This window comes from Ochotona curzoniae, unplaced genomic scaffold (assembly GCF_017591425.1).
Source record: "Ochotona curzoniae isolate NIBS_2020 unplaced genomic scaffold, NIBS_Ocur_1.0 contig_2699, whole genome shotgun sequence".
Taxonomy (NCBI): Eukaryota; Metazoa; Chordata; class Mammalia; order Lagomorpha; family Ochotonidae; genus Ochotona; species Ochotona curzoniae.
The window spans coordinates 5,955,409-6,083,854 of record NW_024465561.1 but is presented as its reverse complement, the minus strand read 5'-3'; the positions used below and the strand labels follow the sequence as shown (position 1 = coordinate 6,083,854).

Below are 128,446 nucleotides of genomic sequence, written 5' to 3'. Positions count from 1 at the left end.
CCCATGGAGCTCCAGGCTCTTGACTTTCATCTGGCGCCTGACTATTACAGACATTTTGGAAATGAACCAGCAGACAGAAAATCCCTGGTCCTCCCTCCATCTCAATCACTCTGCCTGTCCCTGAAGGGCAATTGCTCTCCTGAGCTTTCCTTTTAAATGAAGGAGTTGATACAATATACGCACTTGTGCTTGGCAACATGTGCCTCTGTGTTGTTACATTTGCATGTAGACTGCTCTCTCCTGCTGCAGCCTCGCTCCCAGTGCCTTAAGGCGCCTCAGTCTACCCATGCCTCTGTTGCTGGCTTCTGGCTATTGAGCTGGTGCTGGCATCCCTGAACTTGGCAGCTGTTTGGCTTTGCCCACTCCCTAGAGCGCTGTGCCTCTTTTGCTCGTGTGCTAGCTCCTTGACATCTGCCTTTCCCAGGCTTACACGACTGGTTTGCTTCTTTCCCTGCCCGCATTCTGCTCCTGTCTGAATAAAGTGTCCTTCTCATTAGCACTTAATTATGAGGCTAGCGTGATGCTGCATATAATTAATTGTGTTTTATTAATATAATAGCAGCATGGCATGTCGATGATGCTGTAGACTCCCTTTGAAAGGAGCGTACCCTTTGATCCCACGCCCACCAGCTGCCTTCATACCTAGTCGTCTTGACCCACCTGACTACAGCAGTTCTCAGCGAGGTCTGCTGTGGTGCCCCATGGGCCTCTTGCAGTTTTCCTTTCTGGAAGTGTTAGTCTAAATGGGCACTTCCTTCCAGAAAGTCTCTTCTTCATTGCCATATTCACCTAGCTTCCCTCCTCCCCCTCTCACTGCTGCTCCTCAGCTCTTCTTGGTCCTCCACTGGCCGGAAGTTAGAGCATTCCTCCACGAACTGAGTTAACTTTCTCTTCTCATCTTCTTCCTCTCCTCCCTCCCCCTCCCCCTCCTTTTTTCTTCTTCCTTAGTGGCATCCTCTGGCATCCACCCTATGGCTTCAACGTAGAAGTTGAAGTTCAGCACCTGGCCCAGATCTGAGAGTGCAGATCTAGCTTTTTCTTTTTTTTTTTAAGGTTTTTTGTTTTTTTATTTGAAAGGCAGAGTTACAGAGACAGAAGGAAACACACTGGCTCACTCCCCATATGACTGCAAAGCCCAGAGCTGCGCTAGTCTGAAGCTGGTAGCTGAGAGCTTCTGCCAAGCTGAGAGCTTCTGCACTGGGGTGCAGGGATCCAAGGACTTGGGTAAGTCCCCACTGCTTCCCAGGCACTTTAGCAGGAAGCTGTGTTAGAAGCAGAGCAGCCAAGACTCAAACAACACCCCACTTTGGGATGCTGGCAGCCCGAGCAGCAATGCTCTACTACAGCACTTACCCTTCTTCGGTATGCAGCACCCCAAAAGTCCTATTTCATATGCACCATTTCCTGCCTGCTAGCTCTGGCGACTCATCCATTACAAAGTCTTGTCGGGCCCGGCGCGGTGGCGCAAGTGGTTGAGGTCCTCGCCTTGCACGCCCGGGATCCCATATGGGCGCTGGTTCTAATCCCAGCAGCCCCGCTTCCCTTCCAGCTCCCTGCCTGTGGCCCGGGAAAGCAGCAGAGGACGACCCAAAGCTTTGGGACCCTGCACCCGCGTGGGAGACCCGGAAGAGGCTCCTGGCTTTGGATCGGCATAGTATCGGCCCATTGCGCTCACTTGGGGAGTGAATCATGGGACGGAAGATCTTCCTCTCTGTCTCTCCTCTCTGTATATCCGCCTTTCCAATAAAAAAAAAAAAAAAAAAAAAAAAAAAAAAAGTCTTGTCAGTTCTACTCCCTAGACCTCATACATTTTTTAACTTAAAAAAAATTAATTTGGGCCCGGCGCGGTGGCGCAAGTGGTTAAAGGTCCTCACCTTGCACGCCCGGGATCCCATATGGGCCGCCGGTTCTAATCCCGGCAGCCCCGCTTCCCTTCCAGCTCCCTGCCTGTGGCCTGGGAAAGCAGTCGAGGACGGCCCAAAGCCTTGGGAACCTGCACCTGCGTGGGAGGCCCGGAAGAGGCTCCTTGCTTCGGATCGGCATAGTATCGGCCCGTTGCGCTCACTTGGGGAGTGAATCATCGGACGGAAGATCTTCCTCTCTGTCTCTCCTCTCTGTATATTTGCCTTTCCAATGAAAAAATAATAAAAATAAATCTTTAAAAAAATTAATTTGATAGTTCATATGTATGTGTGATTAAAAATGATTCCCTTGGAAGGGCTGGCCATGAGAAGCAGCAAGTCCTGGTAACAACCCTATCCTGTCCTACCCCTAGTCTCTGGTTTCAGATGACATGTTTATTTCTTTTGTATAAGTATAAAACTATAAAAATATAGTTTTTATAAAATTATTTTTATAAAATTTATTATATATATATATAAGTTTAAAATTGTATTACTTCTGGCTGCTGTGCTGAGAAGAAACTCAAGGACCAGAAGCAGGAGACAAGGCCCAGGCAGCCATCCACAGTGGTCACACTCTGCTCCTGGGCAGTTGGCACATGGATCCTGGTTAGCCGGTACTCAGCCTGGCCTCCCAGGAGGGCAACAGCGGCCTTGGTGCTTGAGCCATCGCCTGCTGCCTCCACAGCAACGGGAAGCTGCAACTGGAACTGGAGCCACAGCCTGAACCCAGGGTTTCCCATATGGAATGTGAGCATAACAAGCAACATCTTTTTTAAAGAATAATTTTATTTGAAAAGCAGAGTTAGAGAGAGCTTCCATCTGCTAATTCACTCCTCAGATGTCCACTTTAATCTGAAGCCAGGAGTCAGGAGTTTCTTCTGGGTCTCCCACATGGGTACAGGAGCCCAAGGACTTGGACCATCCTCTGTTGCTTTCCTAGGCCACAAGCAGGGAGCTGGGTGGGAAGTGGAGCAGCCAAGATTTGAACCAGTTCTCTGAGAGGGGTTGCGGGTACCCAAAACAGCAGCACCACAATGCCCAACTCCGGACAGGCTGCACTCGAGGTCTTCACCACAGTCACCACCCTGGGGTGTCTCTAGGTGTCTCCAGGTCATGATTCCCATTGCCTGGCTGGCTGGTATTCCTCTTCAGGGAGCTTTCCAGGGAAGTCTATATAAGGGTCATCTGGTAAAATCTCTGTCACTTGCTCTTTTAATTGAACAACAAAAGCACAGAAACCATTCTGACTTCAGTGACTGACCCTTGTGCTGGCATGTGGTGATGCTCAGGCCGATGCCAAGCTAATTGTTTTTTCTTTATAGATGACCTGTTTTTCCCTCTGTAACACTTTAATGTTTATTATTATTTTAATTTAAGAGGCAGAGAAAACTCGCATGTATTGTTGCACTCCCTAAAGGCCTGCAACGGCCAGTGCTGGGCCAGGCTAAAGCGGCCAGGAGGAACCCCAACAGGTTTCCCACGCAGGCAGCAGGACCCCGATGACCCGAGCCATCCCTGCTGCCTCCCGGGGTCTGCACTAGCACAATTCTGGGAGTCTGGAGCTGAAACAGGGATCGAACCCAGGCACTTTGACAGGGGCCGTGGATGCCTTCCCCCTCAGGCCAAAAGCTCACTGCCAGTGTAACTCTTCATGCTGACATTTTAAAGTAACTTCTCTGAGTCTATTTTGTGTCACACAGGGTTTCTGTGAGCACTTGCTGGGCTCCTTGGCACAAAGATGTATGCCTTCCCTTCAGCCCTGTTATCTCTTAGATATTTTATTTTATTTTATTTTATTTTATTTTATTTTATTTTATTTTATTTTATTTTATTTTATTTTAAAGGTGGAATTACAGAGTGAGAGTACAGAGAAAGAGATCTTCCACCTGCTAACGGATTCCGGCAAATGGCTAAAACAGCCAGAGCTGGGCCCATTTGAAGCCAGTGGCCTGGAGCTGCTGCATCTGCATCTCCCATGTGAGCTCAGGGGCTTCAAGCATTTGGGCCATCTTCTTCTATTTTCCCAGGTCTATCATCAGGGAACTGCATCAGAAGTGGAGCAGCCGAGACTTGAACCAGCGCCTATATGGGATGCCAGTGCCACAGGCAGTGGCTGTTCCAACTATACCACAGTGCCAGCCCCCTAAAGTGTTTTTGATGCCACTGGCCCTGCCTTCTATGGGAACTCCTTCTTAGGAGTTAGAGCTGCTGATTTCAATCCTTTCTGTCTCAGAACTTATTACTTTTTCTCATTAAAACCCTATTATATGATCTTGGCCTCTTTCTGTCCTAGACTTTATTATAAATAGCTGAGGGATTTTTAGTTGTCTGTCAGCAAAAAGGAGCAGAAGAGTTCCCAGGTACCTGTGGGAGCCGGTGTTGTTCCCTGGCCGGAATGACCTGGGTGGGGAGCCTGTTGAGTCCCAGGAGGCTTTGGTCTATGGCAGCAATGTCTTGGGAGCCCACGGTTGGATGCAGGGAAGACGCCGCTGTGAACCTGTTTGCATTGCGTAGGCCTCAAGTTGCCTAATTATAGCCGCCACTGCAGCAGGACAAACAGGCTTGATCACTGCAGGCCTCAGATTGCTTTTCCCATCTTCAAGTCGCTCTCACGCCCGCCCTCTGGCCTCCGTGCCGCCATGGAGTCTGATAGCATCGGGCTGTCAGACTGGGGCCTTGTGTTAGTACATACATACGGGCACAGCGGCGGCCGCCTGTGCCGTGTCCCAGATCCCCATCCTTCCACAGCCATGGAGAAGCACCCTGCTCATTTCTATGGATGAATGTCACTTTGCTAATGTGTTGGTCTTAGACAAAATCTGACTATGTTTGGTTTACCATCCTGAGCCAGAAACTTGGCTTCTTCTTGTCTTTTAGGGTTTATCCAAAGAGTGGCAGGGAGACAGGAAAAGACAGAGGGAAAACAATCTTCCACCTGCAGGTTCACTCCCTAGATGCCTGGCATACTCAGACTCTCTTGGGCCACCTTCTACTGCCTTCCAGGATGTGATTAGCAGGGAAGCACCTGTGATTGCAGGTGGAGGAGCTAGGGCTTACAGGGGAGGGCAGTGTCAACCTTGCAGTCAGTGTGTTAACTCACTGTGCCACAACATAATCTCTGCCTTTAGAAAAAAATGGGGGGCGGGAGAGGGGCAAGATCCACTTATTTTACTTTGAAAGAGAGTGAAAGAAAAGAGTGAGATTTTGCACCTGCTGGTTTATTCCCTTTCAGATGTTCCAAATGCCAGAGCTAGGCCAGAGCCCGCCTCCCCTGTCTATTTCCATCTAAGTTCAAAGTACTTTCACCTCTTGCCTGTGTTATTGCAGTCTCCATCTTATTGGTCCCCCTACACCTATCCTCAATTCCTCCAGTTCATTTTCTATGTAATGGCCAGAATGAACCTTGGGGAACAACACAAAGCAGACTCCCAGATTTTGCCATACACGTTGGACAAAGTATCTAACACAAAGTTTAAGCAAGAGTATGTCCTTCTGGGAACCATGTCTGCACAGCTCTGGGCTGCTGGGAAGGGGACCGTCCAGGGACCTGCACTGTGGCATAAACATGACGCTTCTAACTGCAACACCAGCATACCATGGAGCACCGGTTTGAGTCCCAGATGCTACACTTCCAATCCAGCTCCCTGCTTAGGGCCTGGGAAAGCACCAATGCCTTGGGCCACTGCACTCACAGGGGGGACCTGGAAGAAATTCTTGGTTCCTGGCTCCAAACTGCCCCAGCACTGGCCATTGCTGCCATTTGGGGACTGAACCAGCAGATGGAAGATATCTGTCTTTCCTTTCTCTGTAAATGTGCCTTTCAAGTTAAAAATAACAATAATAAATTGAGAGAAAGGAAAGAAGGAAAGAAGGAAGGAAGGAAGACAGCCTGACCCGTGCTACCTCGGAGAGCCAGTCATTGAGCAGGCAGTCCTACCCCCAGGGCCCCTGAGTCACAGATCTAAAAATAAGTCCCAGGGCTGTGAGAAGCGGATGGTGTACCTCTCTGCCTGTGTGGCTAACCAGTGGTCAGCAGCAGGGGGACCCGTGTCCAGGGTTGCTGTGGAACTTCTGAAGGCCTCAACAGACAGCAAGCAGTGCCAGCCCACACCAGACGCCCTGGCTGTGTCCCTGCCTGGATCAGAGGCCACCACGAGGCAGCCTCCCAGACTCGCAACCAGCCTTCCCCATCAGCTTTTGGTCACCCAGGTCACAATTCAGGCTTACAGCACACCCCCAGTGCCACGGCCAGCTTACCTGTCTTTTTTCCCAACTGCTGCTTGTTTGGGTTTTATAAACTTTATTTTCTTTTTAATATTGTTTATGTAGTTGAGAGGGATGCACGTGCACGTGGGCCCTGATTAGGATGAGGACGATCCAATATGCAGGAAGGTGTGTGGGACAAATGATGCAGGTTCCTTTTTTCTCCGTGTTCGCGGGAGAGGAGCTGGAGGAGAGTTCCTTGCTATCATACCCCATCAGCACCCAGGGATAGGAGACGGTCATTTAATGATGCCTTAGAGACCTGGTATGGGGAAGTTTTCTGAGGATGTTACTTGAGTGGTTTTGATAGTTCTGAGAGGTTGCTGATTTCATTGCTCCAAGATTGAGAAAATCTTTCCAAGGTCTACTAGCTGACAAAGTCCACCTTGGTGCGCCCACAGACTCAGTGGCATGTTGCAAAGCTTGGCCAGGAGAATTATCCAACCTGTCCTGCTTTCCATCTCCAAGAAGGTGCTCAGTGTCCCCCTGCTTGCCTAGATGGACTAACTGGCCTATCCCCCTGCGCACCTGGGCATGCTGGCATACAGGTATAGTCAACACAAATTTACCCACCAGCTCTTGGGTGCTTTTCTCCCAGCAGTGTGACACTTGCCTAGGTACAAGGCAACCTAGGCATTTGCCTACAGCTGTGGATACTGCTTGGTTTGAACCTGGAAATCTTGGAGTCTTCAGCACCCACATCCTGAACTAAGCTGACACCTGTCCTGCTGTTGGCACAATTCCGGGAACAGAAAAGAGCTGTCAGACACGCCCCTGGTTGTGTTATCTCAGCTTGACTCTTCCGTGTTCTCACCTCCTGTCAGAGGGCGAGGGAGTTTAGAGGGAAATGTTGGTGAACACAATAACGTCTGTCCCAACGAATAACCAGAAAAGAAGCCAACTGCTGGCCTGGCGTGCACAAGCCGCCAGGAACTGCTGTAAAGGCTGCTGCCCTGTCTGGAGCAGGTACACATTTTTCATGTTGAATGCTCACCCCGTGCCTCCAGGCCCACTGTGTGAACACGGCTTCTATCCGTTCAAAACTAAAGGAGAGATGAAAACCTCAAGAAAATGCTGGGAGTTAAATAGGAATTGGTCCCCGGAACTCCTGCAAAACCTTAAACCTCAAAGCCATCAAAGACACCAAGAGAGTAGAAGCAGTCCAGTTATGGCAAAACCCAGGGGAGCTCTTTCGGTCACTGGGGCATGCCTTTGATAGGTAGTTTTCCCAAGAGTCTGAGTTTCTGCACAGCTTGTCCCCTGCCCCACCTCCACTTGCTGGCTCACTGTATGACTGAGTCCACCTGCTCTGCCTTTGCCATCTGACACCAACAAACAGGGCTGACCAGTCTGAGACATGAGCTGCCAAAATCTTGAACTACAGAAGCTTTCTGTCTTTTTGAAGTTAGTTTTTTGGGTTGGCGGTGGGATGCAGTGGTTTAAGTGGCTATTTGCAAAGCCAGCATCTCATACTGAAATGCTCGAATCCCAGCTGCCCAGCATCTGATAGCCACCTGCTCCCTGCTAATGAGTAAAAGATGCCCGGATGCTCTTTGAGGCTTCTGACTTTAGCCTGGCCCAACCCTGCCTGTTGTGAACATTTTCCATGTCAATCAGATGTAAAATTTCTCTTTTTCAAATAAATAGAAGATAAATAATTACTACAAAGAAAATATTGCTAAATTATACTTCATTATAACTAAGAACTTACGGGGCCGTCATGCCAGCTAATCCTCTCTTTGTGCACAGCATTTCATATGTGGGTCTGTTCTATTCCTGGCTACTGTATTTCTGATGCAGCTCCCTGCTGGCGGCTTGGGAAGCAGCAGAGCATGGCCTGAATCCTTGGGACCCTCTACCCGTGTGGGAGACCCAGAAGAATTTCCTGGTTTCTGGCTTCAGACCAACCCAGCTCAAATGCAGCCATTTGAGGAGTGAACTGACAGATGAAAAATCTCTCACTCTTTCAGTCTCCCTTTGTAACTCCGACTTTCAAGTAAAATAAATAAATCTTTAAAATACTAAGACTGTATTTATCAAGACATTAACAGGATAAAAATGAAAGAGACTGGGAGGTGTTCACAATATCAAAGGGTTAATGTCCAGCATACGTACAGAACAAGTAGGTAGGCATTGGTGCAGCACGCTAAGCCACCATTTGGGATATCCACATCACATATTGGAATGCCAGTTTGAGTTCTAGCTACACCATTTCCCATCCAACTTCCTCCTATCGCATCCTGGGAGGCAGCAGGTGAAGGCTCAAGTGTGTGGGCCCAGCTACCATGTGGGAGACCCAGATGGAACTCCAGCCTTGCCTGCTGTGGACATTAGGGGATTAAGCAAGTGGGGAGAAGATTTCTCTTTCTGTCTCTCTCCACCTTCCCCCCTCAACGTTCCATTCTCTCTTCCTGTAACCCTTTCTCCCCAGCTATAGCAATCAAAGAAATAATAATAAAAAAAAAAGCTTTAAAAAAATCACTAAAGAAAATAGCAACCCAATTTTTGAAATCTTGAAAAGACAATCAGTGAGGGCTCTCAGGTACCTGACCAGCAGATGGAAGGACCCCTGGTGCTATGTCATCAGAGAGATACAAACAGAAACTGCAACAAGACAGCATTCCAGCCCCACAAAGATATGACTGAAACTAGGAAGAGCATCATGCCAAGTGATGAGGAAGTGGACAAACTGGAACTTTCACATTTTAGTGGAGGGAGGGCAAGTTGGTACAGCAGTTTGGAAAAAGAATCAGCCAGTTCTACTAAAGCTAAGCGTATGAGCCCAGTAAAGCAGCAATTTCACTGCTGGGTATATACTCAATGAAGATGCTCAGCAGAGGCTATGGACAAAGATGCTGTTGGTGTCCATCAGCCAAAACCTGGAAGCAATTCGCGCTTCAACAACAGTAGAAAGGACGAATAATAGTGTGTTTATCAATAAAATACGGCGAGAAATAAAAACCTGAGTATGTTCAACCAACATAGATCTCAGCGATATGATGGTGAGACAAAAAATCCATATATAAAGAGTATGTACTGGGGCTAGCTTTGTGATGTAGCGAGCTAAACCTTCGCCTGTACTGTCAGCATCCTATGTGGATGCTGGTTTGAATCCCAGTTGCTCTACTTCCAATCCAGCTCCCTGGTTATGGCCTGGAAAAGCAGTGGAGGATGCCCAAGGCTTTTGCCCTTTGCACCCATGTGGGAGACCCAGAAGATTTATTTTTAATTTTTTTCTTTTTAAAGATTTATTTTATTTTTATTACAAAGTTAGATATACAGAGAGGAGGAGAGACAAAGAGGAAGATCTTCCTTCCCATGACTTATTCCCCAAGTGAGCGCAACGGCTGATGCTATGCCAATCCAAAGCCAGGAGCCAGGAGCCTCTTCCGGGTCTCCCACGCGGGTGCAGGGTCCCAAAACCGTCCTCGACTGCTTTCCCAGGCCACAAGCAGGAGCTGGATGGGAAGTGGAGCTGTTGGCATTAGAACATGTGCCCATGTGGGATCCCGGCACATTCAAGACGAGGACTTTAGCCGCTAGGCCACGCCGCTGGGCCCAAACTTTTTTTTTTTAGATTTATTTATTTTTATTGCAAAGTCAGATAGAGAGGAGGAGAGACAGAGAGAAAGATCTTCCGTCTGATGATTCGCTCCCCAAGTAATTGGAAAGGCAGATCTAAAGAGGGAAGGAGATTCAGAGAAAAAGATCTTTCATCCACTGGTTCACTCTCCAACTGGTCTCAATGGCCAGAGCTGAGCTGATCCAAAGCCAGGAGCCAGGAGCTTCTTCCAAGTTCTAAGGCTTTGGGCCATCTCCTACTGTTTTCCCAGCCCACAAGCAGGGAGCTGGATGGGAAGTGGAACTGCTGGGATTCAAACCAGCACCTAAGGGGATCCTGGTAGATGCAAGGCAAGGATTCAGCCAATAGACTACCACCCCAGGTCTTTTGTTTTGTGTTTTTTTTTGTTTTGTTTTGTTTTTTTTGTTTTAAAGGCTCTTTCAAGCTGGGCCTGGCTTGGGACCCTGCACCCACGTGGGAGACACAGAGAGACTCCTGGCTTCAGATTAGCTCAGCTCCAGCTGTTGAAGCCACTCCAGCAGTGAACCAGTAGACAGAAGATCTTTCTCTCTCTCTCTCTAAAAAAAAAAAATCTTTCTTCCTGTTTTTCTTTCTCTCTGCAAACCTGTCTTTCCAACTAAAAAAAAAAAAAAAAAAAAAAAGCAGAGAGAGGGAAAATAAAATCTAAAAAAAAGAAAAGGAAAAACTCACAGCTCCATGAGTGGAGATATTTTACTGTTAGTATTTCTCTGTATATTTCTAAGTCTGCATGGCCCCCTTGGATCAGCTCGGTGTCCTTGGTGGCTCATTCCAGTGTTGGCTGGGGGGAAGCTGAGAGTGAGGTTCACGCAAAAGTGGTTTGAAATGTCACCAGCCCCATGTAAGATCCTCATTTTTAGTGTCTCACAGACTCATCTGCAGCAGTGTTGGACGACAGTGGCTCATTTTTCAACATGTCAAGTTTCACAGTAGTGACATCATTAAAGGTTAACAGTCATATTTTAGCCCTTCACCGAATCTTTCTAAGACTTCGGCTGAGATATGTTATTCAGAGTGCAGCCATTGAACTGATTGCTCCCTAAGGAGTGGGTGGGGAACAGCTGTTCCTTTCAAAACTCACTATCTACACACTGCTCTCTGGCCTGGCCATGATACCTGCTTCCCTGTTCTCCACATCCCCCCACAGTAACTTGATGCAAAGGAGTTGTGTGGTAGAAAGCTGGCTCAGCCATTAAAACACTGCTGGAGATCTCATAGCAGGTGGACCTGGGTTCAAATCCCAGCCCTGCCAGCTTTCTGTTGACACACATCCTGAGAGTGAGACAATGATGGGGTTCAGGGACTTGGGGCCCTGCTGCTCCATTGCAGGAGACCCAGACTTCCACGTGGCTCCTGGCTTCAACCTGGCTGCTGTGAGCATTTAGGGAGTAAACTGCTGGATAGAAGAGTTCTCTCTGCGACTCTGACTTTTCCATAAATGAAAGTGGGCTGTGTGTGGGCTTGCCATCCAGCACCTGCCTCATACACGAGCCGGGTGTCCCAGGTCTCCTTGGAAGGAGTCCAGGCACCCTGGCTCTGGCCACTCCCCTCAGGCGGCACAAGCAGCCTGTGACAGACTTCCTTCCTCTGCCTGCTAGCAGTGGAAGACTCCGGGGTATTGCACAGACCAGCCCAGTGCACCACACACAAACATCTCTGAGTAGGGCTGTCTGGCAACCTAGAGAACTTTGGCACTGTGCGTGGAAGGAATGAAGGTTCAGCCCCTAGTGCTGCCTCCCACTGTGCCCCAGGGAGGTGGGGGGGAAGCGATACGCTGCATGGTGGCAGCCCATGGGTTCCTCCCAGGCATCAGGCCCACGGCCAAGGACACCCATTCTAATGGCCACAGGGCCGTTTTTGTTAGAACTGATAAAGGCCCCCTTGTTTCTGGGACAAGCACTTCGGAGTATTACACCCTGATAAACAAAAGGCAAGTCCAGTCACACCTAGGAAGAGGGGTAATATTACGACTGTTTTATCAGATGGACCCGCACACCCTCAGGCCCCTCAATTGGGACCCCCTGGTGACTTTGGGACTGGACAGGGGAACATACCTACATTTCTTTGACCACTCATTGGAGTTCTAGAGTTTCCTAGAGGAGGAGGAAGAGGCCTATAAGGGAAAGATTTCAAACCCCTGAGGTTGACATTGCGGTACTGCAAGTTAAGCCGCCACTTGGGACAAGGACACTCCATTTTCACAGTTCCTCTAGAACTCTCTTAAGTGGTCACCCTGGAAACTGGCCTCCAGTGAGTCTCAGGAGACACATCTAACTGGAGCAAGAGCAGAGCTCAGGCCTACTGAGGTAGAGCTGTGTCTGTGGCCAGGTCTCTGCCTGGAACCTGAGGACTGAAACTGCCCCTGCCTTTTAGGGTTGCCCAGGGATTTCTGCCATCCCCCTACATCCAAGGGTCATAGTCAACACAGCACCTCTGCCAGGTTCCCTTCCCCAGTGTCCCTCCCCTTCCTTTCCTGGTTTTAAATCCTCGGTCCTGGCAGGTGCCCAGGACAGCTGCTTGCCTCTCTTCCCACGAGACAGATCTTCACAGCTGATGACATAGAGGTGGTCTCCAGGTAGTTCTGCATCCCTCCAGCAGCTTCCCCACCCGCACGCAGACACCCCCACCTCATGCAGGAGGAGACCATGGGAGTCCCACAGCAGCTCTCCCCTGGCCTGGTTTTCCTGCCCCTGCCCACTACCAGCTGCTTTATTGCTCTGGAAGCAAAATCAGCAGAGTGGAACGAGGTCTCCTGTCACTACAGGCAAAGGGGCATGGATTCCTGGGGTCCAGTCCATCTATCCCCAAAGGATCTTTCAGGCTCCTGGGCAACCACAGATCCTCAGGACAACGACCAGAGAGCTGCGATCTTTGTGGTAGGATGAGACAAAAGCAGATGACTGCCTGGCCAGGGCCTCTTGGCCATGGCCCAACTGTTTCCAGCCAGAGCAGGGAGGGGTTGAGTGCAGAGGGTTCTGCATAGAGGAAAGGAGGAGTGGGAAGCAGTTTGAACCCTGTGGGAGAGATCCCCATCACCCAACCCACCCCCTCTGGTTCCCACACATAACCCATGTCACGCCACCCCTCATCCTTGCCTAGGCCACGCAGGCTAAGCTGCTGGCCTGGCCTTGCCCCAGACTCTCTCCATACCCAGCAGCTGTGGCCAGTTGCTCTGTGCCCAGAATGTCTGGCCAACCCTTTCCAGACCCGCTCCTGGATCTTGTGTGCTCTGGAATGCAGCTGCCCTGCCTGGAGCTCACAGCCCATCTTGAGCTTGCACATTGTGGCCAAGGGGGCACAGGAGGTAAAACACAGACTCCACCTACTGCCTCTCCTCTGCATTCTCTCCCCTCCAGCCCACCAAGAACACTTGGCCAGGAAAACCCCTTCCGGCACACCTGTGAGCTCAACTCAGAAACCCTGTTCTGTCAGTCATGCAGCCAGTCACCCAGGAGCGCCTGTGAACACAAGAGCCTGACCACGCAGCCATCTTGACATCAGAAGCGTGCCACCTTCCCGAAAGCAGCTTTGTTTTCTCGGCCAGCGACTCCATCTCTTGCCAAGGTAAAGGTTCAGCTCTGTGGCAAATCATACTAATGCAGATTTCATCTCTCCTTTTTAAAAAATTTACCTGTTTATTTGAGTCTTTATTTATTTATTTCTTTTTATTGCAAAGTCAGATATACAGAGAGGAGCAGAGATAGAGAGGAAGATCTTCCATCCGATGATTCACTCCCCAAGTGACCACAATGGCCGGTGCTGTGACGATCCGAAGTCAGAAGCCAGGAACTTCCTCCAGGTCTCCCACGCAGGGGCAGGGTCCCAAAACCGTCCTCGACCGCTTTCCCAGGCCATAAGCAGGGAGCTGGATGGGAAGTGGAGCTGCCAGGATTAGAACCAGCACCCATGTAGAATCCTGATACTTTCAAGGCAACGACTTTAGGCACTAGGCCATTGCGTCAGGCCCCTGCTTGTTTATTTGAAAGGTAGAGTTTAGAGAGAGAAAGAACTACCATCTGTTGGTTCACTGCCTCTGCAGATGGTATCAACAGCCAGGGCGAGGCTGAGCCAAAGCCAGGAGCTCATATCCTGGGATCCCACATGAGTGCAGGGGCCCAAGGACTTGAGAGCCATCCTCTGTTGATTTTCCTAGACTGTTAGCAAGGAATTGGATGGGAAGTAGGGCAGCTGAGTCTCAAACTGGTGCTCATATGGGCTATTGGCATGTTAACTCACCACATCCGGCTGTGTCCATTTGATGACTCAGTCATCAAACACTCTGTGAAGCCCCTTCCTTCCCCCAGTCACCTCTCCAGATAATACTCTTGGTGGCTCTCACCTTTCCCACAGGACCTGGCTGTCACATTCAGGCTAACCAGAGATGTGGGGTATCAAGTAGATTCAGGAAAAGACCCTTGTCCTTGCCCTTGACCCTGACCTTCTTGGCCTCTTAGAAGGCAAGCTGAGGGTGTTGTGTTGGGGGTCTGTGTAGCATCATACTATCCCATTCCTGTGTGCATGTGGAGGCTCCAATTCCAACTCTGGCCGACTGAAGATCAGGGCTTCTACTGCCCAAGGCATGGCGGCTCCAGGGGGCCTGCCCCATCTCCAGACCTGAGAGCCCCACTTTTTTTCTCAGTAAGGGAGCCTGTAATAAAGAGGTAACAGGAGCCAGTATTGGAGCACAGCAAGCTAAGTCCCTGCTTGCATAACTGGTTTGAATGCTGTGCCTGTGAGAGCAGTGGAGGATGGCTCAAGTATTTGGGCTCCCTCCATCCTGGTGGGAGACCTGGATGCAGTTCTTGGCTCCTTCTGGTTTGGACCTGCTTGCACCCCACCAAGCCGTTGTGGCCATTTAGGAAGTGAGTACATCAGTGATGGAGACTTGGTCTGGTCCACAGTGTGAAATGAAGGCCAAGGCAGCCTGGTGCTTGGAGTGCCACAGAAGTAAGGAAGTGGCATGGTTGGCAATGTTCAAAATGAACTCAGAATGACCTGACTGGCTGTGCAATTTCCAGAGCTTCTCAGACCTGGAATGGGACCTGTAGAAGGGGACCAAAATGGTGTAGGCATGAGTAGTTTGTAACTCACATCACTTCGAGACTAGTATTGGAGCGCAGTGAACAGGTGCAGCTATGACTATCTTGTGCATCCAGGTGTGGTCACAGGGGCTTTCTGTGTTCAAGCCCAACAGCCCCTAGAGCCTACAGCAGGAACTGAGACCATAGGAGCCTCAATGAACCCACAAAAAGTCTACCCCTTGAGGCTGGCCTGACTGTTCCAATTTCTATTCACCGTCTTGCTCCCATTGGGGAGGTGAAACCAGTGGATGGAAGATCTTTGTCTCTCTCTTTTTCCTGTTTAACTTGAACTTTCAAATAAACTAAATTCACACAAAACATGTATTAGGAAAAACTTGTGAAAAAATTCAGGGTTCCATCATGGTGTCTCAATAGGCTAATCCTCCACCTTGTAGTGTCAGCATCCCATATGAGTGCAGGTTCATGTTCCAGTTGTTCCAGTTCCCGTGCAGCTCCCTGCTTACAGCCTGGGAAAGCAGAGGAGGATGGCCCAAGTCCTTGGGCTACTTGCACCCATGTAAGAGACCTAGAGGAGGCTCCTGGCCCCTGGCTTTGGATCAGCTCAGCTCTGGTCATTGTGGCCTTCTGGGGAGTAAACGTGTTGAGGGAGTAAACCAGCAGATGGTAGCTCTTTCTCTTATTATTTGTTTCCCTGCCTCTGGAATGAATCCATACAAAGTTTAAAATCAACAAATAAAAGGGAGCAGAATTCTAACATGTGCTACAAATGGATGTCATTGCGCTAAGTCACAAGAGCCTATCAGAGAAGGCCACTTACCCAGTGGCTGGGACTGGGCTAGATTGGAGCTGAAGGTTGGATTGCCACTTCAGGCTTCCACACGGTTGTCAGGAACCCACCTGCTCTCCCAAGGTCTGCATTAGCAGAGAGCTGGACTCACTGTCAGAGCTGGTATCAAATCCGCGTTCTCGGATGTGTGATGCGGATATCTATCTGCTTATTAAACACTGCTTCTCCTTCCTTTTATTTTTAAATTTTATTTTGTAAGATTTATGTATTTTTATTTGAAATACAGATTTTACAGAGAGAAGGAGAGACATCAGGTCTTCCATGTGCTGGTTCACTCCCTAAAAGGCCATAGTAGCTGGAGCTGAGCTGATCCAAAGCCAAAAGTGGAGCTCCAGAATCCTGGTCTCCCACGTGGCTGCAGGATCCCAAGGACTTGGGTCATTCTCCTCTGCTTTCCCAGGTGAAAAGCAGGGAGCTGGATGGGAAGTGGAGCAGCTGGGGCAGGAACCTACGCCCATATGGGATACTGGTGCTTGTAAGCAGAGGAATAGCCTGTTAGACCACCACACTGGCCCCTCTTTTAAAGGCTGAAAACGCTCTATTGTACTCACATAGCACATTCTCTCTGTCCATTCAGCTTCGGAATGGTGCTCCCATCTCTTGGCTAGTATGAATACTATGCAAATGAGTTACAAAGCTACATTTAGAAAAAAAGAAACCCTATTTTAAAAGATGCATTTGAAAGCCAAGGGGTGGGGAGAGCTTTTACCTGCTGGTCCACTCCCTAATTGCCTGAAGCGATGAAGAGCCCAAAGCTCACTCCAGATTTCCCACACAGGTGGCAGGTACTGCAGTCCTTGAGCCATCACCTGCTGCCTCCCAGAGTGTTAGCAGGAAGGCAGAGTCATAAGCACAGTGGCCAAGATCAGAACCAGGCATTCAGCTATGGCAGGCTGCCATCCTGAACCTTAAACGCCCACCCCTACATTTAGCTTACTTAGCTCCACCCAGCACCCAGTCTTTTTAAACTCACAAGTTTGGTCAAACCATCCCTTGCTTTAAAACAAAATAAAAAGCAGGAGAAGGAAACTCTGATTTTGCAACATGATCAGGTTAAGGCCTTAAGCACCTCTTGGTTTTGTGAACACTGTTTTGTTTGCAAACACCTGCTGTTCGGGTGGTTGTTGTCCGTTGTATGGGCCATGCCTTTTCCTCCTCTCTCTGGGTTGCTGCGGCCTGTGTTTATCCCCTTGTCTCCAGGACCTCAGTTCCTGCCCTATTCCTGGGGGAGTTTCCTCCTCCGCTAGGGCAGGGTAGTTCTGGCTTCCCTCGTCCACTTTCCCCTTGTAGCCCTTGCCACAATGGGCACTATAATATCACACGGATTTGTGACAACCGCCCTGGTGTTTCGCATCAGGGAAAAAAAAAAACTGTCCAGTTCTTCCAGCGCCTGGCATCTGCTCAACGTTCATGATCGCAAGTAATTTATTTCACCAGTAAACCCATGGGCATGCAGCCCACCCCTCACCCGTAGACACAGTGTGCGTGGGAGCGGGAGCTGGGAGGAGATCAGGCTGGCCAGGGGAGCTCCGGCCGCCAGTCCTCCACCGTCTGCACCCTGGCCATCGCACAGGCAAGCCCACCGTTCCCACGGACGCGCCCCCGGCTCCATCCCCGCGAGGGGAGGGTCCACTCGCGCCTCGGGATCCGCAGCAGCCCGGGCGTCCGCCTGGGGCGGGGGCGGGGCCGGGCCGCCGCCGTCACTTCCGGTGTACACAGCCGGCCCGGGCGGTGCGCTGGGGGCCGCGGGGCGTCGCAGGTGAGGAGCGGGCGCGAGCCGGCGCGGGGCGGCGGGGGGCGGCGGGGGGCGGCGGGCGGCGGCCGAGGGGCGGCGGCCGGGGCTGGGGGACCGCGGGGCCTGCCCGCCGGGCTTGCCGCTCCGGGCCCTGGGCTCCGGGGCGCACGGGGGGCCGTGGGCTCTCCCGCCCCTTGCCCGCTGGGCTGCGGAGGACGCCGGGCTGTGCGGGCGCTGGCCGGCCGGGCTGACGGACGGACGGAAGCCCTGAGGGGTCCGCTGGTGTGCGGGCCGGGGATCCGGGTGTGTGTGTAGTAGGGAGGTGTGCGGTGGGGCCGCCGCGGCCGTCCTGCGGACGAGGGCCGGGTGGGGCGGGTCGGCACCGGGCAGGGCCGGCGGGAGGGGGGCCGCTCCCTGAAGCTTCCAGGGCCCCGGGAGGGCGGCTGGCGCCGGGACCCGCTTCCGGAAGCTCCCCCGGGGCCGTGTGCTGAGGAGCGGCGGGTGGCCGGGGTCCACCGAGGCCGGACACGGCGGGGACGCGGCCCTCGCGCCGCCCGTTGCCCGTGCTGCGGGGCCGCCGGGAGCGTGATTTCCCGGCCCCGCCGAGGCGGCTGGCGCCGGGCCGGGTTCGGGGGCAGGTCCCCCGGCGCTGGATGGAGGACCCACGCCCGCGGGCCGAGCGCAGGGGCAGGGGTGTGTCTTTCCTGCTCCGCGCCCCGAGCGAGGAGAGAAGCGTGTCTGGCTGGCATGATAAGAATTTTGTTTATACTTCTCAGACAATCTGCCAGGAAAACCTCCGCGACTCCCCCCCACCCCCGATTTGAAAATAGCTGCTTCCCGCCCCTCACCCCCATTATGATAGCAGTTCTGGCAAAAAAAAAAAAAAAAAAAAAAGCCCCGCTCAGCGCGGAAAGTGGGGGAGAAAAATGACAGTCCCGGCCTGTCCCTCAGCAGCCACCGCTGCTCACGTTCTGGTGACATCAGTCACTGTGCATACATAGTGCCATTTTTATGAACCTCGGAAGATACCTTCCTTCACCGTGATGTAACCAAGTCCTGCGGGATGAGCCTTCAGATTGTTTCCAATTTGTCACAAGATTAACAGTTCTGCCAAGATTTGTCTGATTATTGTCTCATGATAGATTTACTAATAGGGTCAAAGGTGACATTTAAAAAAAGACTAGATCCCCCCCACACACACACACTTTGGTGTACTAGTTTGAAATATTCTATTTTACAAAGATTCCATTCATGTTTGCTTTTCCTCATCTCATGGTGAATTTTATTTATTTATGTATTTATTTGCTTTTAGCTGTTTAACCCACTTAAATTTTATGTTTGGTTTAAAATTGGAAATGTTTTCCAAATGACAAATGTGTTTATTGAATGTGCTTTAACTGTAGCATTTTGATTGCATTTTATACTGACAGTTGTGAATATGCTATTTGTAAAGGACTTAATGCAAATAGAATATTTGTATTTCATGGCTTCTCTGATGTTTTCAAGTTCCTTGAAAATACCAGTGTTTCCACAATAGCCTCTGGTTCTCTTTTTCAGTTATTTTGTTTGTGTCCAAGGGATCATTTCATGCTGGAGAACAATTTTTTTCCTTTATTTTTATCTTTGAAAACTAAAGTTGAATTTACTGCTGTTTCATTGGCTTGCTTTCTGACAAGATTCTAAACTCCATATGAAGAGTTCAGGTTTGTTGTGGCAACTTTTCAGTCTGGCATTTGAGATTCTAATCTTCCTCTATTTTTGCACACGAATACGTAGGTTAGCATTGGAGACCAAGATAGAAAAGTTCTCAGATTCCCTTGGCAAGCCTAGATTTTTCAATCTAAAATTATCTCTGGATTTTTGGAAGACAGCGTGTTTTAAGCATCCCTTTTTTTCCCCCTTTTAAAATAAGTCGCACAGGATTCTGTGAGAATTTTACTCATGAGTCCATTAAAAACCTCAATCCACATATACCAGGAGCAAAACTTAAAAGATCTTCCAGGTCCTGGGAAAATCAGAGCATCTGGGAGCCAGGAGGCTGGGCCTGCCTGGTCTGCTAATGCGTTGTCGGGCTTTCTTACCAATTGGTCTTTAGTCGAAGGTGACGACCTTCCTGGGTGGACGGAGAAGGTGGTGTCAGTAAAGCACTGCTTGTTGTGGAGCTGGAAAGGAACAGCTTGATGATTTCTCAGGAGAAGCTGGCAGACAGCTGGAAGTCTCCTAGGTCCTCATGTCTACTAAAACTGTCCCCAGAGGTCCCCTAACTGATAGGTACGGCGATGACCACTGCCTGCTCATTTCCACTGACTTTGTCAGTATGACATGGTGAGCCATTCTTCCACGAATAACCTTGCTCATGGTTAGCCTTTTCTCCCTCCCTCCCTCCTTCCTTTCTTTCCTCCATTCTTCCGTCTCTCCTTCCCTCCTTCCTTTATTCATTTTTTGAAAGACTGGGAGTGAGCCACACGAACACAGACTGACACAGAGAGGAAGAGAAATAGCCACCCTCCCGTACTTCACTCCTCAGATGACTGCAGCGGCCGGAGTTGGGCCAGGTTGGAACCAGGAACTGACAATGCTTTCTGGATCTCCCACATGGCTAGTGGGGGCCAGGCACTTGGGCCACCTTCTGCTGCTTTCCCAGGTGCAGGAGCAAGGAGCTGGATAGCTGGATTGAAAGTGGAACAGCCGGGACTTGAACTGGTGCTCATGTGGGATGCAGGTGTTGCAGGTGGTAGCTTAAATCTGAGTCAGTGGAAGCCCTGGTTGTTACTACTCTTCTCTCCCGTTTTTTAAAGTTAGAGAAAATCTTTATCCGTTGGTTCACTCCCCAAATGGCTGCAGTGACAGGGGCTGGACCAAGCTGAATCCAAGAGTCAGAAGTTTGATCCCATAGGGGTGCAGGGGCCCAAGCAATTGGGTTATCTTCTGTGTTTTCCCCAGATGCATTAGAGGGTTGTGGGTTGGAAGTTGAACAGTTGAGACTCAGTGGTACTCTATGAAATGCTGTAGGTAGTGGCTCAACCTGTAAAGCCCCAATAGCAGCTTCTAGCTGTATCTGTCTATCTGTGTACAGACACAGACTGTGTGTATGTATGTATATATATATAATATATATATATATAATCATTTTTTATGAAATGAAAGCATAGAGAGATTATCTCTGTAATGTCCACAAGATTCGGGGCTGGCCAGGTCCAAATCAGGAGTCTGAAATGCCATCAGGTGCTCCCCTCCCACATGTGTGACAGGGACCAGGCTGCTTGAGCCGTCGCCTGTTGCACAGTGGTGCCTCCCAGGAGAAGCAGAGCAGGGACGGGAGCCCAGAGACTCCTTTAGGGGTTGCAGACATCTCGAGCAGTATCTTCAGATGGCTGGGCTTAAAGCCCCAGTCACTTGTTTTCTGTCCCTATATTCTGAATTAGGCTTTGGATCCTTTTTTTTATAAGAGTTTTTATTTGAAAGTTAGAGTTACAGAGAGAATGAAAGAGATCTTCCCATCTGTTGGTTCACTCCCTAAATGGCTCAAATGGCTAGTGTGGAAGACAATCCAAAGCCAGGAGCCAGGAACTTCCTCCAGGTCTCCCATGTGGATACAGGGACCCAAGGACTTTGAGGCATCCTATGGTGTTTTCCTATGCCATAATCAGGGAGCTGAATTGGAATGGAGCAGCTGGGAATTGAAGAGGCACCCATGTGGGAAGCTGGCACTGCAGGCAGAGGCTTAGTCTGGTAGAGCATGTCACCAGTTGCAACTTTGTACTTTTTTTTTTTTTAAGATTTACTTATTTTTATTGGAAATGCAGGTATACAGAAAGGAGGAGATACAGAGATGAAGATCTTCCATTCCTCAAATGGCCACAACAGCCGGATGAGCCAATCTGAAGCTAGGAGCCAGAAACCTTTTCTGGATCTTTCACGCAGGCACTGCTTTCCCAGGCCACAAGCAGGGAACTGAATGGGAAGTGGAGCAGCTAGGACTAGAACCAGTGGCGATATGGGCTCCCTGTGTGGGTACATGCAAGGCAATGACTCTAGCCACAAGGCCACTGCACCGGGCCCAAATTTTGCAATTCTTACAATAAAATCTAGTCATTTTCTTGTTAGACTATAGAGCTGAGGGGCTGTTGCTGTGTTGTCGTTGGTTAAACCATCGCCTACAGCACTGGCATCCCACTTAGGTGTTGGTTCAAGTCCCAGCTACTCCATTTTGATCTAGCTCCCTGATGACAGGAAAACTAAAGTTGGCTCCGGTGCTCGTGCCCGTGTACCCATATAGGAGACCTGGAAGAGGCTCCTGGCTTTGGCCTGGGCCTGCCCTGACTGTTGTGACCATTTGGTAAGTCAACCAGCTGATGGAAGATGTCTCCCTCTCTTTCTACCTCTCTCTCTCTGTTAACTCTGGTTTTCAAAATACAGGAATAAATCTTCAGGGGAAAAAAAAAAGAATATAGAGCTGACCAGCACAGCCTGGAGAAGAAAGTCAAATAAGGAATTGCCATAAAATATCAGTACCTGGAGGGAGAGAGACTGAATAAACTGCCAGATCTCCAAGATCTCTCCTGCCCTGTTCATTACTTTTATCTTCAGGGCCTAGAACACAATGTTCTGGAAAGGATTTAGTATTTGTTGAATGAATGACTGACCATCTGAAAGTGATACCAAAATAAATATTACACACATCAGCTGTCTATGTTAAATATATAAGCCAAGTGTAGTTTGAAGAAGTTCAGGGAAAACTTTAAATTCAACCCAACTGACCCAGCTATAACCCCAGGGAAACATGACTGGAATGTGTTTGTAGCCAGAAAGCTTAAATTTAATTTTTTGTCCTCAGTAGAAAGATTTGTGTTTCTAGAAGAGGGTTGGATGGTTGTGAAAATCAGTGTGTCATCCGAGGGAGGAGTTAGGCAGTGTGTCTGGGGCTCTGGAGGGGGCCCGGCCCAAGGAGTGAGAGGGTGTGCCCGTAAGGGTTCCCCCACCACTGAGGGTGTCTCCCTGGCTAGAGCGTGATTTCACATGGGGCACTGCATTCAAACTGCTTGGATCTGAATCTGGTCTTGAGGTGCTGTCTTAATGTCTCGGTGTTCTCCACTGTGGAATGGGGGTGATAGTAGCACCTTTCTCTTAGCGTCACTGTGGTTTGCAGCGCACTGCCTGGCCCTGGTGAGTGTTGAGCAAGTATTGGCTTTCCTGGGTATTTATAAACTTAGTAACTGGCCTTCTAGTTAAGACATCAGTCATCTTTGAGCTTAGGTAACTGAAATCAGTCCTCGTGAACCTGCGTGCTCCTGGCTGTCCTGGCGAAGCTGATACCCATGCTGTGGGCAGCACTGCCAGCTCGTCACTGCTCATTCCCTGCAGTCGTCAGGGAATTCTTAAAGAAGGCAGTGAGTGAGTCCATTCCCACGCACAGTCAAGGGGGAGGCCTCCGTGGCGGAAGCATGCCATGTGGTGGTACAAAGGCAGAGAAGTGAGCAAGCACGGAATGCTTGCGCTGTGGGACAATTATGGTAAAAGGTGCATGGGGATAAACAGGGAATAAAGGGAAATGAGGAACAGTGATTTATTGGGCACTAGCAGTCTTCAGGTACTGCTGTGCGGTCTGTGGACTCGCTGTGTGACTGAGTTTGCTTCTGAATGCTGAGTGTATATTATTTTGTTTAGCCCTCACAGCAATGCTGTGCTGTGGATACTTACTGTTACGGAAGTGACATGTTTCATGATTCAGCCTGCACACTGTGATAAGGCAACTCTCAGTATCTTTGTTGGTATAAAAGCTTTGGTGATCTTAGCAAAGGCCAAGCATGCAAGTGTGCTTGGACTTGATGCAGCCATCTTGGGTTAGTGTAAAAAAAATTAATTAGCCGACATAGTTGTATGTTTGAATCAAGCTCAGAGAAATTATTATGTGGAGAGAAAGCAAGGTCCAGAACAGTGTGCATGTGTGCCTGTTGATGTTTTCTTAAATATATAAATACATACATGAAATAAGTTTCTCAATGCATGAAAAATTTCCAGAATGATACAAAAACAGCAACAGCACAGTGGTTACGTTTGGGATGAGACCTCAGAAAACCAGGCTGTTGGATTGATTTAGATTTTTCTTCCATTCCATTTTGTATGATGTGATTTTTCTCCCCCTACATGTGTTATGTTCTCAATTGAAAAATCAATGACTAGGAGCTGGTGCTGTAGTGTAGTGGATTAAACTGCCTCCTATGGCACCTGGCGTCCCATCCAGGCACTAATAAAGAGTCCTGGCTGCTCCAGTTCTGATCCAGCTCTCTGCTTGAGGCCTGGGAAAGCAGCAGAGGACAGCCCAAAGCCTTGGGACCCTACACTCATGTGGGAGACTGGGAAGAAGCTCTTGGCTTCATGTCAGCTCAGCTCTGGTCATTGTGGCCATTTGGGGAGTGAACCAGTAGGTGGATGATCTTGCTCATTTCTCTAATTATGACATTCAAATAAATAAATGAATCTTAAATAAATAAAAAATCAGTGTCTTGCAGTCATCAGGAAGAGAATGGAGGCTGGGGAATAAAAGCAAGAACTGTTGAGATTAGCTGTGTTCATGTCTTCCTTTACCGCTCACTAGTTACTCCTAAGTCACGTAACTACAGTGTGCTTCAGTTTATCCCATCTGATAAAGGAGGAGGCAGTAATAGCTCCCTCCTGATGCGATAAGGGGGCTCTCGTGAGTTCATGTTGTGCCATCCCTTGGCCCAGTTCCTGACAGGTGGGTGATTTCTGTTGTCAGTGGTGCTGCGGCGAGCGCTGAGCAGCTCAGCGCCTGTGAGGTTGGATGCAGCCTCTGACTCTGGTGGGTCTAGCTCGTGTGGAGAGGGAACAGACAGGCTGATGATAGGCAGTGGCAACAGAGACAACAGGACGCACAAGTTCCATGGAAACTAAACTGGCTCCAAATAGTGTTACTAAGCAGCAGGGCTTCAATATGAGTAACTTCTAGAGCAAGTGAAACGAGTAGAAAAAGGCACAGAAGGACTTGCTCCAAGGACGCTGTATGCTCCAAGTAGCCCAAAAAGTTTGGAGGGTCCCTGAAAGGCAAGTGTGTCATGAGATGGCATGTCATCATACCAGTACATGGCCGAAGATTTCCTAGCCCAGGTGCGGTGACATGGGTTACAGACGATGTTTGAGCGGAGGCCTGGTGGGTGAGTGTTCCTGTGGAGTGTATGTCAGTCCGTAGTCGGCGCCACGTGGGTTACTCCGGGTTGATGCTTCTAGACAGTGCTGCCAGAGAGTGTTCCTGACACAAACCCCACCACTGACTGACTCTCTCGAGGATTCATTCCTAGATACAGTACTGCTTTAAAAGAAACATTTTGACTATTTCTTGTTTCTGGGCACCGTCAAATAAGAGCTTCTCTAAATTGGCAGTTGCAGTGAATCATAATGAGGTTTTTGAATGTGGAATTAGAGCTAGATAATACCTTAAGAACCTCATTTTCTTAGAAATGAGGTTAGGTTCTAGTCAGATGTAATTTGGGCCAGGGAATATGGGGATGCTTGGTCTCCCAGCCTTCCCCCAAGCCCCAGATGTAGATAAGTGATGGGTGCTGCAGGCTCCCGTGACCTGCACTGGGAGAAGTGAGTGTGGGTTCCTCCCAGCTCCCAAGGCTCTGCCCTGCCCCGGTGTCAGACGCACCACACCCTTGTTGATGGGTTTCCCCCTCCTCACTGTGCCTGTGCTGTTCTCCCCTCTAGCTTAGGGCTGATGGGGGCGGGGAGCAACCTCCTACTCCCTGAACACAGACCAGCACCTCTTTTAGTTTGCTGCCTGGACTTGGGGAGTTGGGGGCCAGAGCTGAAGGAAGGCACGCTGTGTTTCTGAAAGTTGCTGTAACTGAGGTATGGGCGGGGTTGGGGGTGGGTGATTGTTTTTGCCCATGACAGACTACTCTGGACTGAAGAATTGCAGTGGAAGAGCAGAGGCTTAAGGCAGCTGCTCAGACACCTGTGTCTCTCCTGGTCTGCCTCCCAGCTCAGGGCCCTGATTGCAGCTTCCTGCCAAGGCACACTGGGAGGTAGCAGGGATGGCTCACCTCACTGGGTTCCTGACTCCAGCTGACCTTGACTTCTCTGTTCCCAACTTTAACCCTTGCACACTTGACTCTTGTGGGCGTTTAGGAGGGAACCAGCAGATGGGAGTTCTGTCTCTCTCGTGTGCTCTCTCCTTGCCTGCCTCCCTCAAATATGGAATAAAGAATTGTAGTAGACTACTTCTCTGTGGCCTCTTTGATTACCTCCGTTTAGTGAAGCTCAGGGTGTGCCTGTTGTGTTTTATGAATTTGTCACCATGCTACTGAACAAAGCGAGGCACATGGTTTCAGGTGACTTGCTAAGATTGTACATGAGTAAGTGCTGCTCATGAGCTCAGAGGAGGCCTTCCTATCTGGGTCAGTGTGACTTCGAAGCCCTCACTAGTAGCTTTGAGGTGCTTTGGCAGTGCCTGACTTCTGTGAAGTATTTCTTTGCAGTGGAGCGTCTGACCTGTAGATTAGGGCACGGGCCGTTTCTTCCTTATCTGCCAGTAGACTGCAAACTCCTGGGGAGCAAGAGCCGTGTTTCTCTCTTCCCATCTGAGACTTGGACTTGCTGGTCTTTTTGAAGGATGGGAGACCTGATGGGGTTACTGTGTTGGAGTTGCTGATGAGGGAGTTGCTGTAATTATCTGTTGATACAATTCTTCATGGGTGCCTTACATTTCCATAAATGATCTTTAAACTGATTGTTATTTATCTAAAATAAATATTTTTTTCATAGTAAGAAAAATAACTCCCTAACTTTTGTTTGGTTTACCCATTTATATATATTTCTAGATACATATTTTTCCTCATGTAGTGTGAATTTTGGATAGGTTCTGCAGTTCAAAGTTGTTAGGAATGAGCAGCAACTACAATGCAGTGTGTCTCTCTACTTCCAGATCAAAGATGACTCCCAGTGAAACTGAAAATTTATATTGAAAGTAGGATGCTGGATTCACTGCCATTGTTCTTGCCTGCAATGATGGACTTATGACTGTGAAGAAATATATTATAATAATAATATAGGGGAACTTGGTGTGTGGGGGGAGAGGGTTTGAGGAGGGAGGTAGGGAATCCCAGAGCCTGTGAAACTATAGCATTAAAAATTAAAAAATAATAATAATAAAAGAAAAAGAATGAACAGCAGTATAGTATTTTAAGTTGGACTTCTTTTTAATTGAAGATTTTTTTTTTAAATTGAAAGGCAGATTTTTTTTTAAAGATGTATTTATTTATTGGAAAGTCAGATATACAGAGAGCAGGAGAGACAGAGAGGAAGATCTTCCATCCGATGATTCACTCCCCAAGTGAGCGCAATGGCCGATGCTATGCCGATCCGGAGCCAGGAGCCAGGAACTTTTTCCAGGTATCCCACATGGGTGCAGGGTCCCAAGGCTCTGGGCCGTCCTCGACTGCCTTCCCAGGCCACAACAGGGAGCTGGATGGGAAGTGGAGCTGCCAGGATTAGAACTGGCGCCCAGATGGGATCCTGGCGCGTTCAAGGCGAGGACTTCAGCAGCTAGGCCACACCGCCGGGCCCAAAAGACAGATTTTGCTTAGAAAAGGAGAGACAGATCTTATCTGCTGTTTCATTCCTCAAAGTAATCACAGTGGCTGGAGCTGAGCTGATCTGAAGCCAGAACCCAGGGACTTCTTCCAGGTCTCCCACTTGGATGCAGGGTCCCAAGGCTTTGGGCCATCCTCTGCTGCTTTCCCAGTACTCAAGCAGGGAACTGGATGGGAAGTTGGGTTGTTGGAATTAGAACCGGCGCCCACATCGAATCCTGGTGTGTGCAAGGCCAGGACTTTAGCCGCTAGGCTACCGTGCTGGTTCTCCAACTTTCTTTTGTAAGTTAGGAAATTTTTTATCTAGTATTGCAAAATACATGCTTGGTCTTTGTTCCTGGTTCCTACAGTCTTAAATTCTTGAAAATCTCCAAAAGAATAAATATCTTTTTGTATGTTAATGAATTTATCAGTTTATTAGCTGGGGCTCAACAACATAATGGTCTGTTCAGGTTGGGGACAGTCAGCAGGAAAACTGGAATATAAGGTTGGGACTTTGGCCCTACCTCTCAAACTCTGGAAAGGGGAGTGGACTGAAGGTTAAGTTGATCACCAAAGGCCATAAAAATCTAAAAGCACAGGATTCAGAGTGCTTCTGGAGGGTTGAACATGGGGAGCTGACTGGGGTAGATACAGTAGAGGGCATGGGGAATCTAGGGCCCCTTCCTGCGTGTATTGCTGTGTGTACCTCTTCATCTGTGGCCTTTGAAATATTCTTTATAATCAACTGGTACAGGTAGGTAAAGTGTTTCTCTGAGCTGCTCCAGCAAATTAATCAAACATGGGAGAGGGTTCTGGGAACCCCAGTTTACAGTCCTTAGCATACAGGTAAAACTGGTGGCCTTGAGGCTGGCAGCCTCTGCCCATGGGATCTGACACCCTTTGCTGGTAGTGTCAGAATTGAATGAATCGGAGGCTACCAGACTGAAGACCACTGGAGAATTTATGGAATTGCTTACTTGCTTGGTGTTGGGGAAAATTGCTGTGCTTGTGGTGTTATAAGTCTGTTATGAAAGGAAAGGAAAAAGTGAGTATGTTGTTCCTGTGTTGTGAGATTATATGATAGCACAGGGCCTTTTCACAGTGTACTGCACAATAACAAAAATGAACTTCAGGGTTTGATTTTAAGATTTATTTGTGGTGTAGTGAGCCAGCAGATGGGAAATCTCTTGATCTTTGCCCTCTCTCTCCTCTGTCTCTCCCTCTCTGTAACTTTGCTTTTGAAATAAAGAAATTAATCTTTTTTAAAAAGAGATTTATTTGAAAGCCAGAATTGGGCCCAGTGCAATGGCTCAATTGGCTAATCTTCCCATTGTAAGCACAGTGTACCCAATGGGCTCTGGTTCATATCCCAGCTGCTCCACTTTCCATCCTGTGTGTGGCCTGGGGAAGCAGCAGAAGGTGGCCCAAGTCCTTGGGCTCCTGAACCCATGTGGGAGACTTGGAAGAAGATCCTGGCCCTTGGCATTGGCCTGGGCCAGATCTGAATGATGCAGTCATTTGGAGAGTGAATCAGCAGATAGAAGACCTCTTTCTGTTTCTCCTTTTTGTCTCTCTGTAACTGCCTTTCAAATGAGTAATCTTTTAAAAGTGAACGTGTCAACTTGTTCATCCTTTTTGTGTTTGTAGGCAAAACTTTTTGTTTGAAAATTTCTGTTTAACAAAGGTAGGTGTGTTTCTATGTTTGTGTTAGGCTGTTTCTTTAAGAAGAAAATGTCTTTAAGAAGTTTTGGGTTACAGGGGCCAGTGTTGTGGCACAGCTAGTTAAGCTACTGCTTCTAACACTGGCATCCCACATTGGAAAGAGTCTCGTTTCTAGTCAAAAGTCCCAGTAATTAGAGTTTTATTTTTAAGATTAATTTGAAAGGTAAAAAGATTTATTTGAAGACACAAATACAAATCTTCCTTCTCCTGGTTCATTCTCCATTTGCCTGCAGCAGCCAGGGCTGGGCCAGGCTCCAACCAGGAGTTCAGAATTCCATACAGGTCTCTCTCCAACGTGGATGACAGAGACCCAAGCTCTTGAGCTGTCTTCTGCTGTGTTCCTCGGGAACTTAGCAATAATTAGGGTGGAAGTGAGCAGCTAAGACCGAATTGGTGCTCACATGGGAGGCCAGCTTAACTCACTGCACAACGCAAGCCTCAAGTCTTAATTGTTATTTATTTTTAAGAGAGCTTTCATACCCTGGTGTACTTTGCAGATGTGCACAGTTGCCAGCCCCGGGACAGGCCAGGAGCTTCGTCCAGGTCTTCATGTGGGTGACGGAGGCCCAGACGATTGGGTGTTCTCCTGCTGCTTTTCCCAGACCATTAGCAGAGAGCTATCCACTCACCAGGTGTGTGCTGGTTTGTTTTTAGTGCAGCAGATTTGAGATGTAACCTTTTATCTTCATAGGAAGGTTGAACAACGCTCTAGAACACAAGAAGTTTATCTATTACCAGAAAGTCAGACAGACCTGTCTTCAGGAGGCCTGATTAATAGTGGGTTTTTATTCCAGTCAATGTTCCCTGCCTTTCTTTTTATGAAACTGAATATGTGGTGGTTAGAATCCACTTTTTTTTTTTTTAACTTACATAGGATGGTTGTTTAAAAACCAAACGAGGCTTTGATCTTCTCAATCTTCCCCCACCAGCACTTTTAAAAGTGCCTCAATTTAAGCAAACAAATTTGATGTATTTGATCTCTCCCTTCCTTAAGATTTATTTTATGTATTTGGAACACAGAGTGACAGAGATAGATCTTTTTTGTTGTTGTTGTTAATTTATTGTTTATTTGAAAGGCAGGAAGGAGAGACAAATGGCCAGAACCGCCAGAGCTGGGCTGATCTGAAGCCAGGAGCCTGGAACTGCTTCTGGGTCTCCCATTTGGGTGCAGGAGCACCAGGGGTTGGGCTGTCCTGTACTGCTTTCCTAAGCCATAACCAGGGAGCGAGATTGGAAGAGGAACAACTGGGACTCAAACCAGCACCCATTTTATTCTGGTGTTGCAGAGAGGATTAATCTGCTATGCCAAGACGCCAGCCCCAAGGTATAGATCTTGCATCCACTGGTTCACTCCCCCACAAGGCCACAGTGACCTGGGACTGTAGAGGACTTTTAGCCAAGAGTTGTCAGTCGTCTGCTTGGACCTCTTGCAGTTACCCTCCCAGGTGCAGGGAACTGGCTCAGGAGTGGAGCAGCAAGGACTTGAATGGTGATCAGATAAGGGAAGCTGGGATTGCAAGAGATGGCTTATTGCTCTGCTACAACACTGCAGTGAGGGTCACTGGCTGCCCTCCCCCCAGCCTCTTTTTAAACTTGTGTTATTTTTAAAGTAAAATTTAGCTATGTTGATTTTGTGGTTAGAGACATTTTTCTGCTGCTTAACTGAAATGATCAGTTGTTTGTAGACTACCAAATAGAAAAGCTCTTCAGAACCACTAATGATAACTTGCTTTGATTTGCAGAGTAGTGCTGTATTTTGTGGTGACAAATTGTTACAGAGCCATGCCAGCACCCAAGTTGTCCATCCTAACTGCATGGAAGCACATTGGATGCTTGCTGCTTCCAGAGAGCAGGTGCTAGGCCTGTCTCTTTCCTTGCTGCATCCCTGTTGTCCAGGGCCTTCAGGCACATCTCACAGGGTAGAGGACAGGTGTTGAAGCATCTGTATCTTAACTGAGCTGGGTCCTCAGTGTTGAGTTTTTAATAGTTGTTTTTCTTTTCTTACTTTAGTTTTCATAGCTCAGTTTAGGATAGCTTGGGCTTCCAGTTCTGTCAGCTAATCAATTATTTAGTAACTGATTTAACAGGTTTTTTTAAAAAAAGATTTCTTTGTTTTTATTGAAAAGTCAGATTTATACAGAGAAAGATGTTCCATCCACTGGCAGAGCGATAGATAGGAACTGCAGGAGCCAGGACACAAACTTGCTCTCCATATGGGTTCCTGGCAGATGCACTATCCCATTGTGCCAGGACCCCAGTAGCTACTTTTTTTTTTTTTTTTAAGATTTATTTATTTATTGGAAAGTCAGATATACAGAGAGGAGGAGAGACAGAGAGGAAGATCTTCTGTCCCATGATTCATGCCCCAAGTGAGCACAACGGCCAATGCTATGCCAGTCTGGAGCTAGGAGCTTCTGGGCATCCCACACGGGTGCAGGGTCCCAAAGCCTTGGGCCGTCCTCCACTGCTTTCCCAGGCCACAAGCAGGGAGCTGGATGGGAAGTGGAGCTGCCAGGATTAGAACCGGCGCCCATATGGGATCCCGGCGCAGTCAAGGTGAGGACTTTAGCCGCTAGGCCATGCCACCGGACCCTAGTAGCCACTTTTTTAAAAGAAAGATTTATTCACTTTTTATTGGATAGTCAGATACACACAGAGGGGGAGATGCAGAGAGGAAGATCTTCCATCCGTTGATTCGCTCCCCAAATGGCACCAACAGCTGGAGCTGTGCTGAGCTGAAGCCAGGAGCCTCTTCCAGGTCTCCCACATGAGTGCAGGGTCCCAAGGCTTTGGGCCGTCCTCGACTGCTTTCCCAGGCCACAGCAGGGAGCTGGATAGGAAGTGGGGCTGCTGGGATTAGAACCGGTGACCATATGGATCCTGGCGCACTCAAGGTGAGAATTTAAGCCACTAGTCTACCATGCCAGACCCAGTAGTTATTTCTTGAAAAATCAATAGCTTCATTTTGGCCGCCCTGGGCATTTTTCATTGACAGTTTTTATTCTGATACAACTTGATTTTCAGGAGTTTTTGCATGAGCCTTCATAACAGCATGCTTATTTCCTCATAAGCCATCTGTATAATAGACCTAGTGTCTGGTTTTGTTCAGTTTTTGTTCGGGGCCGTTTCCGAGACCCATAAATAGCCTTGGTGGAGCCATGAGCGTCACTTGCTTTCCTCTGGCCTTGGCTCACTGTACCTGCCTCTCTGTTTGGCTGTCCTAATGATGCCTGCCCTGCTCAGTGCTTGTATTCAGGAAGCTGGGCAGGGATTACTTTTGTTTCTGCTTGGTGAACTTCCTCCCTCACTTCCTATTTTTACTGTGGCTGCACAGGAAATGAGGCGATTCCTGGCTGGCTGCTGCTAAGCACTGATTTGAGGTGGCAGAGGACAAGGAGGCTTGTGACCCTTAAAGCATTTTCTACTGTCTTCACAGTCATGCGTAGAAGGAAGCATAGTTTTGAGCTTGGCTAGAGATAACGTCATGTCCTCTTTAGCTTTGTGGAGTAGAGGACTTTGTGCTAGATTGGAGGACAGAATTTTTTTTTTAAACAAATTGTTTTAATCTTTTCATGAGATGATATTTGCCTGGATTATGCTTGCCCAAACACACTTTTTCTTTAAGATCTATTTATTTACTTTTAAATTTTTATTGGAAAGGCTGATATACAGAGGAGAGGAGAGACAGAGAGGAAGATCATCCGTTTGATGGTTCACTCCCCAAGCAGCCGCAACGACTGGAGCTGAGCCAATCCGAAGCCAGGAGCCAGGAGCTCTTCCAGGTCTCTCACATGGGTGTAGGGTCCCAAGGCCATGGGCCGTCCTTGCTGCTTTCCCAGGCCACAATCAGGGAGTTAGATAGACTGTGGGGCCACTGTGATTAGAACTGGTGCCTATATGGGATCCTGGCACATGCAAGTCAAGGATTTTAACCACTAGGCTACTGTGCCGGGCCCTGGAGGACAGAATGTTAATGAAGCAAATGAGGGTTTTTTTCCAAGGGTAACAATAGGAGTGAGGTGTGGTGGCCCACCTAAAGGCCTGGGAAAGCAGCAGAGGTTGGCTCCTGTCCTTGGACCCCTGCACCCACCTGGGAGAACTGGATGAAGTTTTTGGCTTTGGATCAACCTAGCTGTGGTTGTTTTAGCCATTTGGGGTGAAACAGCAAATAGTAGATCTTTGTCTCCTCTTTATAATCCTACCTTAAAATAAAACTAAATCTTAAAAAAAAATAAATAAATAAAGAGGAAGACAGAACCTGTTGCAGATAAGGCTGGGAAGGTGGATTTTGGTTACCTTTTGGTGGGAGGGTTAACTTGCTGGGTTTGGAGTGGGCTCTGGGGCTCAGCCTGCCGGGAGCTCCTTCAAGCAAGGCCAGGCCTCTCTGGCTCTCTTCTTCCTCTGCACCCAGGGCCTCTGCTTCCTAAACCACTTACCCAACATTTAACCTTCTCTGTATCAGCCACACCTTTTACTACCTTATGGAAGTGTTCCGCTCAATTTATTGGGAAACTTTGTATCATCTCCTCAGAAAGAAGTAACTTTTTACACATTAGGCAAGGTGAATCATGAGGGTTTCTCAATAGCTACACTGTTGACATTTTGGGGTGGATAGTTTGTTGGGATATGTCTGTATATTATAGGATACTTTGTATTTTTTGTCTAGTTTGTAATAGGTGCCATTAACACTTTGCCAGTTGTGACAGACAACCAAATCATCTCCAGACACTGCCAAATTTCGGAGAGGAGAGGGCAGAATCATCCGCTTCCACATTTGAGACTATGCTAAAAACCTGAATGTTAGGTCAATTTTGTGAAGTATAATAAAGTCAATTTTGGGCTACCTGAGAATGAGCCGTTTGCCAAGTTCTGTTCTGGTATATGTCATTCTCAGTCATTCATATTTTGCTAATTAGGTTCTCCTGTTCTCTTTACCTCATCTTAGGTCTGTCTTCTGTATGCGGGCCCAAATGTCTGGCTTCTGGGCTTCATAGAAGACACTTCTTTCAGGTTCTGTATCTTCAAATTGCTTGCTCTGGAAAGCTAGTTCTTTCAAAGCTAATACTTTGAGAGTGTTACTATAAAAGATAGAATGAAAGGCATTTAAGGCGCAAACAGTAACCATAGCTAAGATTTATGGAACAGTTGCTACAGACCAGGCACTTTGGTCAATAAGGATTGGCAGAATTGAAATCACAGGGTAGTAGAGTGAGGGAATCAGGTCAGGAACAATTTGGGATCATGTTAAGATTAGATTCAGGGGTCTGGTACACTGGCCTAGCAGCTAAAGTCCTCGCCTTGAATGCGCTGGGATCCCATATGGGTGCCAGTTCTAATCCCGGCAGCCCCACTTCCCATCCAGCTCCCTGCTTGTGGCCTGGGAAAGCAATCAAGGACGGCCCAAAGCCTTGGGACCCTGCACCTGCGTGAGAGACCTAGAGGAAGTTCCTGGCTCCTGGCTTCGGATTGGTGCAGTACCAGCTGTTGCGGTCACTTGGGGAGTAAACCGTCAGACAGAAAATCTTCCTCTCTGTCTCTGCTCCTCTCTGTATATCTGACTTTCCAATAAAAATAAAATAAATCTTAAAAAAAAAAAAGATTAGACTCAGGATTGACTCAGGGTGTGCTGACCTGGGACCAAGCAAGGCAGTAAATACAGCAGGAGGATCAAGGAACAGAAGGATGACAAGATAAAATGTCAAAGGCCGGAGGAGATGTCTCCTGGGTCTGATTCCGTGGGGAAGGTGCTGTTTGCTAACAAATTAAATTGGCAGTCATCAGTAGCGGATGTGGAATATGTAGCTCCAAAGGAGAACTCAGCTTGCCTTGCTTGGCTTTTGTCAAGTCTGAGAAGCCGACAGCTCAGCTGCCTTGGAAGTCTTCTACTGCTCTAAACTGCCTCATCAGCCTGAGCAGCTGCATGGCCTGATGTAGGTGTTTCCAGAGGTGTTCGTGCTGGAACGGAGCAGCTTGTTAATGCTAGATCAGATCCTGGACCCCGCTCCCCTGGTGGTGACTACCTGCTTCGGGCCGTAAGAAGTAACCCCTTTTCTTATGTATTTCTCTTACCTGACCTGTCATTGTGAGAAGTTAGACAACACAGTGCTTGGCAGGCAGTACATGTACCATTAATGTCACTTGTTTTCATTACAGAGTTCAAGTGAGGGTTAAGTAAAATTGTCTATCTAAAGTTCCAAGTGTATTGCTTGGTATATTGTAGCTACTCTATGAATGGCCTAATTTATTGAGGAATACTAGTGTGAACATGGCTTGTAATCAGTAGCGTTTATTTATTTATTCATTTAAAAAGTCTACTTAAGACTTTTTCTAGCACTTAACTATTGCCCTTGTAGATTGTAAGATTTTGTTCAGAAATAATCATTAGAGCCTAGCACAGTGTTTCAGTGGCTAAGTCCTCGCCCTGCAAGCTCCAGGATCCCATTTAGATGCTGGTTCATGTCCTGGCTGCCCCTCATGTCCTGGCTGTCCCGCGTCCCCTCCAGCTCTCTTCTTGTGGCCTGGGAAGGCAGTCGAGGACGGCCCAAAGCCTTGAGACCCTACACCTTCACTCTGTAAATATGCCTTTCCAACAAAAATAAGTTTTAAAAAATAATTTTAAAATAACGATTAAATACATACAGGAATGAACTAATTATCCAACTTGTTGAGTGTTTAAAATGTGCATGGCTCTAGTGAGTAACTTGAATGAGTTCAGTGATCCTGGGAGTGACGATGGAGGGAACCAGTGGTTGGGATGCGGTAAGTGACTATATGGCAGAGTGCCAAGATGGGGCTGACCACAGGATGTCTGAGAAGCGAGGGAGGGTTCCTAGCTCAGCTTCCTAGAGGAAGTAATATCTCAGATATGTGGTACTGAGGTAAAGCCCAGAGAATTTTCCAGACAGAATGGAGCAGATAGACAGGTGGTGAGAGGGAGATGGCATATGCAGAAAGGTAGGGGTGCTGGAGAAAGGCAGGGGGTGAGGTAGTGGAGAGCAATTGTGACTTTTCAGCAGGAGAGTGGCACTGCTATCTAGTAGGCTTTAAGGATAGTCCAACAAGAGCTCAGTAAGTCAGGAAGTAAAGACCTGGCAGTGAGGATAGAGGAGAAAGGGACTGAAAGCAGGAAGGATAAAGGACCAGAACGTAAAGGAAAGTAGGGTAGGGGAGAACTCCCGGGGATCTGCCTTGTTCCAGTAGTTAGATGGTGATGCCATGTGCCAAGGCAGGAAAGGAGCACAGAAGGACTCGAGGGACCTTGTTTCGGACATGTGACTTGCAGCAGACAAGTGGGGGAGGGGGATGGCTAGTTTCTGTCCAAAACCAGTGTTTTGCCAGGAGAAAGGTCTGGGCTGGAAGCTGTAGCACAGGAGGAAAGCAGTGAGAGTGGTGGGATTGGGAGTCCTCCCAGGGAGTGTGTGCTGACCTTAGAAGCAGAGGGCATAGCAGAGAGAGCCCAGCATTTGAGGTCTGTCAGAGGGGCAGGCGAGAGGCCAGAGGAGAGCGAGAAGAAGGCTGGCCTTTGCAGAGCCGCTCCACTGCTGCCAGAAAGGAGACTTACAGAGCAGAGTTCCTAGGAGGGACAGGACAAAGATGGAGCCTTTGAGGCATTTCTCTGGCTTAGATGGATAGTTTAAATTGATGAATGTTGAGAATAAAATTCTTCAAAGCATTTTTCTGCAGTGCATTTCTAAATATGGGTTCTGTCAGTCTGAACCCACTGAAAACATGAAAATGGTTGGGCTTTGAACTTTACAGACAATAACTTCACTCATCCGCCTAAAGAATTTCCTGTAGTGTTTCCATATTATCAAGGGTAGAGATACTTGGAATTACGTGGTCATAGATTTGAGAGGAGAAAACATTTTCTGGTTTTATTTATTTATTTTTGCTCCCTTCTAAAGAGAGAATCGCTTATAAAGTGGTTCATCTTTATATATATATATATATATATATATATATATATATATATATGTTTTTTTAAAGATTTATTTTATTTTTATTGGAAAGTCAGATATACGGAGAGGAGAGACAGAGAAAGATCTTCCGTCTGATGATTCACTCCTCAAGTGACCGCAGCAGCCGGTGCAGCACCGATCCGAAGCCAGGAGCCAGGAACTTCCTCCAGGTCTCCTCCACAGGTGCAGGGTCCCAAGGCTTTGGGCCGTCCTCGACTGCTTTCCCAGGCCACAAACAGGGAGCTGGATGGGAAGTGGAGCCGCCAGTATTAGAACTGGCGCCCATATGGGATCCCAGCGCACTCAAGGCGAGGACTTTAGCCACTAGGCCACCATGCCAGGCCCTCATCTTTATATTTTTAATAGCAGTTTTATTGAAATATAATTCATGTACAATACAAGTTACCAATTGAAAGTATATATGTATAATTCAGTGGTTTTTGGTATATTCATAGAATTATATAGCCATTACTACTGTATTTTACAGTGTCTTCTTCACTCTAGAAGATAAAATCTGTACCAAGAAGTCACTATTTTGCCCATCCACCTCCTGTCCCCTCTAACACACACACACACACACTTAGGCAGCCTTTTAAATGCCTGTATTTCAGTGGAATTGCCTAACTTAGGTGTTTCTTTTCTGTACATATTTTTTGCATTGTGGAGTGGAATGCAGAGAGAGGGGGTAATCTCTTTCATCCGGTGATTGACTTCCCAAGTGTCTGCAACAGCCAGAGCTGAACCATGCTGAGGCCAGGAGACAGGAACTCCAACCTGAGTGTCAGGGACCCAGGACTTGAGCCATCATCTGTTAACTTCCTGGTGTATTAGCAGGAAGCCGAATGGAAAGCAAAGGAGTTCAGACTCAGCCAGCTTCCCAGGATGAGATGCAGATGTCCCAAAGGGCTGCTTAACTTGTACTCCAACACCTGTCCCTAAATGTATTGTGTTAATGAAGTCTTAGAGTATTTGGGTCTCGTCATTCACTTGTTTTTTAAAAAGATTTATTTATTTTCATTGGGAAGTCATATTCATAGAGAGGAGGAGAGACAGAAAGATCTTCCATCCTCTAGTTCACTGCCTAAGTGGCTGCAACAGCCAGAGCTAGGCTGATCTGAAGCCAAGAGCCTCTTCTGAGTGTCCCACATGGTGCAAGATCCCAAGGCATTGGGCCGTCCTCGACTGTTTTCCCAGGCCACAAGCAGGGAGCTGGATGGGAAGTGGAGCAGCCGGGACTTGAACCGGTGCCCATATAGGATCCTGGCACCTGCAAGACGAGGACTTTAGCCACTAGTGTACCATGCCGGGCCCACCTTTATATTTTTCAAGGTTCCTCCAAATTACAGTATGCATCGACCGAATAATGTTTATGGCTGAATAATATTGTATTATAGGATTATATCACATTTTGTTTATTTGTCAATTGATAGACTATTTAAATTTTTTTGTTTAGAAATTAAATCTGTGGTTCATCTGTGGTTCCTTTCCCGTGTGCCTGTAACAGCTGGAATTGGCCACACAGCAGCCTGGTGGTCCATCTGGATCTTCCCATATGGGTGACAGGGACCCAAGAACTTGAGGCATCACCCATCACCTGCTGCTTCCCAGGGCATGTATTAGCAGGAAGCTGGCTTGAAAGCAGAGGCAGGACTGGAACCCAGGCACCTCAATATGGAATATGGACATTCCAAGGAGTGGCTTAACCCTGTGTGCTGCGTTACTGGCTCCTACTTTATAGACATTTGAGTTTACAGTTTTTAGCCATTATGAGTAACACCACTCCCAACATTTGTATACAAGTTTTTAATTTCTTTTGGAGGGAGAGTGTGTGTGTGTGCACACATGCTCGTGTGTGTATTGGAGTGGAATTGCTTGATGATATGGTAGTCTGTTGAGGAACTCCCAGCCTCGTTTCCAAAATGTGCATCATTTTATATTTCCATGAGCTTTGCAGGAGGGTTCTGCTTTCTCTGCATTGTTACCAACACTTTTTACCTTCTGTCCTTTTGGTTATAGCCTTCCTATCAGATGGGAGACACCATTGTAGTTTTCATGTGCATTTCCTTCATAGTTAATGATATTGACCATCTTTTCATGTGCTTATGGGCACATCTTCTTAGGAGAGCAAAACTATTTAATCAATAGTTTTGGCAAGGTAGATTAAGTTGTAGAACTTAAGACAGTAATGGAACCAAATGACATATTTGACTATAGAAGTGAGAGAAAAAGCGGTTGTTGGTGTGTGTGTGTGCGCATCCATGTCCATGTATGTGCATATCCATAGAGAAAGGTACCTTAAACATATTTATAAAAGGGCAAACTCTGCAGAGATATAACCAACATTAACCCTTAGCTTGAGAGGAGAGTGTTTTTTTTTTAAAGATTTATTTTTATTATTTTTTCATTGGAAAGGCGGATATACAGAGAGGAGAGACAGAGAGGAAGATCTTCCGTCCGATGATTCACTCCCCAAGTGAGCGCAACGGGCCGATACTATGCCGATCCGAAGCCAGGAGCCTCTTCCGGGTCTCCCACGCGGGTGCAGGTTCCCAAAGCTTTGGGTCGTCCTCGACTGCCTTCCCGGGCCACAGGCAGGGAGCTGGAAGGGAAGCGGGGCTGCTGGGATTAGAACCGGCGCCCATATGGGATCCCGGGCATGCAAGGCGAGGACCTTTAACCACTTGCGCCACCGCGCCGGGCCCAAGAGGAGAGTGTTTAATGATCCCGTTACCTGGCTGTGACTTGGAAAGTGGAGACCATAGACTGTACCTTACCTGCACATCACTTAGGCAGTGTCATCAAAAGTTCATGGAGGGGCTAGCAGCATGGTGTAGTAAGCTGGCCTTCTGGCTGCGGTGCTGTTATATCTAGACGCTGGTTTGAGTCCTGGCTGCTGCAGTTCTGATCCAGCTCCCTGCTTATTACCTGAGGAACAGTGGAGAATGGTTCAAGTAATGAGGCCGCTGCACCCACATGGGAGACTCCGAGGAAGCTCCTGGCTTCTGGCTTTGAATTGGCTTAGCTCCAGTCATTATGGCTATTTGGGGAGCAAACCAAAGGACGGAAGATTTCTTTCTCTCTCCTCCTCCCGCCCCCAATAACTCTGCATTTGAAATAAAAATAAAGTAAATGTTAAAAGAAAAAAGAAAAGTTCCAGCCTGGGGTAATAGTCTTGTGGCTAAAGTCCTCGCCTTGCATGCACCGGGATCGCATATGGGTGCCAGTTTCTATCTCTGGTGTTCTAATTCCATTCTAGCTCCCTGCTTGTGGCCTGGGAAAGTAGTAAAGGATGGCCCAAAGCTTTGGGCCCCTGCATTCATGCGGGAGACCCAGAAGAGGCTCCTGGCTTGGGATCAGCTCAGCTCCAGCTGTTGCAGCCACTTGGGGAGTGAAGCAGCAAACGCAAGGCCTTTCTGTTTCGCCTCTCTGTAAATCTGATTTTCTAACAGAAATCTTTCTTTAAAATAAAAGTTTATGGAACATTTACCATGAGAAAACTGTGTACATTTTAAAAAAAATTTGTGCCAAGATACACAGTTTTTAGTTCAGTTTTTCCACAAGCTTCAGGTGTGGCTAAAGCTGGGAGGCTGGACTTCAGTCAAGGTCACCCACAGGAGTGGCAGGTACCCAGTTACTTGAGCTGTCACCCACTGCCTCTTAAGGGTATGCATTAGTAGAAAGGTACAATCAAAATGTGGAGTAAGGACTCAGACCCAGACGTTATGATATGGAATCTGGGTGTACCAAGCAGTACCTTAACCACTAGGCTAAATCCTCACACACCCCTCACTGCAGCAATGTTTTGAAATATGTTTGTGTCTTACTGATAATGCAACCGTTGCCAGGTTGCCATAGACCAGTTACCTTCCAGATATAAAGGTTACTTAACAGGAAGAACTTTCTTGGATTTGTAAGGCAATACCACTGAAAAACAGTCTATGACTAATTCATGTCAAATTACAAGAGTCTGACAGCACAACTGTGAATAAGCCAATGCTGTCCTTAGGAACTTGTATGCCAGCTAATAAGGTATACGCACACTAAGTGGTCGGATCATCGCAGGTTGTCATTAAGATAGCTGCGTAGGCGTGAGGTTACCCTTGTTTAGACAGGTTGGCTAGGCAAGGTTTCTCTGAGTGTGTGCCACCTGTTTGCAGAGCTACAAGATGACAGGGAGAAGTGCTGTGAGGAGGAGGGAGGCGAGAGCATGTGCCCAGAGCTTTGTGTGCTGGAAGAGCTGGAGATGAGCAGTGCGGCTGCAGAGATGGGCAGGGCTATTCAGGGCATAGGAAAGAGTTTACATCTCTAGGTGTAAATTCTGTGTAGATTACATGCAGAAAATAAAAAGGTTGGATCTGGAGGACACAGGGTAAAAATTGCTCTGAGAACTCTATCAGAATCATAACTCATTTTGGCCAAGTGATCTGCACTTGTAAGAACTGGTTTTGACCAATAAATAAGCTTGAAAAGACCTATTAAAAATACTTGAAATTTGAATTTCCTCTGTCATTTTCTGTAAATTGTTAGTAGATGGATTGACTGGATTTTTATTTGATATTTTGGACCAAATGGTTCATGAGTACTTTGTGCTTTAGTAGGTATATAATAGGTATATTTTGAAATGTCTAACAGGTATGTAATGATATGTCTGGCTCTCTAGTTCTAGTGCTATTACGTTAATCAGTGGGTTCATGTGTTACCTGATTCATTCATCACTAATTTCCTCATAATTTTCACCTAATCGTTTTGACAATGATTGATAATCATTGGCTAAATCCACTGTTTTATTAGGGCTGGAAAGTGTTAATTTTCTTCTGTATAAGTTACTTTACTTTATTAAAAAATTTCTCAAATGGAGTATTCTAAAAATGATATAAGCTAGAAAGGCCAGATAATTACCTAGCTTTTTCCCTCTTACTGATTTTCAGAATAGTAACTCAGAATCTTTTTTTTTTAACCTTTAAAAGTTATTTTATTTATCTAGTTTTTAGATGATATTTACATAGTTGATCATGGTGGAAAGGAATGAGAGTTAGGGAAAAATGGGTGCGATCACTGTTTTCCAAATTTTCTATTTTTTCTTCCTGTTTCACAGTGGGGAGAAATAAGGGGAGAAGCCATACCCAGCCTCCCAACCACCCGAGTCCCCAGTGATGGGGAACGGCCACCTGGTATCAACCCAGGTCCTGATGTGGCACTCGCACCAAGGATTCTGCCCAGGTGGTTACTGTAGTGCTGAGATGCTGCTAATCTCGCCAGTCCAAGGATGAGGGAACCTTTTCAAAATCCATTGGCTGACATAGTCAAAATTTGAGTCTCCATTCATCCAGATATTTGCTGTCATTGTTTGGCTTGGTAGTTGTCCAGTTTGTTCTGTTCTTCCCCTGCTATAGTATCAGATGTCCTTTGCAGGCCCCAATGAGCTCCCATATCTTCTGTGCATCTGGGCATACGGTCACTACTCTGTCTTTTTTGAGGAGGACTCAGTATCTTTTTTTGTAAGGTTTATTTATTTTTATTGGAAAGTCATATATACAGAACAGAGGAGAGAGAGGCAGAGAGGAAGATATAATGTCCGCTGGTTCACTCCACAAGTGGCCACAACGGCTGGAGCTGATCTGATCCGAAGCCAGGAGCCAGGAGCTTCTTCCCAGTCTCCCACATGGATGCAGGGTCCCAAGGTTTTAGGCTGTCCTTGACTGGTTTCCCAGGCCACAAGCAGGGAGCTGGAAGGGAAGCAGGGCAGTCAAGATTAGAACCAGTGCCTATATGGGATCCTGGCACGTGCAAGGCGAGGACTTTATCCACTAGGCTACCGTGTTGGGTTCTGTAACTCAGTATCTTAACACAAAGATGATTGGCTAATGAATTTTCCTTAATGTTTTATGATGTTTATTTTTTAAATTTTTGTTTATTTTGGGGGCTGCTGGCTCATTCTCTGCCTGTGGGCACCAACACCTCATATGGGCACTAGTTTATGTCCTGGCTGCTTTGCTTCCAATTCAGCTCCCTGCCTATAGCCTGGAGAAACAGCATAGGATGATCCCAGGCCTTGGCGTGCCCTGCACCTGCTTTGGAGACCCCAGAGGAAGCTCCTGTCTCGCAGTTTCTGATCAGCTCAGCTCCAGCCCTTGCGGCCATTTGGGGAGTGAACCAGTAGATGGGAAGTCTTCTCTGTCTCCTCCTCCTATAGAATATGCTTTTCAAATAAAAATAAGTAAATCTTTTAAGAAATATTCTTGCTTTTTCATTTGAAAAGCAGAATGACAGAGAAAACAGAAGACTTTTCCATCTGATGGCTCATTTCCCCTAATACCTGCAACAGCAGGGACTGGACAGGGCCAAAACCCGGAGCCTGGCACGCCATCTGCATCTCCCGCGTGGGTGGTAGGAACCCAAGCACTTGAGCCATCACTTGCTGCCTCCCAGGGTGCAAATTAGCAGGAAGGTAGGCTGGAAGTAGAGTAGCTGGAACCTGAACCAAGAACTTTGAAATGGCATGTGGCCAGTGAATTTAACTGCTGTGCCACATGTCTGTTTTAGCTTGCTTTCTCTTGATTAATTTAGTTCCTTTTATTCTAAGGATGCATTGTCTTTTCAAATCTTTCTTAGAAAATCAGCCAGAATTTCTTTTCTGATGTTTTTCTGGGACATAAGATGTGCTTTCTGTCGTTACCTTCCTGACTTGCCTTCACTGTCTGGTGATCCTTGTCAGTGCAGAAGGGGGTTATGTGTGGAAATGATTGGCAGGAGGTTCCTGTTTTCCCAACAGTTATGTCTTAGTAGAAGTTGATAGATTCAGTGATTCGGAGTGGGAAGTACAGATTAAATCACACTGCTTAGCCCGTTTTCTACTCTTGATTTCTGCACCTGCCGACTCAGAGCTGGACATTAATCCAGCTCCTCCAAGAGAAAGGGCACTGCCTTACTGCCCTCTTCCCTTTCTGCTTGATGCAGGAAGTGGCCAGCTCCGCCGTGGTCTGTTCTATAGTAGTTTCCTCCACTTCCTTTCCATCTTTTAGACCTTGTCTTTGCTGCTGATGGTGACTCCCTTGTGAATGTCTGCGCTGTTGTGTCCTTGGGATTTCGGAAGTATGGAAAGGGCAATGCACGCACCTGCTGACTTAACCTGTTGTGTTGAAGTGCAGCTCCTTTTTGGCATACTGTAGCTACACCTGATCTTAGTTTCTCTCAGAGATTGCTTGTTAGTAGCTTCTTTCCAAGCAAGCAGAGGTAATAAAACCTGTGACCTCTTGAGTTTCGTGACCATCATGAGATAACATAAAACATATAGTGCTTAACTTGTGTCAGACGTTTTAAGTTCTTTGCTAGTCTAAACTCACTTAACACAGTAACGGTAGTTACTGCCATTATCCCTATTTTAGAGACAGTGAAACTGAGGCAGAGCCGTTCAGAACTCACTCAAGGACACATAGCCAGGAGGGGCAGAGCCTGGGTGTCGCCAGGCAGCCAGGCATGCTTCAGCCTTTCTTTCTTCCTTTAAAATTCAGGAGGGGGGGGGGGAAGAAAAACCTGCCTGTGCTTAACTGTCACCCAGTTGTTTTTTTTTTTAAAGGAAAGGGGCTTTCTTTTTTCGTTTTTTTAAGATTTATTTTTATTGGAAAGGCAGATATACAGAGAGGAGAGACAGAGAGGAAGATCTTCCGTCCGATGATTCACTCCCCAAGTGACCGCAACGGCCACAGGCAGGGAGCTGGATGGGAAGTGGGGCCGCCAGGATTAGGACCGGTGCCCATATGGGATCCCGGGCGTGCAAGGCGAGGACCTTAACCACTGTGCCATCGCGCCAGGCCCTGTCATCTAGTTTTAATTATTTGGAATACAAATTGCTGATGACTTTGTAGAAACAATAAGTTTTTAAGTGATCTAATCAGGTCTGAGTTAAGCATTAATCTTTGAGAACCTTTGCAAGCTATTATGGTGTTACAAAGAAATAAATTAACCTATTAAAATGTCCTTTTCAGCTGTGTTTGCGAATTCTAAATAGCATTGAGGCTTATGAGTACATTGCTTAAGTCTTGCAAGTTCTTGGCTGCACTAACTGCTGAGGTTTCTCATAATGAGTATTTATTTCCGTACAACCATGAATAGTGGATTCATAAATGATGAATGTTTTCCCAGTGAAAATTCTTTTGCAGAAAATATGGAAAAGAAATGTCCTTAAATGGATTACACATAGCTTAGTTCTCAGACAGATAAATATTAGGGAAAGCATTTGAAAAATATTCAGACAGCACTGGGAAGGATTTTATTTTTTGAAATAAAGGGACTATCTAGGTGCTCGTGTGCATTTTAGATGTTTTCTCTAAGAAATGTTGAGGGACCTGGCACAATGGTCTAGTGGCTGAATCCTTACCTTGAATGTGCTGCAATCCCATATGGGTGCTGGTTCGTGTCCCGGCTGCTCTGCTTCCCATCCAGCTCCCTGCTTGTGGCCTGGGAAAGTAGTAGAGGATGATCCAAAGCCTTGGGACCCTACACCTGGGAGACCTGGAAGAGACTCCTGGCTCATGGCTTTGGATCAGCTCAACTTCAGCCATTGGAGCCACTTGGGGAAATGAACCAGCAGACAGAAAATCTTCCTCTCTGTCTCTCATTTTCTGTGAGCCAGGAGCCTCTCTTGGGCCTGAGGTGTGGTTGCAGGTACCCAAGTCCTTGGGCCATCCTCCACTGCTTTCCCAGTCCCATAAGCAAGGAGCTGAATTGGAAATGGAGTGGCTGGGACTTAAACTGGTGCCCATATAGGATTCTGGCACCACAGGCTGAAGCTTAACATTCTCTGCCTTGGCACTAACCCATGAATGTTTCCATTCTTCTTTTTATTTTATTTTATTTTTTAAAAAAATTTTGATCTGTGGGCCAGCTATCCACTGCTCCGTCTTTTCAAATGTTTCCATTCTTAATAACATGCTGTTTGTGTAAGTACTCTCTTATAAACTTTTATGACCCACAGCAGATTTACTGTAATATGTTTTCAGCCTGTTATACGAAAGACTGGATGGCTTAGAAACAATAGAAATGTATTTCTCACAGTTCTGAAAGATGTCGGCATGGTGAGGTTCTGTAAGGCCTTCTTCTGGGTTGCAGATTGGCTGCTGCTTCACAAAACAGAAAGAGAGTGAGCTGGCTTGTTGGTCCTTACGTGGCACTAATTCTATTATTTGAGGCCTAAATTCTTAATGTCCTTTTTACCTACCATAAGCCTTGGGCCTGTCATGCTTGCTACTTGCCGATTAGTTGAATGCAGGAAGTGAAACTTGGTTTTCAAGAAGTCAGCTAGTGCTCACTCCTCTCTGTAGCCTTTCTCGGGAGGAAAGGAAACTATGGGGAGTATGGAAGGCAGTTAGTTGGAGAACAGTGTTCTTCATTAACTTCTCCAGAACATCTGGGACCTTCCCCTCCTAGCACCTTGCTTAGTCCCCCTCTCTCCACACCTACAGACCCTGGGAAGCACGTCCTGGGTCCCGGAGCAGCCTCTGGGGAGCAGCTGTGGACAGTCTCTCAACCGCGCAGTCAGAATTGCTCTGCCATCTGAACAGAGCTGGGTGACGCATGGCTGGGTGGACAGCTGAGGCCTACTGGAAGGCTTGCACAATGTCCCATATGCTCCCATGATTTCCCAACCCTTCTTAGTGTTAAATTGGCGTCATGAGACCAGTTTTGGCACAGGGACACAATGTGTATCATTTTAATGGGTCAGTGAGTAGGTGAGTAGGTATTGTTTTACTTTTTCTGTGCTTGGGTAACTGTGCAAGGTAAAAGTTCCAGGGATGTTCTTACAGGTTTAAGAAGGATCACTAGGGCTGGTATGGTGGTACAGTGGGTTAAGTCATTACCTGTGACACAGGCATTCTATGTGGGTAGCAGGTTAAGCTCTATATCCCCTCTCTGTTAATCTGCCTTTCCAACAAAAATAATTCTCTTTTTAAAAATTTTATTCCAATTAAAACACTTAGTAATATACCAAATAAGATTAGCAAGTAAAGAGCAAAAAGATCTTAGGTTCGTAAGAATATACACAGTGGTTTTAGACAATAATTTTATGGAAAAATTACCATTTTATCTATCTACAATAAATTGTTAAGTATTCACAGGTAATTAAAGCTATAGTGGTGTAACATTCTTAACCATTGGTTTAGCAGCAGTATGAAGTTAAGTTTACAAAACTATATTGCAACAGTTTTTAAAAAGATTTGTTTATTTTTATTGGAAAGTCAGATATACAGAGAGGAGGAGAGATAGGAAGATCATCCATCTGCTGATTCACTCCCCAGGTGGCCACAACGGCCAGAGCTGAGCCAATTCGAAGCCAGGAACCTGGAGCCTGGAGCCTCTTCCGGGTCTCCCACGCGGGTGCAGGGTCCCAAGGCTTTGGGCCGTCCTTGACTGCTTTCCCAGGCCACAGGCAGGGAGCTGCATGCGAAGTGGAGCCTATATGGGATCCTGGCTTGTGCAAGGTGAGGACTTTAACCACTAGGCTACCATGCCGGGCCTGCAACAGTTTTTAAACACACAGCCCCTTCTGCTTGCCTGCCTTCTATTCTCCCCCCACCATTTTTTTTAGCTCCCTCTTGTAAGGGAGAACAATGTGGTATTTGTCTTTGTGTGTCCAGCTTATTTCACTCAACAGGATATTCTCCCTCATGCCAATTCTGCTGCAAATGCTAAAATGTTCTTTCTTTTTTATAGTCAGATAATATTCTGATGTGTGTTTGTATCACATTTTCTTTATTCATTAATCTAATGATGGTTGAATTCAAATTTTGGCTACTCTGAACAGTGCTGCTATAAACATGGTGATGTTTTAGACCACGTGTTCATGTCCCAGCAATGGGACTGTTCAATCAAATGGCAAATCCATTTCTAGTTTTTTAACGAAATCTCCACACTGCTTTCCACAGTGGCTCTACTCATTACAACAATGTAAGCATTTGTTACTCTGGTGTTTTAAATGTTAGCCGTTTTGGCAAATTCATTGTGGTTTTGATTTGCATTTCTCTGATGGCTAGCAGTGTTCAGCATTTTATCATATATTTGTTGTTTGTCATTAGTACTACTTTTAATAACCATTGAGACCCTTTACCCATTTTTTTATTTGGAATATAGAGTGACAGGAAGAGAGGGAATAAGGTAGAATTCCTCTCCTTTCTTCCACTCCCCCTCCATGGTGAATAAGGATAACCTCTTCAATAAATAGTGTGGGCAAAACTCTGTGTGTTTGTGTGTGAGAGAGAGAGAGAGAGAGAGAATGAAGAATGAAATTAGATCCATATCACTCACCATATACATAATCAACTCATGATGGATCAAAGACCTAAATTTAAGTTACTAGAAGAAAGTGTAGAAAAACTCTAAGACATTGGCATATGGGATGACTTCTTGGACAAAGCTCTCAAAGTACAGGCAACTAAGTGAATGGCACCATATCAAACATCAATAGGGAAAAGAGACATCCAACAGAATGGGAAAAATAGTTGCAAACTGCCTAACTGATGAAGGGTTAGTATCCTGAATGATTCAGCAAATTAAACAATAACAAAAAAGCGAAGGACCAAAACTGTGGTCATTTGGTGAATGAGTTAATACAGAGAACATTTGTCAAAAATTAGTTGGCTGTATGTATTGGATTAATTTCTGGCTGCTCTGTTCTGTTCCATAGATCTCTGTGTTGCTTTTTTTTTTTATTCTAAAGATTTATTTTATTTTTATTGGAAAGGCGGATATACATAGAGGAGAGACAGAGAGGAAGATCTTCCGTCCCATGATTCACTCCCCAGGTAGCCACATCGGCTGGAGCTGAGCCAATCCGAAGCCAGGAGCCTCTTTCAGGTCTCCCACACGAGTGCAGGGTCCCAAAGCTTTGGGCCGTCCTCGACTGCTTTCCCAGGCCAGAAGCAGGGAGCTGGATGGGAAGTGGAGCTGCCGGGATTAGAACCGGCGCCCATATGGGATCCGGGCGCATTCAAGGCGAGGACTTTAGCCAATAGGCCACGCTGCCGGGCCCTGTGTATTGCTTTTTACTCAAGAACCAAACTGTTTTAATTACAATACCTCTGTAGTATACTTTCAGGTCAGATATTGTAAAGTCAGCTTGATTTTTCTTGCTTGGGATTACTTTTGCTATTTGGAGTCTTTTGATACTCTATTTGACTTTTAGGATCATTTTGTACCATTCTGTAAAGAATATCATTGGTGTTTTGATAGAGATTACATTGAAGCTGTAGATTGTTTTTGGTAATATACACATTTTAATAATATTCTTTCAATTCATGTTTTGCTCATCTTTTTAAAGTTCATTTTTATTATTTATTTGAGAGGTAGAGAGACAGAGCTCTATCTGCTGATTCCTTCTCCAAAGCCTACAGTGACCACAGCTGGGCCTGGGTCAGACCAGGGCTGTAGCCAAGAATCCGAACACAATTCAGTTCCCACAGTGGGTGGCAGGAGCTGAATGACTTTGCGCGGTCTCAGCTGGAAGGAAACTGGAGTCTGGAGCTGGGGATAAGACTCAGCCACTCCAAGGCGGAATGTAGTCATCCTACCTGCTAGGTCAAAGCCTGCTCCTCTTCATCTTTTTGTGTGGATTTTTTTGTATTTATTTTTATTTTAAGGTCAGAGTTGCAGAGAGAGAGAGAAATCTACTTTCTGGTCCACTACCCAAATGCCTGCAATGGCCAGAGCTGAGCCAATCCAAAGCCAGGAGTCAAGAGCCTCTTCCAGGTCTCCCATGTGAATGCAGGGTCCCAAGGCTTTGGGCCGTCCTCCACTGCTTTCCCAGGCCACAAGCAGGGAGCTGGATGGGAAGTAGAGCAGCCTGTACTAGAACTGGTGCCCATATTGGATCCTGGTGCATACAAAGCAAGGACTTTGGCCATTAGGCTAATGTGCTGGGTCCAAATTTTTACTTCTATAAATTTTTTTTTCTCTTCTTTCATTGCTTGTGGTTTAAGTGTTATTTGTAAGAAATCTTTATTCAATTTGAGGCTACAAAGATTTACATCTGGGATCCTGGTGTGATGACACAATTGACTTTAACTCCTCTTGCAAACACCAGGGTCCTATATTCGTGTCAGTTCATGTCCCGATCTCTGCACATCCCATCCTACTCCCTGATTGTAGCCTGAGAAAGCAGGGGAGGGTGGCCAAAAGCCTTGGACCTCTGCTCCCCTGTGGAAGACCCGGGAGAGGCTCCCAGCTGCTGGCTTTGGATTGGTTCAGTTCCAGACATTGCAGCTACTTTGGAAGTGAAGCAGCAGATGGAGGATCTTTCTCTCTGTATACCTGTCTTTCCAATAAAAATAGAGAAATCTTTTTTAAAAAAAAAAATTTATTTTAGGGCCCGGCGTGGTGGCGCAAGTGGTTAAGGTCCTCGCCTTGCACCCCTGGGATCCCATATGGGCGCCGGTTCTATCCCGGCTGCCCCGCTTCCTTTCCAGCTCCTTGCCTGTGGCCTGGGAAAGCAGTCGAGGACAGCCCAAAGCTTTGGGACCCTGCACCCATGTGGGAGACTGGGAAGAGGATCCTGGCTTTGGATCGGCATAGCATCGGCTGTTGCGCTCACTTGGGGAGTGAATCATGGGACGGAAGATCTTCCTCTCTGTCTCTCCTCTCTGTATATCTGCCTTTCCAATGAAAAAATAATAAAAATAAATCTTTAAAAAAATTTATTTTATTGGAAAGCTCAATATATAAACAGGAGAAAAGACAAAGATCTTTCGTCTGCTGATTTCACTCCCCAAGTGGCTGTGACAGCCGAAGCTGAAATGATCCAAAATTATGAGCCAGGAGCTGCTTCCGGGTCTCCCGCATGGGTGCATGGTCAAAGCTTTGGGCCATGATTGACTGCTTTCCCAGGTCACAAGCAGGGCTGCCAGGATGTGAACCAGCACCCATATGAAATCTTGGTGTGCGCAAGATGAAGATTTTAACCACTAAGCTACTATGCTGGGCCCAATAAATCTTTTCTTAAAGATTTACATTTGTGTTTTTCTTTGGTGTCCTGAAGCTTTATATTTAGGTCTTTGATTTTTGAGTTAATTTTTTAAGTAAAGTGAGTTTACGGGTCCAAAATAATTTCTTTTTCTTTTTTAAAAATTTATTTATGGAGGCTCAGCACGGTGGCCTAGTGACTAAAGTCCTCGCCTTGAACGCACCGGGATCCCATATGGGCGCCAGTTCTAATCCTGGCAGCTCCACTTCCCATCCAGCTCGCTTGCTTGTGGTGTGGGAAAGCAGTGGAGGACGGCCCAAAGCCTTGGGAGACCCTGCACTCGTGTGGGAGACCCTGAGGAAGCTCCAGGCTCCTGGCTTTGGATTGGCTCAGCTCTGGCCATTGTGATCATTTGAGGAGTGAATCAATGGGTGGAAGATCTTCCTCTCTGTCTCTTGTCCTCTCTGTATATCTGACTTTTCCATAAAAATAAAAATAAATCTTAAAAAAAAAAAGATTTATTTATGGGCCCAACACAATAGATTTTTTTTTTCTTGGCACAATAGATGTATTTGTTTATTTTACTTCAAAGTCAATGTTAGAGAGGTCTTGCATCTATTGATTCACCCCCTTAGTGGCTCAGTAGCCAGGGTTAGACTGTGGGAAGTTGAGAACCAGGAGTTTCTTCCTGGTCTCCCACATAGGTGCAGGGATCAAGGAGTTGAGCCCTTCTCCTGTGCTTCCCTAGGTCATTATCCATCAGAAGTGAAGCTGCTGGAACTTGAACTAGCACCATGTAGGATGCCGGGGCTACAGGGGGAGGAATTGCTTGCTATACCACTGCCCTCCCCCAGCTTTTTTTCTGCATGTGCATATTTAATTGTCTGCTCATCATTTGTTTAAGTTGGCAGCTGGATGAGGATTGAAAGAATCCTCTCTGTAAAGCACTAGCCACTGCTCAGGCTTGCTTTGTGCCCTCTACTTTAACTCAGCTTGCTCTCCTGAACAGACTGTTTGCTGATTTCAGGGCTTTGCTGGGTCGTTCTTTGTCCTCAAGATCCCCACATGCTGCTTTTGCAGTTCTCAAAGTTTGTGTTGTAATCCAGGCAGCTCTTACTCTAGGTAAACAGCACATGGCTCCAGTCTTGGCCTTTTCTTTGTCATCGTGGCAGTGAGGATCTGAGCTCACTGTGATCTTTGAGGAGTGCAGAGGAAATGCCAGACGCTGAGTTAGGCCCCATTCAGTGTGTCACTTGTTCGCCTCAGCTTTGGAGTGGTTAGTCTAGAATCTCACTTCATTTATTACATTATTTTTTGTGACAACTTGATGTATTTTTAATTATTATGTTATTTATTTGAAAAGCAGAGTGAGAGAAAGAAAGATCTTAAATTCACTAGTTCATTCCCCAAAGGCCACAATGACAAAGGGTTGGCCAGATGGAATCCAGAAACAACTTCTGAGTCTCCCAAGGATGTGGGCCATATCCTGCTGCTTTCCAGGTGTATTATGTGATAGTGCCAGCAGCCTGGACCTTCCCCTGGGTCTCCCCCATAGGTACAGGCACCCCACAACCTGGGCTATCTTTGACACTTTACTGAGGCATACTCACAGGGAGCTGGATTGGAAGTAGAGCAGCTGGGACTGGAATACCAGCTCAACAGGCAGAGGCTTAACCTGGTATGCCACAGTGCCAGCCTGAGAAATTTTCTAACAATCATTTCCTGTCTCAGCCCTCATTGTTGTATCTGTTCCACCAAGCTGTAATATCATTTCTTCTTTCTTTGAATTATAGTCCAGCTATGTGAATGGTAGTATATAGCAGGAGTCAATGTTCCAGAATTACTCCTGTAACTTTCCTAATTGTAGCCTGTTTTTCCCTCCTTACAGGAAATGACTTAGAGGCCTTATGAATACATTTGTGCGTTCTTGCTTCAGACTGTACAATTGAGGGCCAACCCAGTCTGGAAGTACCTCTTGTTCCTGTTGCAAGGAAACCACTACCTCAGCAAACAAAAGGAAAGAAGGAGAAGACTTACACCATTTTTTACAAAGAAACCAACTTGCTTCCCAAAACGGTTTCGGTGTTGCTAAGAGGCTCTGTAGGCAAGTGGTCTGACAGGCAGGCTCTGTCAGGGTTCTCCAGAGACTTGATCTTCCTTCTTCCGGACTTTGTGACGCAATTCTGTACTGCTTTTAAAATTGCTGTTGATCAGCTTGTGGGTTCTGGGTTCTAACTTTTTTCATATATTAAAGATACATTCTATTACATTTTTAAAAGTTAAGTTATTTTTCTGCCATTGTAAATAAAAATATCAGAATATTGTTGCATAACAATTATAAGTAAATGTTTTTCTTAGCAATCATATCTTTTTATTGAGAGTGGAATGCTAAACAGTTTTTCTACAGCATTTTGGACACACTTTTATTTTTTGTCAGTGGTTCTGTGTGCACTGAAAATACTAATTATATAAAACCTGTTGTCCTCCCATCTACATTGGATCATATGGTCATCTGCTTCATAGAAATGCCTTTTTTAAAACTCAGATTTGCAGAACTTCACTATTTTTATACCTAGCAACAGTTTTGAACAAAAGAATAAAGAAAGGAAAATTCAGGCCCTGACCTGCTTCCGGGCCCTGGGACAGTCCCCCTCCCGCATGTATTGCTGCAGTGCCCAGGACAGTAAAATGGACTACAAGCGGCGCTTCCTGCTTGGCGGGTCCAAGCAGAAGGTGCAGCAGCACCAGCAGTACCCCCTGCCTGAGCTGGGCCGGGCCCTGAGTGCTCCCCTGGCATCCACAGCCCCCTCCGCCCCCCTGGGCAGCCTGACTGCCACTGGCAGCTGCCACCACGCTATGCCCCACTCCACCCCCATCGCAGACATCCAGCAGGGCATCTCCAAATACCTGGACGCCCTCAACGTCTTCTGCCGCGCTAGCACCTCCCTCACGGATCTCTTCAGCACCGTGTTCAGGAACTCTCACTACTCAAAGGCGGCCCTGCAGCTCAAAGACGTGCAAGAGCATGTGATGGAAGCAGCCAGCCGGCTGACCTCGGCCATCAAGCCCGAGATTGCCAAGATGCTGATGGAACTTAGTGCCGGCGCTGCCACCTTCACAGACCAGAAGGAGTTCAGCCTCCAGGACATTGAGGTAGCGTATCTTCTGTCTCACACTGAGGTAAAAAGTGAGCGGATTATCTTAGGTGTTGTTTTAAGATTTTTTTAAATCTCTTGAATGTGGCCTTTGTCCTCTGTTTTTGTGGATACTCTCTCCTTATGAGAAGTGTAGTCTTGCCGGGTTCTAAAATGCTTTGATTTCCAAGTAAGTTGGCCAAAAATTAGTAAGCAAATCAACCTTTATTTTATGTTTGTTTCCTTTATGTTTTGAAATCAGAAACTAATTTCTGTATAGCATGCTGAGGTTTTTCTTTAAGAGCCAGGAGCTAGACACTCTGCCGGCTCTACCTTCGGACCAGAGATGGTCTCTACAAGAAGCCGTTGAACTTATCTGGACAATAAGATGCTGGACTCTATGCTTGGTATATGCTTGCAATGAAAGAACCCCAACTAAACTTGAACTGTGGCAATGCAGCAAGGTAGAGGAATCCACATGGGGGGAGGGATAGGGGAGAGGCAGAGGGAATCCCAGTATCTACAACTGTGTCACATAATGCAAAGTAATAATAATAATAATAATAAAAAAGAGCCAGGAGTTTCTTCCAGGTCTCACACATGGGTACAGGGGCCCAAACATATGAGCCATCTTCTGCTGCTTTCCCAGGCGATTAACAGAGGAAGCTGGATCAAAAGTGGAGCAGCCAGGACACTGATTAGTTCTCATGGGATGCTAACACTGTAGATAGTGACTTCACCGTCTATGCCATGATGCTGGCCCTGAAAATTATTATTTTTTTTTAAAGATTTATTTTTATTATTTTTTCATTGGAAAGGCAGATATACAGAGAGGAGAGACAGAGAGGAAGATCTTCCGTCCCATGATTCACTCCCCAAGTGAGCGCAACGGCCGATGCTATGCCGATCCGAAGCCAGGAGCCTCTTCCCAGTCTCCCACGCTGGTGCAGGGACCCAAAGCTTTGGGCCGTCCTTGACTGCTTTCCCGGGCCACAGGCAGGGAGCTGGAAGGGAAGCGGGGCTGCCGAGATTAGAACCGGCACCCATATGGGATACCGGGCGTGCGAGGCGAGGACCTTTAACCACTTGCACCACTGCGCCGGGCCCGAAAATTATTATTTTAAAGTGCTCAGGAGATGAGTGTTGGTGAAAAAGCCACTTCCATTGCTTGTGTCCCCTATCAGAATGTCTGGATTCAAAAGGTGGGAGATTTCTTTGTTTCACTTTATCTAAGTATCTGTGTCTCTGTCTTTGAACTAAATTAAGTTAAAAAAAATTTTTTTTAAGATTTATTTTTATTTTTATTGGAAAGTCAGATATACAGAAAGGACGAGAGACAGAGAGGAAGATTTTCTGTCCCATGATTCACTCCCCAAGTGAGTGCAACAGCCAGTGCACACCGATCCGAAGCCAGGATCCAGAAACTTCTTCCAGGTCTCCTACACGAGCACAGGGTCCCAAGGCTTTGGGCCGTCCTTGACTGCTTTCCCAGGCCACAAGCAGGGAGCTGGATGGGAAGTGGAGCTGCTGGAATTAGAACCAGCGCCCCCATATGGGATCCCGTGTGTTCAAGGCGAGGACCTTAGCCGCTGGGCCCATCAAAGGCTTTTATTTTAGCCTGAACATTATTTCTCGAGCTCCTCTTCGGGCCTTTCCCCCAGGAGTTCGAGGAGACAGAGCTGGACCTTGTGGTTATTTGTTCACCAGTTCTTGAGGGCAGGTGCTCTTGCTTCCCAGGGCAATGATGATGGAGAAATCGGGCAGAGTAGGTGCTCAGTAAGCCACGGGGGCTATTGCAACACCTGCTTTGTCCCTTCTGCTTTCAGTGGATCAGCCTGGACCACTTGAGTGTAGAAAGGAAAATATTTTTTGCTGTTAAAGTTTGGAATTTTGACTTGGCTTTCCTCATTGAAATGCTGATTAGAATTGTTGGAATACTACCCTTTTTTTTTTTTTTTTTGGTACATAATGGACTAAACTGACTTTCCAAGCCTAGCTTGGAAACCAAATGACAGATTTTAGAATCAGAGTCTATTGTAAGTTTTAGATGGCTAACTTGTAAGCTAGTTTGTTTGTTTGTTTGTTTTACTTTGTTTTATTTTTTGTTTTTTAGCTTTATTTATGTATTTGAAAGGCAGAGTGACAGAAGGAGTTAGAGACCTAGCAACTGCTGGTTCACTCCCCAAATAACTGCAACAGAAAGGGCTGGGCTATGCTGAATCTAGGAGCCAGGAACTTCATCCTGGTCTCCCACATGGGTGGCAGGGGCCCAAACACTTGCCGTCTCCCTCTGCTTCCTGAGACACATTGTCAGGAGGCTGGATTAGAAGTGGAACAACTGGGACTTCAGCTGGCACTTTGATATGGAATGCTGGCATCACAAGTTGTCGGTAAATTCTGAGATGTGGTTGCTGTGTGTAGATCTGCAGACAACATTTTACTTTTTCCCCAGAGCAGTGTTTGTTGTTTCTGGAATTTAGCTGTAAGCCAATAAAGGTCTCTTAAAGTCTTCACCACTCGGATGAAATGGTTAGGCATTTGGAATTTTTTTCCCTTTTGGCTCTTTTAGGGTTTTGTGAGCAAGATCCTGAGAAGTTCTTTAACATTCATCCCTAGGGAAGGGAGTCTGTAGCCTAATGTAGTTGAACTTAATTGTGGGTAAGAAAAGCCTGCAATTTGGGAATATTCAGATGTTTGACTATTTTAACTTAAGACAAAATATGCTCCTTCCACCCTCAGTGGTGACCCCTGCATGCTTCTGGCGTTCCCCCAGGTGATCCCGACCTCTAACCAGATTTGAGATGTGCTCATCGGCGGAGCGATGCTGCTGCCTGTGTCCAAGGCTGCACTGTCAGCCCTGCCATGCTGCTCCGGGGCAGGCAGGGTGCAGAAGTCCTGTCTAGTATGTCCTCGTGGGTGACTTTGCCCTTACCCTGCGTGTTTCACCTTCAACCTGTCAAGTAGAGGAATAAGCTGTGACGGTGGTGTTTGAATAGCCAGCTAGTACTTCTGACACCCTTTCGAGTCCCTTAACCTGTGAAATGAGTTATGAGCCAGAGTCAGAAGATCGGTATTTAGGTGACTATGTGTCTTATGCCCACATAGCCTGGAGCAAATCTTGTGAACATTTCTGAGCCTCAATTTTCTCCTCTCTAAAATGGAGTTGGCACCGACCTACTAGAGTTCTTAATAAAAATCAGAGATCAGTGTGTATGAAGCACTCACTATTCCAGCCCTGAATCTGCTCCCTCGGTCACCTGTAAGTGTAACAGCTTGGGCCCTGGAAAACTCCAGAAGCATTTCCACATCTGCCAAATATGCCCTCGGTGGCCCACATTCCGAGATGTCTCTAGACCCCTTCCCTCGGCAGTCTGCGGCACCCACACCCTATCCACATGGCCAGGTTTCTTACTTTTCAGAAAGTAACACATCCATAACTCTTGTAAAAGCATCTATCATTAGTCTTGAATAAAATTTGCAATGCGAATGTGTATAAATAAAAGGAATTGACTTGTGAGTCATACATTCACTGCACAGGTATTTATTGCATGCCTTGTTTGTGCCAGGTGCTGCCACACAGAGATGCAGCAGACCTTGCTCTGTGTAGCTGGAGGAGCACTCTGGTCTTAGATAAGACATCTCTGAGTAAAGGCCTGAAGGAGGTGAGGGAGCAAGCCTGTTGCTAGTCAGGAGAAGGGTTCCAGAAGGAACAGCTACTGCAAACGTCCCTGCTGCCAACCTGAGCCGGAGTAGGGTGGAAAGATAAGCAGGCTGCTTCGGTCATTCCCCCCAGGGTAGCCAGGTGGGAGGGTGAAGTCAGCCCCTAAAGGGAAGGGTGCAGGCCGGGCCCTGACTTCCCTGGCAGGGAGCAGCAGTGATGCCACATCTGCTCTTGCTCTCTCACACCTTGACAGCTCTGGTTTCCCGGGGGCGGCCCCAAAGCCGAGAGGACAGGCACTCCCCGCCCAGGGCAGCTGCAGGCCTGTGTTTGTTTTCCTGCATTTTCATTGGCTTCCTAAGCTTTCCCACTTTGTGAAAGAGCAGACAGGCATTGTCTCAGATCCTTGCATAACCGAACCTTGCCTTTCAGTTTAATGTACTGACAAATTTTTCCTGTATGCTCTATGATTATTCATGAGTGTATTTGAAATAATTTGTGAGCACTGACTCTTAAGGATCTTAATTCAGGTGTATTAATGTCTATTTTGGATAGCTATATGTCAGAAATATTGTAGAGCAACAGTAATGGAAAGTATTAAAAGCCATTTTCAGAATGTGATTTTCATTAACCTTAATGGAATTAAATGAAATATACTACTGTTCCTTTTTTGTTTCCTAAAGGTAGTTTTATTTCTTTCTTGTTTTGACTAGTAGCTCTTCCATAACAGATTATGAAATAAATATTTTTTAACTGTATGTGCCAAACTAAAATCCAAATAGCTGCTGTTCACCTGATTCATAAAAAGTTTACATAAATCCAACTGAATTCTGATCACTCTCTAGCCTGTCGTTGTTTTTTTTTTCCAAAACTGAAGTGAATTTGCTGTTGTGTAAACAGTCTTCAGAGTTTAGTCTTTAGAGTAAGGTGCAACTTGGGGGTGATTTTATAAACTTGGATTGTGGACAAGATTTACTGTCTGCCTGGCCAGTTCTCCGTGGGTGGAAGCTACTAGGCCAGAGGGAGGGAATGGACTCTGATTAGCTGAGACATGCATGTGCAACCAACTCATTATTCTGAAAATTGCTATTTAGAAGGAGAGAAGTAAAAGATAAACATATTTCCTGCTTGCTAGTATAAGCTGATTGGGGAGGTAGCAAATAGTCCTAATGGTTGAGGGAGCTTCTGTGTAGAAGAATCTTAACATTCTTCTGTGTAAAGGGGATGACACATTAGAAATGTGTCCACGTTGCAGACCATGATGGATTCGGTGGTCAACAACAGAGGGATGTAGGGCAGAGGTCAGGCTTTCTGCATCCTAGTATCATTGAATAGTCTCACTGTTAATGAAATTAGACAGGTGATCTTGCATCTTGATGTGAAGAAATAAGACCCACACAATATCCCTATAGTGTGTTCCTGTATTTCTCCCCACCTGCCCTCTACCCCAACAAAAAGCCCTAAATGAATTTCTACAGGAAATACAGAATATACTGGAACCAGCTATAAGGAATTAAAGCAAACTAGAGTCTGGAGCAATAGTATAATGGCTGCTGAAGTCCTTGCCTTGAACACACGGGATCCCATATGGGCACCGGTTCTAATCCCAGCAACCTCACTTCCCATCCAGCTCCCTGCTTGTGGCCTGGGAAAGCAGTCGAGGACAGCCCAAAGCCTTGGGACCCTGTGCTCGCGTGGGAGACTGGGAAGAGGCTCCTGGCTCCTGGCTTTGGATTCGCTCAGCTCTAACCGTTATGGCTGCTTGGGGAGTGAATCATCAGACGGAAGATTTTCCTCTCTATCTCTCCTCCTCTCTGTATATCTGCCTTTCCAATAAAATAAAAATAAATAAATCTTTTTTTTTAAAGAAAGCAAACTCAGAGTGTGTCATATGCTATATTCAGTTGACATGATTTATGCAACAAGTCAGTGCTATGTAAAAAAATCCAGTAGGAATTACTGTCCTGGATTAGAAGAAAATTAGGGGCTGGTGTCATAGATTAAGCCACCTCTTGGAATGGCAGCATCCTATATCAGAGTGTTGCTTTGAATTCTGGCTGCTCCACTTCCAGTCCTGCTCCCTGCTAATGCCTCTAGGAAGGCAGTAGAGGATGACTGAAGTGCTTGGGGTCCTACAGTTCATGTGGGAGACATGGAAGGAGTTTCAGGCTCCTCACTTCAACCTGGACTAGGGGTATGAACCAACAGATGAAAGATTAAATAAAGAGAATTAAGAAGGGCTAGAACTGTAGCACAAATGCTTAGGCCACTGCTTGGGACTCCCCCAACCCATATGTGAGTGCCTGGTTCTACATCTAATTCAGTTTCCTGATAATGTGTATCCTGGGAGGCAGTAGAGGATGGGTGAAGTACTTGGGTCCCTGTGACCCATGTGGGAGATCTGGGTGGAGTTCCTGGCTCCTAGCTTTGGCCCGGCCCTGTCCTGTTACGGGTATTGGATAGTGTACCACTAGATGGAAGTCTCTCACTCTCTCTGCTCTTCCTTTCAATTTAGAATAAATAGACATTTTAAAATCTTAAACACATCTTTTTTCTTTTCTTTTTTTTTTTTTTAAATGAAGAGATACAGGTGTTGAGGCCTATTGCAGACTGAGCCTTTGGCCTGCAGCTCCAGCATCCTGTAAGGGCACCAATTTGAATTCCAGCTGTTCCACCTGCACTTTCAACTCCCTGCTATTGTACCTGGGAAAGCAGTAAAAAATGACCCAAGTCCTTAGACCCCTGAACCCATATGGGAGATCCAGAAGAAGCTCTTGACTTTGGACCACTGCAGCCCTGGCCATTGTGGCCATTTGGAGAGTGAATCAATAAGTAGAAGATCTAAGAAATGGTAGAGTTGCTATTTTTAAAAAAAGGTTTGAGTGAATTTAAGGGAAAATTAGATATGGTGGGTACATTCTAAGGAAAAAAATAGAAAATTTGTAGACTATGAGGATAATTTTATGTAGAACTAGTTTTCCTGATTTCTTGCTTGAGGATGCAGAGCAGCAAGATGGGAGCTTGTGGTACCCTGAAGTCTCTAGTCCAGCTCTAGATTGCCTTCTCCTGGATTAGTTTTCCCTTAGGGTGAAAACCACTGCTCTGACTTAAGCCACCATCTCATTTCTGCTCTATTATGCCTACGTAAACCTGGTACTGACTGAATGGAACAGATAGACCAGCTCAGAGCCCATGGTCCTAATCTAAGTAAGAAGATAGGGCAGCTCAGAGTGGGATGATAGTGGAGGAGGTAACTAGAGGTAGATGCATGTTTTTGCTTGCTTGCTTTCTTTTTTTTGGGGGGGTGGGGCGAGGATTTACTTATTTTCATTTGAAAGGCAGATTTTACAGACAGAAAAGGTCTTCCATCCACTGGTTCATTCCCCAAATGACGGCAGTGGCTGGAGACAAACTAATCTGAAGCTTGGCCCAGGAGCTTCTACCTGGTCTCCCACAAGGGTGCAGGATCCCAGGGACTTGGGTCATCCTCCCTGCTTTGCCAGGCAGACAGCTGGGTCGTGAGTGGAACAGCCAGACACAAGTTGGCACCCACGTGGGATTCTGGTGCCTCAGGGTGGAGAACTAGCTTGCTGCACTCACACACCAGCCCTAAATGTATGGGTTTTTTTATTTATTATTATAATAAACGTTAACATAAAACTTGCCATTGTAACCATTTGTAAGGGTATAGTTGAGTCACATTAGGAACATTTATATTGTGCATCTGTCAGCATCATCCATCTTCAGAACTTCTCCATATCCCCAAACGGAGACTCCACTTGTTAAGCAATGACTCCTGGCTCCCCTGTGCTCTCAGCCCCTGGCAGTTCGCATTGTGCTTGAAGTCTGTTGAATTTGATTCCTCTAGGAATTTTGTGTAAGTGGAATATTTCTCCCTTTGTGACTGGCCTATTTTACTTGTCATAATGTCTTGAAGGTTTATCCATGCCATAGTGTAAATCAGAATTTCCTTTGTAAGACTGAATAATATTGTAGCAGTTGCATTTTGAATGTCATACCTTGGTGTGTGTGTGTGTGTGTGTGTGTGTGTGTGTTAGAGGAGAGTCTGAGATGGCAGATCACTCCCTAGCTGTGCTGCTTGCTGATGTGGGGAGCAGCAGGTAAAGAATAGACTGGAATCACAGATGTGTGACAGCCAGCAGGCGGTTTTGAAAAGGTAGTTGGGGGCCTGGCGGCGTGGCCTAGCGGCTGAAGTCCTCACCTTGAACACTCCAGGATCCCATATGGGCGCTAGTTCTAATTCCAGCAGCTCCACTTCCCATCCAGCTCCCTGCTTGTGGCCTGGGAAGGCAGTCCAGGATGGTTCAAAGCCTTGGGACCCTGCGCCCATGTGGGATACCCAGAAGAAGTTCCTTGCTCCGAATCGGCATAGCATTGGCCATTGAGACCACTTGGGGAGTGAATCATGGGACAGAAGATCTTCCTCTCTGTCTCTCCTGCTCTCTGTATATCTGACTTTCCAATAAATAAATAAATCTTAAAAAAAAAAAAAACAAAAAGAAAAGGTAGTTGGATAAGGTAGAGCTGGAGTTCAGGTTGAGGTTCAGAACTTGGGACCACCAGTTGGTAGATGGGATTTTAAAAACTGGGCAAGTCAGCAAGGAAGCATGTAGCTGGAAGGCGGGTGAATTGTGACGCACTCTGACATTTAGACACCAGAAGATGAAGAGGAAGCAGCCAGGGGCAGGAACAGCTGGCAAACACAAAGAAAGTGAAAAAGTGTGGTGCCCTAGACACTACGGCGAGTGGGCTGCCTCTTCTCTAACATGAACCAAATTTTAACACAGTGATGACCAGTTGGAAGCCTGAGCTGGGGTAGCCATGTTTGTCGCTGAGCTAATGTGGGAGGCGCCCAGTGCGCAGAGGAACCGCAGTCTCTTCAGTGATGCGTCATGATGAGAATAACGCTCATGGAGACATGTTTCCTTTTCGGAATTCTGTTATCAGCTCATCATCCAAGGAATCCTAGTGTTCTCACTGCCCCAAAAATGTAATCAATGAAAGTCTTACCTCAGCTCTAATGGACTGGCAGGTCATAAGAGGGCTGGTCAACCCAAGCATATTTTTATCTCTACTCTATGTAAACCCACAGTATAAATTTGTCTTTGGAGAAAACTTGGGTTTTGAATAGGAAAAATTACTCAGGACTGTGCTTTGTCTGCAGTAATTAATGTGAAGTGTTTTGCCTTTCATATTAGCTATGTAAGATGTATAAGCAGTATAGCTGAATTACAAAGCTTCTTGTGTGTGTTGACATGCTGATAAAAGTTTCATGTATTTTGACAATAAAATACCTAACTTTTGCAAGATCATCTATAGGAACAAGTCTACAGGCTACATAGGAAACATACAGTCAACTGTTGTATCTGTTTAGTACTGTTTGTTTACTTAGCTGACCTTCCCCGCACCCTAGTTTACTTACAACAGGTATGCATTATTGATTGAAAAGACTTTGTGCTCCACAGCGTTTGACCCACGAAGCCTCTAGAACCCGAGAGCTGTCAGCTGGTATCTTCACCCCATAGTACAGCAGCCTACTGGGCGGCAGAATGTAGTCCTGGAGCTGAGTTGGTAGTGTTGCTGTTGGCTTTGCCTCCCATGGGTGGGCAGTGCTCTCGCCTTTCCTGGTTTTTCTCCTTCCTGCACATGGCAGGCAGCTTCTCTCTGCTGGAGGTTAATGCTCACTGGAAAGAAGGTTCCTGTACTTGGGGCCTCTTTTTTTTTTAGTAAGCTTGTTCTTCCCATTTTTGTGCTGTAGTGTGATCTTCCCAAGTACTTTCCATGGTCCAGGCATGGTCTGCTGCATTCTTTATTTCTCTGGGGGTACATTTAGAATGCTGTATCATATTCTGGTCTGTTGGCTAGGTCCTTATGTAATGACTGTGGAATTACTGTAAGAACAAAAGAGGCCTCATTAAGAACAAGATTGAGGACACTTGGGAACAAGTGTAATGCTGGATGTAAGTAAGTATTGAAGATGAAGATACTGTTGATTGGCTTTGGAATTTCTAATAAAAGCAGTCTGGATCAACTTCATTCCACTCCCTTTAGAATTTCAGATTGATCAGAAATAAATGTACATATGGCAGTTTTCCTTGACCTGCATTCTGGAGAAATAGGTGAAAGATGAATTGTTGAACAATTGAGTAAAAGAGTGAACTGGATGAGAAATTATTTGTATTACTGTGAAAGTCATAAAGTGTTTTGGGAGATGGAGTGGACTTGGCATTCCATGATTTCAACCACATACAGATGTTAAGGGCCAAATGGACCCCAGCCCCATAGAAGAAGAATTACTAAAACTAGATTTTAGAATATTTTAGGGGCCCAACACGGTGGCGTAGCAGCTAAAGTCCTTGCCTTGAGTACACCAGGATCCTATATGGGCACTGGTTCTAATCCCGGCAGCTCCACTTCCATCCAGCTCCCTGCCTGTGGCCTGGGAAAGCAGTCAAGGATGATCTAAGGCCTTGGGACCCTGCACCTGTGGGGGAGACCCGGAGGAAACTCCTGGCTCCAGATTGGCACAGCACTAGCTATTACAGTCACTTGGGGAGTGAATCATGGGACGGAAGATCTTCTTCTCTGTCTCTCCTCCTCTCTGTATATCTGACTTTCCACTCAAAATAAAATAAATCTTTTTTTTTAAAGGAATATTTTAGGAAGGTGGAGTTGACAGATAAGTGGAACCTCAGCAGCCGTAGTGGATCAAAGGGAAGTGTTTGGGTCCTTACAACAGGGTGATGGAAGGAACAGGCACTTGGCACAAGGCTTAGGATGAAGTTATCCCATTTCAGAGTGCTGGGTTCCAGTGCTGTTCCTGATTCCAGCTCCCAGCTAATGTGCATCCTGTGAGACATCAGATTCTGACTCAGGACTTGAATTCGCTGCTACCCACGTGGAAGACCTGGGCTTAGTTCTGAACTGGCTTCTGCTTAGCTCAGCCCCAACTGTTGTAAGCATTTGAGGAGTGAACTGTCAGATGGGAATTCTCTGTCTCTTACCTTCTCTGTGCTTCCAGATATAAAAAATAATTAAATTCTAAATAAACTATGATGACCTTTATTTATTTATTTTTAAAGATTTTTTTTAAAGATTTATTTATTTTTATTGGAAAGTCAGAAATACAGAGAGGAGGAGAGACAGAGAGGAAGATCTTCCATCCCATGATTCACTCCCCAAGTGAGTGCAATGGCCGATGCTATGCCGATCCGGAGCCAGGAGCCAGGAGCTTCTTCCGGGTCTCCCACATGGGTGCAGGGTCCCAAGGCTGTGGGCCATCCTGGACTGCCTTCCCAGGTCACAAGCAGGGAGCTGGATGGGAAGTGGAGCTGCTGGGATTAGAACCGGTGCCCATATGGGATCCTGGAGCGTTCAAGGCAAGGACTTCAGCAGCTAGGCCACCGCACCAGATGACCTTTAATTTAAATCTGTTTTTATACCCTGACCCAAGTGCAAAAACTGCCCCCCAAAATAAAGATATTCTGGCTGTATCAATGAGCACAACATGTGTAGCAGCATGTGAAACATGCACAAGGAAATAGGATCGGAACCGTGCGTCCTTCTCTTCCACTTCCAAGGATCCCAAGAGAGAGCTGCACCTCAGTGGGTCCCTGGTGGTTGTATAAAATCCGCAGTACCTTCCCTTCTCCTTGCTACCTCTCCACTGTCCTAGGGATTAGGAACACAGGTTTTTGGAGTCAATGGACCTGGTAAGGGATCCTCACTTAGTGCCAGCTTAACACTGAATAAGTTTTTCTGTCTGTATACCTCAGTGTTGTCATCTGTAACACAGGTTAACTGCTCACAGCTCATGATCACTTCACCTCATGTAAAGTGTTTGCTGTGGGTTAAAGACTCCGTATGTGGTAGCTGTTGGGTGGAGGTTGTGGCACAGTGGGTTGGGCCATTACTTGAGGCTCCCGTATTCGGTAGCAAAGTGCTGATTTGAGTCCCAGGAGCTCACCCTCTCCTCTAGCTTTCTATTAATACCTTCTGGGTGCAGCAAATAATAGTTTAAGTACTTAGGCCCTTGACACCAGTGTGGGAGACCCATATGGAGCTGATGACTTTGAGCTGGCTGTTGTAAGGCATTTGGGAAGTGAACCACTGGGTCCAAGATATCTCTCTCTCTCTCTCTCTCTCTCTTGCTCTCTTATTCTCTCTCTCTCTCTCTGCACCTTTTATGTAGACAAAAAAAAAAAAATAACATTTTAAACTGGTAGGTACACATAGAACACTACTGACAATTTAAACTTAACCTGTGATTCTTTAATCATCCATCTGTGGCCTAGCATACTGCATCTGTCAGCAGATTCTCTGAATCCCATAATTCCGGAAAGGAATAATGCAGGAAACGGAAAGTTCCAGCACCAGTGCCGTGGTGTAGAAGGATAAGCCTTTGCCTGCGATGTTGGCATCCCATATGGGCTCCAGTTTGAGTCCCAGCTCCCCTGCTTCTGATCCGGCTTTCTGCTTATTACCTGGGAGGGTAGCAGAGGATGGCTGTGCACCCATGTGTGGGTCCTGGCTCCTGGCTTCATCCTAGCCCAGCCCCAGCTCTCATAGCAAGAGAGCGGAGTGAGTCATCAGATGAAATGTATGGTTCTCTTCTCTGTGTCTCTCTGTGAAACTCTGACTCCCAAGTAAATAATCTTTAAAATTTTTGTTAAAATTCAAAGAGAGAGAGGGGGGAAGGGAAGAAAGGAAAGTTGGAAAGTAGGAAGGAAGGAAGATAGGAAAGGAAGGAAGGAAAGAAGGTAGGTTGGTTGGAAGGAAGGAAGGGAGGGAGGGAGGGATTAACCTTGGGTCAAGAACAGTGAGGTCTGTCATACAAAGCAACAGAGATGAGATAGGAGTTGTGTTAGAAATAGGTGGGTAGGGGTCCAGCATAGTGGCCTAGTGGCTAATTCTTCATCTTGCAACCACTGGGATCCCAAATGGGCACCGGTTCAAGTCTCAACTGCTCCACTTTCCAGCCAGCTCCCTGCCTGTGGCCTGGGAAGGCAGCCTAAGGTCTTGGGACCCTGCACCTCTATGGGAGACCCAGAAGAAGCTCCTGGCTCCTGGCTTCAGATCAGCTCAGATCTGGCCGTTGAGCCCACTTGGGGAGTGAATTAGCCAATACAAGATCTTTCTGTCTCTCTTTCTGTATATATATTTGCCTCTCCAATAAAAATACATTTAAAAAATATTAAAAAAGAAAATAGGTAGACATGTGCTAGAGATTGAACTCTGTCCCTCTCAAGAGCTGATATTTACACCTCTGTTAGTGTAGGTGAACAGGTGTTTGCAGGGTGTAAGTTAACCACTGGTTTGATTGACTTTTTTTTTTTTGACATTTTGAAAGATTAATTAATTTATTTTTACTTATGTGAAAGGAAGAGAGAGCACAGGCAAGATGTTCCATGTGCTCATCCGCTCCCCAAATGCCTGTGACAGTGAGGGCGGGGTCCTGCAGGAGCTAGACAGAAGTTCAGAACTCAGTGCGGGTCTTCTATGTGGTTGTCAGGGACCCAAGTGCTGGAGTTATCATCTTCTGCCCCTCAAACCACCTTGGCAGGAAGCTGGATTGAAAACCTAGGTGGTGCTTGATCTTTGGCACTGTGGTATGAGATGTGGGTGTCCCAAGTGGAGGCTTAAGCCACTCTGTCCTAATATCTGCCCCTGCTTGACTTCAGTGAATGATTTGGAAATAATTTTGTCACAATCATAGGGTTGCTGCCGCGCACACACCCCAGGGAGGAGGAGAAAGATCCACAGTGTCTGAGCTCTATTTATAGGGAAGACTCGGATTAAAGGACTTGTTCAAGGGCAGAGTTGTAATGAATAGTGGAGAACACATACTGACAAATGTGCTTGTCTCTTCCCCTGCTTGTTTGAGTAGCGGCACCCTCCCTCTTCCATTACCCCACCATCTGTCAGAGGGTGGGCATGTCAGAGTATCTTTTCTATACCCTGTGCCAGGCATCAGAACCATGTCTGAATCTTTCCTTTTAAAACAGGGGAGGGTAGCGCTTTCTTTGATTATTTGTCAGAGAGCTGCTTCCTTTCTGTTCTGCCTCCTGGAGGTGTTCCTTTCCCGATAGCATGCAACCTTTCATTTCTGTGGCTTGTCCCTGCCTCCTCCCACCTGTCCCATCCATGAGGATAGGGGCTTGCTCATTGTCTTTCTCCTCGACTCCTGGGGCGGTGTGTGCTGTGTACACATCAAGTTCGCATGTGGTGTATAGTTGCTGAGAGATGAGTGACTCAGGCTATGAGAATGTGACCCTGGAGCAAGCACATGGCGTGTGACAGCTTCACTTTCTCCTCCCCCTGCCTCTCCATAGCCTGCCAAGATGGTAGGAAGAGCAGAGCCTGTGCCTGGGGACCCAGCGCCTCTGCTTCTCCCTGTGAGGAACTTTGGGGTGCCCTTGGCTGGTGCCTGGTAAGGACAGTGCTGCTGGTCAGCTGTTGTGAACCTCCAGCTGCCTCAAGTTGTTAGAGCTGCTTGAAGACAGGGGAGTGAATACGCGAGCAAGGTGACTGCTCTGCCACAGCCACTTTGCATCTCCTTAGCAAAGTTTCCTAACCTTTCTGTGCCTCAGTCTCATTGTCCATAAAATGAGGATGACTTCATAGGGTTGTTCCTTGAATTAAATGAGACAATGCCCGTGAAACTTTGAGCTCAGGTACGTGCTGAGTGCTGTTATGGCTGGCTGTCAATGTGTATGCTGCTAAATAAATGCTATGTATGTCACATGGCTCCTGCTGTTTCTAGATCAGCTTCCTCTGTCCCTCCCGCGGCCAGTGCAGTGCACGTCATGGATGGGGCGTTTTGGAGGGAGGTGGAGTGGAAGCACAGGAGGTCTGGGGGAGGCCAGCCTGTTAGCCTGCTTGTTCACGGTGGTGGCAGGCTGCTTTGATGTGACACTGGGGGATGCTCTTGGTCGCTTGCTTTATTTGATCCTGTAGATTTTCACAGAGGAGAAAAAAAATTCAGAGACTTTAGCATCACAGCAGTTTCCCCAGAAAACCAAGCTCTGCCCAGCAGGGATGGACTCTCCTGAGACAGAGCGCCATGTGTGCTGGGAGCTGAGAGGTCGACAAGTGAGTCTTGCTTGGGGCTCCAAGGAGCAAGGCAAAGCTGGAGCACCCACACCGTGTTGGATTTAACTCCTTGTAAAAGGCGGTGGAAAGCATTTCCCATAGAATAGTCTGTGGTATAGTCTTTCGCCCCCTTTGCAAGGCGAACTAGGCCTGCGGACTATAGGCGAGTGGGTCCTTTGGGTTTGGTCCTAACTGGTTGGATGAAATAAAGTATTTTTTAAGTAATCTGTGTAGCCCAGTGAAATATAAAATAGTTTCCATAAAAAGCAAATATGGAACATGACCAAGGATTTGCAAAAGATTATTTTTTGCTGCTCTCAAGCTCGGTGTAGGAGAATAGGAAAACAATGCAAGCAAGCTGGAAGGTGGCAGTGCTTTGCGAGTTGTAAGTTCTTGTTTGCCTTAAAGAAAGAAAAACTGGGAATTGGAGAGAGCACGTTAGAGCTCTGGTTAATGCAAGGAAGGAAACGAGGAGTTAACAGTATAAGAGAAGAGCTTTATCCAGAAAGTCGCCAGGTACATGTACCTTGGTATCGTGAACTCTTTATAGCACATAATACTTTGTGCACATATATTACTATAGACATATTAATACCATGTATTAATCTGTTACATGAATATGGAATATTTTAAAGGTAGTTGGGTCCCTGACATCCGTGCAGGACAAGTGGATGGAGTTATGGTTTGGGCCTGGCCTAGCCCTGGCTGTTGTAGTCAGTCACTGGGGAGGGAGCCAGCAGATAAAACACTGTATGTGTGTCTGCCTCTCTCCATGTATCACTCTGCCTTTGAAATAAATCAAAACTTACTTATTTGAAACACAGAATGACAGAGAAAGGGGGAAAGCAGAAATCTTCCATCTGGTGGTTCACTCCCCAAATGAGTGACAGTTTTACCCACTATGCCATAGCACTAGCTCCATAAATCTTTTTTCTATTTTTTAAAGATTTATTTTATTTGTATTGGAAAGTCAGATATACAGAGAGAAGGAGAGACAGAGAAGATCTTCCGTCTGATGATTCACTCCCCAAGCAGCCTCAACAGCCGGAGCTGTGCTGATCCGAAGCCAGGAGGCAGGAGCCAGGAGACTCTTCCGAGTTTCTCACGTGGGTGCAGGGTCCCAAGGTTTTGGGCCGTCCTCTACTGCTTTCCCATCCAGGGGCCTGGCGTGGTAGCCAAGCTGCTGAAGTCCTTGCCTTGCATGCGCTGGGACCCCATATGGGTGCCAGTTCTAATCCTGGCGGGCCTGCTTCCCATCCAGCTCCCTGCTTGTGGCCTGGGAAAGCTCAACAGGCTGATCGTCCACTTGCAAGTGTCAGCATCCTGTATGGGTGCTGATTCGTGTCCCTGATGCTCCACTTCTGACCTAGTTCCCTGCTTGTGGCTTGGGAGCGCAGCAGAGGAAGACCCAGGTCCTTGAGTCCCTGCACTCGCATGGGAGACCTGGAAGAATCTCCTCCTGGTTTCAAAAGATCCACTCAGCTATGGCCATTGCAGCCATTGTGAGGAGCAAAGGAGCAAATGGAAGATCTTTCACTTGCTATCTCTCCTTCTCTCTGTAATTCTCCCTTTCAGTTAAAAGTAAACAATTTTTTTTTTTAATGAACTTTCTGGGGCCAATGTTGTGGCTCAGTGAGGTAAGCCATTGCCTGTGCTGTCGGCATCCCATATGGATGACAGTTAAAAGTCCCAGCTCTCACTTCTGATCCAGCTCCCTGTTAATGCACCTAGAAAAGCAACAGGAGATATCTTAAGTACTTGGGCCCCTGCAACCCCTCTGGTTGTTGCTGCTGAAGCTCCTGGCTCCTGTCCTCAGCCTGTCCGATCCCTGATTGCTGTGATCATTTGGAGAGATATCCATCACCCTCTGCCTTTTAAAGAAGCCTTTTTGAAAAAATGAATTTGGGGCCTGGCGCAATAGCATAGTGGTGAAGGTCCTTGCCTTGAAAGTACCGGGATCCCATATGACCACTGGTTCTAACTCCAGCAGCCCCACTTCCCATCCAGCTCCCTCCTGTGGCCTGGGAAAGCAGTGGAGGACGGCCCAAAGCCTTGGGACCCTGCACCCGTGTGGGAGACCCAGGGGAGGCTCCTGGCTTCTGGCCTTGGATTGGCTCAGTTTCAGCTGTTGTGGTCACTTGGGGAGTGAACCATTGTACAAAAGATCTTCCTCTCTGTCTCTCCTCTGTATATCTGCCTTTCCAATAAAAATAAATAAATCTTTTAAAAAGTGAATTTGCTGTTTGGACTATTAATAAGCTACTAATCCCTGTCAGCTTAATGGGTTTCTATGGTATGATGAATGTAGTTGCCTGGTATGTTTGTGTCAACTGCTGTAAGCCTGGTCTGTCAGCTTTGTTTTGTAAGAGTGGAAATACGATTTACAACCATGTCAGCAACTATGTTATTACTGTTATTAAAATAACCAGTATCTGTAGATTCCACTGCTGCTAGAATATCCTGTAACCAAACTGATCTTTCAGATTTTTTTAAAGATTTAATTATTTATTTTAAAGTCAGATTAGAGAGATAGGGGAAAACAGAAAAGCTCTGACATCTGCTGGTTCACTCTCCAAGTGTCCTCACAGCCAGGCTGACCCATGCGAAAGCAGGACCTCGGAGCCTCATCTGGGTCGCCCATGTGGGTGGCAGGAGCCCAGACATTTGGACCTGCTGCTCCTTTGCCCAGGTTATTAGCGGGAAATTGGATCAGAAGTGGAACATCTGGAGCATGAGCCGGTGCCATTTGTGTGGCTGGCATTGCATGCACCAACTTTACACACCACACTACAGCACTAGCCCCCGCCTTTTGTATTTTTTTCAAGTGTGCTTTGTTATCTGCCTTCTGAATGTTGTATGGACATTGTTAGAATTATGCATGGCTGTGGTTCAGCAGGAGCTCCAAGACAACCAAGGTTGGTATGAGCCACAGTCCAAGTGAGAGGAGTTAGAATGGCAGGACTTGCTATTTAGTTGAATTGCTTTGATTTCTTTTATGTTAGATTCAAACATAAAAGCAAAAGCAGACCTTTCTAAAATGTTGCAACTTTTTTACTTTGATTTGGGGATTCCAAGTTGTTAGTTAAAAATTAGAATTGATTGTGCGAATCCAGCAGTAACCCACAACCTAAAAATGCCTGGCTCTCTTGTTTTCGCAGGTGTTGGGGAGATGCTTCCTGACTGTGGTGCAAGTCCATTTCCAGTTTTTGACTCATGCATTACAGAAGGTCCAGCCGGTGGCTCACTCTTGTTTTGCTGAGGTTGTTGTGCCAGAAAAAAAGAATAGCAACAGTGGCGGCAGCTTATCCGGCATGGGCCACACGCCAGAACTGGAGGAAGCTGTGCGGTCCTGGCGCGGGGCTGCCGAGGTAACCCTGGCTTTGGGGAGATGGGTGCCCTGTGTCCAAGATGCCTGATAGGGCTTTTGCCTGCTAGTTCTCAAAGCAGCATTTGCTTTCAAAATGAAGGGGGTTTTTTGTTTGCTTTTGTTTTTGTTTTTTAAGAATTTTTTTTTTATTTGAAAGGTTTAATGGAGGAGAGACAGAATGAGAAAGAAGTCTTCCTCCTGCTGGTTTACTCCCCAAATGGTCTTAACAGCTAGAGCTGAGCTGATCTGAAGCCAGGAGCCAGGGGCTTTATCTGAGTCTCCTACATGAGTGCATGGCCCCAGGCACCTGAGCCATCTTCCACTGCTTCCTTAGAGCACTAACAGGGAACTGGGTGGAAAGTGGAGCAGCCTGCATTCGAACTACATCGCCACAGGTGGAGGAGGCTCTACAGGCCAAGGAGGCTTAACTTGCTATCCCAAAATACTGGCCCCTAAAAGTTTTCAACCTGCCTTTGTCTTGTTCATTTATTTAACAGTGAATATTTTGTGAATGCCCACCTTGTGCCAGGCCTTACCAGGCACCGAGCTGGCAGACCCTCCTCACAATCTCCTGAGAGAAAGGACTAATCAAAAAAGCAGGGCACTGTAGTGGGCCTGTGATGGAGGTGTGAAGGGCCCGGTTGTCTTGGAGTGGTGCAAGAGACAGACCTGGGGCAGTGCTGGCGGGGAGTATAAGTCCTCAGCCAGCTAGGCTGGCAGGAGTGCTGGGCGTGCAATTGGAATGGCTCCCCCAGAAGCCATGACTGCACCACAGGGAAAGCTCAGCCAACAGGGAGTCTGGTCTGCTGTTTGCTAGCCAGATCATTTTCTTTACAAGTACTTGGCACTTCTGTAGCTTTTTCAGTTCTTCACAATTTTATCTGATCCATGTAGATCCTGCTGTCAGTTAACTTTGCACGTGATTTGAGCAGTTTTACAGGATTGTTTAATGCCATGAAGTTTTTCATCTTTTGAAGGACTGGAGGACTGGCTGTTACCTATCACAACAGATACATTTACGAACTCCAGCCATCAGCAAGAGCCCAAGGCAGAGGTTGGCTCACGGGGGCACAGAGGCAGCAGTCATGTAGGGTGACATGGCTTGGTGGTCAGTGACGGGGTATAGACATGCCCAGATCTCCTCTTTCCTGGTGGCTTCTTTCCTCACGCAGCCTCCTGAGCAGGGCATCTGCCCCAGGAGCGGCTGCAGAGCTTCCCCTAGCCCCTCCGTGAGGGTACCCAGCCAGAGCGGGGTTCTTCGCTACTCTCTGTTCTTGGCCTACCACCAGAAGAATCTGAATTACATGTATGCTGGTCAAAGTCAGCTCTTTGAAAAAAAGAACAGAAGACTTCTCCCATAACCAATGACAACACTTTTCTTCTAGGCATCTCAGTGCCCCTTTGTTTCCAGTGAAAGGAAGAAAATATAATCTTCCAAGCTAGGCCTCATTGCTCCATTTTATAGAGTGTAAATGATAATTTATGTTGATTGGTTGTAATGTCTAGTCTGAATCATCCCATATTTGGCAAAAATCTTTTTAGTCAGATTTTTAAACATTTTTCATTTTTAACACTGTACCATGTCTAATTTTTACATTTCCAATTTACGCTGCATTATTGCCACTTCTTTTGAATTTCCTTTCTGTTTCTTTTTCCTGTTTGCTTGCTTGTTTTGTTCTCTTTTGTTTTTTGGCCTTTCATGTTGAAGCCTTTCCTGCTATTTAATCAAAATGGCCCTGAATTACTAGCTGGATGCCAAGTAGTGCTGGGCCTTGCCTGTGTCTTTGCCAACTGCTGGGCATTGCCCCCAGACCCTCTTTATCTTGTTCTCTGGCTTTGCAACCCTCTGCGTGCCCCTGGCTGCTGGGCCCCAGTGCCCTGTCTGTGGAGCTCACAATTACAGACTTAGTATCCTGCTGCAGGGTGCACTCCTGCTGAGAACCCACCCACGAAGATGCCTCCTGGCTGCCTGACTCCCTGCTCGCCCGGGCAGTTTGCTCCACTACATTCTGATGTCTGCTCTACAGCTCTGCTGCTCCCCAGCACCACGCTGATAGGGACCCGCTGCAGCAGCTCTTGTGCCTCCTGGCAGCAGCATGCCCTGCTCACCCCCAGGAGCCGTCCTTCCTTACCTCCCCTTCCTAAGAGTCCATGAACGTTGGCCTGGTCCTCGGGGCTGGCTCCTGTGATAGGGTCCAGATCTTCTGCCCCTCAGGCTCAGCCTTCCCACCAGTGCCCAGGAATGCTTCCGGCAGAAAAACCAGGCCTGCCCTGCCCTGTCTCTGCTGTTTTCATAGCCATTTTAAAATAAGTATTGTCTACCTTTCATTTTTAAAACAATTAATATGAAGTATTTCAGCCGTAGATCAAATGTCTGCTACCTCAGTGTTTCTTCCTTCTAGCTTTGGCAAGTGAATCTGGCCTTTCCCAGCATTTGCCTTATGCCTTTTATTTCTATGGAATTATTAGCAGTGCTGTTGGAGCTCCTTGCTGAGTCCCCACTGTCTTGCTCATCTCCCTTCCTCTCTGTGGACATCTTTGATATTTGAAGTCCATAGCTCCTGTTGCCTAGGTTTACTGTGTGTGCATGTTCCATGTGTAATATAAAGTATTATTTTGGACACTGGAGCTTTGTACCTATGGCCCTATTCATCTTGCAGAAATCTGGCTTCCTGCCTAAGAACATGCCTTCTCTGGTTAAGGTCACGGGGCCTCCCCTCTGTTGTCCCGTTGAGAGAGCCTTGCAGGAATACTGTGTTGCAGCTTCCAGGAATGCATCTTTCTTCATTGTCCTCCACCCTGCGGGGTCTTCCTTTCTTCCTCTGCTTTGCCTGCCTTCCTCCTTAACACAGCTTCTGAATTTGTTTTCCAAAACTCACTTTTAGGTACTCCTCCCGGTACAGTCTGCATTCTGTTGTGGGACTTAAAAAAAGCCTGCTGTTTCCAGGGGAGGACCTTGGGGGTGTGAGAAGAGCTACTTCCCTGTGGACTCCACACACGTGAATCCCGCTGTGGCCTCCCTTGGGTCCCTCAGGCGGCACAGGCTTAGCATCTTCCGCACTGCTGTTCTTCCCCCACGCCAGTGAGCGAGGCCATCCTACACTCACTTGAGAAAACAGATTTATCCTGTAGTGTTTCCGTGTATCTACATCTAATCCAATCTTTAAGAAAATCCTGCAAGCCCGTTATCCCAGATATGTACACTTCATCTCATGTTTATTACCACTACTGGATGCTCCTCTCTATCTTCCCTCTAGGTTCTATGCTATTTTGTTTACTTTACTTACTTATGTATGTTTTGGATTTATTTCTTTATTTAAAAGCCAGAGTTCCAGAGGGAGAGAAGGAGAAGTCTTCTATCCCTTGGTTCGTTCCCAGGATGGCCACAGTGACTGAGACTGGGCCAGGCTAAAGCCAGGAGGCAGGAGCTTCTTCCAGGTTTCCAACATGGGCTGCACCTTTTGCTGCTTTTCCGAGGCCATTAGTAGAGAGCTGAAGTGGAAGGGGAGCAGCTGGAACTCAAGCCATATGGGATGCTGGCACTGCAGGCAGCAGCTTAACTGACTATGCTATGACACTGGCCCCTAGCTGTTATTTTAAAAAATTTTGACAGACATCAAAAGTGTTCGTATTCGTGAGATATTATGTGATGTTTCATTTTGTGTATGTACGTATATAAATATGATACGTATATCTACACATACACACACATGTTGAATAATATCCAATCCAATAACATTACTCTGTTGTGCAAGCATCCAAAATCCTATTTTTTTTCTAGCGGAGAAATACAGAGTACCTAACTGTAGACACCCTACTATGCAAAGAAAACGCTAAAGTTCTTAATTCCTAACTAGCTATAATCTAATAACCAGTCTTTCGTTTTAAAATTAATTGATATTGTTTTTCATTTGCTTAGGGTAAAGAGTGGACCACCGTACTGAAACCTTGCTCCCCTTGCCTAAGTGGCTCCTACCTTGATTGCCAGCCTTATCTGTGGCCACTCCCTCTGTCCTCTTGTCCCTTGGATCTGTCTCAGTCACTGCTACCTTGGCTCCTGGCGTGTGTTAAGGACCAGTCACCGGTCCGACACCTTGTATCACCTGTTACACTCGAAGTTGCCTTGTGTCTGCCTTTTTCTTGAACACTTGGCCTACATGTTAGTTTTTCAACATCTGCAGTAATTCTTGTTATAGTACTGCTTCCCTCCCTGTGTTTGCCTCCATTTTTAATTGCATGTTTTATTTGTTTACCATAAAGGAAGGGTCTAGGTTTTGTGCTCCACTATATATGTAGTAGTACCTAACACAAACACACTGTGGGCTAAGTATGTGACTGCAAGATTCTTAGAAAGAGTAAATGGTTCTAGTGCTGAGACTGTGTAGGGCCCAAGGAGTGGCCAAAATTATGCTCTGGAAAACCACAACTTTGGGACATCATAGCATTGTTGTTGCTAGGTAATTTCCTGCAATCATATAAGTTTAGCATTACGGCTCATGCATTGGCCTAGAGGGACTGAAATTAATATTTTTTAAATGTTATTTGTTTCACAGACATTACTGCAACAAAAATGAAACTTGAAATACAATTCATTCCGAATCCTTTACGCCCTAATAAATCAAGTGTTTCCCCGTCTTCTTGTCTACACGGGACTCATGTGTATATAACCTTTGCATTTCATCATAACATGACACAGATCAGTTGCTCCATGTTTTTCTGTCTTACTCCTGTGCCTTTTGTAAGTTTTATTACCAGATTCTTAAAAAAGATTTATTTGCTTTTATTGGAAAGGCAGATTTATAGAGAAAAGGAGAGACAGAAAGATCTGTCTGCTGGTTCATTCACCAAGTGACCACAATAGCCAGAACTGAGCTGATCTGAAGCCAGGAACCAGAAGCTTCTTCTGGGTCTCCCACGCAGGTGCAGGGTCCCAAGGCTTTGGGCCATCCTCGACTGCTTTCCCATGCCACAAGCAGGGAGCTGGATGGGAAGTGGAGTGGTCAGGACGCAAACCAGCACCCATCTGAAATCCCAGTTCATTCAAGACCAGGATTTAGTCATGGAGCCATCACAGTGGACAAATTTTAAAAACTACTTTTCCCACAGTGTTCCTGTTTTTGTTGTTTCCTGTTCTGTATTAGTATGGCTTTTTACCTCAGAGTATAGGAACACCCAACTATATGTCATCCACCTTTGTTTTATATTCTGGAAACTCCAAATGCCAATATTCTAGGTTCTCTTTTTAAAACAGCAATTTAAAGAATGGATGGATGCCTTATATATTAGACACTTAGCAAATAGGCAGGTCTTTTTTCCAGAGTTCCTAAAAAGAAGACAAAACTGTATTGGGGTTGCTTTCTCTTTAGGGTGATTTATTCAGGCTTTTAAAATTTCCTGTTGAAGGCCCAGCACAGTGGCCTAGCAGCTAAAGAACTCACCTTGAATGCACTGGGATCCCATATGGGCACCGGTTCTAATCCCAGCAGCTCTATTTCTCATCCAGCTCCCTGCTTGTGGCCTGGGAAAGCAGTCAAGGACGACCCAAAGCCTTGGGACCCTGCACCTGTGTGAGAGACCTGGAGGGAGTTCCTGGCTCCTGGCTTCAGATCGGCTCAGTTCTGGCCATTGCAGTCAGTTGGGGAGTGAATCATCAGACAGATCTTCCTCTCTTTCCTCCTTTCTGTTTTTCTGCCTTTCCAGTAAAAATAAATAAATCTTCAAAGAAAAATTTCCAGTTGATCATTTTTAACATGGACAACCCCGATTGCGCTTTATATATAATGCCTAGGTGGTTTCTTACTTTATTTTAGCATCATGCTTTTGTTACTGTTTCCGTTTTGATAATAGCTGTTTCATTTTAGTTCTAGATTTTTCTTGCTATTGTGTTAATTTCATTACTAACTATCGTATCCTCCTTTACCTGTCCATCTCTATTTGTGTTGCAGGCGACATCTAGGCTGAGAGAGAGAGGCTGCGATGGCCGCTTGGCAGGAATTGAAGTTCAGCAGCTCTTCTGCTCTCAAAGTGCAGCGATTCCTGAGCACCAGCTAAAGGAACTCAACATGAAAATCGACAGTGCTTTACAAGTATGTTTTGTTAGAATTGGCACATTGATATGAATGTAATGGAGATGAGGCAGAGAGCTAACGTTGTGATGCTAGACCAATTTAAAGGGTGAAAAATACTACCCTTAAATTAATGAAGTTGGTCTCATTAATAGCTATAGAAACTAAATTCCTGTATTCAGTGGAGTTTGTCATTTTTGTAATCTGCTAAACAGTCTTGATCTTGGAAATAATTTCTTTGCAGGCATATAAGATAGCTCTGGAAAGCTTAGGTCACTGTGAATATGCAATGAAAGCTGGCTTCCACCTGAATCCAAAGGCAATTGAAGCGAGTTTGCAGGTACACTTTTCTCTCTGGTACTTCTTGGGCGCCAGGGGGGCTGTGCACGTAGTCTAGCAAGAACAGTGTTTTGTTAGGTGAGCTGTGGATCATCTCTCTCTCCTTCACACCCTTCCCAGGGCTGCTGCAGTGAGGCGGAAGCCCAGCAGACAGGGCGGAGGCAGACACCCCCACAGCCCATGCAGTGTGAGCTCCCCACTGTTCCCGTGCAGATAGGACCACACTTCCTGAAGGGTGTCTCCTTTAACGAGTCGGCCGCTGACAACCTCAAACTCAAGACGGTAATGTTCTGTGGGCTTCCACAGCCATTGGGTTCCGAACACCAAGGCGTGAATTTGAAAGTAGAATTCTTTTTTTTTTTTTTTTTTTTAAGATGTATTTGTTTTTATAGGAAAGACAGAAAGATCTTCCATCTGCTGGTTAACTCCGTAAGTGCCCTCAATGGCTAGAGCTGAGCCTCTTCCAGGTCTCCCACTTAGGTATAGGGTCCCAAGGCTTTGGGCCGTCCTCCACTGCTTTCCCAGGCCACAGGCAGGGAGCTGGAAGGGAAGTGGAGCAGCTGGGATATAAATCAGTACCTATACAGGATCCCAGCAGATGCAAGGTAAGGACTTTAGCCACAAGGTTACCTTGCTGGGCCCAAAAATAGAATTCTTAAGGGGCACTCAAGGACATATGGAAGATCTTCCTCTCTGTATCTCTTCTCTGTGTAGATCTGCCTTTCCAATAAAAATAAAATAAATCTTAAAAAAAAAAATCAAACAAAGATCAAGGAAGGAGACATTGACCTTCCAAAGTGAGGGGTCTACAGCAGTCCTATAGTACAGTTTTAATGAGATGTTTGCCAAACAGTTTTTATAATTTCAGCTTTAACTTAAAGGGTTTGAAGGAATGTTATATCGTTTATGCTTAATAAGTCTCAGCGGGCTTCCATGAGAAACTGCCTCATCTGACTGCAGGAATAATGACTGTGTATGGAGCACTGTGTCGGCCAGGCTCTGTGCCATGGGCTTCTTATGTGTTGTCTTTTTAGTGTTCACCTGGGTAGTGGATGCCGCCTGTCTCCCCACTTGACAGGCGGGCAGACTGAGGCCCAAGTTCACATGGTTGTAACGCAAAATGCTGCAACTTGAACTTCAATACTTCCCAGAGTTTGCACAACGTAGCTGACCACTTGGTCATCCCAAGTGACACTGAGATTTTGGTTGGTATTTACTTTTACCAGATGAGTTTTATTTACTTGTTTGAAAGGCTTCAGAACTTTAAGTCCTCACTAGGTTGCTAATTAATGCTGCGTTTTGTGCTTGTATGGAAATGACATGTATATACTAAAGCACGTGTGCCCATCCATATCTAGCTGTTTAGAACTGGAAAAAACTTGAAGGTGACTTAGAGTAACTTTTTCAGAAACTGAAATGACGTGATTTTGGCATATATACAATGCTTTTCTCTTGAGGGTGATTGGGCAAACACCTTTTAGAACCTTGTGTGGGTTTGTCTTGAGGTGTGAACTTTCTTCTTCTCAACCTTCAGCATACAATGTTACAACTCATCAAAGAAGCTGGCTGTTACAATGGAATCACATCCCGGGAAGACTTTCCTGTGACTGAAGTGCTCAACCAGGTGTGCCCGTCCACCTGGCGGGGTGCCTGCAAGACTGCCGTGCAGCTGCTCTTCGGCCAGGCTGGGCTGGTGAGTGCCTGTGCGCGATGCAGGAGCAAGGAGAGATTGCCAGCACGGGAGGGTGCAATGGAGGCGCGTGTGTGGAAATACTGAGCATTTCATCAAGGTCATCAGTGCTGCAGAATGTAGTCAACAGAGACAACAGTGAAGGAAAGGCCTTACAAAATATCTTTCTGCTTTTACAAATTGGTAGTCTATATGTGCAGAGAACCCAGCTGCAGAATCATGTTGAAAACATTCCTCGTTTTAAGAAACCATTGCATTAGTAACAGTTGGACAGGACCAGGCGATGCCTTTTTCTCACGTTTGCCGAACTTCTCGCTGTCTTGATCCTTTGCACCTGATCCCCCTGTAACCTGGAAATACCAATTTCCACGTGGCACGCTCATTTCCTAGTGTCCGTTCCAATATCACTTGCTCCAGGTCTCCTTCCCTGACCATCCTGACAAATAACACCCTGCCTAATGAGCCCCTTTGAATCCTGGCTCTCTGTTTACCTCCTTCTTAGCAATAAAATAACATTAACTAAAAAATAATGATTTGGGCCTAATGTGATGGCACATAAGGCTTATCCTCTACCTGCTAGTGCCAGCATCCCGTATGGGCACCGGTTTGTGTCCCAGATAATCCATTTATTTATTTATCTATCTATTTGGTCTACTTCAGCCTTTATTATCTTTGTTTTTACATCCCAACCATTTTTATTGAGGTGCAGATGATAAACCAGGAACTGTTACATTTTTAATGTGTATAATTTGACATATCTTTTTTTTTTTTAAGATTTATTCATCTTTATTACAAAGTCAGATATACAGAGAGGAGGAGGGACAGAGAGGAAGATCTCCCGTCCAATGATTCACTCCCCAAGTGAGCCACAACGGCCGATGCTATGCCGATCCGAGGCTGGGAACCAGGAATCTCTTCCGGGTCTCCCACGTGGGTGCAGGGTCCCAAAGCTTTGGGCTGTCCTCAATTGCTTTCCCAGGCCACAAGCAGGGAGCTGGAAGGGAAGTGGAGCTGCTGGGATTAGAACCGGCACCCATATGGGATCCTGGTGCATTGAAGGCAAGGACTTTAGCTGCTAGGCCACGCCGCTAGGCCCGACATATCCTTTTTTTAAACAACAAATTTACTTTATTTTTGATAATGTTTACATAGTTGAGAAAGATGCATACCAACGTAGACCACTGGTTGGTTAGGGTGGAAAGAGTCGAGGAATGGGCGAAAGTGGATAGTTTCCAATTTGTTTTTTCTTCCTATATCTGGAGGAAGAGGAGAGAGAAGGAAAGAGCTGTTTCCAGCAGCCTAACCGCGTTCAGTACCCAGAAATGTAGAATAGCCCCTTGATGTCATCACAGGGTCCCCAATGTGGAGCATATTCCTAGGGCACTGCTTATGTGTCCCAGCTGCTCCGCTTATGGTCCAGTTCCCTTCTATGTCCTGGGAAAGCAGTCGAGGTTGGCCCAAGCCCTTGGGTCCCCGTGCCCACAACAGAGACCAGGAAGAAGCTCCTAGTTCCCAGCTTCAGATCAGCTCAGCTCTGGGCATTGCAGCCATTTAGAGAATAAACCAGCAGATAAGACTTCTCTGTCTCTTCTCTGTATAATCTGCCTTTCAAATAAAAATAAACAAAAACTTTAAAAAGTAACAATAGTTTGATCTCATCACTTCTCAGAGGAGAAGGAAAAATTTTTGCCTAAGTGGGGTAGGATCAGAACAACAGCTTAAGTCACCATTTTATTTTTATTTGGCACCATTCACTAAATAACCTTATGCACCTTGATCTACTTTCTAGTTAACAATTCTTCCTGCCTTCCCCCTTTTTCCATTTTGTTTCAAAGACAAAGGCAGAAAGAGAAGGAGTGCATCCATCTGCTAAGTTGCTTCCCATATGCCGGGCCGAAGCCAGCAATCTAAGCCTGAATCTGGGTTTCCCATGTGGGTGGGAGGGACCCGGCTCTCTGAGCCACCATCTGCTGCTTCCCAGAGCTCATAGTAACGGGGCAAGGCACCCCCAGGTGGACTTGAGAAAACATCCTAAGTTTAAAAAATAATAATAATAACATCTTTTTCGGAGAGCACAAGATTTTCCTGGTTCCTTCACTTTGATTGTGGGACACCTTTGTGTGTGACTGACAAAAGGACCATTAGCTTATGGTTCTGGGTGGGAGGCCTGAGGAAGCACCTGTGTGAGCCCACAATAGCTGTGGCTTGGACAGGAAGTCTTTTCCAAAGCACCAACTGGGGGAATTCCATTTACAGCAGCGAAAATTGGCTCCATGAGTGGCCTTGATAAGAATGTTGCACAGCTTTGCCCCATGGGATATCTTACTGGTTTGGTGTTAGGGGTATGTGATTTTCTTGAAATTCTTTTTGTGATTTGAAAATATAATCGTTATTTTGTCATTCTATAGATGACATGAATGCTATACGCTTGTGTAATGTTAGGAATTCTCCATCACAAACAGCTCTTTTCTTGAAGTTAAAAATAACGAACACAGGACACAAAGTCGTTTCTAATTAACATAGTTTGCAAGGATGCTTACAGTGTTCAGCAGATCCCACTCCCAGTTCTGCTGAATGAAGTGTTGTCCGTTTAATCGTCTCCGTTACTTGGTATTGTCTTCCTGCTCCTCCTGCTTAGGCCAGGGGAGTCCTTCTTACCAGTCACTCAGCAGCCACAGGCTCGTGTGTTGGATAGCTTTTCCTTTCTACAGGCAGCTGACTATTTTTATTTTTCTCTCAGGTGGTGGTTGACACAGCACAGATTGAAAATAAAGAAGCCTATGCACCCCAAATCAGTTTAGAAGGTTCCAGAATCGTGGTTCAAGTCCCATCCACATGGTAATGTGCCTCTTATATTAGCTGAAGCCTAAGCCCCGAGTGAAGCCTGCGCGTTTCTGAAATGACCTCTTTGTTTTGCACAAACCCCTGACACCTGCATGGCAGGTCTTGTTCCATGTGCAGGTCAGTGAGCAGCAAGGCTGTGGGAGTGGCTGGGGTTGAGATTATTAGTCTGATGAGGAAGTGAAGATGTCTGCTAATCATTTTGTTGACTAAGACATTAAACACTTTTGGGTCATAAGAAGCAGTATCATCTTTATCCACAGTTTTTAAACTTTGATAGGTAGTTTCCTTAAGTCTCTAGAGTCTCTCTAGCGTTGAGTGGGGAGCATGGTATCCCTGTTCCCTTCCTGTGTTCCTGCTGCAACCCTGCACATTATGGCCTCCCTTCATTACACACCCAGGGTTGCTGCAAATCCGGGTACAGACTAAACCACCTTAGTCCTTTAATTATATTCGTCACACAGTAGAACACAAATAACTCCTGTTTTTTAAGGTGCCCTTATAGGGTTCAGTTTGATGACCTAAGCTATATCCTCATCTTGTGTGTGCCAGGATCCCATATGGGTGCTGATTCATGTCCTGTTTGCTCTGCTTCCCATCCGGCTCCCTGCTTGTGGCGGGGAAAGCAATGGAGAATGGCCCAAAACGTTGGGACCCTGCACCTGCGTGAGAAACCCAGGAAAAGCTCCTGGCTTCAGATCAGCTTAGCTCCAGGCGTTGTAGTCACTTAGAGAGTGAACCAGCAGACAAAAAGGTCTTTCTGTGTCTCTGTCTTGATAGATCTGCCTAAGTGCTAAGCGTTCAGCTAGCAGTTGAGAGCTGTCTTCCCATATTGGTGTACCTGAATTCAATTTGAGCTCCAACTCCTGCCCAGCCTCTGCTGCAGCCTCCTGCTTCCTACCAGTGCGGACCTTAGGAGGCTGCAAGCACACTTCAAGTCACGGGATTCCTGTTCCCTTGGGGGCCTCAGGGACGTGGCTCCTGGTGCCAGCCTCCCAACCCAGCTATGGCCACTAAGGCATTTGGGGAGTGAAGCAATGGATGGGAGCCCATTCTCTTTCTCTCTCTCCACCCCTAAGTTAAAAGAAAAAAAAACATTTTTGGCCCAGCAAGGTGGCGCAGTGGTTAAGGTCTTCGCCTTACATGCCAGGATCCCATATGGGCGCCGGTTCTAATCCTGGCAGCCCCGCTTCCCATCCAGCTCCCTGCCTGTGGCCTGGGAAAGCAGTCGAGGATGGTCCAAGGCTTTGGGACCCTGCACCCGTGTGGGAGACTCGGAGGAGGCTCCTGGCTTCAGATTGGCATAGCATCGGCCATTGCGCTCACTTGGGGAGTGAATCATCGGACAGAAGATCTTCCTCTCTGTCTCTCCTCTCTGTATATCCGCCTTTCCAATAAAAATAAAATAAATCTTAAAAAAAAAAAAAGAAAAAAAATTTTAACTCATCAGTAAGAAAATGGGCAATGGGACATGACCAGAAAATGAGACAGATGATCAAGAAACAATATGATGCCATTTTGTCAAAATGTTAAATTGTTACGGAGAGGGCAGTAACCTAGTGGCTAAAGTCCTCGCCTTGCATGCACTGGGATCCCATATGGGCACTAGTTCATGTCCCAGCTGTTCTACTTCCCATCCAGCTCCCTGCTTTTGTCTGGGAGGGTAGTTAAGGACGGCCCAAAGCCTTGGGACCTGCACCTAAAGGTGCAAACGCAGAAGGGAGACGCAGAAGGAGCTCCTGGCTTCAGATAAGCTTTCAGATTAGCTTTGGCCATTGTGGCAATTTGGGGAGTGAACCAGCAAATGGAAGATCTTCCTGTCTGTCTCTCTTCCTCTTTGTATATCTGACTTTTCAATAAGAATTTTTAAAATATTTTTTAAAAAAGAACTTGTTATAAAATAACAATACTCAAGGTGACGACGCTACTTTGGGTCAGATTGTGAAAAAACAGAGATGATTAAATGGAGAATAAATACTAGAGCCCTTTCTGAAGGGTGGGATTAGGATATGAGAAGTCTGAAATAGAGGCCAGCCTTGTAGAACAAGTTGAGCCAACCCTGCACTAGCATCCGGTGTGAATGCTGGATCGGTTTCCTGTTGCTCATGTGTCCAGAAAGCAGTAGAGCATGACTCAACTGCTTAGATCCTGTCGCCCATGTTGAAGACCTGGGTGCAGTTCCAGGCTCCTGGCTTCAGCCTGACCCAGACCAGGCCATCGTGGCCATTTGGAGATGAGCCAGTGAATGGAAGAGGTCTCTTTGTCTCTTTCTCCTCCCTCTCTTTCTCTGTAACTTTGCTTTTCAAATAAATCAATCAATCTTCAAAAAAGAGAATCTAAGGCCTTGTGCGGTGATTCAATGGCTAAATCCTCACCTTTCAATCACTGGGCTCTCGCTCAGATGCCAGTCCCTATCCCAGTTTTTGAGACCCAGAGGAAGTTCCTGGCTCCTGGCTTCGGTTTGGCTCGGCTTCCATTGCGGGTATTTTGCGGAGTGAACCAGAGAGATGGAAGATCTTTCTCGCTCTCCTTCTCTCTGTAAATCTGCCTTTCCAATGGAAATAAATAAATTTTAAAAATATATATGGGTCTAAACCTGTAAAACAGTAATGATCTAGATGAGTATTAACTGTGAAGAAAATATATACTTCAGTAGTAAGGAAAAAAAATTACTATGAGTGCCTAAGTGGATTAAAGAGGTAACTGGATAATGCAAAAAAAATTATTTGAACTCCTTTTTTTTAGAGAAGATGTTTATTTGAAAAGACAGAGAGGGGGAGGTTTGCATCTAAATACCTACAACAGCCAGAGATAAGCTAGACTGAAAGCAGGAGTCTCAGAGTAGTTCTGGTCAGCTGAGCTGGTTCTGCAGACCTGAGTACTTGAGCTGTCATCTGCTGCCTTCCAGGAGGTTCATAAGGGGGACATCAATCAGAATAGGTAGGTCACTGGATCAAATAAATGGCTAATACTAGATGACCAACAATCAAATTTGCTGGTAAAAGTTGGCCTGTGTGATTGCATTTGTCATCTTTTTTGCCTACTCTATAAAGCCATTACAGACCAAGCTTATTTGCAGAGGCTCCCTCTGCTGTCTGCTTTTGGTAATGACACAAAATTTTAGTTCTGTTTTTCTTCAGTTTTAGAGTGCTGTCCCTTTTCATACCCTTGGGACCGGAGTGTTTGCTGTTTTGTGATTTGGGTATATATGCCTGTGCATGAGCTATCTCAAGGGTAGAACCCAAGCATAAATGTGAAATTTACTTACGTTCCATATATACCTGAGACACATAGCCTCAAGGCAACTTTAGACTGCATTTAGCGAACTTGAATTTTGTTATAACCCAGCACATGAGATCAGCTGTGGAACTTTCCACATGTCTCATCAAGTCAGTGCTCAAAAAGTTTTGTGTTTTAGAACATTTTTTATTGAAGATGTTCATCCTGTACAAATACAGGCTTGTTGAGAAGAATGTAGACAGAAGCTGTTACTCTGTCTTAGGAAAAATGGTATTGACAAAAAGGGAAGCCAAGAATTTACCATATGATGTGTTTTCAGGGTCTGGCTGCCAAACGTGTTTTCTTCCAGAATGATTCCTTAACATTATTAATGTTCATAGTTATCTTTCAACAATTTCTTACCGAATTACCTACTGTGAGCCAGACATTGTTCAAAAAGCTCTGGGAAGTTAATCATGAACAAGGAAGAAGGGGTAACAAGACAGGTTTAGTAATAGAGAGGGGGAGGAGACAGCTAACGTGCGTAAGAGCTGAGTTCAGACACTGGCAAATGCAGAGAGGAAACTGGAAGAGAGTGATCGAGAACCATGGAGGTGGAGATAGAGGGCAGACTATTTGAAACAAGTCATCAGGCAGGAACAGTCTCTCTGTGAATACGACATTAGGTTTGACTGGAGCCAACCACTTGGAGAGCAAATGGGGACACGGTCTAGTTGGGAGGACTAGCAAATGCAGAACCTGACGAGTGAGCTCGTGTTGTATGGAGCTGTAGGAGAGAGGGAATGGAGATTATTTGAAAGGCCAGTTACGAGAGAGGGAGGGACAGAGAGAGAGAGAGATCATGTGTCTATTGGCTCACTCCCCAAATAGCTACATGGCCAAGGCAGGGCCAGGCTAATGCCAGAAGGCAAGAGCATCTTTCAGGTCTCTCACATCTGCTGCTTTCCCAGGTGTATTAGAAGGGAACAGGATCAGAAGTAGAGCAGCCAGGACTCAAAGCAGAGCGCATGTGAAATGCTGGCGCTGCAGGCAGAAGCTTAATGTGCTGTACCATAGTCCCAGCCGTGAAAGAGGAATTACTGTCTCCAGGAAGTGTAGTGCTCCTTCCTGAAAGAGCAGCAAATGCTCTTCTGGAGGTGAAGTCAGTGACAAGCCGAGTCACACCCTGAAGTTGGCTTTACTTGGCTACTGCCTTGGGCCCTATAACTTAGTTTTGATACTTAACTTCTTGGAAATGTTTTCTCGGGTCCAGGTGACAGACCATAAGGGGTTTGTTCCAATCCTCATTGACTGTTAATTTCCTTTTTTTTATTATTATTATTTTATTCAAAAGACAGATTTACAGGAAGAAGGACAAGGAGAGGGAAAGTTCTTCCCCAGATGGATACAGCAGCCAGAGCTGAGCTGATCAGGAGTCAGGAGCTTTTCTGGGTCTCTCCCATGGGTGCAGGGACCCAACCACCAAAACCACTCTCCACTGTTTACCCCGGCCATAAGCAACAGGGAGCTGAATGGAAGGTAGAGCAGCTGGGCCATGAACCAGCACCCATGTGGTATACCAGTGCCAGCTGGTGGAAGATTAGCCAGTTGAGTTCATGCCCTGGCCCATGAAAGACAGCTCAGTCAGGAGCGCTCTTCTCTGCCATCTCCAGAGGGTTGTGTAGGGCTCCTGAAAGCCCCAGGTTTTAGTCATGGTTTGCTCTTAGTGCTGACCTACTGCCATCATGAGCTCTGCACAAAAAGCCTCGCTAGCACAGAAAATGCCCTGGTCACCCAGGAACCCCCAAGGGCTTCCAGAGCTCTGTGTCAGCACCAGGATCAAAGACCAAATATCCAAACACTGGATGCCTCTCGCTCCCCTATCAGTATAGAAGTCAGAAGTATCAGGAGTTGATGGCAGAAACCAAACATACTGTCCTACCATCGTGCAACTTAAGACTTTTCAGTCGTGCTGAAATCTGGGCAGCCAGTCATTCTGTTTGTCGGTTTCAGTACAGTAGTCAGGAAGTCAGCTGAGGTATTGGCACTGGCTCAGAATGCTCCCGCAGGCTAACGTGCGTGAGCTGAGCAAGACTAAGGGCATGGCAGAATGGTTTGGGAGATTAGATGTATTAAAAGGAATTTTTGGCTTACAATATTGTCAACTTCCAATGTCTTTATCAGAACACATCCCATCGGAAGTTAAGGAATATCTTTTTGGCAGAAATTCCCCGTGGGGCCCATTTCATCATTTACTTCTATGGGAACAGCACATTCCATAAGTTGTTTTATAATTATTGAATTTGTATTGGGTGTCAAAAGTGCAGAAACTGTAGTCTCTTTTTCTTTTCTTTTTTGAAAAGATTTGTTTATTTTTATTGCAAAGTCAGATATACAGAGAGGAGGCGATACAGAAAGTAACATCTTCTGTCCAATGATTCACTCCCCAAGTGACCACAATAGCCAGTGCCATGCTGATCCGAAGCCAAGAGCCCACAGCCTCTTCTAGGTCTCCTGCATAGGCACAGGGTCCCAAGGCTTTGGACCATCCTTGACTGCCCTCCCAGTGCACCAATTAGAGTCTCGGCTGCTCCACTTCTGATCTAGCTCCCTACTAATGTGCCTGGTAAGGCACTGGAATATAGCCCAGTAAGATTCCCTGCTACCCATGTGGGAGACCCGGATGGAGCTCCCAGCTTCCATCTGACCCTGACCATTGTAGCCATTTGGAGAAGGAAGCAGCCAATGGAAGATCTCTCCCTCTCTCTCCTTTTCTCTCTTATCTCCCTTTATCTATCTCCATCTCTGTAACTGTGCTTAAGGAGAGACAGAGGAAAAAAAAGAGATTGATCTTCTATCCACTGGTTCACTCCCTAAATGGTCTTAGTGGCCAGGTCTAGTCTAGGCTGAAAGCAGGAGCCTGGAATTCTATCCAGGGTCTCCCACATGTGTGCAAGGGCCCAGAAACTAGGGCCATCTTTCCCTGCTCTCCTAAGCACATTAGCCGAGAGCAGGCTTGGAAGTAGAACAGCCAGGACTGACACACTAGGATGCAGGTATGGCAGAGGGTTCCGCTCTTCCGTTAATGCTGGCCCCCGTTTCAGCCTTTCTGTCAGACCTGCTTCAACATCTTTGCAGAGAAGCACAGCCAAGACTAATGCAGTCTGATTCATGCCCAGGTGCCTGAAAGAAGACCCGGCCACCATGTCCCTGCTGCAGAGAAGCCTCGATCCCGAGAAGACGCTGGGCCTGGTTGACGTGCTCTACACCGCTGTGCTGGACCTGAACCGCTGGAGAGCAGGGAGGTCGGTGTCTCCCTCAGCCTCACACTGGCCTGCCAGGGGCCTGCAGTTGAGCACATAAAATTCCATGCATGTTTGCACTGACAGTACATGCATAAATAAGATGGTGTAACCTCTTTGTTTCAGAATAATTTCCAGTCTGCAGGAAAGTTGTAAAAATAGTACAAAGAATGATTATGCCCTTTACCCAAGTTCTCTTAAATTGTTTGCTTTGTGTGTGGTTGTGTGTGTATGCATTTATTGATTTTTTTTACGTAACTTACAATCTTATGAAAGAAAAATAGAAATATTAGGAAAGTATGTCCTTCATGAAATGTGTTTACATGGCTGATGGTTTCCAGATGAGCTCCTGGTGAACTGTTGATTTCAGAACTGGTTGGACGTGAACAGCTCCTGTTGGCCTGTTCTGCCCTCATCAGCTCCTGGAGATACGGCACAGTACTATGACTTGTACAGGGTCACATGTCGCATGCCTCATCTCCTACTCCATGCCTCTCTGTCTCCAGAGCTTTTTTGGTCCATGAATAGTGCTGAGAAAACTTTGGAATCAGCCATGAACTTGCCAGCTCATGGCCCTCCCCTACCCCATGGCATGTGGGTTAGACTGTTGTCCCTCTGCCTAATCAGCCTGGCCCTCGGTCCCTCTGCTCCACGCATGGAGCTCCTGTCCTGCCTTGCTGCAGCCTTGCTCTGTCCTCCTGTGCAGCACTTACTGAGTCACTCAGTCTGACTCTTTGGGCCAGAACCTAGATGTTAGATTTTCATAGCCATTTCCTGGACACTGCAGATTGTACATATTCAGTCCTTGAATGGTCACTTATGAGGGTTTAGCTATAAGTGAGTTTAATACCAAGCAGAGACCTGTCTTTTTTCAAAATCTTTTTTACACACAAAGAGGTACATTTCAGTCTTCAGTGTGTGAATTGTTTTTCTGTGTAATAGGGAGCAGGTCTTACCCTGCATACAGATCCAGCTTCAAAGGGAAATCTGTGATTTTGGAAGTCACGCTGACCTGCCTTCTGGAAATGGAAACAAATCTTCAGGTGGCTTGCAGAAGACATTCTCCAAACTGACATCCCGGCTCACCAAGAAAGCTTCATGTACCAGTTCAAGCAGCAACACAAACTATTCCATCCCAAATACCCCTTCCAAAAATATTTTCATAGCTGGGTGTTCAGAAGAGAAGGCCAAAATGCCCAGCAATATTGATACACGGTTACAAAGCATCTTGAACATTGGTAATTTCCCTAGGACTACAGACTCTTCCCAATCAGCTCAGAATTCCAGTAATCCAATGGCCAATGGTTTTCTCATGGAGAGACATGAGAACTTCCCACATGGGGATGATGGCAAGGACGAGAAGGGGATGAATTTACCAAGCGATCAGGAAATGCAGGAGGTGATTGATTTTCTCTCCGGATTTAACATGGGCCAGTCACATCAGGGTTCCCCACTGGTGACAAGACGTAATTCTTCCACTGCAGCCATGGTGACCGACCAGAAGGCAGGACCCATGCAGCCACAGCAGCCATCCCTGCCAGTGCCCCCTGCACCACGGCCACCCCAGGCTGGAGCACATACCACTCTGACACCACAGCCAGGACTGGCACCTCAGCAGCAGTCCCCAAAGCAGCAGCAACCCCAGGTTCAATACTACCAACACCTGCTTCAGCCCATTGGACCACAGCAGCCCGCACCCCAGCCTCGAGCCCCCGGGAAATGGGTCCCTGGCTCGTCGCAGCAGCCAGCACAGCCCGTCGGGCCAGGCCTGTCTCCTCTCGGCCAGTGGCCTGGCATGTCTGACCTCAGCTCGGACTTGTACAGCTTGGGTCTCGTGAGCAGCTACATGGACAATGTGATGTCGGAGGTTTTAGGACAGAAGCCACAGGGACCTAGAAATAACACCTGGCCGAACCGTGACCAAAATGAGGGTGTCTTTGGAATGTTGGGAGAGGTTCTACCTTTTGATCCTGCAGGTATGTGAGACCTCACCCCCCACCCCTGTTTCAGTATAAGGTGAAATCACAGAGGATTTCTTGAGGCCTGTGGCCACAACCTTATTTGCCAAGCTTAAATAGCTTAAGTTCCTGTTGGGACCCTCTCTGTCTGGAGACAGGTATAGGGCAGATCTAATATGAATGGGTATGAATGGGTGCGGTGGTGAGAGAGAGGGGTAGAAAGCCGCTGGAACCACTATCTGGGATAGGCTTGAGGCAGAGAGAAAGTATTGAAGGCTTTGAGATCACATGATTCAATGGGCTCGGGTTGGTCTTCCCACTTCTGGGTTCCAGGTGGGTAGCTCCTTGTGAGGTGCTTTTTTTTTTTTTTAACCTGTTTTATTGTGACTTAGTGTTTATATTCAAAGATTGATTTCTTTTCTATTGAAAGGCAGAGTTACAGAGAGACATCTTCTATTGCTGATTCACTCCCCAAATGGCCACATGGCTAGAACTAGGCCAATTAGAAGTCAGGAGCATCTTCTCATGTGGGTCCAGGGGCCCAAACACCTGGGCCGTCTTCCACTGCTTTCCCATTGCCTATAACAGAGAGCTGGATTAGAAGTGGAGCAACTGGGGCCCAGAGCCTCTAGGTGTCCCACTCAGGTGCACGGTCCCAAGACTGAGCTGTTCTCTGCTGTCCCAGGCCACAAGCAGGGAGCTGGATGGGAAGCAGGGCCACCAGGATTAAAACTGGCACACTTATAGAATCCCGGCACTTGCAAGGTGAGGATTTGGTCATTGGGCCATCGTGTCTGGCCCTAAAATTTAATCTTGGAGAGCGAAATTGGGTCCAGTGCGATAGCCTAATGGCTTAAGTCCTTGCCTGGCAACCGTAAATCTGCCTTTCCAATGAAAATAAAGTGTAAGGGCCTGGCGTGGTGACCTAGCAGACAAAGTCCTTGCCTTGAACACACCGGGATCCCATATCATCGCCGGTTCTAATCCTGGCAGCCCTACTTCCCATCCGGCTCCCTGCTTGTGGGCTGGGAAAACAGTTTAGGACAGTCCAAAGCCTTGGGACCCTGCACCCACATTGAAGACCTGTAAGAACTCCTGGCTCTTGGCTTCGGATCTGCGCAGCTCCAGCCATTGCGCTCACTTGGGGAGTGAATCATGAGACAGAAGATCTTCCTCTCTGTCTCTCCTCCTCTCTGTATATCTGACGTTCCAATAAAAATAAGTAAATGTTAAAAAAACATTGTAAGTAAATAAATTAACTACAGATTCCTGTAGATTATTTATTTATTTACTTACTTATTTGAAAAGCAGCATCAAAGGGAAGAGAGAGAGAGAGATCTTTTGTACACTCACTCATTCCCAAATGTGGCCAAAGCCCAGAGCCAGGAACTCCATCCAGGTGTCCCATGTCGCTGGCCGGGACCCACGTGCCAGAAGCATCCTCCACTGCTCTCCCAGGTACATCCGCAGGGAGCTGGATCAGAAATGAAGCAGCTGCTACTCAAGCTGGTGCTCCAGTGTGGGCGGCTGACATTGTAGGCAGCAGCTTAACCTACTTAGTCACCATGCTGGTTCCCAGCTTCTGTCTGTCTGTCTTTCTTTTGAATAAATTTTATTTTTGATGATATTTACATAATTGAGAAGGATGCATACCCACTTGGACCACTGATTAGTGTGGGGAGGGTCAAGGAATGGAGAAAGTGGATGAGGCAACGGTCTCTAATCTCCTTTTTTCTTCCTGCATCTGGGGAAAATGGAGAGAAAAGGGGAGAGGGCCACTTCTAACAGCCCAGTCGCATCAGTACCCACGGATAGCGTCAGCCACCCATTGTCATCCCAGGGTCCCTGGTGTGTGGTGCATGTTCCTAGGGCACTGCTTAATTGATGCTGTTGATTTCGTTGCTCCAAAGTTGAGGAAATCTTCCAAAGTCCATTGGCCAACAGAGTCTCCGCTTGCCCACATACTTGCTATCATAGCTTGCTGTGACCCAGTCTGTCCAATCCATCCTGATCTCCATGGTACTAGAAGTCCTCTGCAGGCATCCATGAACTGGTTGTCATGTTCCCTCTGTGCATCTTGCATGTTGTCCACTGTACAGGTTTCCACAACTGAGGAGTCCCAGTTCTGACACATGCACTCCACAGTCAGACCACAGATCCTTTGATTTTCCCCATGGTCAGAGTTCTGAGTCCAGTGGTCCAGTAAGGGGGACCCCAAAAAAACCTCACCAGATGTGACTCCTGTGTGTGCCAGCCAGTGAGGGGTCCGGATCAGTCCATCACCCATATCAGCCTGCACACACACTAGTGGTTGTAGTCACCTGGTTAGTTCTGTCCCCAGCCTCATCTCATACACAAACCAGTGGATACCAGGGCCAGTCCTTCCCTGCCTACCATACACTATATCCTAGTTGGAGTGACCCCCAGTAACCCATGCCAGGCCCGCCCCCAGCCCCAGTTACTGTGCATGCTGGTGTGTGCAGCAAGTAGACTGCTTCATTCTGTCCCGCATCCCATTCTGCTGTTGAATACATCAGTGAATGTTGGAGCCCGGCTCAGCCTGACCAACCTCAGCCCTGCTATGCAGCCCACACAATGCTAGTGGGTGCTATTGCCTATCCATCCAGGCCCAACCCCAGCTCTGGTTCTCATGCTCACCAGTGGAAGATGCAGCCCATCAGAGAGGTATCTATAATTTCCCTACTAGGCCCACTCCCAGCCCCAGATTTTGTACTTTCCAGGTAGTTCTGCGGGCTAGCCTAACCGGACTTGCCCCCAGCACCTGCTAGCCAAATCCTGCAACAAAGCTTGACCATTTTGCAGCAGTAGATATGGTCGCTTAGCCCAGCCTGGCTCTCTCCCTATCCCAGTTCACATGCAGGACAACGGGTGATGTATACCTGCCCAGTTCCAGCTCTCACTCTTACCAGCAAAAAGTACAAAATCTGGGTTGGGCCTGGCTGGATAGGCAATCTCCCTCAGCAGTCCTTCCTCCCACACATCCCCAGGCTCCCTCCTCTGAGCAATTCCCACGAGCACAGAGATCCCCAAACCTGCTCCTCTGGCGGTGTGTCATGCTGCGCTGGCAGCCCTGTCTGCTGCCCGAGACCCACGTACACTCAGGCATGGACCCCCAGGTGCCATCTGCCAGAGTCTGCTCCCCATGTATCTTTTAAAAAGAAAAAAATAGGCAACCATGCTGGCAAACTGATATAGTTAACACAGACTTGGCAATAACCAGGCCAGGAATGCTATTAGCTGTTTGATTTTCCAGCAGCGTAACACTTTCCTAGGTACAGTGTAACCTAGGCACTTGCCTACAGCTGAGAGGCTCCTGGTTCTACGTTTTTGTATCTAAATTCCGTGTATAAATGGTGTTTGGCAGGATATTACCATCTTTGACTTTAAGACTCTGACAACCCGTATGTGTTTTTCCCAAAAATTCTACTCTTTTCCCTCTGGGTTTTGCTGTCTGACTCTCCTGCTCTGGATGTCGCTTCTGCAGATGCCTCCCCGAGGGCATATAGGCGGCATGACCTGGTGTGCACACAATGGCAGGGCACTTCTGCACAGGTGAACCAGTGAAGGTCCCTCCTGCAGCCGTGGAACACAGCACTCCCTCTGGACTGGAGACTAGCACCTCAGGGGCGTGGCTTGGCTTGGCCGCCCGAGATCAAGCCCTTTGTTTCTGCCCCTGGCATGGGCATTGTCGTGACAGTGTTGATCACGGGACTGCGTCTTTCCCAGTTTGAAACTAGTACTGCTGCATGGCCTTCAGTTGTGCTCCACTGATACTTTCCTGGTGTGTCTTTCTGCTTGACTCTTCTGTGCATACTATCTGTGTGGGGTTTTTTGCTTCCCCTTCCACTGCCGTGCACACTGGCTCTATCCAGTATGTTTCCAGCCACCTCTTAAGTAATTGTGGCATTTGTTCTTATTTCTTTGCCAGTCTTTCTGTCTGCAGACTAAGTAGGCAAGTCTGCTGTCTGATATCCAGGAAAATACTGGGTCAGGGTTTGGTTCTGTGAGAAGCGCACATGTTCTCTGTCTGGTTGACCTTGGTGCTTGGATCACTTTCAGGTTATTCCGTTGACCAGTCATCGTCAGTTTTCCAAATTGACAGGGAGAGACAGTGTGAGCACTCAGCACCAAGGCATGGAAAATGTACAAGTAACTGGTGTTTGTCATTGAAGACTCTTTAAGGTGGTCATGGATACATCAAACTTCTTTTCTTCACAGTCAGCGGACAGTGCCCATCCCAACAGTCTCTGCTCGCCCCAAGTCCCATCTTCAGATCTGGGAGCTGAAAGCCCCAGCTCACGGCTGCAGGGTCTCAGGCCTGTGCTGCCACAAGCCTCTGCAGTACAAGCCTGCTCACAGCTCCTCACCATGCTGCTTGATGTGAGAGCAGCACATCCTCAGAGGGTAGAGAAGGAACCAAAATTGGACCCAAATCTTGTTTTCCTTTTTGTCTCCACACAGTGGGCTCTGACCCTGAGTTTGCACGCTATGTGGCAGGAGTGAGCCAGGCCATGCAGCAGAAACGGCAAGCCCAGCATGGCCGCCGTCCAGGCCACCCCCGGGGCCACTGGCCTCCCATGGATGATGCCCATCGGACCTGGCCGTTCCCAGAGTTCTTCACAGAAGGGTGAGTGTTAGATATGGTGGGTAAGCCAAATGTGGGACCTGGGTTTCCCTTCAGAGGCCCTGCCGAAAGGCCGCCTCCTCACTCCTTCTGCATTTTTGTTAGGCAGTTCTACTCCAGGCCCCAACGTGGAGTCAGAGTGTGGTGGCTAGGTTACCAGGAGATACGATGTGTGCCTGTGAATACACGTTTGGAGTAAATTCATGACTTCTTTGCCCCAGAAAAAGAGCTCACTTGATGGTGTTTGTTAGGTAGTGGCCTGTTTCCCACCATCTGTGTTCTGCCATGTGCAAGGCTGCACGGTTTGGAGAATTTTGTCAGCCTTCTGTAAGCCAAAGGTATGGTCCTTATTTCAGTGTGTCGCGAGAACTATGGGTCTGGATCTCCCAGTGCCACCTGTGGATGTACACAGCCCACACTGCTGCCTCTCATGTAATGACCCTCTCACTGTTTTAGTTTTCTCTAAAATGAATTTCATATTAAAACGCCAGGCTTCTGAGAAGAATAAAGGAAAATGGTGGGTATGTATTACTTTTAAAATAAGAGAAAGTAAGGAAACCTCACATTTTTTTTTAAAGATTTATTTATTTTTATTACAAAGTCAGATATACAGAGAGGAGGAAAGACAGAGAGGAAGATCTTCCGTCCGATGATTCACTCCCCAAGTGAGCGCAATGGCCGGTGCTACGCTGATCCGAAGTCGGGAACCAGGAACCTTTTCCAGGTCTCCCATGCGGGTGCAGGGTCCCAAAGCTTTGGGCCATCCTTGACTGCTTTCCCAGGCCACAGGCAGGGAGCTGGATGGGAAGTGGAGCTGCCGGAATTAGAACCAGCGTCCTGGTGCATTCAAGGCAAGGACTTTAGCCGCTAGGCCACGCCAACGGGCCTAAAACCTCACATTTTTAAGAGGGAGACACCTGAGATCACTCTGTGGTTGTGAGATGAGGGCGGGGCGTCACTGCCCCGTGTGGCCTTGGTGGAGTTGGCTGCAGTAGATCCAGTACTGCCTTTTCTTTGGCTTTCAGGGACAGCCTGCACAGCGGCTGGGCTGGTGCTCAGGGAGACTCCGCCAGCTCGAGCGACGAGGCATCCTCGGCCAATGGGGACAGCTTGTTCTCCATGTTTTCAGGTCCTGACCTTGTGGCTGCTGTCAAGCAGAGAAGGTATGAACAGATATGTTTTAAACTATTTCCATTCTAAAATGCCTGCCATAGCCAGGGCAGGGCCAGGCAGGAGCCAGGAACCCGTCCGGGTCTCCCAAATGGGGGGCTGGGACTTTGTGCCATTATCTATCTTCTAAGGTGTGCTTTACCAGGGAGCTGGAGCCAAAGCCGAGCCAGGCCTTGAACTGCCATGCCCAGTGTCTGCCCCGTGGAGGGATTGTTAAGCCAAGAAAAGGAGCCAGGGACATGTGACTAGAACACACTGTTTACTCCTCTGAATGTCAGCAGCCTCATCCCTTCCAGTGTACCTTGGATGCGAGAGGTGGAGGGACGCTTAGCACTGTCTGGCTGAAAGCCTCTAGACCCCTTCAGGAGGAAGAGCTGGCACCACACAGACTTATAGCTAGGTAACTCAGTGTTGGGTTGAATTTTTGCCAACAGAGCAGTGTCCTGGTAATCAAAAGTATTATTTTATGGTGTCTGAGGGCGGATTTGGGAGACAGGCTCTGCTGGTACTGGCCTTGCCTTGGAGCAACAGGCCAAGACAGCAGATTCTGAACTCAGACAAGGATCTGGTCCTCTCTGACCCTCAGCTACCTTGCACAGGTGCTGCTAGAAACAATAAAATGGGCTTTGAAATGAGAAGAGATTAATTTAAAAAAAAAATGGAGATACTGCTGTGTCTATGGAAAAACAGAACTTAGAGGTGGCAAGCAGATTATGTGGCAGATGTGGAGTGCAGGCAGGTGCCTCTGTGCCCCCAAAGTTAGGCTGTAGAGCTGAAGGGCTTTAGTGGATAAGCAGTAGGGAGTGCAGGGCTGAAGACAGACGCCATAGTAGGACACACTATGGGACTGTGATGGTGGTGACCACAAACAGCGTGAATTAAGCTCTTGCTGTACATTTTGTCAATTAACGCTCACAACCACTATATTAATCATTTGTTAGGGCTACTGTAACAAATATTTTTTAGCCCGGAGGGCTTAAACAGTAAAAATGTATTTTCTCACAGTGCTATGAGATCAAGATATTGATAAGACTGGTTTCTCCTGCAGTTCCTTTCAAGGCCTTATGGACATCCATCTTATGTCCCACGTGCTCATCCTTGTGTGTGAGTCTTGGTAGATTAGAATCTAGCCAAGTGTGCTTAAATGTAATTACCTGGGTAAATAGTCACAATCTAGGAGATAGGCGTTTAGAGACAAACAAAGTCCATGTCCATTTGGAGTTTGCATTCCAGTGAGGGAAGGCAGATAAGCAGGAGTGTCAGGTTGGATCCCATCCATGAATGAAAGTCAGGTGGGGTGGGAGAGGATAGGCCGAGTGGCAGTCATTGTGGCTTTGGATGAGCAGGGCTGAGCGAGGCAAGGGAGCATGTGGTAGGGAAGGGGCAGGGGATAGTGTGGGAGGGCAGGGTACAGTGCGCTGAGGGGCGCACTGGAGGCCAGGATGCAGTTTGATTTCCATTGTAGACTGCAGCCAAGCAGACATCTCAGAAGTCCCCACACACCACCTCTGCAGACATCCATCTGTATGCGGGGATCCCAGCCCTGTTCTTGCACTTGGTGCCTTTTCCATGCATTGTTGCCACACAAACCTGTTGGTATTATTAGTAAAATCAGAAGACTTTTGCCTGTAAGTCACATCCACAGCACATACTGAACCCTCAGTCACTGAGTTGGTGAACAGAAAGCCAGACCAGGTGGACTCAGTGAGCTGGTGCCTATTGCCACCTGCTGATCCCACATCCTCCAGAACATGGAGACCCAGGCTATCCCACTGCCTCCCCCCCACCCCAACTGGAGCCAGACCTGGAGATAAGGGAGCAGGCAGCAAGTACATACGTGCCTGTAGAGAATCCAGCCAAGACGCAAGAGGGTCATTGCTCTGAGCTCTTGGTTCTTTCAGGAAGCACAGCAGTGGCGAGCAGGAGACCAGCACGCTGCCCTCACCACCTCTCCTCGCTACCGTGGAGGACATGAACCAGGTACTGGGGCTGCAGAACTACAGGGCTGTGTGTGGAAGGGGGCCTTGAAGGCTGGACGAGCTTCTCCCTGGTGAATAGCTTTGTATTGTTGTGGTTGTATCTGAATGAACAGCCACCTGGGCTAACACAGAGCCGCATGGAGGGGAATCTCTGGGGCTGCCCTGTCCAGTGTGATAGCCACTGGCTGTAGGTGGCTGTTTCAATTAAGTACAAATTAAGTTTCAGTTCCTCAGCTGTACTGAGGCAGGGCAGATGGCTGCCATATTGGACAGTGTAAGTTCGACCACTGCTGTCCTCACAAATTTTGTTGGACAGGACTGGGTCCTCACCTTGCCTCCTAGCTAGGGCCAAAGACCCAGGGAGGTGGGGAAAGCTGATAAGCCAGATATGCCTCTAAAAACCCTTTTCTGTGTCTCAGGAAAACAAAACCAAAACGTGGCCACCCAAAGCACCTTGGCAGCACCCCTCCCCACTGCCCAGCACACTGCCCAGCCCAAGCACGCCACTCTATGCAGTCACCAGCCCCGGCAGCCAGTGGAACGACACCATGCAGATGCTGCAGTCACCGGTGTGGGCTGCCACCAGCGACTGCAGTGGCGCCTCCTTCAGCTACGTGCAGACTCCTCCGCAGCCTCCACCCCCACCAGCACACAAGGTGGCACCCAAGGGCTTCAAGGCCTTCCCTGGGAAGGCTGAGCGCAGGCCGGCTTACTTGCCCCAGTACTGACCAGGACCAGCCTGCCTGCCTCCCCGGGCTGTTGGGGTGAGAGTACCCACCCTAGGGCCTACTGGCTGGCACCAGCCACCCACAGGACCAGGGCACCCCTGTATCACAGAAGAGGCTTCTCGGGGATGGGGGTGGTTGGCAGCTCCAGACCTTGGAAACCTGGATCCTCAGGCTTGGGAGGCATCAGTCCCCTGGCAAGCCAGTCACCCCGGCTTCTGAGCCTTGGGGGAGACGAGGGAGACGCTGTGTGCTCACCAAGACCTCAGGCGATTCTGACAAGCAGGCGAGGCCTCCCTCAGAGGTTTGTAAGCCAGTCCAGCTGTGTTGGAAGCACCAGGACTGCAAGCGGAGAGCAAACTGACCATCTTCTGAAACCCTCTATTCTTTTTGACATGTTGTGGTGACCATACCAATCACTGTATTTTCTAGCTACTTTTCCCTTAGGTTTTTAGTCAAAACTTCTCCTGCCAACTAAAATGCATTGAATAATTTAAGATAACACAAAACACTGGCTGGAGGGTTGTCTGACACTATCTTCACTTCTGCTTCCACACCAAGGGCAGGGCTGAGAATCGCTGTGACCAGGCACGGTCAGCAGGGCTTTCCCTGGGTGGGCAGCTCTTCATCATGCTAGGGGTGTAGCCTTCACCTGATTGACAAAAAAAAAATAAGGATGGGAAAACTGACATGGGAGGCGTTTGCTGTTGTTCCTGGAGGTGAGGCAGCTGGCTGCGCCCAGAGCCTGCACACCCTGCCAGAGGTGCTGACACAGGCCTCCCAGTGAGCACAGAGCAGGACTGCGCAGATGCCGCACAGCCGGCCAGGTGCAGGCACGTCTCGGGGCGGGCTCAGTGCAGACAGGAAGGGCTGTAAGACAAGGAAAGCCTCCTCCTCCTCTTCACTTAACATGTGCCATTAATAGCTGACATCCTGTGGATTGAGGGAAATTTCCAGCCAGAATGGATCCAGACAAATTGAATGGTGCTTAAATTGAGAAATAATCATAAATCTCTCTATATAGAGTAGACAGCCCATTGTATATTAATTGAGGTTACAAAAAGTCCTTTATATAAAACTTATTTAAATTTTTCATATTTCATCTTTGAAAAAGTCTAATTGAGAAAAATCCATAATATTTTCTTGTATGAAAGTTTGACAGTATTAATATTTTTTTTATATTTTCTTAAATCATTAAACCATTTTAATATATGTTAACTACTAATAAATGGTTTATTCTTTCTAACTCCATATAAGCTTTTCCAGAAAAGATTGTAATAACACATTTATGTTCTCATTTTTCTACGGATATAAGTAAATTTATATTTAAAAATACCAAAAGAATAAATCTATCTATCTATATGTATGTATGTATGTACACACACACACAAACACACACACTAATTGTAGAGGACCCAGAAGGGGTCTGGGCCCAGCCACCTGAACCTTTAGGACTGTGTTGTGTTTTGGGGGCGTGGGGATGCCGCCGCTGCCTGTCCCTGCGACCCTGGCCCGTGGGTTCCGAATGTTCGCCTCACCATGTTTACAGAGAACTCTTGTACATAGAATCTTTCAGGCACGTGCGTTGCAGCAGCCTGGCGTGGCTCTTGTCTGTGTTAGCTGTCACAGTGTGTGCAGTCTGTTCAAGTTGTTTGTGGCCGTTTGACTTGTAAGATAGCTTTTTTCTTCAGTAATGTGTCCACAGTACCCTGTATCTCAAGTTCTGTTATACTGAAGTACTCTTGTTTTCTTAGTGCCTCCCCAAAGACCTCACCCTGGACAGAAGTCAGTCCTTGCTGCCCCACTGCAGGTGACACTGCTAATTGTCACTTTCCAGTTTGTTTTCTCTCTTATGGAAGACATTTTGTAATTGCATCTCCATGGGCTGTGAGACTGTGTGAAGTTATTGGTGTGGTCTCCATGTAGGTGCTGTGTTCCCAGCGCCACCTTGCTCTGAACACTGGTAATTCCAGGTGCTGCGCTCGGCAGAGGGGTCTCGCCAAAGCGCCTGTGTGTGCGTGTGTGTGTGTCCTCGGCATGGCCGGGCCTGGCTGCCTTGCTTGGACATCCACAGGACACTGCGTGAATAGTTAACAACGCTTCCAAACTGGAACTCTACATTTTGTATCTTTCAAAGCTCCTATAAGTAAAAATAACATTGGCTTTATTAAAAGTATACGTTTAATAATAGTACGTTGCATCTTTGTCTAAAATGAACTGCAACAGACACCACTTGGAACCCCTCGCTAACTCTTTGCAAAGCTGCTCCACATTTCTGGGACCTGCTTACGGGAAGGATCACTGGGATTATTAGGAAGTGCTGGAAGGTCAGGAAGCCTGCCAGCCAACCATAGCTTCCCTGAGGCCACAGCTGGTTTAGGCTTCTGCCCTAGTGAAGGTATTGTGGTGCCCAGGAGGCCATCTCTAGAAGGACACAGACTGTGTTGACACAATCTGAGTGACCATTCACAGGACCAGCAAGTGAAGTCCCACCCAGGCTTCTTGGTGCAGAGATGCCCACACTGAACGCAGGCAGCCAGTCCCACAGACCTCCAGGTACACCTGTGGACAAGGTGGCATGGTGACAGCCACAACACAAAGGTATCTAGGGAGTGTGTGCTGCGGTTGGTATTAAAAGCTAGCGGGAGAAAAGTCCAATCTTTTCCTGTTTTGCACATGTACTTGGTGTGTACCCGGGCTACCAGTGCACAGCAGGGGAGGAGCCAGGAGCACTGGCTCGGTTCCCAGGAAGCAGGGGACAAGAGCAGAACTGACGTCACACCTGGAGTTCCTGGGAAGTGTTGGGGCAGTGGCCTGTCAGAGATGGAGGGGGTGCTTCTTAGGCTTTATGATCCTCCTTTCTTCCCTGAGGACTCCTTGGTGAGTGGGAACTGTAACAAAAATGTCACATGCCACCCGTGGGGTTATGAAGGACAGCCCCAGGTGTGACCTGTTTCCTGATAGGAGACACAGCCCGGCCCACCCCATACCCTATTTAGGATGCACATTCGGGTGCTGCTGCCTTGACCAGTCCAGACTATTAGGGGTTCCTTTACCTGTGATTGATGGCAGGCTCCTTGGTCATACCTAGCTTCGTCCATCACCACCCCATGTCTTGAGCTAACCAGTGGGCTAGAATTTCCACAGGGTTTGGCCCACACATCCCTCACAGAATCTGCCCCCGGTTATGGTTCTTGTGTGCTAGTTAGTGTAATGGCCCTGCTTAGTGTGACCCTTCTCCTGATCCATCATCATGTCAGGTAACATGATAGATCTCTGCAGGACAAGCCCTGAGCCATAGCTTTTGCATGAACTGGTGTTTGGTGCTTAGCATTGTTAAGTGATTTAAGTTCTTCAGAGGAAGAGTTACTGTCATTGGGAATCTTTAGGATTGATTCACATCCCAGAAGTACTGTGGGTTCAACCTGGACCGAGCTACCTAAGCAGTGATTCAAAGAACCGAAACCCCAGAGCTCCCCGGCTAGCAGCCAGCAGGTGGAGCTGAGCGCCAAATGGCACACTGGCCACCTGTGACAGCTCACCACGTGCACATGGTAGCTGGCGTCTGGGTTCTGGGCATGAGACGCTCCGTCCTGAGACCCACCAAGATTTATTTTTATTGGAAAGGCAGATATACAGAGAGGAGGAGAGAAACAGAAGATGATCTTCTGGCCTGCAACAGCGAGCTCCTCTGATCCGAAGCCAGGAGCCAGGAGGTTCTTGTAGGTCTCCCATGCAGGTGCAGGGTCCCAAGGCTTTGGGCCGTCCTGGACTGCTTTCCCAGGCCACAAGCAGGGAGCTGGATGGGAAGTGGAGCTGCTGGAATTAGAACCAGCGACCATATGGGATCCTGGCATGTTCAAGGCAAGGATTTTAACCACTATGGTATTGCGCCGGGCCCAAGACATTCTTGACTCTTCCTTTCTTTACTCTCCTGAAGTTCATCAGCCAGTACTGACACCTTGAACTCACTTGAATCCTATGTTCTTGCATCTTTCCATTGCTATCTACTGGATCCTCAACACACACACACACACATATGCACACTCCTACTGAACTAAACCGGCTTGTAACAAGAAATCAAAGGGTTAACATGAGGACTGCATGTATCCCTTTAATAGGCATAGTTTCCTATTCCCATGGGAATCACACTTATGTACTCTGGGGAACACTGGACGGAACAGCTGAGGATGACCCTACACTTGATCTTAGCCAAAAGGCCGAGAAGCGATGAGGATGACGCTACAAACGCTACAAAGGCAAAGAAACCTCGGAGCGCGTTCCTACCAGCGTGGGGTCCCGGCCCCACGTGCTATCCTGTTCGCGCATGCGCAAGCCGCCTTGCACCCCTCACACCTCCGAGCAGGCGCACTAGCGCTAGCCGCCTCCATCCCGGACGTGCCGGCGCGGGCGTTTGCCGCGACCCCGAGACATGCGCACCTGCGCGCGCCCCGCCCAGCCCGGACGTGCCGGCCCGCACGCAGGCGCGCTCCCCTCGGCCGAGCCCGCCTTCCCCGCGCGGAGGCGGGGCTGTGGGCGCCGCGCTAGGCAGCGGGGCTGGCCACGTGACTCAGCATCCCCGAGCGGCTCTGAGGACGTCCCCGGATCCCATGCCCTTGACCCGCCCTTCCCCTGGTCCCCGCCTGGGGAGCTTGCCGACCCCGGATCGTGCCGTACCCCTGACAGGCTGCCAGCCTTTCCCCATGCCCGAGCCTCTTCTCGGGCGCAGGTCCCACTGCAAGCCGCCGAGACGACTCGGCTGCCTGCATGTCCCCAGCCCCGACTGTGCACCTGTTGCTTCTTGGGTGCCCCCGATCTTGCGGGGAGCACCTGACGGTTCCCGAAGTTGGGCTTTCTGAGTCAGGTCTTGCTATGGCGGCCATGCGGCTGTGACGCTCCCCGCATGGCCGTGCTGGGGCCCCCAAGCGCTCTGGGCTTGATGTTGCGCGGTGTGCAGGGTGTGGCACCTTTGCCGGCGGTCTGCCCTGCGGTGAGCTTAAAGTGTTTAGAAAACGTTGTGACATGGATGATCTTCCAAGCCAAGAGCCCCTGCACCAGGATTTCAACCAAAGACGTCACCCTTGTGCTCCGGAGGTGGATCACCCATCACCCTCCCGTGACTTTGCATATTCTCTCTCTCGGGTTTATTTATTTGAAAGACATAGCTACAGAGACAGATCCACTGGTTCACTCCCCAAAAGGTCACGAGAGCCAGGGCTGGACCCGACAAAAGCCAAGAGTCAAAAACTTCATCCAGTCTCCCTGTACGCAGGGGCTCAAGTACACAGACCATCCTGCACTGCTTTCCAAGGGAGCTGGATCGGAAGCGCAGCATCCAGGACAAGGACACGCTACCCCCATGGCATGCTGGCTTTGCATGCAGTGCCTAACTTGATACATCAAAATGCTGGCCCCCATAAAACTTGCTTTTTTTGTTCGTTTGTTTGTTAAGAGTTATCCAATGGTTCACTCCCCAAATGGTTGCAATGGCAAGGCCCCAGCTGGAGTTTTCTCACTACATGGCTTCAAGCTCTCAGCACTCTTCCTTCATCTACATTTAGCGTTTTCTCTCCTCCGTGGCTGTGCCTTCTGACCCTTCAGAACTTGGGTCTCTTGCTGATAAGGAGCAGCTCTGTGACTTTGGAATTTCAAAGTACATTTTGAGTGAGACTCAAAAATGTGATGGGGAAGAGCCTGGCATGGTACCTAGCAGCTAAAGTCCTCACCTGACATGTGCCAGGATCTCTTATGGTGCCAGTTCATGTTGTGATGGCCCCACTTCCCATCCAGCTCTCCTGCCTTTGCATGGGAAGGCAGTCGAGGATGGCCCAGAACCTTGGGAGGGAGACCCAGAGGAGGCTCCTGGCTCCTGGCTTCAGATTGGTGCAGCACTAGCCATTGCAGCCACCTGGGGAGTGAATCAATGGACAGATCTTTGTCTTCCCGCCTCTCTGTACATATAGCTTTCAAATTGAGATGAAATAAATCTTTTAAAAAGGTGATGGGCAAATCTGAAGCTGCCAGGAATTGTCAAAGCTAAAATGATACCCCCTTCTCGCAAAATTACCCAGCCTCTGGAAGGCAGTCTCTTGGGGCTTCACCTCCAGTCTCTCTGTCGGTACCCACAACTGCTCTTGGGGTGGGGTAGTGATGATGCTGGAAAAGGCAGGGTAGCAGCTGGCAGGGGGATCCCTTGGCATCTGCAGCACTGCCTGCCAGCAACGCAGACCCTGAGGCAGATCTCAGGTTTATGTTATATTCCAGTTGCAGGCAGCCAGGGAAGTTTGATGCTAGCCCCTGCGGCCCTGTGTGGTTCACGCTGGCATCATTCTCTCTCATTTGCCTGGAGACCAGGGAGTGAGCCTTAAATGTGCCCTTTCAAAACCAGGCAGTCAAACACTCACAGATGCTTCCCCTGGCTGCAGGGTCCCTGGACGTGACCCTGGTTGGTCAGCTGGGGTTAGGGAAACAGGATGGTACACACAGTGATGGAAAGTCGTGGTTTTTGGACAGAAGCAGTAGACAGCCTCACACACACACACAAAAAAAAAGTTCTAGAAAAAGGCTACTGGTGGGCCCGTGGATTCCTCAGGTGGCTAGGGAGAGCTGGCCTCCCTCTCGGTTGAGGTTGCGGTCTGTGCAGTGCTGCTCTGTGCAGATGGGTGGCTGGTGGGCACCGGGAATCTGGGTAGGAGGGATTCTGCTGGTTACCATGTGGCTGTGCTGGGCTGGCAGCTCTGTTGAACCTGACGCTTGACCAGTGGCCCCCAGATTCATCACAGGATGGTTCCTGTGGACAAGGGTGTTCCACGTTTTCAGCTCTAGTCTGTTTTCCTTTTGCATTTTTTTAAACACCTTTTTTTTTATTTATTTATTTATTTATTTATTTATTTTTATTACAAAGTCAGATATACAGAGAGGAGAGACAGAGAGGAAGATCTTCTGTCCAATGACTCACTCCCCAAGTGACTGCAACGGCCGGTGCTGCACTGATCTGAAGGTGGGAACCAGGAATCTCTTCTGGGTCTCCCATGCAGGTGCAGGGTCCCAAGGCTTTGGGCTGTCCTCAACTGCTTTCCCAGGTCAGAAGCAGGGAGCTGGATGGGAAGTGGAACTGCCGGGATTAGAACCGGCGACCATATGGGATCCTAGTGCATTCAAGGCAAGGACTTTAGCTGCTAGGCCACTGCACTGGGCCCTAAACACTTTTTTTTTTTTTTTTTACTTTGAAAGGCAGAATTACAGAGAGAAGGGGAGATAGAGAAAGAGAAACCTTTCATCCGCTAACTGACTCCTCAAAGTGGTTGCAACAGCCAGAGCTGATGTTTGAATACTTCCCAGGTACCTTAGCAGAGAACTGGATTAGAAGCTGAGCAGTTGGGCCTTCCAATATGAGATCGAAGCTTAACCTGTTCTGCTGCAACCCTGACAGTTGTCTGTAGGCGCTTTTCTTGGGGCCTGGGCTTCCCTCGCTTTTGCTCAAATGTCATCTCGCCGGCGCATTTTCTCTTGCCCATTCTATTTAAACTTCCAACCCCTGTCCAGCTGGCACTTCTCAGCTTCTCAGGAAGCAACTGCTTGCCAGCCTACTTGAGTCATTTGACACTTTTTGTGCCCAAACCACCTAGAACACTACCTGTTAAAGTGGGAAATATTGCACGAAAGTTTTGTTCCAATTTTAGTATATGTGCTGCTGAAGCGAGCACTGCAGGAAAGTTTTATGGAATGAAGGAACAAATGAATGCGAATGAAAGAATGGGGCTGGTCCTGCCCTCCCCTCCTTCCCACTCCCAGGCCGCTGGCGCAGGAGCCGCCCAGCCTCAGGGAGGGAACCACAGCGGCCGGGGGCGGAGCCAGCGCGGGGCGGGGCCTGCGCCTGCGCCATAAAGCCGCCGTGCGCCGCCTGCTCCGCTCGCCGCGCGCCGCCAGCCCCAGCTTCCGCCGCCGCGTACGTCCCGGTTCGTGCACCCCGCTCGCCGCGCCATGGCTGCGCTCACCCGGAACCCGCAATTCCAGAAGCTGCAGCAATGGCACCGCGAGCACGGCGCCGAGCTCAAGCTGCGTCACCTTTTCGACAGCGACAAGGAGCGGTTCAACCACTTCAGGTGAGCGCCGGGTGGGGTGGTCCCCGTGCGGGGTCAGGGGCCCTGGACAAGCCCGCGAGTTGTCCTTGATGTCTCCTTGGAGTGGGTGGGTTCCTAGGGGCTCGCCCCAGGGCTGGAATGGGGCACACGTAGGCGGGGGGTGGGGAGGAGCGTCAGCCGCCTCCTGCGTGGACAGCTCGGCCGGGTTCCCGCTGCTCCCTGCCCTCCCCCTCCGTTAAAGAAGGAATCTCCTTGCTCAGAGAGGAGGGGCCCTCCTGACGCAGCAGGCTGCCAGGACCTACCCCTGGCCCTGGTTACAGTGGGAGGGCAGGGGACTGTGCCAGAGGTGGGAGCGGGGGACACGCTCGGAGAGTGGGCGGCGTGGGTGTAGGAGGAATGAGAGCGGGCGTGCGCAGGGGTGCTTCCTAGCGGGTCCAGTTCGGCAGCCCCACTGTGGGTGGGGGGTTCCGGAAACACCCCACGGAGCCTATGGCTCATCTCCAAAGGGAAGCCGTGCGCTGCGTGATTGAGTAAGCCTGGGAGGCGAGCTCGGGCGGGCGGTGGTCCCTGGTGGGGTTCAGCAGGGGCAGCTGCAGTCGCCCTCAGTCTCCCCAAGCGGGGTTGCCTTGCCAGGGCTCTGTCTGTTTCTGGGTTCCTCTGTGCTGCTGTCCCTGCAGGTCAGCCTGCGGTGGGAATGGGGCTGGGGGAGGAGTAGCAGCTCCCCCCTCCCCCCACCTGGTGGCTGACGTTCCTCTAGGATGTGATAGTGGGAAGATACGAGTGTTCTGGAAGCTGTTCTGGTCAGGAGGCCAGCTGGGTCAGAGACCTGGGTGTGGTCAGCAGCCCTCTCTCTTTGCAGCTTAAACCTCAACACCAACCATGGCCACATTCTGGTGGATTACTCCAAGAATCTGGTGACGGAGGAGGTTATGCACCTGCTGGTGGACCTGGTATTGTCCTCCCCGCCCCCCGGAGATGGACTCCCTTCCATGCCCATGGGGGTTGTGGGTGACCTGGGAGCTCCCAGACGCTTGGCCATTCAGAGTCACTCTCTCAGAGGACCCCAGAAACAGCCTCTTGGCCTGCGCAGGGCTCTGAGCACCTGCTCCTGGCTTAAGTTCTGAGCAGCATCTGCTGCCCATGCTGGGCCCTGGAGGAGGGAGCCAGGCTGTAGCCGTTTGGGGCTTCACTGCAGACAGTATCAAGCCTTGTGCTTTGAGGGGTTGGCAGGGGGTGGGGCTTGCACTTGAGGTGGTGGTGGCCAACTTGGGTGGGATGTATCTCAGCGTCCTTTCTTTTAGGCCAAATCCAGGGGTGTGGAGGCCGCACGGGAGTCCATGTTCAATGGTGAGAAGATCAACAGCACAGAGGTGAGCTGAGCCGGTGTTCCGCAGACCCTGCCTGAACCCAGCAGACCCAGTCAAACCCCACCTATGCCCAGGGCCTCTTCCTTCCCTTTGGCAGGGTCACCTCCTGCTCTTGGGCAACTTGAGTGGCCTGAGGGCCCCAGTGTGGTGGGGGTGGGGCGGGGCTGCTTGTAGGGTTTGGGGTGTGTCTTCCCCAAGACTGAGGTTGCCTGTTGGGGAGGAGTTCAGGGGCATGGGTGGATATGGTGATATGCAAATATGACCCATTTTAGGGAACATAATCTGAGGTTGGAGGCTGCAAGTTTGATTAATGATAAGAGGTCTCTTGGGTCAGGGGAGGAGGAATGGGGTGGGAAGCCAGGAGCTGTGATAAGAGCTGCTGTCTGGCAGGTTGCTGTCAGGTCATGGCTGGGAGAGGCCAGGATTCAGACTGGCAAAGTCATCAAGGAGGGCTCCCTGGAGGAGTATATCCACTCCTGAAATGTGGGTGGGAGTAAAAGGGTACAAGTGGCACAGTGGCACGAAGCTTAGGCCTCAGGGATCTTTCTCTGGGCTTGAGTCACCAGACTGTCCCCTTTTCTGTCTGCCTGGGTGGGGCCTTCCCTCAGTTGGCCTCAAGGACTCTGCTGCCTGGAGCTGTGGCACTCAGATGTGCAGGCTAGCTTCCTGGCACCTGTCACAGAGGACTAATCTGGGTCTGTTTCCAGCAGTTGCTAGGGAAGATGAGCTCCAGTTGCCCAGCCTTGCCCCACGTCCTGGTGGCCAAGGCTGCTTTCCACGCGTTGCCAGCAGACTCCACACACTCATGAGGAGCCCGGGGCCGGTGGAGGCTCTGTGATCCTAGTCCTCTGGCAGCATCTGCTGACCTCCTGGCCTGGGCTTGGCTGTCCACCTGCTCGCACCCGGAGCACCTGCAGCCCACTTGAAGCATCTCTAGCTGCAGCACTTGCGGGAAAGTGGCACAGCAGAGACCTGAGCTGCCTGCTGGTCCCTTAAGCAGAGTCCCAGTAGATTCTTTGTCCCAGACCAAGGCGGTCCCCATGGCTAGCTGGGCAGGGCCAGGGAAGGACATAATCTCCACTCCCTGACTCCCATCCCCAGGACCGGGCAGTGCTGCACGTTGCCCTGCGGAACCGCTCAAACACACCCATTCTGGTGGACGGCAAGGATGTGATGCCAGAAGTCAACAGGGTTCTGGACAAGATGAAGGCTTTCTGCCAGGTAAGCACCTTGCCATGTGGATGCCTGTCTGCAGGGTGTATGTGTTTGTGTATGCAGGAATCTGAGTATCTTGATGTGTGTATCTTGATCTTCCCTGCCTCCCTAGAAGCAGGAATTAAGCCTTTCCCACAGCCTGAGGCCTGGGTGTGCCCTGGCCCTGCCCTGAGGGGGGACTCAACCCAGACTGGAGTGAATTAGTTAGCTGTGGGCTTAGGTGACAGCTGACCAGTGCTTCAGTGAGGGATGCTGGAGTCCCAGGTAGTGCCACATTTCTGTTTCCGAGAGACTCAGTTTTTCGGGCCTCTTTATGACACATGATGGCCATTGGTGGTCAGGACTTCAGACGAGGGAGAGATTGTCCCAGGCTCTTGGCTTTGCTGTTCTTCAGTCCTTTTCACCTGACATGTGGGCTGTGCCTGCATCCGTGTGGTTTTCTCACCTTGCTTGTTGTCTGTTGTGAGGTGGTCTAAAGGCCCCTTTTCCTTGTGCATCATCTGTACTTCTGACACTTCAGGTATCTTGAAGGTTCGGTGAGTCCCCCACGCAGGTCGCTGGAGAGGATTTCATTCCCTTAGGCAAAAGCCACACCACAGGTCCGGAAGTCCCCTCTACCTTCCCTTCTATGGTCACAGAAAAGAAAGCACCCACCTCACTCTGGGAGCCTTGTGCGTGTGACAGCCCTGCCTCTCAGAGCAGCTGGCGTCTGCGCTTCCGGCTTCACAGTGTGCTTTTGTAACCAGGCCCTGTGTCTGAACTTGGCCAAGGAAGCAACTTGGAATGCTAGCATCGATTATTTCCTGGAAAGGCCAATAATTATTCTCAAGCCCGACAATTGATTTAGCTTATTCCTTCTATATTTTACTATCAACACCAAGAAGCCAGATGTTTAGTTTAAAACAATTATAGAGTAGAAAATAGTTCTTCCATGTACTGGTTCATGCCCCACATGGCCGAAAGAGCTAGGACTGGGCCAAGACAAAGCTAGGAGCTTTTTCTGGGTCTCCCATGTGGGCTCAGGGCTCCAAGCTTTTGGACCTCTTTCCACTATTTTTCCAGACGCATTAGCAGAGGGCTGGATCAGAAGTGGAGCATCCAGGACCCCCAGCTGGCACTGTATGAAATGTTGGTGCCAACCCCCAGGATCCAGATTTCTTCAACATTTATTTTTTTTATTGCAAAGCCAAATTTGCAGAGCGAAGGAGGAAGAGAGAGATAAAGACCTTCCATCCACTGATCCACTCCTCAAATGGGAGTTGATGTGAAGCCAGGAGCCAGGCGCTAGGCACCTCTCTTCTCAGTCTCCCATGCACTTGGGCCATCTTCCAGTGCTTTCCCACACCACTACCCTGGGAGCTGGATGGGAAGTGAAGCAGCTGGGACATGAACTTGAACCTATTTGGAATTCCAGCACTTGTGAGGGGAGGATTAGCCAACCAAGCCCATCATGTTGGGCACCACGATCCCGGTTTTAATAGGAGCATCCTTTAAACCATCACCTGCTGCCTGCTAGGGTACACAGTGGGAAGCTGGACTTGGAAGCTGAGTCAGGACATGAGCCCGTGTGATTGGGCATCTGGAATGGCACATTAACTAGTGTGCCACTTGCCCGCTCTCCTGCCCAGCTGGTGAGTGGTGACCACAGTCTCCTGAGGTCTACCATTGCGGTGGAGGTTGTGAGGATGCTCCCAGACAGCGGCCTCTCTGGGTTTGGGCTGACTACGTCTTTCTGTTCCTTGCCAGCGTGTCCGCAGTGGGGACTGGAAAGGTTACACCGGCAAGACCATCACGGACGTCGTCAACATCGGCATTGGCGGCTCTGACCTGGTGAGGACAGGATTGCTCTATGGGGGCTGGGGAGGGCTGCGAGCCCGGGGTCCCACCCAGGAGTGGCACCTGACCGTTTCCTTGGATGCTGTGTCTGTCCCCACAGGGGCCCCTCATGGTGACAGAAGCCCTGAAGCCCTACTCTGCAGGAGGTCCCCGCGTCTGGTTTGTCTCCAACATCGATGGAACCCACATTGCCAAAACCCTGGCCTCCCTGAACCCCGAGTCCTCCCTGTTTATCATCGCCTCCAAGGTAAGGAGCCCTGGATGTCGTGTGTGTGTGTGTGTGTGAGTGAGAGGGGTCAGTAGGGGTCAATAGTTTTGACTGTTGTCACTTCTGCTCTGTGTACTCACATGATGAACATTAGTGTACATAAATCTTTAGCATTTCATTTCTGAAGGGAGCCTCATGTAGGATGAACCCTGGAAAGGCAGAGTTAGAAAGAAACAGACCTTCCAGCCATTGGTTCACTCCCCAAATGGCATTAACCACTAGGGCTGGACCAGGAGCTCAATCCAGATCTCCTACATGGGTAGCAGGGATCCAAGCAAGGGGGCCATCCTTTGCTGCTTTCCCAGGTTCCTTAACAGGAATTGAATCAAAAGTGGAGTGGCCAGGACCTGAATTGGCATCACAGGCAGTGGCTTATACTGCTGCTCCCGGACTCAGGTCCTGAACCCTCGTCTCTGACTGACCGGCAGGCTTAGGCTGTCCTGTGCCTTCTGCTCCGTTCTCCCCTACATGCTCTTGGTAGTAGAAACAGAGTCACACGTGGGCTGCTGTAGGCAGGCTCTTTCCTGGGCCGCAGGGAGTCGGAGGCTTTGTGCAGGAACTGCCCCGGAGCTGCAGACGCTGCTCCCCCTTGCCCTCCGCTGGCACTGGCAGCTGCAGCCCAGGGCTGTCTCCGACCCAGAGACTTCAGCTTTTTTCTGTTGGCCACAGACCTTTACCACCCAGGAGACCATCACCAACGCAGAGACAGCCAAAGACTGGTTCCTCCTGTCAGCCAAGGATGTGAGTGGACAGTGGGCGGTGGGCAGCATGGGGGTGGGAGGAGCTGACGGGGTCTGCCCCAGGTACCTGACTGGCCAGACCCAAGACCTATTGCTCCATTAGCTCTGGATGCAGTGGTCTCGCTGGTGGCTGCCTGTTCTGGCCCAGATGACTGCTTAGCTATTGCTTTGCCAGCTCTAGGCGAGTCGCCCATGGAGAACTTGCGACATGTGACAGGCCAAGGGCCATCCTTTAGGCCCTGTGGGTTCCACTGCCACATGCATTTGCTAGGGTCTGGCATGCGCCTGGGCCTTGCATATGCCTGTGGGCTGGGTTAGGCAGACCTGCCCCATGGACCCCTCTGCATGCTTGGCCTTGTTATCCATCTTGGGACCAACGACTCAGAACAGCTGCTTCCTCGAGGCCTGGGTTTCTCCATTGAGGGTGAGCGGGACAGCTGGTGGTGTCATCGCCTGTGAGATGAGTACTGAAACTCAGTCCTATGTCTCGTAGCCTGCTGCAGTTGCGAAGCACTTTGTGGCCCTGTCAACCAACACAGTGAGTGTCTGAGGCCTCCCACACTCCTCCCTGTGGGGCGCACCCGCATCAGAGTCAAGACAACTGTGGTTCGTGGCTTTGGGCTCAGGCCCTGGCTGCCTATAAACTGGCAGCTCCATCCCAGCTACCTCCGTGTCCTTCCACTCCATCCTGCAGCCCCATGCAGGGCCTGGCAGGCCTCAGGATTGCCCGCTGGTCACCCCTGACTCTGCCAGGCACAGTTGATACCTGTGGCACTCCTCACACATGACCTTTACCCCTCAGTGAAGGGTTGCTGGCTCCTCCCAGCCCCCACCCCCTCGTGCCTCCAGCATTTACAGAAGCTGGAAATGCCAGGATTCAAACCTGGCCTGTTGTTCTGCAGATGGAGTTGCTCCCTCTGACAGCCCAGAGATGCTCACTGAGCATGGTATTCCAGCTGTGCAAAGCCAGGTGTTCCCTGTCACTATCCATTTCCATCACTTCCTCCCCTCTGCACCTGTCTGTGGGAGCTCTAGAGATTGACCAAGAGCCCCATTGTGGGAACAAGGGATGGCTTGCTGGCCCAAGTGCCCGGCAGAGACCTGAGGGACAGGAGCGTCGTCCTTCTGGCTTCCTGAGGCTGACTTGCCTCCCCATGGCAGGAAGAGGCTGGGGCTGTTCGGGCTGTGTGTATGTGTCCTGGCTGAGGAGGTGTGGTACTGGGCCATATTCAGGTTCCAGCCCATAAGCTGTCACCCACAAGTGTCTTGGGGGATGTTCTGGGATCCTGGGTGGGCCTCTCCTGGGGCGTGCAGCCCCCTCTGTGGGAACCTTTGCAGATGCAAAGCCCCTGGTGAGTAACAGTGAACTGGCCTGGGGTCCTACTGCAGGTGGGTGGATCCTGGGCCCTATCCCTGCCCCCTAGGATGTTTCCTCTGGGATTTAGAATAGGTATGACTCAAAAACAGGCAGGGTTCCCCCAATCTTGTCCTATTAGCAAACATCCTTCTGTCTCTTACCTTTGCCCTTTTAGGCCAAAGTGAAAGAGTTTGGAATTGACCCTCAAAACATGTTCGAGTTCTGGGATGTAAGTACAGCCTCCTCCTGCGCGGGGTGCCTTGGGTGTCCCTTGCCAAGTCCTGAGCCTTGAGCTACAGACGAGGGGTCCGGCAGGTCAGGTCAGCACCTCTGGAGTCTCTGCTGCATGCCCAACATCGGGAATGGCGGAAGGGTGCTCAAAGAGACTCGCAGGACAAGAGCCATCCTGTCCAGGCGTGGGGCCCCACTTCCTCCCGAGGGCACTCAGGTGCTCTGGGTGCCTGCCAGCAGCACCCACTGTAGGGTAACCGGAGCCCTAGGGCCAAGGCCGAAAGTTATTCTTGGTGATGACCTTTATCTGAGCTGAGGCACAATCTGTAAAGGCCAAGGCGTAGAGTGAGGCCGGAGGTGTGGCCAGCTTAGCCAGGAAAGGGGAGAATAGGTTGGGGCCCCTGGGTGGGGCAGGGCCTGGGCAGCGTGCAAGAGAGGCCATGCATGGTCTGGAGGGATGGGCTCGGTGGGGAGTGAAAACTTGTCTGGTGGGCTTGTAGCAGCAGTGGCAATAGAAGGGTTCAAGTGCAGGGCATGGCGTGGGCACCATGAACATAGTAGAGCATGGCTGGGTAATGGGCACAGTGCTTCTCTAACAAGTGGCTGTGACTGGCCACTCAGAGAAAGCATCACCCGCTAGACCTTGACCTGGAAGCTGCGGGCTTGGTGGCACTGTGCATGGGTATAAGCAGCTTTGCTTTGAAAGCTGCGAAGGTCTTTTTCTACCTGGTCTGGGAAAGAAGGGTGCCCTGATTCCTTGAGCCATCTGTGCAGCATGTATAATGAGTTAACTTCTTTCCAGAATGCCACTAGTTAGCTACCATCCTTGGAAGAGTGGAGAAGCGTCCCTGAAATCCTGGCCTGTATTCTCTGACTCTGGGAGAAGGCTGGCGCTGCGGCTAACCCAGGGTGCATGCATCCTCCACCTGCTGCCTGGGCCTCGGAGCCTGAGCGGGTGGTGGGCAGGGATGGGAGGAGGCTCCTGCCAGCCCAGGTGCCCCACAGAGTCTAGCTTCCATGCGGCATGTGGAGACAAAGGGAGGCTGAGGCGTGGGGATAAGGATGGGCCTCCCAGGTAAGGCCGAGGAACAGCCATTGGCAGAAGTCGCGAGGCAGGGTCAGGAGCAGGGCCTCCTGAGCCAGTTCAGGCTGAACCGCATGCCACGGTGGCTGGAGGAGGCACTTGCCACTCATGTGCTCAGGTGTGCACTGATCCACATGTATCTTGATGTGTGGGCACCCCAAGAACAAGTGAGTTCTGGAGCCATATAGGCCTCGCGGGCGAGGTGGAGGCAGCAGGTGAGGCCCCAGGAAGTGGTGCTGCCCTGAGGTGAGAAGGGAAGAGTCCAGTTTGGCAGAAGGGCAGGCGGGCGGGGAGCCTGGCGTGCTGGCCCAGGCAGGATTGCCATGGAATCCTCTGTGCGCGGCAGCAACAGGACACGTGGGAGAGCTGATTTGGGCTGGTAAAGGCCAGGGGAGACCAGGACAGGTGCAGCTGTTCTCTGAGAAGGGGCCAGGTGAGGAGACAAGTATGTTTATGGCGGTGGTTCTAAAAAGCTGTAGCCTCACAGCTACTTTGACCTGGATCTGCGTCCTGGGACAGGTGCATGGCCCGTGGCTTCTGAAGGTCAAAGGTTGGCCAGAGCATTCATGAAGTGTCTGATTGGCTTGTGGCTGTGAACATCCTGCCCGGGCTACCCCTGCTGGTATCTGAGGCCTCCAGCAGCGGTGCAGGGTGAGGTCTGCGGCCTTGGGTTCTGGCTGGGGTGGAAGCAGAGGAAGAGGCAGACAGGCACCTGGTTACAAAAGGTGAGGACGGAGTTGGTAAGGTAAGGAAGCATGGCTGAGGTGTTGCTGGAGAGGCTCGGGACAGGTGAGAGGTGGAGAGGCCCTGCTTTGCAGGGTGAGTGCTCCCAGGCCCATATTGGTGTCATGCGGTTTGACAGCACAGCTGTCACCAGGTCCTCCTGAGGCTAACGCCAGGGATCTGCCAGGTGTGGTCTGCAGAGCTGACAGGTGTGTGCCAGTGAGCTTGTCTTGTGGTAAGGGCACTGCAGCCGCCGATGGACAGGGTCTGCATGTACCTAAGGCCATCGGCAACTCTACTGGTGCACGTCTGAACAAGTGCTGAGCGCAGGCCTGCCCTCCTGGAAGGCATGTGTAAACCTGTGAGGGCACAGCTGTGGAAAGCAGGTCTAGCAGGTGAGTTGGAGGAATGCAGGTGAGATCCAGGTTTGTGCTTTGCCATGTCATAGGCAAAGGCCTGGTTTGTCCAGGAAGCTGAGTGGAGTGTCGTGGGCAGGTAGTACCTGTGAGGCTGAGGGTTCTCCCGGGTAGGTGGGCCTCAAAGTGCATGGTTTGGTTCATCCTAGCATTCTGCAGCGAAGGTGTGGGGGGGTATATAATTGATATGCAGAGTGCATTGGCCAGCTGAGCCCTGAGCAGCAGGGTTGAGCTCACGAGGAAAGAAGCGGATCTCTTAGTCTATGTCTAGGCAGGTGAAGGGAAGAGAGATGGCCGGAGTCCAATCTCGGGTGAGGGTGAGGTGCTGTTTGTGCACAGACCTTTGTGTCTGGCTGAGGAGTGCTCTTGTCAGCTCTCGTCCAAGAGTGTCCTTGTCCCCTGGGAGCTGGATTCCCACAGCTGTGAAGAGATGGCTTCAGCAAGCAGGCCGTGTCCAGAGAGATCCCGGTGGGTGACCTCCCTGCAGGTGGGCAGTCGTGCCCACTCGGGTACAGGCTCAGCAGCCAGTGTCAAGCACAGTTAGACGGAGCTGGCCTACCAGGTGAGGTGCGAGACCCTATGTTCAGGTCAAGATTGCCTGCCTGGTGTGGTCTGAGGAACCAGGGGACACACACACAGGTAGGCTTGAGCTGGCCTGCCAGGTATGGTGTGAAAAGCCAGGGTCAGACCCAGGTCATTGAAACTGGCCTAACAGGTGTGTTTTGAAGAGCCAAGGGACATAATACAGGTAGGTACAGCTGGCTTGCCAGGTGCAGTCTGAAGAACCAGATGTCAGACTGAGGTAGGCGGAGCTAACCTTCCACATTCAGTCTGAGGAAGCAGGGTTTAGCACAGGGAGATAGAACGGGCTCTTTGGGTATGGTTTGAGGACCCAGGGGTCATGCACAGGTAGGTTGAACTATCCTTCCAGCTTCAGACAGCAGCCAAGAGCAAGCCAGAGGCTTGTGGAGCTGGTCTTCCAGGGTTGGCATGAGGCAGGTAGGCACAGCTGCTTGAACAGAGGTAGGTGGAGTTTGCAGTTCTGGGAATGAGGATTCAGGGAAATATTATGTTTCCCTGGGTCTGTAGGGAAGCCTGAGGAACCAAGGTTAAACACAGGTGAGTGAAACAGAGTGTTGGTCTGGATGGGTGGGCAGAATGCTGTGGGTACTGGGAGGCCCAGAGACTCTCAGTTTGCCACAGGTAGGCAGGTGTGACTTGAACAGGGAGCTGCAGGTGTGTGTACCTGAGGTCTCACAGGTGATATCTCAGAGGCATGTCCCTGGCTCAGGTTTGTCATTCTGGGAGCGAGGGTCAGTTGTCCCTCTCAGGTGACTCAGTGGATCCCAGATGAGCAGAGGTGTGCCCACCTGGAAAGGTTTCAGGTGAGTGAGGACCTTGGTGCTGGAGTGACACCGAGGTTGGTACTATTGGGTGTGACCCAAGGAAAGAGAACTGGGTCCCTGGGATGATGTGAGGATTGGAGATGGGCTAAGTGAGCCCACATCTGTCAAAGTTGAAGGGGATGGCTTCGGCACATGCAGATGTTTGAAGCCTGGCTCACTGGCTGCCACATCTGGAACCTGAGGTGTGTATGAGACCCTGGAATGGACCCTGAGAAGGCTGAACTGGGCCTTGTTCATGTGCATGAGCGATGTTGGGCTTGCCTGGCTGTGGCACTGAGTATGGGTCCATATGCGGTGTGACAGGTACATGCAGGTGTCCTGTGTCCCTGGATTTCAGGTGAAATGGGGCTCGGGCATGGTCCTGTCTAGGAGTATATAATTGGTATGGCTGCCTAGGCCTTAGGAGGTGAATCGGACCCAGTGGCAGAGGGAGGTACAGTTTGGCGGGAAAGTCGTCACCCAAGGTGTGTAGGGTGAGGTCTGGGAGCCCTTAGGATTGGGTTGCACAGGTAGAAGGTCCTGAGGCAAGTCAGCTTATCTGCTGTCTGCACCCTGGTGATCGTCAAGCTCAGCGTGTTGCAGAGGCCTGGGGATCTCCAAGTGTGGTCTTGGCCATTACATTCTAGTCAGCACACGGTCTGAGTTACCCACGTGAGGCACAGCTTTATACCCATGTGGTATTCCTACACCACACACAAGGTGTGTGTAGGGGCACCAGGGCAGGGGAGGCGTGGTATGAGGAGCTGCAGGAATGCAGTATGGTCGGAGAGGCCACTGCAGCTAAAGGTGAGGTCTTGAAATGCTAATCTACTGGAAAAGATGAGGCTTGAGATGTGGACCTGCAGACCGAGGGCTCAGAGGTTCCAGCTGGATACTTTGGCTGTTGTGGTACCTTCCCTAAAAGGAGAGTTGAGGACTGGATCTCGGCCAGGGTCGGCAGCCAGGAACCTACCAGTCTGAGGCTTGGCCATCTCAGGTCCTGTGCCTGGAATCTGGTGGGTAAGGCCCCAGAGCCACTTGTCAGGCGTGGTGTGGTCTGTTGGATAAGGTACCACAAATCTTCCTTCTACTGATTTATTCCTTGGATGACTGCAATCGCTAGAGCTGGGCCAGGCTAAAGCAGGGAGAAAGAAGCCTCATCTGGGTCTCAAGTGGTGCGGTCCAACCACTTGGCCCATCTTCCACTGCTTTTCCCAGGCTGTTAACAAAAAGGCTGGGCAGGAAGGTGGAGCAGCTTTGACTTGAACCAGCTGTGTCACCTGCCAGCCCTTATGGCTGGTCATTCTTCAGATCTAGCCCCAGGAACCTGAGATTCCTCTTTTATCTGGTCTGGACCCTTATTCCCTTTCTCTTGAGCATGCACTTCTCAGCTGTCTGCCATGATTGTTTCATTGATATCTTTCTCCCACTGTATTGTGTTTGGGATGTGTGCCAGAACTTCAGAAGTAGTTGCCTGGAGGATACGTGTGGAGATAGGCAGATTCTGATAGTACCAAGTAGATCTGCCACGTGACATGAGAAGCTGTGGCATGAATTGGTAGGTTCTGTAAGTTGAAGCTAAGAACAGGCAAGCCCAGGTATGATCCACTAGGGCCATCAGAGGCCCAGGAGGCAGGGTGAGGCACAGGTCGGAGGTGCTGGGTCTGTCCCTGTAACCTGAGGAGCTGGAAGTGGGTACAGGTGCCAGGTCTTCAGTGGTAGAGGTAACACTGCAAAACACAGGTAGGAGCTAGGGTCTGTGGAGGCTGGCTGGCTGTGGCACAGGTGGGAGCTGGGGTCTGTGGAGGCTGGCTGTGGCACAGGTAGGAGCTGGGGTCTGTGAAGGCTGGCTGTGGCACAGTAGGAGCTGGGGTCTGTGAAGGCTGGCTGTGGCACAGTAGGAGCTGGGGTCTGTCTGTGGAGGCTGTTCTGGCACAGGTAGCAGGCTTTGAGTCTATCCTTGTCCTAGGAAGACTGCCAGGCACAGGTGCCAGGCTCTGTGTCTGTCTGAGGAGGCTAGTAAACGCACAGCTACAGACCCTTGGTCTGTTGCGTGTCAGGCGGGCCAAGCATCGTTATGGGGCTCTAAGTCTGTCCTTGACCAAAGAGCCTGGGTATAGGTATTCAGCTGGGAGTATCTGAAGAGAGGTACTTGGCAAGGAATGAGATTTTGGGTCTGTTGGTATCTGAGGAGGGAGTTTGGCATAGGTATGAGGAGACCCTGGGCCTGTGGGTAAGGAGGGAGCCTGGCACAGGTATGAGAACTCTGGGCCTGCAGGTGTCTGAGGAAGCCTGGCACAGGTATGAGACCCTGGGCCTGTGGGTGTCTGAGGAGGGAGCCTGGCACAGGTATGAGAACTCTGGGCCTGTGAGTGTCTGAGGGAGCCTGGCACAGGTATGCGACCCTGGGCCTGTGGGTGTCTGAGGGAGCCTGGCACAGGTATGCGACCCTGGGCCTGTGGGTGTCTGAGGAGGGAGCCTGGCACAGGTATGCGACCCTGGGCCTGTGGGTGTCTGAGGAGCCTGGCACAGGTATGCGACCCTGGGCCTGTGGGTGTCTGAGGAGGGAGCCTGGCACGGGTATGAGACTGGGCCTGCAGGTGTCTGAGGAGGGAGCCTGGCACAGGTATGAGACCCTGGGCCTGTGGGTGTCTAAGGAGGGAGCCTGGCACAGGTATGAGACTCTGGGCCTGCTGATGTTTGAGAAGCGGGGCAGATGTGGTGAGGTCAGAGGTTGCACCTTGTTGCTTTTGCCATCCCCACGTGCTGTGTACCTTGTTGGTCAGCCTGGAGACCGCCAGTGCCTGGCATCCTGGAGGCTCTGCAGCCAGCTTCTGTGGTAGAGCAGCACTGAATGGGGCTGAGGAGGGCGGGGGGCAGCTGTGCCCACCCTCACTCAGCACCTCTTTCTGTCTCTCCTAGTGGGTGGGAGGACGTTACTCACTGTGGTCTGCCATCGGCCTCTCCATCGCCCTGCATGTGGGTGAGTGCATGTGTATGTCTGAACCTTATTGCTCCCGTAGTGAAGGCCATGCAGTCTGGTGGCCAGGGCTGGGGTCCCTGAACACCTTGTGGGGGCCCTGGCTGCCATCCTGTCTCCAATTGGAACAGCTGTTTCCAGTCCCAGATGAAAGCTGAGCTTTGGCTGTCGGCCTTTCAGCTCAGGCCAGGTTAGGCTGAACCCTGTGCTGTAGGCCGGCTGACAGCAAGTGTTCCGTGCAGGCCCAGTTCCTCCCCATCCCCTGTCATCCCTGGCTCCCCCACCATCCTTTCCCCTGGGGTTCCAGAAGTCACCATGCCCCCACTGCCAGGAGGTCATGGGCCATTTCTGTTTCTGTCGCAGGTTTTGACAACTTCGAGCAGCTGCTTTCTGGGGCTCACTGGATGGTGAGTGCCGAGGCCGGCGTTCTTGCCAAGGGCTTGCCGGCCCATGTCCCGGGCCACTCCTACTCTCCCAGCCCTCTCAGTCCCACATCCTCACCTGGCCTCCTGGCTGCTCAACTTCCGCCCCGGCTCTCCTCCTGCTTTTTAAGGACCAGCACTTCCGCACGACACCTCTAGAGAAGAATGCCCCTGTCCTGCTGGCCCTGCTTGGGATCTGGTACATCAACTGCTTCGGGTGTGAGACCCAGGCCGTGCTGCCCTATGATCAGTACATGCACCGCTTTGCTGCCTACTTCCAGCAGGTACTGGTGGGCAGGGCCTGGAATGATCTGGGAGCCCAGGAACTGCCTGCCGCAGTCCCACTTCCTCCGTTTCTGGTGCCCTTGTCTAATTAGGATCTGTCCAAGCCGAGTATCTGTACTGGCTGTCACGGTGTCCTGGCCATTCTGTCCTGGCTGTGTCAGGTGTTATGTCTCAGCCAGGGTCACTTCATCTTCAGATGTCATGGCTGCCCCAGCAGGGACTTGCCAGGGTCGTAGACCAAGCCAGAACGTGCACAGTCTCTGGGCTGCAGAGCCCCTAAAGACCACACCGCCAGCAGCTACATTCTCATGCCTGCGTCAGGTCAGGCCACACATGCTACATGGCTTGTGGCCCTTGAGTGCCCTGAGGCAGATCTCATCACCCCTACTGGAGGGGACTCCTGTTACTGCGGCAACTTCCACAACCAGAGTCCAGACAGAGCTCCCAGTGGCTGTTACCCTCAGGACCCCGGCCAGCCTCTTCCTGCAGAAACCTGTTGAACATCTCCATGATCGCCATTGCTCTTCAAGGGGTTCCTTCCTCCCCGATTCCTGGTCATGGGACTTAAGCGAGCGCTCTAGAGAGCCTGTGTTTCCACGAGGCATGAGGGGTTGTGCCATGCACACAGGCAAGGTGGGCGTGTCTGGGACAGCGCAGGTTGAATGTGGACACACAGGTCAAAGGCTGTGTTTCCTGTCCCTGGTGCAGGGTGACATGGAGTCCAATGGAAAGTATATCACCAAGTCCGGTGCCCGTGTGGACCATCAGACAGGCCCTATTCTGTGGGGGGAGCCGGGGACCAACGGCCAGCATGCTTTCTACCAGCTCATCCACCAAGGTAGGAGGGCACGCCAGACCACTTGGGGCTGCGTGATCTGTAGGCCATGTGGCTAGTGCCCATAGGCTGGGCTGTCGTGGTGACCCCTGTGTCCCTCACAGGCACCAAGATGATACCATGTGACTTCCTCATCCCAGTCCAGACCCAGCACCCCATCCGGAAGGGTCTGCACCACAAGGTAGGTGCCCCCCGCCCCTCTTCATGCTGGCTTGGGCTCCTGTGTTGCTGTTGGGATATGAGGTCGGTGTTGTGTTGCACCGCACATCAAGGAGCTTCAAACAGGTATTGCGCATCAGATAAGTCCAACAGTTAAGATGGAGCAGGACTGTGCAAGGGGGACCCCTCCTCATTCTGATTGTGGGGTGTGTTTCCTCGTCTGCCACGCGGGGGCTATCAGGAGCCACTTGCATTCCCTGGGCTATTGTCCCTTCGTTGTATAGCATGCACTTGGCAGCACTAGTGATGGAGGAGCCTTCTGCTGTGTCCTTTCTTGCGTAGCTGATGGCAGTAGACCATGGCATTAGGTTGGGTGCACTGAGCAAATCAGGATAAGCTGCTCCCCCCCCACTTTTTTTTAAGTGTTTACTTATTTTCATAAACTTGAAAGACGGTGTGAGGGAGCTATAACAGCTTGGCCTGGCTAGGCTGCAGCTAGGAGCCTGGAACGCTGTTTAGGCCTCCCATGTGGGTGGTTGAGTACTCAAGTGTCAGCTGCCTTTTCAGGCATGTTTGCAGGGAGCTGGACTGCAAGCAAAGTAGCAGGGACTCAAACCAGACACTGCAGCATGAGTTGGGGGGGGGGGGGAGGGTATCTAAGAGTTAGCTATTGGGGTATCCAAGATGCAGCTATGCCCTAATGCCATCCAGCCCCTGGGGTAGACTTCTGATTCTTTTTCTTTGCAGTTCCCTGAGCCACCACTGATGACGTGGGAAAAGCTGTGTCTTTCTCATGGTTTCTTTATTATTTTAATATTTAAAGTTTATTTATTTGAAAGAGCAATACAAAGTGGGAGAGTGAGCAGCTTCCATCTGGTTCACTCCCCAGATGTGCGTAATAGCAAGGGCTGGGCAGGCTGAAGTCGGGAGCCAGGCAGGCACTCCATCTAAGCCTGCCACATCGGGCACTTGGGCTTCATTTGCCACTATAGTAGCTGAAGCGGAAGTGGCACTCAGTCTTCAGGCACCCTGACATAGGATGTGCATCAAAAGGCAGGAGCTTAATCCGCTGTACTGTGATGTCCACCCCTTGTTTAGGATCTGAAAAGGCAGATGTTAGAATATCTTGGCCAGGACCCCTGGCAAGAGGTTTTATCCTCCTTTGGGTAGCTGGTACCGTTCCCTGGCTTTGGGTTTGCTCAAACTTGCCTGCCTTCTTCCCTGACTCTGAATGAGCTGTGCAGCGAGTGACTCAGGCTGAGGTGACCCAGCTGAGAAGTGCCAGGCAGCAGTGTTAGCCCATTGTCTGCAGCTTAGGCAGTACTTTTAAGCATAACAGGATCTTGAGTTCTTGCTTGCTCTCGACAGATCTTGCTGGCCAACTTCTTAGCCCAGACCGAGGCCTTGATGAAAGGGAAGTCAACAGAGGAGGCCCGGAAGGAACTGCAGGCTGCCGGCAAGAGTCCAGAGGACCTCGCGAAGCTGCTGCCCCACAAGGTCAGTTCTGAAGATAGCCAGGCCAGGGGTGCCTGAGGCTCCCGATCATTCCGCCTGGGGACATTCCTTGGTGTTATTTTATTTTCTGCAGGTCTTCGAAGGAAACCGCCCAACTAACTCCATAGTGTTCACTAAGCTCACACCGTTCATTCTTGGAGCCCTGATTGGTGCGTTGGGTTGGGGAAGGGCCCAGCCTGGGTAGGGCTGTGTGGGTTGTGGCAGGGAACTGGGGATGCCCTAACATGGCCTGTCTGCCGCCTCTGCAGCCATGTACGAGCACAAGATCTTCGTTCAGGGTGTCATCTGGGACATTAACAGTTTCGACCAGTGGGGGTGAGTTGGCCGACTCAGCTGAGGGCAGGGATTACCTTCAGGTTGGCCTGTGCTGGGAGCATCCTTACCACTCTCTCCCTCCCCTTCGGCAGGGTGGAGCTGGGAAAGCAGCTGGCTAAGAAAATCGAGCCTGAGCTGGACGGCAGCAACCCTGTGACCTCCCACGACTCCTCCACCAACGGGCTCATCAGCTTCATCAAGCAGCAGCGTGAGGCCAAAATCTAATAAACTCATGCCCGGTTGCGGTCCCCCTGCCTCGTGACTGGTCCTTGTCCCATCTCACTGGAGTCTGCACTGCATGGTCCTGGCCCTCCCCTGCCCTGAGCACCGTAGAGAGGCTGTGGGTGAATTCAGACCACAACCCCTGGATTTGGTGTGGGTGGGAGCACAATCAAATCAAAGCCAGTCTGGAATCATCACTGCCACTCCTCCGATGTCCACTGTTTGACAGTTGGCTCAAGTGTCTTGGTGCAGCTGACTGGTCTCTGCTCACATCTCAGAAAAATAAAGATGTCACAAAGGAGATTGTGGGCTTGGCCTTGTGTTGTGTCCTGAGATGGTATATTGTACCAATGTCGGGGGAAGGGTGGGCCTGGGATCAACACCTGATGAACAGGTGTAGAGTAGGGAAGGAAGCTCGGCCCTTCATTAAATCCCAGCTCCACTACCTTCCACATCTTACCTAAAAACATGTGAGAAAGGCAGACACAAATCTTCCGTCCACTGACTCACTCCACCAAGTGCCAGGGGAAAACAGCGTTTGATGTGGGCTACAGGGGCTTGGGGGACCCACATAGTTGAGGCGGGCACAGGAGTAGAGAGCTGAATCCAGAATGGAGCTGGAAGCTACCCCCTCATTCATTCCACCGGCCCTTTTGTCTTCTACCAGAGATGACATTTTCTGCCAATTAGGACCAACGTTGTATTGAAGTCAGTAGGCAGAACTGATGGCCAGGCCAATCCCTTTTCATGGGACTGTCAACAGAGCTTCTTTTTGCCCAGTCCTCTCCTGGGTCACCTACTTTTGGCTGGTACCTGGGGTTGGTCACATGTGTTATATAAGAAGGGACAGCTGGGGTGAGCATTTCCTGCTCCTGTAGGGGGAAAGCAAACCCCACACCATACTCAAAGCTCAAGAGCTTTGTCAGTCTCCCGCATGTGTGGCAGAGGGCCAAGCACTTGGATCATCCTCTGCTGCTATTCCATGCCAACTGTAGCAAGCTGGGTCACAGCTTTGACTAAGATGTGAAAACCCAAACCTGGGCCCGGCGCGGTGGCATAAGAGGTTAAGGTCCTCACCTTGCACACCCGGGATCCCATATGGGCGCTGGTTCTATCCCGGCAGCCCCGCTTCCCTTCCAGCTCCCTGCCTGTGGCCTGGGAAAGCAGTAGAGGATGGGCCAAAGCGTTGGGACCCTGCACCCGCGTGGGAGACCTGGAAGAGGCTCCTGGCTTTGAATCTGCATAGCATCGGCCGTTGCGCTCACTTGGGGAGTGAATCATTGGACGGAAGATCTTCCTCTCCGTCTCTCCTCTCTGTATATCCGCCTTTCCAATAAAAAAAAAATAATAATAAATAAATCTTAAAAAAAGAAAAGAAAACCCAAACCCAACCAAGAAAGATGATCCCAAGGGCCCTACTGTGAAGTCAATGGTAAATCTGATGTTAAAATTTCACACGTGTAATTCCAGAAATATTTGTGCAATCTCTCCTTCAACAGCAGTAATTAACATTTTAAAAATTAACCTGAAACAGTAGGCCTTTATGATCCTTCCTTGATAAAGAAGGCTTGTCACGTGACAGTTAAGCCACTGCCTGCAATGCCTATATCCAATATCAGATCTGGGTTTGGAAAACCACATTAAGTCTCAGCTGCTTTTTATTTAAGATTTTATTTTTTATTGGAAAGTCAGATCTACAGAGGAGAGACAGAGGAAGATCTTCCATCCGCTTATTCACTCCCCAAGTAGTCCAACGGCTGGAGCTGAGCTGATCTGAAGCCAGGAGCTTCTGGGTCTCCCACATGGGTGCAGGGTCCCATGGCTTTGTGCCATCCTCAGCTGCTTTCCCAGGCTAGACACAGAGAGCTGGATGGGAAGCGAGGCTGCTGGGATACAAACTGGTGCCCATATGAGATCGTGGTGCGTGCAAGGTGAGGACTTTAGGCTACTGTTCTGGGCCCCAGTCCCAGCTGCTCTACATCCCAACCAGCTCCCTGCTAGCGCACCTGTCTTCAGCCCGACCAGCCCTGGCCACTGCAGCTATTTGGGCAATGAATCAGTGGGAAGATCTTTCTCTGTCTCTCTCTGTAAATCTGCTTTTTCAATAAAAATAAATCTTTTTTAAAAAGGGGGTATAAAAGAGACAATATTAGGAAGTAATCAGCTGACGGATGTTAGGGAGATGCCAGAATACCTTGGAAGCATGTCTCGCTTCGTTGTTAGCAATGAAAATTTTGAAGTGTACTTCTTAGAATAATTTCAAAAAATGTGTTTTTTGGGAACATTAGTTAATATGGCCATACATGTTACATCATGCAATGTTTTTTGCTAAACTTGAAGGTCAAATTTCACAGAACCCTATATATATATAAGCTGGAGTTACAGAGGGAGAGGCAGAGATCCTCTATCCCCTGGTTCACTGCCCCACTGCGGCTTCTGGGTCTCCTATGAGAGTAACAGGAGCCCATGCTCTTGGGCTGCTTTCTGCTGCTTTCCCAGACATTAGCAGAAGTTGGATCGGAAGTGGAACAGCCAGGACTCGAACCATCATCGTGAGGGCTTGTCCCAGCACACCAAAGTGCTGTCCCCCACAGAACTCTTTGAAGCTGCTGGGCGGCAGGCATGACGAGTAACATAGTGCCATGTCCACATTTCCTGCTGGGGCTACGGTCGGAACTCGGAGCTGCTGCTTCCTTCTTTGGGGTGCATGGAGGTCTTTGGAAACTTGGATTACATTTGCGTATCAGTCCTGAGATAGCCCTATTGCAAGGAGTGTGTGTCTTAGTCATTGATACATTAATTACACTGTAGTAAAACATAGTTTCTGGGCCTGGTGCAATGACTCATTTGGCTAATCATCACCCTGAGAGTGCTGGGTCAGTTTGTGTCCCAGCTGCTCCACTTCCCCTCCAGCTTACTGCTTGTGACCTGGGAAAGCAGTAGAGGATTGCTCAAAACTCTTTGTGGGCCCGGCCTAGTAGCATAGCGGTTAAGGTCCTTGCCTTGAGTGTGCCAGGATCGCATATGGGCGCCGGTTCTAATGCCATCCAGCTCCCTGCCTGTGGCCTGGGAAAGCGGACAAGGATGGCCCAGGGCTTTGGGACCCTGCAGCCGCGTGGGACACCCAGAAGGAGCTTCTGGCTCTTGGCTTTGGATTGGTTCAGCTTCAGCCATTGCAATCGCT

At 48.6% G+C, this 128,446-nt stretch overlaps 2 protein-coding genes and 1 pseudogene across 4 annotated transcripts; 2 read left to right on the top strand and 1 right to left on the bottom strand.

Moving 5' to 3' along the window:
* The first annotated feature begins 17,380 nt into the window (after positions 1 to 17,380).
* On the top strand, positions 17,381 to 100,279 carry GARRE1 (granule associated Rac and RHOG effector 1). Its single transcript, XM_040976442.1, has 14 exons — positions 17,381 to 17,416; positions 52,508 to 53,772; positions 71,682 to 71,891; positions 77,836 to 77,976; positions 78,200 to 78,295; positions 78,415 to 78,576; positions 79,829 to 79,987; positions 82,725 to 82,822; positions 89,224 to 89,349; positions 90,289 to 91,322; positions 95,787 to 95,952; positions 96,975 to 97,112; positions 99,021 to 99,099; positions 99,518 to 100,279. The coding sequence occupies exons 2-14, from the start codon at positions 53,278 to 53,280 to the stop codon at positions 99,824 to 99,826; spliced, it is 3,213 nt and encodes a 1,070-aa protein (XP_040832376.1). The 5' UTR covers positions 17,381 to 17,416; positions 52,508 to 53,277; the 3' UTR covers positions 99,827 to 100,279.
* A 3,619-nt stretch (positions 100,280 to 103,898) lies between these two features.
* Positions 103,899 to 104,055, bottom strand: LOC121153923 (annotated as a pseudogene).
* A 3,693-nt stretch (positions 104,056 to 107,748) lies between these two features.
* Positions 107,749 to 125,563, top strand: GPI (glucose-6-phosphate isomerase). Of its 3 annotated transcripts, none has more exons than XM_040976451.1 (18): positions 107,749 to 107,928; positions 108,767 to 108,857; positions 109,209 to 109,277; positions 110,376 to 110,495; positions 112,236 to 112,319; positions 112,426 to 112,572; positions 113,263 to 113,334; positions 113,827 to 113,871; positions 114,866 to 114,919; positions 121,452 to 121,512; positions 121,873 to 121,916; positions 122,063 to 122,215; positions 122,925 to 123,054; positions 123,156 to 123,232; positions 124,606 to 124,707; positions 124,799 to 124,874; positions 124,974 to 125,040; positions 125,133 to 125,563. In XM_040976451.1, exons 1-18 carry the CDS (start codon positions 107,807 to 107,809, stop codon positions 125,263 to 125,265), a joined length of 1,647 nt encoding a protein of 548 aa, XP_040832385.1. In that variant the 5' UTR covers positions 107,749 to 107,806; the 3' UTR covers positions 125,266 to 125,563. The 3 variants fall into 3 exon arrangements, with proteins under 3 accessions (XP_040832385.1, XP_040832384.1, XP_040832386.1); XM_040976450.1 differs by having other exon boundaries at positions 124,579 to 124,707; XM_040976452.1 differs by lacking the exon at positions 112,236 to 112,319 and having other exon boundaries at positions 124,579 to 124,707.
* The last annotated feature ends 2,883 nt before the right edge of the window (positions 125,564 to 128,446 follow it).

Excerpts from the sequence above, each read along its gene's own strand:
- GPI (XM_040976450.1), top strand. The coding sequence starts at position 107,807 with ATGGCTGCGCTCACCCGGAACCCGCAATTCCAGAAGCTGCAGCAATGG. Across the intron at positions 114,920-121,451 it reads ACATGTTCGAGTTCTGGGAT|TGGGTGGGAGGACGTTACTC; the intron begins GTAAGTACAGCC and ends TGTCTCTCCTAG. Across the intron at positions 122,216-122,924 it reads TTGCTGCCTACTTCCAGCAG|GGTGACATGGAGTCCAATGG; the intron begins GTACTGGTGGGC and ends TCCCTGGTGCAG.
- GARRE1 (XM_040976442.1), top strand. The coding sequence starts at position 53,278 with ATGTATTGCTGCAGTGCCCAGGACAGTAAAATGGACTACAAGCGGCGC. Across the intron at positions 53,773-71,681 it reads TCAGCCTCCAGGACATTGAG|GTGTTGGGGAGATGCTTCCT; the intron begins GTAGCGTATCTT and ends TTGTTTTCGCAG. Across the intron at positions 82,823-89,223 it reads GTTCAAGTCCCATCCACATG|GTGCCTGAAAGAAGACCCGG; the intron begins GTAATGTGCCTC and ends ATTCATGCCCAG.